This window comes from Pan troglodytes, chromosome 3, assembly GCF_028858775.2.
Source record: "Pan troglodytes isolate AG18354 chromosome 3, NHGRI_mPanTro3-v2.0_pri, whole genome shotgun sequence".
NCBI lineage: Eukaryota > Metazoa > Chordata > Mammalia > Primates > Hominidae > Pan > Pan troglodytes.
The window spans coordinates 60478442-60622620 of NC_072401.2; the positions used below are offsets into that span (position 1 = coordinate 60478442).

Below are 144179 nucleotides of genomic sequence, written 5' to 3' on the forward strand. Positions count from 1 at the left end.
GATTTTAGAAAAAAATAATTTTTATTATATATTATCTGTCAAATAGACATATAGTATTTATATAATATATAATATTAATGTATAAATAATATAATATTTATTACATATTAAAATTATATATATTATTTATCATGTTAGCAACTCCTGTTCTAGAAGCTCGAAGGTGAGAGGGGCATATATTGAGTATTTTGTGTGTTATAAACTTTAATTCTATGCATTGTCTCCATGCAAGAGGATGCTTAATTATCTAGCTAGGAGAAGTCTTCAACTGACCTGTAGGGTTCAGGGGAATATGGAGGTTCAAGGTTCTCAAATATATCAATCCAGCTGTCCCAATCCTATGCCTTGGCTTTGGTATAGGTTATTTGCTGGCTAGGCAAAAAGAATTGCTGTAAACTCAGCATCCTTTGTAATTCTGATAAGCCAAAGATTAGGTCCTGGTTATGATTTTCAAGACAGTTTGCCCATTTGCTATGGGACTTAAGGGTCTCTTTAAAAACTAAAAACTCTCAATAAATTAGGTATTGATGGGACGTATCTCAAAATAATAAGAGCTATCTATGACAAACCCACAGCCAATATCATACTGAATGGGCAAAAACTGGAAGCATTCCCTTTGAAAACTCGCACAAGACAGGGATGCCCTCTCTCACCACTCCTATTCAACATAGTTCTGGCCAGAACTTATGGAAATTCTGGAACTATGGAAACTCTGGCCAGGGCAATCAGTCAGGAGAAGGAAATAAAGGGTATTCAATTAGGAAAAGAGGAAGTCAGTCTGGTGATTCCTCAGGGATCTAGAACTAGAAATACCATTTGACCCAGCCATCCCATTACTGGGTATATACCTAAAGGATTATAAATCCTGCTGCTAGAAAGACACATGCACACGTATGTTTATTGCGGCACTAGTCACAATAGCAAAGACTTGGAACCAAACAAAATGTCCATCAATGATAGACTGGATTAAGAAAATGTGGCACATATACACCATGGAATACTATGCAGCCATAAGAAAGGATGAGTTCATGCCATTTGTTGGGACATGGATGAAGCTGGAAACCATCATTCTCAGCAAACTATCGCAAGGACAAAAAACCAAACACCGCATGTTCTCACTCATAGGTGGGAATTGAACAATGAGAACACATGAACACAGGAAGGGGAACATCACACACCAGGGCCTGTTGTGGGGTGGGGGGAGGGGGGAGGGATAGCATTAGGAGATATACCTAATGTAAATGACGAGTTAATGGGTGCAGCACACCAACATGGCACATGTATACACATGTAACAAACTTGCACGTTGTGCACATGTACCCTAAAACTTAAAGTGTAATAACAATAAAAAAACTGTACTGTAAGTACTGTACTCTAAACACAGTATAGTGTATATAAGGCTAAAGTAACCAAAATAACTGGCACAAAAACAGACACATAGACCAGTGCAACAGAATAGAGAGCCAAGCTCTGCCACAACCATCTGATCTTTGAGAAAGTCAACAAAAATAAGGAATGGGGAAAGAAGTCACTAATCAATACATGATGGAGGAGTAACTGGCTAGCTATATGCAGAAGATTGAAACTGTACCCCTTCTTTCCACCATATACAAAAAACAACTCAAGATGGATTAAAGACTGAATTGTAAAAACTAAAATCATAAAAACCTTTGAAGAAAACCTAGAAAATACCATTCTGGACATAGGAGTTGGCAAAGATTTCATTATGAAGATAAGAAAAGCAATTACAACAAAAACAAAAATTGACAAATGGGACCTAATTAAACTAAAGAGCTTCTATACTGCAAAAGAAACTATCAACAGAGTAAACAGCCTACAGAATGGTAGAAAATACTTGCAAACTATGCATCTGACAACATCTAGTATCCAGAATCTATATGGAGCTTAAGCTAACAAGCAAAAACAACCCCATTAAGAATTGAACAAAGAACATTAGCAGACAATTTTCAAAAGCACACATACATGCAGCTAATAAGCATATGAAAAACTACTCAAAATCAATAATCATTAAAGAAGTGCAAATCAAAACCACAACAAGATACCATTTCACACCAGTCAGAATTGCTATTATTTAAAAGCCAAAAGATAAACAGACGATGGCGAGGTTGCAAAGAAAAGGGGATGCTTATATACTGCTGGTGGGAATGTAAATTAGTTCAGCCATTGTGAAGCAGTTTGGTGATTTCTCAAAGAACTCAAAGTGGAATTACCATTCAATCCAGCAATCCCGTTGTTCGGTATACGCTCAGTCATATAAATCATTTTACCTTAAAGACATAGGCACACATGTGTTCATCACAGCACTATTCATAATAGAGGAGACACAGATTCAACCTAAATGCTTATCAATGGTAGACTGAATAAAGAAAATGTGGTATATATACACAATTGAATACTATGCAGTAGTAAAAACAAACAAAAACAAAACAAAAAAAATGAGATCATGTCCTTTGCAGCAACATGGATGGAGCTGGAGGTCATTATCTTACACAAAATAACACTGGAACAGAAAACCAAATACCACATGTTCTCACTTATAAGTGGCAGCTAAACATTGAGTATATATGGACATGAAGAAGGAAACAACATACTTTGGGGCCCACCTGAGAGTGGAGGGAGGAAGGAGGATGAGGATCAAAAAACTACCTATTGAGTCCTATGCTTATTACCAGGTTGATGAAATAATCTGTACATAAAATACCCAAGCACAAAATTTACCTATGTAACAAACCTTCACATGTATCCCTGAACCTAAAATAAAAGTTTGAGAAAAGAATTACTATGAGAAAAAATAAAACCTGTCATGGATGCCTTCTGCTTTTTATTGTGTCCTGAGATATACATGGCTGAATTGATTCTGTTATTTTCTTTCTAACTTATGTTGTTGAAGGTAATAAACACAGCTAACAGGTACGTAATCTTATAATCGTTATTGGTCCCATATTTCTTAAGTGTTGATTTTGCACAAGAATAGTCCATCCTCTTCCATCTGTTCCTCATCACAATTCACCAACAATGAAAATAGTAGTAACTGTGATTGTACTGCATGCCAAGTGATATCTACCTCACTTCTACCAGTAATGTAGTTTTTATAGCTGTATGGCCTAGAATCACTACAATATTACCCTCTGTTTTGAGTTCCTAAAGAAATAGGCTCTCAGGAAAAAATTTGAGTGCAAATAATTTCTGTAAGAAGCATTGCCAGGTAATTCCACAAGAGCAGTGGATAACATTAAATAGGGAAAGGACAAGAGCCAATATAAAGGTATTACTAAGTCACTTACCACTGTGGGAAACTGTGCACACATGTAATAAAAATCAACATAATATTTAACAGAATATTGTGGATTCTGTTATATATTTAAAAATATATAAAATGTTATTTAATAATAAATACAAAAAATCATTACAAAGAACATGAGAATCAAAGAATTGAAGTCACAGATAGAAGGAGCAAACAAGCAGGCAAGATATGTAGAATTGTATTGTAATATTTAATTTCTTTAGATGGCTATCAGATAGATTAGTATTTGTTTTACCTCACCTTATGTGTGAAATTATGTATGACTATGTATAAAAATAGTTCAAATAAAACCTTTGAGATAAAGGTAAAAAATTGAGCTTAATACTTTTTGTAACAGATTTATTTGAAAGTAAATTAAACAAAAATAAAGACATAAGCAAAAGCATTTCAGAAAATAAAAACAACAAGAAAGATAAAGATTTTACAAAATTAATGCAGGTCAAAATGCCCAGAAAAACACCTTAAAAAGGCATGTTGTATATCGTAAAATATAACAAGAACATTTAGTTTTTGCAAATTATTTTTCATGAACAATATGAACTCTATTATTTCTTATTTACTTTCTGTATGCTTATTTTGTCAATTAGTAAATGAAGGCCATCATGATTTCCAAGTATAAATGGGAATCTATCTATTTCTCCTTTAATTTTCATCAATTTGCTTTCTTTACTTTGATGCTCTTAGGTACATATATATTTATGATTGTTATGTCTTCTTGATAAAATGACACCTTTAATTATCAAGTCACCATTTTTCCCTAATAATTTTTCCAAAAATTTACTTTATTTGATATTATTGTAGCCACCCCAGTTTTATCATACTTGTGTTACTATAAAATGTGTATTCTCATTTTATTTTTAAACTTTTTCTTTATAAAATGAGTTTCTTCTAGACATCATATAGATGTCTAGAAAAACCAATCTGACAATGTCTAACTTTTAGTGAGGGTGGTGAGACCATTTATATTTATTGTGATTATTCATATGTTTGAGGAGAAATTTATTATTTTGCTATTTGTTTTATAAATTCATCTTATCTCTTCTTTGTTCTTTTTTTCTTTTCTACCTTCATTTGAACTACTAGAATATATTTTTAAATTCTATTTGACATTTTTATTGGCCTTTTAGATATTTGTTTTGTTCCTTTTCTTGTAGTTGTATGTTCAGTTTGCAATTAATATCATCTTTCGCATAACAACTTTACAACAATACTTCCTGTACCTCTTCTCAGATTTTCTGCTATTGTTGCCGTATATTTTACATCTATGTGTTATAACTTCACAATACAATAAATAACAGTAGTTATTATTTTGGTTTTAAGCAGTCATTTAACCTTTAGTGATATTAAATAAAATTTTTAAACATCTTTTATATTCACACACATATTTACAATTTTTACATCTCTCCATTCAGTTGTCTATGTCCAAATATCCATTAGATATTATTTTTCTTCTGCCTTTAACATTTTTTAAAGAAGTGGTCTTCTAGAGAAGATTAATTTTCTTGTTTCTTTTAGCTATAAAAAATCTTTATTCAGTCTATTTTTAAAATTATATTTGCTATATATTTAATTTTCTGGACATACATATATTTATCACAAGGATTGTATTTTTTCAGGACTTTTTAGATTTAGCTTTATTGTTTTCTAGCTTGCATTGCTTTTAATGAGAAGTCTATTTCTATATTTTCTTCATTCATTAGGTGATTTTTTTTAAAACTTTTCTGCAATTCTTAAGGTTTTTTCTTTATCACTGGTGTTCAGTACATTGATTATGATGTGCTCAGGATGATTTTTTTTCTTTTTACCTGGTAAATTGAATTTCTTGGATCTATGCACATATGGAATTCACCAAATTTGAAAATAATTATTATTTCTTTCCAAATTTGTTTCTGTTGATGTTCCCTCTTTCAGGAAATCTAATTACATGCATGTTGGGATGCTTTGTTTATTTTGTAGGGGGAGTGAAGAGTGGTTTTGTTCATTTTTAGTAGTTTATATTACACTACTTTAAAGTTTATTGTATTTTTCTATAGTATGTCTAATCTATTAACACTATCCTAAGTATTCTTAATTTTAAATATTGTGTATTTCATCTCTGGTAGTTTAATATAGGCTCATGTTTAGATCTTTTATTTTTCTCCTTACATGCTCACTTTTATGTTTTTCGGCCATAGCTATTTTTTTTCAGGTCTAAACTATATCACTTAAGTAAATTTAAAATTCACACACAGAAATACAGAGCAACTGCTAAGTATTGTAAAGATGTATCCTTTCAAAAGCTCCAAGCAAGATAACTTGCAAAATCAATAAACAAATATTAAAACTAACTAAAGAGTCTAACAACTAGTCTGATATAATATCAAGTTATAAAATTCAATAGCCTTCTCTAAGCCAGATACAATTAGAAAATATAGCAAAACCTATCCTTGGAGGATTATCTTAGAGAAAGCTCAATAACCATAAGATGTTTATAATAGCTGTTTTCAAGTCTACTAATTCTATCATCAGTGTCATTAGTGTGACTTGGTTTATTAAATAATATGCCATATTTTATATCATATGTGTCACATATTTATGATTTGTTGAATATTTCAGAACTTTTTACTCTGATTTTACCTTGTTGGTTACTGGACTTCATTTATGTATGTACGTATGTATGTATGTATGTATGTATGTATGTATTTATTTATATTCTTTTAAGTGTTTGGTGGCTTTGATCTGGTAGAGAGAAATTTCTAAATGATCCATTAGAAGCTGGCTTTTAAGTTTATTAAATCATATTCTAACATTTTATTTCAGAGTAAATTTTACCCCACCAATGAGGTAATAGACTTTAAGGAATGCGCTTTGATGTTTGGAGATCTTTTCACCATGGCAGGAATCAATACGAACTAACTAACTATTGCTGGACCACCTATTGTTTGTAGTGGTTTTATGCCCTATTATAGCAATTTCCTCACCTGCATGTGCAGATCAGTATTCTGACAAAGGCAATGATTCTTGAAGGGGATTTGATCATTACTATTTTTAATTTTAAGAGGCTCTTTCCTGAAACAAAATAGCTCATATTTATTAGGAAAAAATGAACTTAATTGTTTAGTTTCTAGTGATTATGTTTACTGCAAGTTATTTTATTTTTCTTAACTTCATAGGACACCCTTCTCTCTTAAGCATCTGTCACTCTTTTTATTGCCGTCAAATTTTTTAACAATTCAAAAAAATTGATTTATTACTTTTTTGGAAAAATATTTTATTCCTAGTGAGCAATTAAATTGTTTTATAACAAGTCTCTACTCTACATTAGAAAATTATAGTGTCCTATCAGGTTATATTGTGGATCAAATTACATCAACCTGTCATATTATATTGTCCTTCCCGGCTGAGACTATAATTACAGATTAATTTTTACTTAAAGTTTAATTATTTTTTATCTTAATCAAATGTTCTTATAGAGAGCAGATAAATCATTTAAAAATATATTTACACAGAATATAATTGTCAGATACCAAGAGACTAAATAAATTTTTAAAATTAGGAAAAAAAATTAGTGTCTTTCTTAAAACTTTTGCAAACTGGATCTCTCTCCTTTTTAATGAAAAATATTCTATGTCACTTTAACGTAACAAGAAGCCATGAAGCTAGAAGGGATAACTTTGTTTATTTTGCATCTTTTCCCTAAGATTAATACATTGTCACATCTGTGATTATAGTCAGAGAAGACTCGTGCAATATTTATTACACAATAAATGTATAATTTTAGTAGCAAAGTATGTCTCCAAATGCATTGCATCAAATTTTGTTGTCTTTTAATTAAGATCCTATTTCAATATTTTAGTGCCATGATTTTTATCTCCTTATTCCACATATTTTTTGTGCCAATATTTATTTTATGCTTTTAGAGATGTTTTTCTTGAGTGTGTTTTCTTTGTGTAATTACCTTAAAATTGATATCATGGAGACTAGAGTGGTTCTGTACTTATATACTATTCTGAAGACAAATATGGTCCCTATTATATTTTTAGCAATTGTAAATTATTCTAGCAAAGTGTCCATATATTAAACTGATTCAGCTATGAGTTACAGAGATCTTATAATATTGTCTTTTCAGCACCTTTGAGTGCTCTATGTGTCTCACTGCTGAAACATACGTTGACTGTTTAGTATCATGCATCCCAACACACTACCTTACCCCCATCCTTAAGTGCCTCACTTCCCAGAGTTATATACATTAAACACAATAAAACAGGAATTTAAAAAATTTTATGGGAGGTGTACTTGAGGAAATAGATGTATCCTTATGGCACAAAAAGAAAAAAACTAAATGTTATTGTACTGACAAATATATAAGCTTGGGCTTAAGAATAGAGAAAAACAAGAAATGGGGAAAAGATTCCCTATTTAATAAATGGTGCTGGGAAAACTGGCTAGCCATATGTAGAAAGCTGAAACTGGATCCCTTCCTTACACCTTATACAAAAATTAATTCAAGATAGATTAAAGACTTAACTGTTACACCTAAAAACATAAAAACCCTAGAAGAAAACCTAGGCAATACTATTCAGGACATAGGCAAGGGCAAGGACTTCAGGACTAAAACACCAAAAGCAATGGCAACAAAAGCCAAAAGAGACAAATGGGATCTAATTAAACTAAAGAGCTTCTGCACAGCAAAAGAAACTACCATCAGCGTGAACAGGCAACTTACAGAATGGGAGAAAATTTTTGCAATCTACCCATGTGACAAAGGGCTAATATCCAGAATCTACAAAGAACTTAAACAAATTTACAAGAAAAAAAAAACATCAAAAAGAGGGCAAAGGATACGAACAAACATTTCTCAAAATAAGACATTTATGCAGCCAACAGACACATGAAAAAAATGCTCATCATCACTGGTCATCAGAGAAATGCAAATCAAAACCACAATGAGATGTCATCTCATGCCAGTTAGAATGGTGATCATTAAAAAGTCAGGAAACAACAGATGCTGGAGAGGATGTGGAGAAATAGGAACACTTTTACACTGTTGGTGGGAGTGTAAATTAGTTCAACCATTGTGGAAGACAGTGTGGCAATTCCTCAACAATCTAGAACTAGAAATACCATTTGACCCAGTGATCTCATTACTGGGTATATACCCAAAGGATTATAAATCATGCTACTATAAAGACACATGAACACCTATGTTTATTGCGACACTATTCACAATAGCAAAGACTTGGAACCAACCCAAATGTCCATCAATGATAGACTGGATTAAGAAAATGTGGCACATACACACCATGGAATACTATGCAGCCATAAAAAAGGATGAGTTCATGTCCTTTGCAGGTACATGGATGCAGCTGGAAACCATCATTCTCAGCAAACTATCACAAGGTCAGAAAACCAAACACTGCGTGTTCTCACTCATAGGTAGGAATTTCACAATTAAAACATTTGGACACAGGGAGGGGAACATCACACACTGGGGCTTGTCGGTGGGGGTGGGGGGTTGGGGGAGGGATAGCATTAGGATAAATACCTAATGTAAATGATGAGTTGATGGGTGCAGCAAACCACCATGGCACATGTATACCTATGTAACAAACCTGCACATTGTGCACATGTACCCTAGAACTTGAAGTATAATATTAGAAAAAGAGGGACTGCTCATAAAACTAAATTAAAATTTAAAAAAAATGAACTTTGCTAGCTGGGCATTAATCCTTTCTACATGAAATATTTTAAATCTAGTGAAAATGATTTTAAAGAGAAAGTCAAAAGACACTACTTGTGGTTGAGATTTTAAATACAGTTATATATATATAATGTTCACTTCTATGAACAGATGATTAGGTATTATTATTGATCATTGTACCTAAGATCAAAAAACTAGGGTACTTAATGAAATGTAAAGATTTTGAAGACCCATAGACTTTGTGATATAAAGGTAATGTTAATATGATCTTTGGTTATGCATACTGAATTTTGACATGAATAATCTATATAAATAAACAACATAAAATTTTTACAAGATAAATGTGTGCTTTTAGAAAAATAATTGAGTTTCTCTGTGTTATATTTTTACCCACTTGATATTAAAAAATATGCAAAGTCAAAGAAATGCTTTCAAAAGCAACAGAATATGCAAGATAGGCTCTATGGATCTCTAAAATATACTTAAATTTTTTTTAAATTTTTAAATTTTTTTTTTGAGTACACGGTAGATGTATATATTTATGGGATACATGGTATGCCTTTCATAAAGGCATGCAATGTGAAATAACCAAAATAGCCACCTTATGAGGAATGGGGTATCTGTCTCTTCAAGCATTTATCCTTTGAGTTACAAACAACTCAATTGCATCTTTAAGTTATTTTATAATGTACAATTATTATTCACTATAGTCACCCTATTCTGCTATCAACAGTAGGTCTTATTTATTATTTCTATTTATTTTGTAGACATTAACCATCTCCACCTCCTTCCTCCCTCCAGCCCCTCACTACCATTCTCAGCCTCTGGAAACCATCCTTCTTCTGTATGTCTATGAGTTCAGTTGTTTTGACTTTTGGATTCCACAAATAAGTGAGAACATGTGACGTTAGTCTCTCTGTGCCTGTCTTATTTCACTTAAAATAATTATCTTCAGTTCCACCAATGTTGTTGCAAATGACAGAATCTCATTCTTTCTTATGGCTGAATGGTACTCCATTGTGCATTATGTACCACGTTTTCTTTATCCATTTATCTCTTGATGGACACATAGGTTGCTTCCAAATCTTGACTACTGTGAAGAGTGCTACAACAAACAGGAATGCAGATATCGCTTCAATACACTAATTTCCTTTCTTCTCACTATATACCTAGCAGTGAGATTGCTGGATCATATGGTACCTCAATTTTTAGTTTTCTGAGGAATCTCCAAACTGTTCTCCATAGTGGTTGCATTAACTTACATTTCCACCATCATTTCCTTTTTCTCCACATCCTCAGCATCATTATTAATGTCTGTCTTTTGGATATAAGCCATTTCAACTGGGGTGAGATGATAGCTCATTGTAGTTTTGATTTACATTTTTCTGATGAACAATGATGTTGAGCACATTTTCATATGCCTGTTTGCCATCTGTATTTCTTCTTTTGAGAAATGCTTACTTCTGCCCATTTTTGACTGGATTATTAGATTTTTTTCCCTATAGAATTGTTCAAGCTCCTTATATACTCTAGTTATTAAGCCCTTGTCAGATGGGTAGTTTACAGATATTTTCTCCAGTTCTTTGGGCTTTCTCCTTACTTTGTGAATTGTATTTTTTTGATGTGCAGAAGCTTTTTAACTTGTGATCCCGTTCTTCTGTCTTTGCTTTTTTGCCTATGCTTGTAAGGAATTGCTCAATAAATTTTTGCCTAGAACGATGTCTTGGAAATTTTCCCAAATGTTTTCTTGAAGTAGTTTCGTAGATTGAGGTCTTACATATAAGTCTTTAATTCATTTTAATTTGATTTTTGGTAGCTGGTGAGAGAAAAGAGCTAGTTTCATTCTTCTGCATATGGATATCCAGTATTCCCAGCACTATTTATTGAAGAGACTGTCTTTTTTTCCAGTGTATATTCTTGGCACCTTTCTCAAAAATGAGTTCACTGTACATGTGTGGTTTTTGTTTCTGGGTTCTCTATTCTGTTCCATTTGTTTATGTGTCTGTTTTTATGTGAGTACAATGCTGCTTTGGTTATATAGCTCTGTCATATAATTTGAAGTCAGGGAATGTGATTACCCCAGTTGTGTCTTTTTCCTTAGGATACCTATGGCTATTTGGGGTCTTTTGTGGTTCCATACACATCTTAGGATTGTTTTTTCTATTTCTGTGAAGAATGTCATTGGTATTTTTATATGGATTGCATCGAATCTGTAGATTGCTTTGGGTAATATGGACATTTTAACAATATTGATTCTTCCAACGAATGAACATGGAATATCTTTTCATTTTTAATTTTATGTGTAGCTATTGTAAATGGTATTACTTTTTTATTTCTTTTTCATATTGTATGCTGTCAGAATGTAGAAATGTTGCTGATTTTTGTATGTTGATTTTATATCCGGCAACATTACTAAATTTGTTTATCAGTTCTAGTAGTTTTTCAGTGGTGCCCTTAGGTTTTTCCAAATATATTATCATATCATCTGCAAACAAGGATAATTTGACTTCTTCCTTTCCAATTTCCATGTCCTTTATCTTTCTCTTGTTTGATCGCCCCAGCTGGGACTTCAAGTACTATGTTGAATAACAGTGGTGACAGTGGGCATCCTTGTCATGTTCCAGATCTTAGAGGAAAGGCTTTCGGTTATTCCCCATTTTTCGGTTATTCCCCATTAGTGTGATACTAGATATGGGTCTGTTGATATTGTTTGGATTCGTGTCCATGCCCAAATCTCATGCCTAATTGTGATTCCCAGTGTTGCAGGAGGGGCCTGTTGGGAGCTGACTGGATCATGGGGGTGGATTTCTTCCTTTCTGTTCTCATAATAGTGAGTGAGTTCGCACTAGATGTAGTTGTTTAAAAGTGTGGAGTACCTCCCGCTTTGCTCTCTCTTCCTCTTGCTCTTGCCATGTGAAGACATGCCTCCTTCCTCTTCACCTTCTGCCATGATTGTAAGTTTCTTGAGGCTTCCCCACCCATGCTTCCTATGCAGCCTGAAGAACTATGAGCCAATTAAACCTCCTTTCTTTATAAATTACCCAGTCTCAGGTAGTTCTGTATAGAAATGCAAGAATATACTAATATATCTGTCATATATGGCTTTTATTATGTTGAGGATTGTTTCAAGACAGTGTTGGAAGAATGAGCTGAGCACTCAAGTGAGGGGGATGGGAAAACTAAAACTTTATTACTGTGAGCAAATATCACAACAAAAACAGCCTTGTAACAAGAGAAGAAAAAAGTGTAACCAAAGCTCAACAAAATGTAACCAGAAGCTCATCAGACCACAGGAAGAGTCATCACCGGAGTCAGAAGGCAGACGCCTAGCATCCTGGAGTAAAAGTTGTAAGCAAATATCACAGCAAAAGCCGCATTAAGTAGGTATAAGCGAACCAGCAAAAGAAGACAACATGTAACCATAGCTCACCAGACCACAGGAAGAGTCATCACCAGAGTGGGAAGGCAGACACCTGGGATCCTGCAGTTGGAGTTGGTGCTGTTCCCCAGCACACAACAACAGCCTTCAATCCTCCTTTGTGTAAGCTCCTTTTATTAAGTCCAGTTGTTACTTTGGGCACCCTCTTTTGTTTGCTCAGGAGGCCCCTTCCCAAGCAAGCAACACTGAAACAATCATTATGGGAGCAATGTTCTGGGACCCCCTCCCGGACTTTATCATTCTGGGAGCAGTGTCCCGGGACATGTTCCAGGACTTGAAGTAATTTCTGGGCTTTTAGTGAAATCTTACACAAGGTGTTTACCTTTTCACCTTTGGTGCCCCTGCCTCTTATAGATGGAGGCATATTTTAAGATGGTTAGTGTGGCCATTTTTTTTCTCTTCCTAACAGGGTGTTTTTCATGAGGGGATGTTGAATTTAGCGAATGCATTTTCCAGCATCAATCAAAACGATCAAATGATTTTTATCCTTCATTCTGTCAATATGATTTATCACATTGTTTGATTTGCATATGTCAAACCATCCTTGCATCTCAGGGGTAAATCCCTCTTGGTTATAATGAATGATATTTCTAATGTATTGTCGAATTCAGTTTACTGGCATTTTGTTGAGGATTTTTGCATAAATATTAATCAGAGGTATTGGTCTGTAGTTTTCTTTTTTGATATGTTTGTTTCTGGTTTTGTTATCAGAGTTATTCTGGCCTCATAGAATAAGTTTGAAAGTATTCCCTCCCCTATTTTTCAGAATAAATTGAGTAGGATTGGCATTAGTTCTTCTTTAAATATTTCTTTAAACATCAACAGCAAAGCCATCAGGTCCCGGGCTTTTATTTACTGGGAGAATTTTTCTTACAGCTTCGATGTTATTACTTGTTATTTTTCCGTTCAGGTTTTGCATTTCCTATTGGTTCAGCCCTGGTAGGTTGTATTTCTTCTAGATTTTCCAGTTTATTGGCATATAGTTGCTCATAGCAGCCATTAATGATGCTTTGAATTTCTGCAGTATCATTTGTAATGTCTCTCCTTTCATTTCTGATTTTATTTATTTGGATCTTCTCATTTTTTCTTAGTCTGACTAATGGTTTGTCAATTTTGTTTAACTCTTCAAAAAACCAACTTTTCTTCATTGTTCTTTTTATTGTTTATTCATTTCAATTTTATGTATTTCTGCTCTAATCTTTATTATTATATTTTTTCTTCTTCTAATTTTGGGTTTGGTTTGCTTTTGCTTTTCTGGTTCTTTAAGATGTAGCATTAGATTGTTCATTTGACCTTTCTCCTCTTTTATGATGTAGGCACTTATACAAATAAACTTCCCTCAGTATTGTTTTTGCTGTATTTCATAGTTATTGTAATGTATTTTCATTATCATTTGTTTCAGGAATTTTTTCATTTCTCTTCATTTATTCACTGATCCCTGGTCATTCAGGAGCACACTGATTAATTTTGATGTGTTTGTATAGTTTCTAAAACTCTTTTTGCTATTAATTTCTAGTTTCATTCCATTGTGGTCAGAGAAGATGCTTGATATTATTTCAATCTTTTGGCTGTTTTAATACTTGTTTTGTGACCTAACATATGGTCTATCCTTGAAAATGATTCATGTGTGGAGGAAAAGAAAGTGTATTCTGCAGCTCTTAGTTAAAATATTCTGTAAAGTTCTATTAGATTTGTTTGATCTATAGTACAGATTATTTGATCTGTACTTTAGATACAGATATAGTACCAGATTATTTGATCTGTACTATAGATCAAACAGGTCTAATAGATCTTTACAGAATATTTCATTTTTTTTGATTTTCTCTCTGGAAGATCTGTCCAATGCTGAAAGTGGGGTGTTGAAGTCTCCAGCTATTTCTGTATTGGGGTCTATCTCTCTCTTTAGCTCTAATAATATTTCTTTTGTATATCTGTGTGCTCCAGTGTTGAGTGCATATATATTTAAAATTGTTATATTATCTTGCTGAATTGACCCTTTAATCATTATATAGTGACCTTGTATGTCTATTTTTATAGTTTTTGTCTTGAAATCTATTTTGTCTGATATAAGGTTAGTGACTTCTGCTCTCTTTTTGTTTCCATTAGCATGTAATATCTTTTTCTATCCCTTTATTTTCAGACTATGTATGTCTTTATAGGCGAATTGTGTTTTTTATAGGAAACATATCAATGGACCTTGTTTTTTCATCCATTCAACAAGTCTATGATTTTGCCAGCTACATTTTTTGATTGAAGAGTTTCATTCATTTATGTTCAATATGATTCTTAATTGATAAGTATGTGCTTATTCCTGCCATTTTGTTATTCATTTTCTGATTGTTTTATGGCCTTCTCTTCTTTCCTTCTTTTCTTCCTGTCTTCCTCTCATGAAGGTTATGTTCTCTGATAAGATTTCGTATCTTGCTTTTTAATTTCTGTGTATTTATTGTATTTTCTTTAGTTTAATTTTACCATGAGGCTTGCAAATACTCTTATAACCCATTATTTTAACCTGATAACCACTTAACACTATCTGCTTTAACAAACAAACAAGCAAGCAAAAATAAAACAAATAAAAACTCTATGCTTTACATTTGTCTTCTCACTTTTACACTTTTTGTTGTTTCTATTTATATTTTATTGTACTGAGTATGTCTTGAAATGTTTTTGTGGTTATTATTTTTTGTTGGTTTATTTTTTAGTCTTTCTATTTAGTATAAGAGTAGTTTATACACCACAGTTACAGTGTTATAATATTCTGTATTTTTCAATATACTTACTATTACACATGATTTTTATACCTTCAGATGATTATTTATTATTCATTATTGTCATTTTCTTTCTGATTGAATAACTGTCTTTAGCATTTCTTTTAGGACAGGTCTGGTGTTGAAATCCCTCAGCTTTTGTTTTTCTGGGAGAGTCTTTATTTCTCTTTCATGTTTGAAAGGTATTTTCGCTGAATATACTATTTGAGGGTAAAGGTTATTTATTTATTTATTCGTATTTTATTTGTTTTTTCCTTCAGCCTTTTAAATATGGCATGCTACTCTCTCCTGGCCTATAAGGTTTACACTGAATACTCTGATGTCAGGCATATTGGAGCCATATTGTGTGTTGTTTGTTTATTTTCTCTTGCTGCTTTTAGGATCCTTATTTTTTTTTTAATCCTTGACCTTTGGAAGTTTCATTATTAAATACCTTGAGGTGGTCTTATTTGGGTTAAATCTGCTTGGTGTTCAAAACCATCTCATATTTGGATAGAATTTCTTTGTTTAGCTTTGGGTATTCTCTGTTATTATCCCTTTGAATAAACTTTCTACACCTTCCTCTTTCTCTACCTCCACTTTAATGCTGATAACTCTTAGATTTGCCCATTTTGGACTATTGTTTAGATTCTGTAGGCATGCTTCATTGTGTTTTTTTTCTTTTATATCTTCTGACTGCATATGTTCAAGTAGTCTCTTTTCAAGCTTACTAATTCTTTCTTTTGTTTGATCAATTATGCTATTAAGGGACTCTGATGGCTTCATTATGGAAATTGCATTTTTTCAACTCTAGTATTTCTTGAGAATTCTTTTTAATTACTTCAATATCTTTGTTACATTTCTCTGGTAAAATTCTTAATTATTTCTCTGTTATCTTGAATTTCTTTGATTTTCTTCAACACAACTATTTTGAATTCTCTGTTTGAAAGTTCACAAATCTCTGTTTCTCCAAAAACAGAGATACCTGGAGCCTTATTTAGACAAGTCCCTGGTGCCTTATTTAGTTCATTTCAGGAAGCCATGTTTCTCTAGATGGTGTTGACGCTAATAGAGGTTCTTTGGTATTGAGGAGTTAACTATTTATTGTAGTCCTCACTGTCTGGAGTTATTAGTAGCTGTACTTTTTTTGAAGGTTTTCCAGATACGTAAAGGAACTTGGGTGTTGTGATCTCAGCTGTATCTTCTTCAGGGAGCACCATAAGCCCAGTAATACTGTGGTTCTTGCAAGCCCATGGAGGTATTGCCTTAATGGTCTTGAACAAGATTTGGATGAATTCTCTGGTTTACCAAGCAAAGACTCTTATTCCCTTCCCTTTTTTTTTCTCTCAAACAGAGTCTCTCTCTCTCTGGTCTGAGCCACCTAAATCTGGGAGTAGAGTGACACAAGAACTGTGTGGCCACCACCACTATGACTGTGCTAGGTCACACATGAAGCCAACACAGCTCTGGGTCTCACCCAAGCCCTGCTGAAACAACTCCCTGGCTACTGTATATTTGCTCAAGGCCCTGGGTGCTACAACCAGCAGGTGAAAAAGCCAGCCAGGTCTGTATTTTTCCCTTCAGGATGGCAAGGTCCTTCAGGCACTGGATGGGTCCAGAAGTGCTTTCCAGGATTCAGAGATCAGAGCAAAAAATCTTAGAAATCTATACGATATTCTATTGTATTGTGACTGAGCTGACACTCAAACCACAAGACTCAGTTCCTGCCACTCTTACTTCAACTTTCAAAGGCAGAGGAGCCTTACCCCATAGCCACCTCCACCCCAGCCCACATGGAGTACTGCCACACTGCCACTGATGTTCTCTTAAGGCCCAAGTTCTCTCTGTCTCTATTTCTGTCTCTCTCTCTCTCTTTTTTTCTTTTTTCTTTTTTTTTTTTTTGACAAAGCCTCGCTGTGTCATCAAGGCTGGAGTACAGTGGCACAGTCTTGGCTCACCGCAATCTCTGCCTCCCAGGATCAAGCAATCGTCCCATCTCAGCCTCCCAAGTAGCTGAAACTACAAGCACATGCCACCACACCAGGCTAATTTTTTGTATTTTTAATAGAGATGGATTTTTTTTCCATGTTGCCCAGGCTTGTCTGGAACTCCTGGGCTCAAGTAATCTGCCCACCTCGGTCTCTTACAGTGCTAAAATTATAGCATGAGCCATGGTGCCCAGCCAGCCCAAGGTCTCATAAGTTGGCTTGTGGTGAATGCTACTTTCTCTGGAACTCACCTGTTAGGGAAGTGGGTTCCTCTCTGGCCTAGGGTAGATCCAGAAATGCCATCCAAGAGTCAAGTCCTTGAACCAGGGACCTTAAGAGCCCAACTGGTGCTCTATACCCTTGTGGTCATGCTGGTACCTAAAGTGTAAGGCAAAGTCTCCTTTAAATTTTCCTCTGCTTTTCTCAAAGAGAAGAAGTTTTGAACCATATCCAACAGAGCTGATAATGTTCTGTGTCTCACCTGAAGCTAGCATGTCTCACACATGGCTCTGTATGTAGAACCTGAGTATCACTGCTTGTTATTCAGGGCCCAAGGGCTCTTCAGTTAGCAGGTGATGTTTTCAGGACTGGGTCCTTCCCTTCAAGGCAACAGGTTCCTTTCTGGCACTGGGTGTGTCTAAAAATGTCATCTGGTAGCTAGAGCCTGGATTAGGGACTTTAAGACTTTGACTAGTGCCCTATCCTACTATGTCTGAGACGGTATCCTAGATTCAAGGTAAAGTGGTCCCCACTCTTCCTTCTCCTCTCAAATGCAAGGAAGGGGTCTCTTTAGGAGCCATAAGCTGTACAGCCTGGGTTTAGAAAAGAGGTGATGCCAGCACTCCCTTGGCTGTCCTAACTTATCTCAATATGTCACACGAGCCCCAGTCCACGGTCTCTGGGCCTGGTACAGCAGTAGGACTCACATAAGTGTTGCAATCCTTATGGCCTAGACTGCCTTTCAAGATTACTTGGAGATACAGAGCACTGTAGTCCTCTGTGGTGAGGTTTGCAGGCACTCAAGTTCTGACCACTGGACTTGGTGGTTCCCCTCTGACCAGGGCTGGTTTAAATGCTCCCTCTGTGAGTGGGTGTTAGCTGAGTTTGGTCTGGGTTTACTTTCTATTCTGAGTTCAATGCCTCACTCTTGCTGTGTTCTCCTCCTCCAGTGCCCAGAAGTGCTCTCCACACCACACTGCTGCTGTGGAGTGAGGAGGGGTAGAATCTGCAATTCATGACTTTTTTTTTTTAATCTCTTCAATGCCTCTTTCAAAGTTAAAGGCAGGTACTATGTAACTATGATACAAAGTTAAAAGCAGGTACTATGAGTGGTCAACTGATTTTTTTTATAAAGATTTTTTTTCTGCGTAGATATTTGTTAACTTGGTGTCCTTGTGATGTGTGTGTGGAGGAAGATCGATGGAGCTTTCTATTCCACCATCTTGTTCCATCTCTTGTAAAATACACTTAAATGAATACAAAATTTAATGTCTTAAAAAAATGGAAAACCCAATACCAAGGTTTTTTTTTTTTTGGTGTTGTTCTTATTGCATGGTTTGATATCTGCATGGTTGTTTCTAGAGGACATAAGGATAGCAAAGATTAATTTACCAGTTATAAAATCAACTAGAATTTCCTAAGAAAAAAAGGAAAACATTTACTTGTTATTTTTCCATATGAGAAGGCAGGTTAGCTGTCAAAAGACCATTGTTCTGAACTTCAGCTTTCCTCTTATTTAATATTCTATAGAATTTGACAAAGTTCTAAAACCTCATATATTGGGTAAGTAGAATATAAAAATGCTACCTGATAAACATAGGGATTTTTTCCAGCTGTGCTAAAATAAGTAAAGATATAAATGTCACCCTTAGTTTTTATTTTTTCTTTACCATATTGCATTATCACATATCTCCAAATATTAGGCAGTATTGACAGATTATATTATAAGCAATACTCTTTGAGTGCTCAAAGTACAGAGACTGAAAATGGAAGAGAAAATTAGAAGTTAAAGAAGATTGGAAGAATATCACTAATTTAATTTAATAAAAAGTGACTATTTTGTGTATTTCTAAAGTGTTTAAAATTGTTCCTCATATAGATTTTTTATATGCTTTGTTAAATTTATGCTTAGTTATTTTATCTTTTTAATTAGATTATGAACAACTTATCTTTCTTATTGTATAAAATTCTACACATATCTCAATTTAAACTTTATATCTTATTATTTTGCTCTATATACTCTCCTGAACTTTATAATAGTTTTCCAAATATTCCTCCATATGAACTGCAACTAAAGATAAATTACCTCTCCCTCTCCATTTTTGACAAAACTGATTGTCTTCTTTTGCCTAACTTTTCTCATCTATACCTCTAAGCACATGTTTAATTGTAGTAAAGATAATGGCCTTCGTGTCTTAATTTGAATTTAGTGTCAGGATTATGCTGGCCTCATAAAATGAGTTAGGGAGGATTCCCTCTTTTTCTATTGATTGGAATAGTTTCAGAAGGAATGGTACCAGTTCCTCCTTGTACCTCTGATAGAATTCGGCCGTGAATCCATCTGGTCCTGGACTCTTTTTGGTTGGTAAACTATTGATTATTGCCACAATTTCAGCTCCTGTTATTGGTCTATTCAGAGATTCAACTTCTTCCTGGTTTAGTCTTGGGAGAGTATATGTGTCGAGGAATTTATCCATTTCTTCTAGATTTTCTAGTTTATTTGCGTAGAGGTGTTTGTAGTATTCTCTGATGGTAGTTTGTATTTCTGTGGGATCAGTGGTGATATCCCCTTTATCATTTTTTATTGTGTCTATTTGATTCTTCTCTCTTTTTTTCTTTATTAGTCTTGCTAGTGGTCTATCAATTTTGTTGATCCTTTCAAAAAACCAGCTCCTGGATTCATTAATTTTTTGAAGGGTTTTTTGTGTCTCTATTTCCTTCAGTTCTGCTCTGATTTTAGTTATTTCTTGCCTTCTGCTAGCTTTTGAATGTGTTTGCTCTTGCTTTTCCAGTTCTTTTAATTGTGATGTTAGGGTGTCAATTTTGGATCTTTCCTGCTTTCTCTTGTGGGCATTTAGTGCTATAAATTTCCCTCTACACACTGCTTTGAATATGTCCCAGAGATTTTGGTATGTTGTGTCTTTGTTCTCACTGGTTTCAAAGAACATCTTTATTTCTGCCTTCATTTCGTTATGTATCCAGTAGTCAATCAGGAGCAGGTTGTTCAGTTTCCATGTAGTTGAGCAGTTTTGAGTGAGATTCTTAATCCTGAGTTCTAGTTTGATTGCACTGTGGTCTGAGAGATAGTTTGTTATAATCTCTGTTCTTTTACATTTGCTGAGGAGAGCTTTACTTCCAAGTATGTGGTCACTTTTGGAATAGGTGTGGTGTGGTGCTGAAAAAAATGTATATTCTGTTGATTTGGTGGAGAGTTCTGTAGATGTCTATTAGGTCCACTTGGTGCAGAGCTGAGTTCAATTCCTGGGTATCCTTGTTGACTTTCTGTCTGGTTGATCTGTCTAATGTTGACAGTGGGGTGTTAAAGTCTCCCATTATTAATGTGTGGGAGTCTAAGTCTCTTTGTAGGTCACTCAGGACTTGCTTTATGAATCCGGGTGCTCCTGTATTGGGTGCATATATATTTAGGATAGTTAGCTCTTCTTGTTGAATTGATCCCTTTACCATTATGTAATGGCCTTCTTTGTCTCTTTTGATCTTTGTTGGTTTAAAGTCTGTTTTATCAGAGACTAGGATTGCAACCCCTGCCTTTTTTTGTTTTCCATTTGCTTGGTACATCTTCCTCCATCCTTTTATTCTGAGCCTATGTGTGTCTCTGCACGTGAGATGGGTTTCCTGAATACAGCACACTGATGGGTCTTGACTCTTTATCCAATTTGCCAGTCTGTGTCTTTTAATTGGAGCATTTAGTCCATTTACATTTAAAGTTAATATTGTTATGTGTGAATTTGATCCTGTCATTATGATGTTAGCTGGTGATTTTGCTCGTTAGTTGATGCAGTTTCTTCCTAGTCTCGATGGTCTTTACATTTTGGCATGATTTTGCAGCGGCTGGTACCAGTTGTTCCTTTCCATGTTTAGCGCTTCCTTCAGGAGCTCTTTTAGGGCAGGCCTGGTGGTGACAAAATCTCTCAGCATTTGCTTGTCTGTAAAGTATTTTATTACTCCTTCACTTATGAAGCTTAGTTTGGCTGGATATGAAATTCTGGGTTGAAAATTCTTTTCTTTAAGAATGCTGAGTATTGGCCCCCACTCTCTTCTGGCTTGTAGGGTTTCTGCTGAGAGATCCGCTGTTAGTCTGATGGGCTTCCCTTTGAAGGTAACCCGTCCTTTCTCTCTGGCTGCCCTTAACATTTTTTCCTTCATTTCAACTTTGGTGAATCTGACAATTATGTGTCTTGGAGTTGCTCTTCTCGAAGAGTATCTTTGTGGCATTCTCTGTATTTCCTGAATCTGAACGTTGGCCTGCCTTGCTAGATTGGGGAAGTTCTCCTGGATAATACCCTGCAGAGTGTTTTCCAACTTGGTTCCATTCTCCCCATCACTTTCAGGTACACCAATCAGACGTAGATTTGGTCTTTTCACATAGTCCCACATTTGTTGGAGGCTTTGCTCATTTCTTTTTATTCTTTTTTCTCTAAACTTCCCTTCTCGCTTAATTTCATTCATTTCATCTTCCATTGCTGATACCCTTTCTTCCAGTTGATCGCATCAGCTCCTGAGGCTTCTGCATTCTTCACGTAGTTCTCGAGCCTTGGTTTTCAGCTCCATCAGCTCCTTTAAGCACTTCTCTATATTGGTTATTCTAGTTATACATTCTTCTAAATTTTTTTCGAAGTTTTCAACTTCTTTGCCTTTGGTTTGAATGTCCTCCTGTAGCTCAGAGTAATTTGATCGTCTGAAGCCTTCTTCTCTCAGCTCGTCAAAGTCATTCTCCATCCAGCTTTGTTCCGTTGCTGGTGAGGAACTGCGTTCCTTTGGAGGAGGAGAGGCGCTCTGTGTTTTAGAGTTTCCAGTTTTTCTGTTCTGTTTTTTCCCCATCTTTGTGGTTTTATCTACTTTTGGTCTTTGATGATGGTAATGTACAGATGAGTTTTTGGTGTGGATGTCCTTTCTGTTTGTTAGTTTTCCTTCTAACAGACAGGACCCTCAGCTGCAGGTCTGTTGGAATACCCTGCCGTGTGAGGTGTCAGTGTGCCCCTGCTGGGGGGTGTCTCCCAGTTAGGCTGCTCAGGGGTCAGGGGTCAGGGACCCACTTGAGGAGGCAGTCTGCCCATTCTCAGATCTCCAGCTGCGTGCTGGGAGAACCACTGCTCTCTTCAAAGCTGTCAGACAGGGACATTTAAGTCTGCAGAGGTTACTGCTGTCTTTTTGTTTGTCTGTGCCCTGCCCCCAGAGGTGGAGCCTACAGAAGCAGGCAGGCGTCCTTGAGCTGTGTTGGGCTCCACCCAGTTCGAGCTTCCCAGCTGCTTTGTTTACCTAAGCAAGCCTGGTCAATGGCGGGCGCCCCTCCCCCAGCCTTGCTGCCGCCTTGCAGTTTGATCTCAGACTGCTGTGCTAGCAATCAGCGAGACTCCGTGGGCGTAGGACCCTCCGAGCCAGGTGCGGGATATAATCTCATGGTGCACCGTTTTTTAAGCCGGTCGGAGAAGCGCAATATTCGGGTGGGAGTGACCCGATTTTCCAGGTGTGTCCGTCACCCCTTTCTTTGACTCGGAAAGGGAACTCCCTGACCCCTTGCACTTCCCGAGGGAGGCAATGCCTCGCCCTGCTTCGGCTCGCGCATGATGCGCGCACCCACTGACCTGCGCCCACTGTCTGGCACTCCCTAGTGAGATGAACCCGGTACCTCAGATGGAAATGCAGAAATCACCCGTCTTCTGTGTCGCTCATGCTTGGAGCTGTAGACCGGAGCTGTTCCTATTCGGCCATCTTGGCTCCTCCCCTCTCATTGATTTTTTGAAGGGGTTTTTGTGTCTCTATCTCCTTCAGTTCTGCTCTGATGTTAGTTATTTCTTGCCTTCTGCTAGCTTTTGAATGTGTTTGCTCTTGTTTCTCTAGTTCTTTTAATTGTGATGTTAGGGTGTCAATTTTAGATCTTTCCTGCTTTCTCTTGTGGGCATTTAGTGCTATAAATTTCTCTCTACACACTGCATTAAATGTGTCCCAGAGATTCTGGTATGTTGTGTCTTTGTTCTCGTTGGTTACAAAGAACATCTTTATTTCTGCCTTCATTTCTTTATGTACCCAGTAGTCATTCAGGAGCAGGTTGTTCAGTTTCCATGTAGTTGTGCAGTTTTTGGTGCATTTCTTAATCCTGTGTTCTAGTTTGATTGCACTGTGGTCTGAGAGACAGTTTATTATAATTTCTCTTCTTGTACATTTGCTGAGGAGTGCTTTACTTCCAACTATGTGGTCAATGTTGGAATAGGTGTGGTGTGGTGCTGAGAAGAATGTATATTCTGTTGATTTGAGGTGGAGAATTCTGTAGATGTGTATTAGGTCCACTTGGTGCAGAGCTGAGTTCAATTCCTGGATATCCTTGTTAACTTTCTGTCTCGTTGATCAGTCTAATGTTGACAGTGGGGTGTTAAAGTCTCCCATTATTATTGTGTGGGAGTCTAAATCTCTTTGTAGGTCTCTAAGGACTTGCTTTATGAATCTGGGTGCTGCTGTATTGGGTGCATACATATTTAGGATAGTTAGCTCTTCTTGTTGAATTGATCCCTTTACCATTATGTAATGGCCTTCTTTGTCTCTTTTGATCTTTGTTGATTTAAAGTCTGTTTTATCAGAGACTAGGATTGCAACCCCTGCCTTTTTTTGTTTTCCATTTGCTTGGTAGATCTTCCTTCATCCCTTTATTTTGAGCCTATACGTGTCTCTGCACGTGAGATGGGTCTACTGAATACAGCACAGTGATGGGTCTTGACTCTTTATCCAATTTGCCAGTCTGTGTCTTTTATTTGGAGCATTTAGCCCATTTACATTTAAGGTTAATATTATGATGTGTGAATTTGACTCTGTCATTTTGATGTTAGCTAGTTATTTTGCTCATTAGTTGATGCAGTTTCTTCCTAGCATTGATGGTCTTTACAATTTGGCATGTTTTTGCAGTGGCTGGTACCAGTTGTTCCTTTCCATGTTTAGCGCTTCCTTCAGGAGCTCTTTTAGGGCAGGCCTGGTGGTTACAAGGTCTCTCAGCATCTGTTTGTCTGTAAAGGATTTTATTTCTCCTTCACTTATGAAGCTTAGTTTGGCTGGATATGAAATTCTGGATTGAAAATTATTTTCTTTAAGAATGCTGAATATTTGCCCCCACTCTCTTCTGGCTTGTAGAGTTTCTGCCGAGAGAGCCACTGTTCGTCTGATGGGCTTCCCTTTGTGGGTAACCCGACCTTTCTCTCTGGCTGACCTTAACATTTTTTCCCTCATTCCAACTTTGGTGAACCTGAAAAGTATGTGTCTTGGAGTTTCTCTTCTTGAGGAGTATCTTTGTGGCATTCTCTGTATTTCCTGAATTTGAATGTTGGCTTACCTCGCTACATTGTTGAAGTTCTCCTGGATAATACCCTGCAGAGTGTTTTCCAACTTGGTTCCATTTTCCCCATCACTTTCAGGTACATCAATCAGACGTAGATTTGGTCTTTTCACATAGTTCCATATTTCTTGGAGGCTTTGTTCATTTCTTTTTACTCTTTTTTCTCTAAACTTCTCTTCTCACTTCATTTCATTCATTTGATCTTCAATCACTGATACCCTTTCTTCCACTTGATCGAATCAGCTACTGAAGCTTGTGCATGCATCACCTAGCTCTCATGCCATGGTTTTCAGCTCCATCAGGTCATTTAAGGACTTCTCTACACTGGTTATCCTAGTTAGCCATTCGTCTAATCTTTTTTCAAGGTTTTTATCTTCTTTGTGATGGGTTTGAACATCCTCCTTTAGCTCAGAGAATTTTGTTATTACCGATTGTCTGAAGCCTTCTTCTCTCAACTCATCAAAGTCATTCTCCGTCCAGCTTTGTTCTGTTGCTGGCGAGGAACTGTGTTCCTTTGGAGGAGAAGAGGTGCTCTGATTTTTAGAATTCTCACCTTTTCTGCTCTGGTTTCTCCCCATCTTTGTGGTTTTATCTACCTTTGGTCTTTGATGATGGTGACATACAGATGGGGTTTTGGTGTGGATGTCCTTTCTGTTTGTTAATTTTCCTTCTAACAGTCAGGACCCTCGGCTCCAGTCTGCAGCTCCCAGTGTGAGCAATGCAGAAGATGGGTGATTCCTGCATTTCCAACTGAGGTACTGGGTTGATCTCACTGGTGCTTGTCAGACAGTGGGTGCAGCCCATGGAGCAGGGCAGGGCATCACCTCACCCAGAAAGTGCAAGGGGTTGGGGAATTCCCTTTGCTAACAAAGGGAAGCTGAGACAGACGGTACCTGGAAAATTGGGACACTCCTACCCTAATACTGCTCTTTTCCAACAGTCTTAGCAAATGGCACACCAGCAGATTATATCCCGCGCATGGCTTGGAGGGTCCCCTGCCCACAGATCCTTGCTCACTGCTAGCACAGCAGTCTGACATCGAAGTGCAAGGCAGCAGTGAGGCTGGGAGAGGGGTGTCTGCCATTGCTGAGGCTTGAGTAGGTAAACAAAGCTTCCAGGAAGCTCGAACTGGGTGGAGCCCACAGCAGCTCAAGGAGGCCTGCCTGCCTCTGTAGACTCCACCTCTGGGGGCAGGGCATAGCTGAACAAAAGACAGCAGAAACTTCTGCAGACTTAAACATCCCTGTCTGACAGCTTTGAAGAGAATAGTGGTTCTCCCAGCATGGAGTTAGAGATCTGAGAACGGACAGACTGCCTTCTCAAGTGGGTCCCTGACCCCCAAGTAGCCTAACTGGGAGACACCTCTAAGTAGGGGCCGACTGAGACAGCCAGGTGCCCCTCTGAGACAAAGCTTCCAGAGGAAGGATTAGGCAGCAACATCTGCCATTCTGCAGTATTTGTTGTTCTGCAGCCTCTGCTTGTGATATCCAGGCAAACAGGATCTGGAGTGGACCTCCAGCAAACTCCAATTTCAATTTTCTTAAATGTATTGAGGCTTATTTTATGGCCTATCACATGGTTTAACTTGAAGAAAATTCCATGCACTATTGAATAAAATGTGCATTCTGCAGTTGTTGGATGAAATGTTCTATCTATCTATCTATCTATCTATCTATCTATCTATCTATCAAGTCCATTTGTTCCAAGGTGTAGTTTAAATCCCTGGCTTCCTTGGTGACTATCTGTCTTGATGACCTGTCTAGTGCTGTCAGTGGAGTATTGAAGTCCCCCACTATGATTGTGTTGCTCTCTATCTCATTGCTTAGGTCTATTAATAATTGTTTTATAAATTTAGGAGCTCCAGTGTTAAGTGCATATATGTTTAAAATTGTGATATTTTCCTGCTTGTCAAGGCCTTTTGCCATTATATAATGATCCTCTTTGTCCCTTTTAACTTCTCATACTTTAAAGTTTGTTTTGTCTGATATAAGAATAGCTACCCTTGCTTGCTTTTGGTGTCCATTTGCATGAAATGTCTTTTTCTACCACTTTACTTGAAGTTTATATGAGTCCTTATGTGTTAGGTGAGTCTCTTGAAGGCAGGAGATGGTTGGTGAGTTCTTATCCATTCTGAGGTTCTGTATCTTTTAATTGGAGCATTTAGGCCATTTACAGTCAATGTTAGTTTTGAAATGTGAGGTACCATTGCATTCATCATGCTCTTTGTTGCCTGTGTACTTTGGTTATTTTTGTTTTTTTGTTTTTGCTTTTAAACTTGTATTTTCGTTTTATAGGTTCTGTGTGACTTATGCTTTAAAGATGTTCTGTTTGATGTGATTCCAGGATTTGTTTCAAGATTTACAGCTCCTTTTAGCAGTTCTTACAGTGGCTTGGTAATGGCAAATTCTCAGCATTTGTTTGTCTGAAAATGGCTGAATTTTTCCTTCATATATGATGCTTAGTTTTGCTGGCTACAAAATTGTTGGCTGGTACTTGTTTTGTTTGAGGAAGCTGAAGATAGGGCCCCATCCATTCTAGCTTGTAGGGTTTCTGCTGAAAAATCTGCTGTTAACCTGATAGGTTTTACTTTATAGGTTACCTGGTTTTTCTGTCTCACAGCTCTTAAGATTCTTTCCTTCATCTTAACTTTGGATAACCTGATGACAATGTGTGTAGGTGAAAATCTTTTTGCACTGAATTTCCTGGGTGTTCTTTATGCTTCTTGTATTTGCATGTCTAGGTCTCTAGCAAGGCCAGGGAAGTCTTCCTCAATTATTCCCCCAAACATGTTTTCCAAGCTTTTAGAATTGTCTTCCTCCTCAGGAACACTGATTATTCTTAAGTTTGGTTGTTTAACATAATCCCAGACTTCTTGGAGACTTTGTTCATATTTTCTTATTCTTTTTTTCTTTGTCTTTGTTGGATTGGGTTACTTCAAATACCTTGTCTTTGAGCTCTGAATTTCTTTCTTCTACTTGTTCAGTTCTATTGCTGAGACTCTCCAGAGGATTTCACATTTCTTAAAGTCTGCCAAAAGTTTCCTGAATTTTTGATTGTTTTTTCTTTAAGCTGTCTATTTCCTTGAATATTTCTCCTTCAATTCTTGTATCATATTTTTGGATTTCCTTGCATTAGGCTTCACCTTTCTCTGGTGCCTCCTTGATTAGTTTAATAATTAACCTCCTGAATTCTTTTTCAGGTAAATCAGGAATTTCTTATTGGTTTGGACCCATTGCTGGTGAGCTAGTGTGATTTTTTGAGGGTGTTGAAGAGCCTTGTTTTGTCATATTACCAGGGTTTGTTTTCTGGTTCCTTCTCATTTGTGTAGGCTATGTCAGAGGGAAGGTCTAGGGCCAAAGGTTGCTGTTCAGATTTTTTTGTCCTACAGGGTGTTCTCATGATGTAGTACTCTCCCCCTTTTCCTGTGGATGTGATTTCATGTGAGCCCAACTGCAATGATTGTTGTCTCTCTTCTGGATCTAGCCAGCCAGTGAGTCTACCCAGCTCCGGGCTGGTACTGGGGGTTGTCTGCAGAGTCCTGTGATGTGAACCATCTATGAGTCTCTCAGCTGTGGATACCAGTGCCTGTTCCATTGGAGGTGGCAGAGGTGCATTGGACTCTGTGAGGGTCCTAGCTTTGGTGGTTTAATGATCATTTTTGTGCTGCTTGGCCTGTTGCCAGGAGATGGCACTTTCCAGAAAGCATCAGCTGTAGTAGTGTGAAGAGATACCCACAGTGGATGGGACCCCAGAACTCCCAAGATTAAATGTCCTTTGTCTTCTGCTACCAGAGTGGATAGGGAAGGCCCATCAGGTGGGGGTAGTATAGGTGTGTGCGAGCTCAGCATCTCCTTGGGCGGGTCTTGCTGCAGCTGCTGTTGGAGATGGGAGTGAGACTCCCAGGTCACTGGAGTTGTGTACCTAGCAAGAGGTGACAACGTGCTAGCAGCCCTCACTTGCTCTCGGCACCTCCTCGGCCTTGGCGTCTGCTCTGGCCAAGCTCGAGGAGCCCTTTGGCCCACCACTGTGCTGTGGGGGCCCCGTCTCTGGGGCTGGCTGAGGCCAGAGCTGGCTCCCTCTGCTCACGCCGAGGTGTGGAGGGAGAGGAGCAGGCTGGAGCGAGGGCTGCTTGTGGTGCTCGTGGGCCGGCACGGGTTCCCAGTGGGCGTGGACTCCACAGGCGCAGCTGGTCAGAGCCTGCTGGGCTTGATCAGGGAACGAGCTCCCTCTGGGCTGCCAGAGTGCCTGGGCTAGGTGCTGCAAAGTCCCACAGTGAGTGCCATTGAGAGGTGAAGCTGGCTGGGCTTCTGGGTCAGGTGGGGACCTGGAGAACTTTTCTGTCTAGCTAAAGGTTTGTAAATGCACCAATCAGCACTGTGTATCTAGCTAAAGGTTTGTAAATGCACCAGTCAGCACTCTGTGTCTAGCTAATTTGGTAGGGGACTTGGAGAACTTTTGTGTCTAGCTAAAAGATTGTAAATGCACCAATCAGCGCTCTGTGTCTAGCTAAAGGTTTGTAAATGCACCAATCAGTACTCTGTCAAAATGGACCAATCAGCAGGATGTGGTGTGTGTGTGTGTGTGTGTGTGTGTGTGTGTGTATGTGTATTAATATAAACTCTGGATGAATGTTTACTGAAATATTCAGTGATAATTTATACATGGTAGAATTAGAAATAATTTCCAAATTATTTTGCCATCTTTGTGCATTTCTTATTTTAAAATAATAAATGTGATACTTACATAGTCAGAAAAAAAAAAATAAAAGAAATAAAAGCAGGCCATCCGAGCCAGCTGGGGTCCCCTTCCACGCTGTGGAAGCTTTGTTCTTTCACTCTTCACAATAAATCTTGCTGCTGCTCAATCTTTGGGTCTGCGCCGTCTTTAAGAGCTGTAACACTCACTGCAAAGGTCTGTAGCTTCACTCCTGAAGCCAGTGAGACCATGAACCCACCGGAAGGAACTAACAACTCCAAACACGCTGCCTTGAAGAACAGTAACACTCACCGCGAAGGTCTGCAGTTTCATTCCTGAAGTCAGTGAGACCACGAACCCACCAGAAGGAAGAAACTCCAGACACGTCCGAACATCAGAAGGAACAAACTCCGGACACACCATCTTTAAGAACTGTAACACTCACCGTGAGGGTCCGCGGCTTCATTCTTGAAGTCAGCGAGACCAAGAACCCACCAATTCCGGACACACTAGGAGAAGTATGGCTGCCTCTGCTGAGTCATGTAGGTTGTCAGGTAAGTAGGGGAAAGCCAGCAGTCACAGGCCTCACCTAGTTCACATGCTAACTGAAGGGCCAGTCTCACTCCCACCGTGTCCCCCTCAACAACCTGGAGTCTGTTTCCAGGTGGAGGGTGAGCCCCGCTTGAAAACTTGCCTGAGGCTTTCAACCTCCCGGCTGCCAAAGAAAAGGGCTTTAGTTTTTCCCCCTGCCTGTGAGGTCTGCATGCTGGATTCACACCCTCCTTGAAGTACTGGCCAGGAGGCTTCATGCCCCGTTCAAATTGTTACAAAGTTTAGCTAGAGAATTCCTTCTGCCTGTGGTATTTTACCCCCTACTTCTCTGGCCAACCTCCCAGTGGATCCCTGTGGTGCCAGGCAGGTATGGGCTGCTTGGGGGACCCAGCGAGCTCCCAGGGTCTTTCTGCTACTTCCCCTACCCCTGTATTTCGCTTGGCTCAGCTCTCTAACTTGACTCAGCTCCAGGTAAAGTCAGAAACAGCTTCTCCAGTGGGGTGTGTGTTTGGAAGAGAAGGGTCTCCCTTTCCAATTTCTGCAGTTGGGACACCCACAGTATCTGTGGTGTCTCTTTGGTCCTGCAGAAACAGTCTGCTTCCCGCAGAGGATCTGTGGGTCCTCTCAGGATTACCGGTTTGCTCTTGCAGTCGATCTGGAGCTAAAATTCAATGTGCAAGCCTCTGTCTCCTGCTCTGTCTGGAACTGCAATCTAGTCCTTCCTCCTATCTGCCATGATGCCTCAGTCATCACAAATGATATTTTAATAACATTACGACTAAGCATGCATACCCTGTAGTCAGATAGTATACATTTAAGTACTGGTTGTGACATTAAGTCTCTGAGTGTTACTGGGCAAGTTACATAAGCTTTCTATGCCTTGGCATTTTCATCTGAAAATGGGAACAAAATAGTATTACCTACCTCAAAAGGTTGTTGTAAGAATTAAATTAATCTACATAAAATACTTAGAATAGCACATGGCACATTGTAAGAGTACCATAAATGTGAAATTACAAAAAAACTGAAAATGCAATGAGATAAAAATTTATATTGAAGTAATGTGTATAAAATTAATCACAGGAAGAGAGAATCATTCACAAGAATGTAAAATTTGAGAAGCCATTTGAGAATGTATTGTATGGTAGGCTGTTTGCCATATGGCCCTCAAAATTCTCCCACTATGACCCTAGGCTTGGCCAGGTAACTTGTTTGATCTAATAGAACTCTACAGAAGTAAAATATGACCTCAAGGCATAATCCTTAAGAAACCCTGCAGGTATTATCCTCACTTTTTTGGGACAGTGACAGGGTGCAGCTAGATGGAGTTTCTTTACATGAGAGTCTAAGAACATTGTTTCAAGAGAGTGACGGCAAGAGTCGATATCCAAAACTTAAGTGAAGCCAACTTAGACAATCTGTCTGAGTGGAGTGTGTTAGGGTTCTCCAGAGAAAGAGAACCAACAGGATGTGTGTGAGAGTGTGTATATATGTATGTGTGTAGAGAGACAGATATGTACATTTATTTTAAGGAAATGCTTCATACAATCGTGGAAGCTTGGTAAGTCCAAAATATGCAAGGTAGGCCAGCAGGCTTGAGACTCAGGGAAGAGTTGCAATTTGAGTCCAAAAGCAGTCTGCTGGCAGAATTCCTTCTTACTTAGGTCTGATGTCAATTGTTGTCTATTAAGGCCTTCAACTAACTGGATGAGGCCCACCCGCATTGTGAAGAATAATCCAGTAAAATATTATCTCATTCCCAAAACACATAGACAGAAATATTTAGAATGATGTTTGACCAAATATCTGGGGACTATCATCCAGCCAAGTCGATACAAAAATTAACCATCACATAGAACCACCAGGATGACTTTTGCTGCATGAGGTATATACAGGGAAATCAGTAGAACTGTCCAACTGAGCCCAGCACAAACTTCTCACCCAAAAAATTGGTAGCAAATAAAATGATTGTTGGTTGAAGCTACTAAATTTGAAGTGACTTTTTTCACAGCAATAAACAACTGATACACATAGGAAAAATAACTCAGAAATTAAAATGAAAAGAAAACATTTGACATGAATTTTTCAAAATGCTTTTTAAACATTGATAAAAATTATTATCATACATGGTATGAAATATGGTTGTTTTACAAAGAAGTTTATTGGTTAAGCTTGAAGTTGATGATACTTTATTCAGTATTTCTCATTAATTATAAGTGGTGAAAATTGTTGTCATTGAATTGGGTAAAATGAGTCATTTCCAAGAAAAGCTTCACCAATTTAAAATATTTTCTTGTTATAGAGTTAGTCCCATGAAGCCTGTTAGTCTTCATGGGAGGGTGAGTAGAATAACAGTAATCTTTTACACCTAGAAATATATTGGAATCATAGGGAGTCTTCAGGCCTACTGTGTCCAGTGTACATTATAAATTTTTCTTATTTCAAGTCTCTCTTTTGTCAAGTTGGGAATCATGCTGTTCAATATTTTCAGTTACTGGCTTTGCTCATTCTGTCCTAGATAGAAATTTAACCACCTGTAGCAAGTAAAAATCTTGGACAAGCAAAAAAACTTTTATATTACAGTTAATATATTTGATATAAATTTTACAGTACAGAGAACCAAACAGAAAAGAAGCTTTTTTTAAAAAAAATTAGTTATCAATTATTTGGCTTAAAAGGAATGTGTGTGTGTGTGTGTGTGTGTGTGTGTGTATTTGTGACTGGGATTATAAAAAGATAATAGAGTATGATCAAATAGATTTGAGTGAAAACTACGGGAATTAAAAATATTAATTAACATCCATGCTGTGTTCCAAGTGTGAAGGCAAAAGATGTATTACTGCAAGTGTAAAGACTCAGAAAAGTTTCTATTTGAGGGCTCATGTTGAAATATTTGCATGAAGACTCATTTTATTTAGCTGAGAAGTTAATTATATTAGCTATTCAAAATGGAGAAATCATTGTATGAAACACACACATTACTTCTCTTTTATCAAGATTGAACTTGCACTCCATGAATTGATGAATATTTGTAGTCAGATGTATGCAATCCAAGCTGACTTGAACTTGCTTGGGGCCTCCACTGTTCTTCATTTCCTCTTCAATGTTATCATACAAAGTGTGTCTCTGCCGGACTATGCCATACTTATCAGCTGTATGAAATTTATTTCCACATTTCCATAAGTTTGCTTATCAGCAAAAACAACAAGTGGTGATGTTCTATCTCAGTACTTAGTTATTACTAAATATGACATATTTGGGACGCTATGCCAAAAAACATACTAAGTTATTTTTTGCTACTTCAAAATATTTGCACAAAGAAACAGCAGTAATTTTATTCCCCAAGGATGGTGCATAATGAAGGTGTGCAACTCTAAAAAAGTTATTTCATTATCTAAATTACTATCTTCTTTATTTATGGCAAAGATCAATCAAACCACCCACTTTCATCATCATGAATCAGGAAAATATATATATAAATAAATAAAAATAAAGACATTTTAATTTTTAAAACTTTTTTCATAATAATAAATATAATAATTGTTTGTTTCATAAGTTTGAGGGATATTAATTGCTCATACTTATTCATAACAATCTCAAGATTACTAATTATTGTCAATCTTATTTTAGATATATCCTGGCATACTTGGTTAGTTGGGGTAGGGGCAGAGACCATGATAGTAAATGCAAAATTCAGGGCAAATAGTTGCTAGGGAACCAACAGAAGGTTACACCTTTGACAAAAGGTTAATCTGCTTCACAGTGTAGTGGGTGGAAAATGTTAAGTATAAACAGCTTTACATAATCTTTTTTCCATTTAAGATCATATTACTCGTTATATTATGCTTATCCACCTAGGATTTATTTACATTCGGCTTCTTCCTAATGTCAAATGAGTGCTGTTAAAGTTCCTCCAGGAAACTTCAGGTAAGAAACTAGAAAACTTCATGATAATCAATATAAAATGTATATTTTAATTTATTTTCCATTCTCTTCTTAAAGAAATATCAATCTTTAAAACGCTGGTTTACCTTTTGGTTTGTTTCATTGCTTACCCATGAAAGCATTATTAGTTCTATTTTATAATTTGATGGATTTTTCTCCCAGATTTTATACTTCAAAATAATTTTACAGATATCGAGGGAACTGTGTGGACAGAGCAGTAAGTTGAGAGTTTTGTCTAAGTGTGAACTCAAAGTCCTCTTTAGGGGTTCTTCTCATGCCTTTTGTTCCTACCAGTGGAGAGTTGTTTGTTCCTTCATTAGATGACACATAAAGTGACAAATAAGAAACTTTATACTGACATATGGTGAAGACAAGAATAATGTACACAAGTGACGACTGTGGTCCTTAAGACAACACATGAATAAGAGGATGTAAGATGTCATCCTTAGTGGGTATTTTATTTTCTTAATATTATTTAATGGATTTTTATTTATTTTAAAATCTATTTACTTTAAATATAAGTCAAATGTTTTATGCTATAAATCAAATAAGTTTTATGCAAAATCAATTTTATTTATTAAAAAAAGAAAATAATGGCCAGGCGCGGTGGCTCACCCCTGTAATCCCAGCACTTTGGGAGGCCGAGGAGGGTGGATCACCTCTGGTCAGAAGTTCAAGACCAGGTGAAACCCCGTCTCTACTAAATATACAAAAATTAGCCAGGTGTGGTGGTGGTCGCCTATAATCCCAGCTACTCGGGAGGCTGAGGCAGGAGAATAGCTTGAACCCGGGAGGTGGAGGTTGCAGTGACCTGAGATTGTGCCCTTGCACTCCAGCTTGGACAACAAGAGCAAAACTTGGTCTCAAAAAAAAAAAAAAAAAAAAGGACATAAAGTTTTTCTAAAGAAAATGCTGTTGTAAAAGCAATAACCAATTGTGTTAATGTGAATGCCATGCTAACTCCTTTTGTATGCAGTTGTTAACCAGTAGAAGGCATCTGAGTTATCAGTGGCGAATCCTTACAGGTCTGCAGCAACTTCAATTCTTGCCTCCTCAGAAGAAAGAATTTGACTGAGGGGCATGAGGCAGATGAGACTGACGGGAGTTTCAGAGCAGGAGCGGAAGTTTATTTTAAAGGCTTTAGAACAGGAAAGAAAGGAAAACTTACTTGGAAGAGACTCAAGTGGGCACCTGAAGTGCCCCGTTTAACCTCGATCCTAGGACTTTATAGGATCGCCTCTTTTCCATGATTCTTCCCTTAGGGTGGGCTGCCCACATGTGCAGTGCCCTTCTTACCCTTGGGAAATGAGCATGCACAGTCTGTTTAGGAAGTTCTATATATGCTTATCTTGTCTCTTAATGCACGTGCCCAGGCAGTCGCTCCTCTCTGGCATCTGCATTCAATTAACGCTTTAATGTTAACAGCTGTGGATCATAAACAGCTTGTCTCTCCCTGGCACTACTGGCTGCAAAATTCTCATTTTTAGAGAGGCAGTGTGATAATCATGGAACTGTCACCTGACATTCCTAATGCCTATCTAATTACCTTTAACAATTAAGCAAAGTATATATTTTATTATCATTCTCTAAGATGAAAATATTTGAGTATGCTAGCTTCTTCTGAAATACGTTAGTTTTTTTCTCTGAATTCATGAGCTTTCACAAATATAGTAATCATATTACACATAGTTTATTTTTATTTTTAATTTTATGTGTACATAGTATATATAGGTATATATTTATGACATATTTGTGATGTTTTGATACAGGCATACAATGTGTTTCTTTCAAAATTTTTCTGGCAAGGGCAGATTAGCTTTTCAGTGATTTTAAGATCAGAGTAATTACAAACACAAATTCAGACCCACATTTTAGGCAAAATCTTTTTACTTAACAACCTCTTTAAGCCTTTTGTTGTGAATATAACTTCATTTAGTTTTCTATTAAATTCGAAAATACAAATCAATCTATAATTTAACCTCACTAGTGTGAGAAATTTTTAAATACTGATCATATTTCTGAGGTATTTATGCTGTATCAGCACATGACATGTATCACATGAATTTATGCATCTATTATGTACTCCACAAAAATTAAAATAGAAAACATTTAAAAACACTAAAGTTCATTAGTGGCATAACAGCAATTGCCTTTTTGCGCACTGCTTGTCATGCACATCCAGGTAGCCTATACTTCAACATGAATATCAAATATCATACCTTTCATGAAGACTTTCCTATCCTCCACCCTACCCTTAATCCCCCCAAAAAGCTGGAAGTAATCTCTACAGATCTCTGAAAACACTTTACCTATGTCATTTCATCTGAAGGCCCTTGTTAATTTCTCTAGGGAAGAGAAAGAGAAGGGATTACATGAAAAAGATAGTATATTTTTAAACATCACTTTTACTCCAGGTAATATACTTGTTGCTTAATAAGTACAATTGTATCTATTTAAATATATAGTTTTCTTATATGTGGTATGTATTATTACATAATAATTTATGGTATTTTTTGTATATTCATTTTTAATTTATTAACAGATATGTTGTTTATTTTATTTTATTACTTTATATTCTCAAACTCAAGTTGTTTTTAATTTTCATTTTATATATGAGAAAATTGAGTCTAATAAACATTAAGCAGCATAATGTGAAGCTAGGATTCTTTGGCCTAATTTATTCTAAAATCTAAATTATGTTTTTAATATCTTGCTGACTATAATGTACTACACTGATTTTTGTCACAGATATGTATGTATTTTTCTTATCTTCCACTGATAGACTATAAAATTAATATGAGAAAGATCTCCTGGATTCCTCTTCTACCTAGTAGGTACTGCTGTGTGTGAATAGTAGGTACCCAATAAACACATAGTGAAGCAGCCCAGGGTCACTGGGGCAGTCTCCCTATCTGAGGTATTACTCAAGAGTTCTTTGTCTTAGGACCAAGAAAATTAATGAGCGTGGACATCAAAGGTGAGGTTGAAGTGAAAGTTTAATAAGTGAAAGGGGAAAGTTTTCCACAGCAGAGAGGGGGCCCGAGAGGATTGCCATTTCTCAGTTGAATACAAAGGCTTTTATAAACAAGCCAGTGGGGTGGGGTGTTTCATTTTCATATGGCACACAAAAAAAGATTTTTATTTGCAAAGGTGTGAATTTCTCACAACTCCACCCACTCCCTCTCATGCACATGCAGGCCCTTAACCTGAGTTACTCCTTATTACCCTGTTTCCTTACTGCGCATGTGTCAGGAGATGGACTTTTCCATTACAGACATGTCTGGTTCTGTGTAACTAATCTTATCTGTGCACCTCCAGGCATGTTGTAGGCAAGCCCCGCTGTGTAAGTTCTTTTATCTGATTATGTCCAAAAAAGGAAAGAAACACGCTCACTGAAGCCCACAGCGTGTATATGTATATGTATATGTCTTTTGCTGGTTACAAAAGACAAGGGTGTTTTAGGGTCGACCTTGCCTCTTTATCTGTGTTTGAAGGTTGTGCAGCTTCAGGCTGCCCTTTTGTTAAAAAGAATTTTACCAACGGACCTTGTTCTAACTATCTGCCTAACTGGTTTCTTGCTTTCTCCTCTCTCAATAGCACCTGAATAAAATACTATATTTTAGTTGTCTAAAACTGGACCTGATTCCCTGCTAATAAATAAAATGAAGAAAATAACATCAGTGAATCATGACATCCTAGTGAATTATTACAATTATTTTAAAGTTTCTTGCCAAGTCACTATGAACCAGACTGACACCAGAAAGGCAAAAATTTTGTGCACACCATAACATCTTCTGCAGAGAACCTTCAATGGAAATACATTCAAGGAATTTTATGATTGTTAAACTTTGAACAGTACTTTATAAAAGTAATTGTTTTAATGAAACAGTAGATGTTTCCATACAGATTATCTTTGGTGATGGGAGAGCTTAGAAGAGACATTTTTATGATATTACTAAAAATATAGAATTTATAATTTCAGAAGATTTATTAACACGAAAAGGATCACTCTGCTTATTCACAGACACATGCATACAAACATATGTTCACAGAGATCGCTTTACTTGAATTACTTGATCCGATATTATCCAATGTGTGTTACACAATTTTGTATTGTGTTAGCATGCTTTTGGCAGGCTGCTATTCATATGGATTCCTTAGTTGGTAAGGGGACGTGATACATTTTGATGTGGCAATCTATCCCAGTGGTTAATACAATAGGCTGTGGGAGTCAGAGATCCTTAAGACTACTACCAGCAGTTCCTATCTTTTATTTATTCTTATTTTTATAGATTTAGGGGTTCAAGTGCAGTTGTCCTGTTTGGGTACATTGTGTAGTGGTGAAATCTGAGGTTTTAGTATACCCATCCCTCAAGTAGTGTACACTGTATTTCCATTGTACCCAATAAGTAATATTTTCTTATTTTGCTGTAGGAACGTGGCAAATTATTCAATCTCTTTGGGCAGTGGTTTCTTTTTCTTTGATGTGGGAGTAATTATAAAAGATCCATAATTGGACCTTTTTTAAAATAAGGAAGAAATGAAATTAACGTGTTAAAGAGTTTGCGTAATGTCTGACATAACAAGGACTTAATAAACGCTAGCAGTGGTTGAAGGCTGAGTCTAGATGTCAAGCAGCTGTTTTTCATGCAGGCTAGATAGCTTTTGAACAGCACTTTTGGTAGATGTATGCTTGACTTAGTAATTCTCTTAAATAGCTCCTATTCACTACTAGCATTACCTATAATCTCTTGCACATATTTTACTTTATTCATTTATTTATAATATTTTCTTGATGATTAACATAAACTATTTTTGTAAACATATTACTAAAGTAGTAATATAATACTCTATGTGTTATACATATTATTTATAAGTATTATTTGAATTTATAAATATTTGAATTTATAAATATTTATAGTAATATATTTATACATATTATTTGACAATCTTATATATTATAACTATTATTATAATGTTTAATTGTGATAAATGGAATTATATTCATGCATTAAAAATTTAAAAACTTACAGCATTAACATCTTTAAATTTCTGAATGAGTTTTGGTCCTATCTGAGGTTTCAATACCTAGGCCTGAATGTAGAGTTGAGATATACAGAAGCTTTATCCAATTTAATAGTAAAAATGTAACAATTATGAAACACACAAAAAAGGGTTGGAGTATCAAGTTCAAAAGGAGGATTAGACAGCAGGAATCATAACTAAAACACTAAAATTAAAACAACAGATTGAGAAGTAAGACACATTACCCATAAATCTGTAAATACCCTAAAATATGGAGCTACTATGACTAGTATCACTTTCTAGGAAGAAGGCTTTTAAGGATATTAATGGTTTGCCTCAAAACTGAGAAATACTTTTGTCTTTCCTTTTTTTCTTTAAAAGCAGAGAAAAACATTTGCTTCACATCTCATCAAATCTTCTGCATCAAGCCACATCATGTTAAACAACCTTCTGCTGTTCTCCCTTCAGATAAGTCTCACAGGAACCACTCTTGGTGGGAATGTTTTGATTTGGCCAATGGAAGGTAGTCATTGGCTAAATGTTAAGATAATTATAGATGAGCTCATTAAAAAGGAGCATAATGTGACTGTCCTAGTTGCCTCTGGTGCACTTTTCATCACACCAGCCTCTAACCCATCTCTGACATTTGAAATATATAAGGTGCCCTTTGGCAAAGAAAGAATAGAAGGAGTAATTAAGGACTTCGTTTTGACATGGCTGGAAAATAGACCATCTCCTTCAACCATTTGGAGATTCTATCAGGAGATGGCCAAAGTAATCAAGGACTTCCACATGGTGTCTCAGGAGATCTGTGATGGCGTTCTTAAAAACCAACAGCTGATGGAAAAGCTAAAGAAAAGCAAGTTTGAAGTCCTGGTGTCTGATCCAGTATTTCCTTGTGGCGATATAGTAGCTTTAAAACTTGGAATACCATTTATGTACTCCTTGAGGTTTTCTCCAGCCTCAACAGTGGAAAAGCACTGTGGGAAGGTACCATACCCTCCTTCCTATGTTCCTGCTGTTTTATCAGAACTCACCGACCAAATGTCTTTCACTGACAGAATAAGAAATTTCATCTCCTACCACCTACAGGACTACATGTTTGAAACTCTTTGGAAATCATGGGATTCATACTATAGTAAAGCTTTAGGTATGTAACAAATTTTGTTTTTATTACTTGAATTTGAACAAACAGACCTTTGTAGAGCCTCTTCTTTATTTCCCTATGTCTATTCTTTTTTAATTCCAAGTATTGATGTACTTACTATATATTACTATCACTTGATAGCAGAAAAGAAGATAAAAGACATTGTACTTCAGAAGTACAGTGTGTTGTTTTCTAATTGCATGGACTTAAATATATCAATTCAGTTATTTTATGGATAAAATATAGTGACAAATACTTCAGTTTAAAAGTTGGGCTGGATCTCATGTAGATAATTATGCTCAAAATAGAAATTGCCTAGAAACTGCAGTGATGTGTGGAGAAAGCTGGAAAATGTTAAACTTTCCACAAGCTTATTATTAATACAGACATTAATATGCATGTTTAAGAACATACATATATGTGGATAATCTCTGATCATCACTTAATAAATATTAAGGCTCATAAAGAAACAAAATACATTAAGGCTTTATCACCTTTAATTGTAAGGTGTGAACTACAACCATTGATCAGGGTGATTTATCCATGCTAAGCTTATTTAATTTGCTTAAGTGTGATATGGTGTTTACCTGATGAATACAATATAATCAATGGTACTAGAATAAAAGCCTATATTGATCATGTTGATATGTTTATACACATATTTGTCTAAAAATAAAACAGGCCTTGCCCATTTTTTATGCTTTTGAATTTTATCATTTATTCTTCATTAATTATAGATTTCTTACTCTTTACTAAGCACTCTTTTAGATAGGAAGACTAAAATAAAGTCCATGGATTCAAGGATTTCACAAACAGATAAATCAGACATTAAAAGGAATATTTATTATGTGAATTATGTAAATATGGAAATATATACAAAATACAAAATGTAGAGGAGTTAGGTATTATGCGACAGACAGAGTGAGTTATTCTGAAAAACTTCAGAGTTCAGATGATGCATAAGGATATTTTAAAATACTGAATGTGAGTTTTTCTGCAAGGTAAGAATGGGGAAGGAAAAGTGTGCTCAAAGTTGAAGACAAAACAGCACAGGTGCGATGGATATTTCTGATAATTTAGTATTTCTGAAGGTTCAAGTGTAAGGTAGGGAGACATGGAGGAAGATGCTAATGACGTCGGAACCGCAAGAATGAGTGAATTAATTCAATGAATATTTCAAAGTCTCCTGTATGTCATTCTAAAAACATTTTAATCTAATAAGCAACTGAGAACCATCTAAAGGGAAATATTATGACCTGATTTTCATTTTACGTAAAACACTTGGACAGATGTGGCAGTAGAGTTGAGAGGTGTGAGACTAGACTAATGTATCACTCTAGGAAAGATGTGGTAAGAGCCTGCCCTACAGAAGTAGCTGATAAATGGAGGAAAATAATGCAGTATGAGACTACCTAGCAACACAATTGGGAGAGCAGGCGCTTACAGGCAACATCCACATAGCAGTCTGTGGCTGGGAAAAGTAATTCAGTCTCCTTGCACCTGAACTTCATTTAGCTCATCTCTGACAGGGCTACTAAAAGGACTAAATTAGTTTACATCTGAAAGGATTTTAGAATAGTGTGGCCCAATCAACCCTGATAGCGAATATGGGAGAGTAAAAATTAATATTGCATTGAATTTTGGACATGCTGTGTATGTGATACTTTTGGGAATATTTGGCGAAATCCAGTAAGCAGCTGGATATACGGGATGAGATCTCAGAGGTAATCTCATGGGTTATTAACATTGACACATTAATTTATGTGCATTCGTTACTGATAACAAAGTAATAATGCACAGACTGCAGAGAGTGTAATGTTTGCTAAGCAGAGCTTGTAAGGCCTAGAGATGTTTACTAGCTAATGAATGAACATCCTAAATGCTATTAAAAATAATTTAAAGATGACGAAGTGCACTGTGTAAAACAGTGGGTTGCGTGAATGTTGGCAAAAGAAAAAGTGAGATTTCTGTATGGTGATACCTACTGACACATTAGCTTCTTTTCTACAGATCTCTGTTCTAAAATAACTGTAAAGCTGATATATATCAATCAAAATAAATATGCATAGGTTAGTATGTGAATGAGGATGTGAGATACTACAGCCATGTGAATGATTATTATCAAAAGCTGGTAAACGAATTATAATTAACACTGATAGCAAAAGTCATCATCTCCTCTGGGTATGTTAGGTAATTGGCCCCAAATTCAAAAACAGATCTTTAAATCTTGGGATGTAAAAGAAGAGCTAGCTATTCTGTCATTCAGAGAATACAAGCCTTGCTACAATGATTATAGATAAACCTTCAAGTGTCCTATAAAGATAAAAGTGAATGGGAAACATCTTATGGTTGAAACTAGATCTTAAAAGAAAGCGGAGAAAAAAAATTGAAGTTTCGTGAAGCAATGAAACTGTCAAGATGGCAAAATCTCCTTCATATCCTCAGGTATATGGTAAACTAAAAGGGACTCTGAATAAGTGCAGCATCTCCGTTCATGTAAGAGCTCAATGTACATAGACCATCTCTTGGTCACGATTTGTATTTACATTTTCAATCCTACCACTTCAGTTTTGTCAACTGCTCATCATCAACCTTGGAATTCTAATTCTCATGATTACTATGCTATTTATTTGTGAAGTTATTCACTAGTTTACTTTACCTAGGCTGGCAGTCTCAGAATCACATGTTCCATTTTATTTTGCCTGTAAGTTAATGCTGGTAATAAAAGCACACTATTCTTTCAGTCTTAAGACATGAGGCTAATCTTTCTTAACAATTTGTTCAGAGGAACATAATAAAGATTTCTAAAGATGTTCTCATCCTCTGATTTTGATATATCATGTTTCTGATCAAATTACCCTCTTCTGACTTAGAATGACTACTTAAGTTGGTCTTTATTAAAACACAATATTCTTACTGATGCCAGGAACATGAACAGTCATATTTAAAAGACCAGGTAAGAAGTAAAGTATTGACATGACAGAGTGACTTATTTTTGTGCAAGTCTTTGTGGATGTAGAATGATAAAGGAGAATGATAAATGGAACTGACTTGTAAAAATAACTCCTTTTCAATTTGTAATTTGAATTGATCTTCTATATTTACTTAAAATTCTTTAATGAAATCATTGCAACAAATTTATATCCACTCAGGCCTCGAACAGCCTCACCTGAGTAAATAAATAGAACAACTCCCTAAGTTTACTTCTCTGCAGTGGAATGCAATAAGAAGGTCAGAGTGAGTCCTTAATCTCTGCTAATTGGTAGAAACTGGGTATTTATAATGTAAAATTACTCATTTTATTTCAGATCATGGGCATTTAGCTCAAACTCATGGATATCATAATAATGATAGCAGTATATATTAATATCTTCCTATGCACTAGCCACTGTGATAAGTGATTTACGTATATTTTCTCTCAATCCTTGAACTGTTGCAGTTCATTGCAAGAAAAAAGTTGTAACACAGAAAAGAATATTGAGACTTGGAAATATCAAACATGTTAAAATTATAAGAAAATAGTATTCAAATGAAAATCTTTCTCATATCAAAGCTTTGATGTCATATTTCCTTGTTCTAGGAATTGTTTTTCCTTCTTTTTAAATTTCAGGTGCAAATCTATTAACTGTTCAGAATATTTTAGGTTAAATTTTTCTTGAACACTTTTCTTCTTTTCAATGTGTTTAGCTTTTAAAATCTGCTATTCTATTTCTTGCCTATTTTTGATTTGTCAAATGAATATAATTGGGCCATTGTATCACCAGATAACTTACTATTCATTAAGGGGTAGGTCATCATGTGATTCTGTTGTCTGGGGAGGATTGTCTAGGGATATATTTTTGGCATTAGGAGAGCTTTCTAAGTCACCTCTAACTGAAAGGAAGTAAAGGGTTCCACAGTTTCGAATGTATACCTTCAAAAAATTTTTGAATTTTTATGCATTTCAAAAAATGGAACCAGGTATTTCATTTTTACTTTTATTTAAAAAAAACCACCAAAGCTGGGGCACATTTAAGGGGAGAAAAATGTAACATTTTTATCATTAAAAATACTTATAATCCATAAGCATTACATATTGTTACCAACAGCACTTTACCCTTTAACCACTGTAAAAACAAGGTTTTTTGTGAATAATCTCTATATATTAGAGGTATATAATATGTAAAAATACATAACATTATATATGAATAATTAGGTGAATAATCTCTAAGATGAATGCCATCTATAATAACAGACTTTAGCAAGTCTAGTAAATAAGAAATCTAGATTTTCAAAAAGAATGATCATAATATCTAGATCTTTGCATGAACTGTGGGCTCGCTAAGCATGAGTAATTAATGTAAAATAAAGTGCTAGAAATGAAACACATTTAAGTGTACATCCTTCCATGATTCGTGATTTTCAGTAGTAATTTTAAAGAAGAAAAAATGCACTGGAATCTTTTCCTGTAGAATAATACATTACTACTTAGGTCTTCCTTTTTTTCTTTTTCTCTTTCTTACTAATCATTCCTTTGCTTTCTTCTCTCCTTCTTTCCTTCTTCCTTTTCTGTTTTAATTTACATTGATCTTGATTGGTTAGAATCTTTGAAAAATCTTCTAGTATCATTCCCTTTTCTGCAGTGAGCCATAAGCTGAATGACAGCCACCGGCATTACATTGGAGATGTAATTGACATTGGGACATTGGAAATTCTCAGAGATAGTGATCACTCTATCTTTTTTGCTCCCACTCATGAGAGGGTATCAGAACAAAAGGAAACGGAAGTTACAATTTGTGTGAATATAATCTTGAGTTTTATATGCATATATTTCTTAAAATAAATAATTTGTAAATTTTGGTACTCTGTGCATTGTTAATAACCTATCACTTGTGGTCTGCCTAAAGACTGAGAGTGACTGCCTTATGGGGAGACTCTCGGTGTTTGAGAAATTCTGCACCAAACCCTAGATTCCCCAGTCTGTCAGTGTAGGAGGAGGGAAAGAGTAGAGAAGGGTCAAGGTAATGAGATCGGATTAATTTGATCATTTAAAAAATAAGATTCTCTCCCTAAAATATCATAGCTAGCTATTACTTATGGAGCCCAGGTGCTGTTCTGAATCATTTACCTGCATTATGTCGCACCATACCCAGAACTATAGGAAATAGGTGCCATTGTTCTCATCATTTGTTAAATGAGGAGGCTAAGTAACTTGCCTAGTTACAATTCAGAAAGTGGTGTATCATTTAATATCAGACTCCACTCTGAGGTAAAAAGCAAAGTGCTAGAATATACTGTTTCTGTTTAGCAAAACAAAGAAAAACTAAAAGTACATCTAAATTTAAGCTTTTAGAGAATTAGGTAAATACAAATCAAGAAACTCAAATAAAACTGAATCACTCATCCCCAAAACAGTATGAAAGCTGGTTTCCAGGCTTTTTTTGGCCTTGGGGAGACAATGAAAAAAGAGCCAGCAGAGTTGAATCCTAGCCATCAGGTGCAATATTCAGGGAGCACTTAGGAAGAGAAGACTTTCAGGCAAGGGCATGTCTTCAGTGGAAAAGAAAATCTTTCATACCAAAATGTTGCTATGAGGATTATCAATTCAGACTAATAGCATTGTATACATTTTACTAAACAAAATGTTGTTTTAAGGATAATCAACTCAAATTAAAAGCGTTATATACATTTTATTGTTCTGCACTAAATTAGGTAAATATTTTATTGCCCTGCAGATATTACGTAAAAGTGGAAGTTGACTAATATCATCATTTTTTCCCTTACTCTGGGTAATTTAGGGATATCTATATGTATTGAGATTTTGGAGCATATTTTGATAAGCTTTTATGTGCTATTGCAGCTACATTTGTGAGTAATCCCTAATTAATTATTATATTTTTCTTACATGTAACTCAATATTTGAACAAATCTAAGTATTTTATAGATAGACTTTTGTTCATGTTTTCTATAATGTTTTGCTTTCTTTACTTTTTATTGAAAGTTTGACAGCAACAGATTTCTTTACGAAGATTTTTAAACCCCTTTTACTGGGCTTATTTTGAAGACCATTAAGATTATTTACACTCTTCTCTGGCTGCCTTGTTTCAAAAATCTAATTAATTTTTAAGGTACTGCCCCTATATTCAAATTGAGGCTTATTCTTGAGAGGACACAAATGCAAAAATTCTAAAACCATCACTTCTCTCTCTTGTCTTTCCTGTTCTCTGTCCTCCCAGTTCTTTTGTTACTCAAGGGCCTGAAATTACATAATTTAAGGGCAATTGAGTATAAATTTAAAATCTGTCACTTATTTTCTAATCTTAATTTTTGATTTTTATCCTTTTAATCACTCTATTTGTTCTTATTTCTCTTTTTAATGGTAGCCTGTAATGATTTCAAAACAGCATTGTTACATAATTGCTATTGCTCAGTTTGGGATTCACTAAGAATTGCAACACTATATCCATATCTGATCTCACTATATCCAAGTCTAGCCAGTCATTCTGTAGCTGGCCTACTGATTTCCTAATCAATCTTTAGACAAATTTATTAAACCGCTAACATTACTACGCTCTTACTCTGTACCAAGAAGACTGAAAAGTAGCTTTACAGATACTATTGTTAATCCACAAAGTAATATAACAAATTAATGTCATCAGCTCTAATTTTTCTTTGAGAAAACTGAGAATGGGAGGGTCTGAATAATTACCCGGTGTCAGAAATCTTATAAAAGGACAATATTTGAATCTGGGTCTATTGAACTCCAGTGTCTACCTAACTTCTCTGAATAACAAAGTCTGTGATTCTTTGGAGTTCCAGGCCATATCTTCTTGATCTGTGTCATATGGAAGAAACTGAAAAATTCCCTGTAACAAAGGCATAGGAGACAACAATTAGTTGGCTTTATGGAGAAGAAAGCTATTCTATATCAAATGCATAGTATTTTACCCTATAATCCATAAAATCTAAAACACCTTGAAATGTTTGAGCAAACTTCCTCTGAAAGTTGTTTATTCAATTTAGTGAAAAATATATTAAAGATGTATTTTATAAATCATAGTTATTATCACAGAATATGTAGATGGTAGGTTTATAACCCCGTGCTTCCTTTTCTTTAAAAAGAACCAGATTTTATTTCTGTTACTGAAATAATGAAGTTAGTGCATATAAGAATTTGAATTATATTATTTACCTTTTAATCTAAAGATCAATTGACCTACGACTGAGTGTAACCATCACATTAAATATTACTTTATTTAAAAATTGACCTAAATATACTTTGAAGATTTTTTTTTTCATCTTGAAGGATCTACAGTAGGATGGTTTCCATAAGGGATTTTACCATGCCTAAGAAGTTTGTCCAGATGCTGGTTTTTAATTTGACTCTGACTGAAGTTGTTCTAAGTGGGAATGTGTTAATTTGGCCTACAGATGGTAGCCATTGGTTAAATATTAAGATTATTCTAGAAGAGTTGATTCAAAGAAATCACAATGTGACTGTACTGGCTTCATCAGCAACTCTATTCATCAACTCCAATCCCGATTCTCCTGTGAATTTTGAAGTGATACCTGTTTCCTACAAGAAGAGCAATATAGATTCCTTAATTGAGCATATGATAATGCTGTGGATTGACCATAGACCAACTCCTCTCACAATATGGGCTTTCTACAAAGAACTAGGAAAACTTCTAGACACTTTCTTTCAAATTAACATACAACTCTGTGATGGTGTACTAAAGAACCCAAAGTTGATGGCAAGACTTCAGAAAGGTGGTTTTGATGTGTTGGTAGCAGACCCAGTAACAATCTGTGGTGATCTTGTTGCTCTGAAATTAGGAATTCCATTTATGTACACATTGAGGTTCTCTCCAGCATCAACAGTGGAGAGACACTGTGGGAAAATCCCAGCACCAGTCTCCTATGTACCGGCAGCCTTATCAGAGCTCACTGACCAGATGACCTTTGGTGAAAGGATTAAAAATACCATATCTTATTCTCTGCAAGACTATATATTTCAGTCCTACTGGGGAGAATGGAATTCATACTATAGCAAAATTTTAGGTAAGTCTAAAATTTTCTCTTTTTAATGACTCCACATCCCTTATTTATTCTTATTGTCATATGGCAAACGATTTCCATTCCACTGCCTATGCTGAGCTGAAGATAATGGACTTCTTATATCTCTGTACAAACAATTCCCTGATTATTCTCTTTGAATAAAACCTTAACAATGAAATGGTGGTATTAATATGTATGCTATTGTCTCTTAATGCAAACAACTTTGTGTCCATTTAGGTAGTAGCTTTTCAATGTATAAATCAATTTCAAAATATAAATGAAAGTGCTCATATTAGGATACATTATAACACTACTGAAAAATACCCTGGCAAATATTTTCGAGGTGATACATGATTTACCATGCCTCCTTTGTCCTTCATTATTTTCTTTGTCTGCAGAAAGCTTTGAAAAGCCTAGAATCAGGCAATAGAAAACTGGAGTTTACACTCTACCCTGGTTCTCACTGTCTCTCTATCTTTACACATCTCTGGGTAGTTGGACACCATCTCTCAAATTAATTTCTCTCTATCCTGTGGCCAGCCTCATGTTTCCTTGCATGAAACATTCCTTATGAGAATCAAACACAATAATGTTAACCATCAAGGCCAGTCCTGATTGGTTGTTTATATTACTTATTTTTCCTGGCTTTTATGAGCCTCCCTTTATATTTTTATTTCCTTCTCTCTTGATGATTTTGCCTCCAGATCTCTTAGTACTCAGGACACTAATCAATAGCAGGAATTAACAGATGATGCTACCACTGGTACTTTCTCACAGAGGTAATGTGAAAGACTTTTTTACATACCTTTTGACTTTCTTTCCTTTCTCCCTCACTCCCCTTGGTCGTTCCTTTTTTCCTTCCTTTTTTTCCTTCCTTCTTTCCTTCCTGCCTGCCTGCCTTCCTTCTTGCCTTCCTTTTTTCCTTCCTTTTTTTCCTTCCTTCTTTCCTTCCTTCCTTCCTTCCTGCCTGCCTGCCTTCCTTCTTGCCTTCCTTCCTTTTTTACTTTTCTTCCTTCATTCTCTCTTGTTTACTTTGTGTAAAAAAAAGTATTTGTTGAATGCCAACCTAGTTCCTACAACTTGTCTAAGTGGTAGGAATACAACAATAAGCAAAACAGATCAAATTCTCTATCTCATGGAACTTACATTCTCATGAGAGGAGACAACCAATAAATAAAATAAATATATAAATTTAGCCTGTGATATATGTTATGTAATAAAGTAAGAAGAACAGATAGTTCTTAGAGTGAGTTTGCATATTTAAATAGAGCAGGCAGAGAAAGTATCAAATGAAAGAATGACATCAGGCCAAAGACCTGAGGGAAGTGAAAGTCAGAATCCATAAGATCCCTGGAGGAAAAGCCTTTTAGGAGTAGGTAAGAACAAGTACAAAGACCTGTGGCAAGCCATACACATAAACTAACTTGAATACTCATAAACTAACTTGATCTTACTCTTACCTTTCACAAGGGGTATTTGAATATATCTTTTTTCTTCTCTTGATATTGCAAAACTCTTGCAATAATTTTTTTTATCAAAAAGTTTTCAACTTTTTCTTAGAATTTGTCTAGAGGAAAGATGTTAAATATACCACATATAAAACATATGCAAGGTAAATAAAATTTGAGTTTATTTTTGAAGATGCTATAACTAAAATTTTACAAGTATAGTTCTGTATTTTTAAAATTCCTTTAAGGCATAATTTAACCGTAGTTTCTTTTTTTCTGGCTTTCAAATTTTATATGCCTTCAAACCACATTTTTCTTTTAATTTGGGTATAATTCACATGAGTATGTCTCAAAACATTTGAAATGTGTTCTATAATAATTGTAACTACCCAGCTATGTATTGGATAGTGATTATTGTAGCTACTGAATGAGTTAACAATCTATACACCTTAAATAAGAGACATACAAAAAGTAACAAGGTGAAGGGTCCTGAAAAATGCATGTGGCTTCAGGTTCCACTGGCTAACTGGGATCTCAGACAAGTAACTGAAACTTTTGAGTCACAGTGCTTTCTCTTCTTTAAAATAGGGTTAAAAATTTCACTATATTCGTTAGGAGGATCATATGATATCATATGTGGCTATTCCATGTCAACTATAAAGAATTATACTTATATTAAATGTTATTTATACCAAACTACTTAGGAAATCTGCAATGATAAAACCCTTGTTATATTACCATAGGGCTCTGTAAATGGAAAGTAGCCAAAAAAAATCTACAAAAAATAAATGGTTTCTGGTATGTACTAAACCTTCCTTCTCAAAGGAAGCCATAACAAATTAGATAAGTGTGAAAAAGGCTTTGTAAAACAGCAAGTTCTCAACTTCTCACCTTTACAAAATAATAATCTAGGTTCAGAAATTCTATCATTTAAGAAATTAAATATCCTATTTACTTAAATCCTTTATGCTTCTCATGTTACTGAACATAATTTGAACAACAAATAACTGCCTTGAACGTTTTATTTCAAATTAAGGTATACTGTGAAGAACTGGTAAAACCCCATTTTGTATTTTGTTTGCCATCACAAACAAAAGGATTAAGAACACCTGCTAACTGTAAACTGATATTGAAAGAGGGCAGATACACAATTTTACATAATTATGTTTGACCACAGGAGAGCTAACAACATGTCAAATTTTTGTGGAGTTTCCATTACAATAGTTGTTCTTCAGTTCTGTGTAGGAAAAACAGACTTGAGAAATGATATGTTAAATTGTGACAAAGAAGAACTCCAAATATCTTGAAGGACATCAGAATAAGTACAAGGACATATTTGATTGCACCCGTTAAAAAACTTGTTTTCTATATCAGTGAGGAACTCTTAAATCTTACAGATGAAATGAGTAAAACAATTAACATTTAAAAAATACCTTTAATAGCTAAGGGAACAGGGATATCAGGAATTATGAAAATCACTGCTACTCATATCCAGAAGTGAATCTATTAATAAATTTTGGTCAGGCCAAGTGTTCTGCATGGCACCATCAAATTTAACTGAACCTTATTTCTCTCTCTCTCTCTCTCTCTCTTTTTTTTTTTTTTTTGAGGTGGACTCTTACTCTGTTGCCCAGGCTGGAGTGCAGTGGCGGATCTTGGCTCACTGCAACCTCTGCTTCCCGGGTTCAAGCGATTCTCCTGCCTCAGCCTCCATTGTAGTTGGGATTACAGGCTGCCAGCAGGCCAGGCTAATTTTTGTATTTTTAATAGAGACGAGGTTTCACCATGTTGGCGAGGCTGGTCTCAAGTTCCTGACCTCAAGTTATCCACCCGCCTTGGCCTCACAAATTGCTGGGATTACAGGCTTGAGCCACCTCACCCAGCCTCTGAACCTTATTTCTTCCTCAACTTCTAAGAGATCTGCTGTACAGCAAATAGATAGTTCTCACTGTAGAATTTGAGACTAGCCTTTGCTGCAGCAATAGAAAGGTTAAGCCCTTGAACACTGTAGTGAAAATGGTTAGACAGGTAAGGCCACTGGAAACTGGATGGCTCCATTTTGCATGTGTCTTTTGGGTTTCCAGTCTGTCTCTATCCATCCCAGCGCACTGTAGATCGGGAGAGCAGAAAGCCCAGTAATAAGCTATGTGACACTTGGCTGGTATAATTTAGTTTTAACTGTCAGTACCATGTTGGGCCCTCTTTCCCTGCTGATATATTTTATTTATTCATTTTTATTTTTTGACATTTAATATTTAATTTAAATCTGAACTTTAATCCTTACTCCTCTTTTTAAATTTATTTTTATTTTTATTTTTAAACTTTCTTGTGGGTACATAGTAGTATATATTTAGGGGGTAGATAGGATGTTTTGATACAGACATGCAATGTAAAATAAGCACATCCTGGAGTACGGGGTATCCATCCCCTCAAGCATTTCCTGCTGATAAATTTTAGATGGATTCTTAGAACTAATGTTACCTTATCCCAGCCCATGAAGAAAACAAATCTCTTAACAGTTAATGAGACACTCCAGCACAATATAAGATAAAAATGAGGGTAATGGGCATTTTGTCTCATTCTAGATGTCAGTGGAAAATCATTCATTGTTTACCATTAAGTGTGATGTTTGCTGTAGGCTAATTTTAGATATCTCTTATTAGATTGAGGAATCTCCCTTTTTCTTTTTAATTCAAATAAATTTTCATCATAAAAGGATGATGAATTTTATCAAATGTTTTTCTGCATCTATTCAAATTATTATATTATTCTTCTCTTTGTTCCGCCAATATGGTAAAATATATAAAGTGATTATCAGTTGTTAAATCAACTTTTTATTTTTGGAATAAACCCCAATTAACTTAAGAAAAAAATAGCCTCTTAACCTTCCCCCTCTATCCAACTTGTCTGCAACTAAACTAGATTAATCACAATAATGTATTATTTGTATTTCAACTATAGTTTCTTTTCTGGGCCCAGTGTTGTATTTATTGCTTCTCTCCGTTTCCTATCCCCACTCTAATTCTCATACCCTGCTTCCCACCCTTTCCCTGGAAAACTTGGAGTTTCTGTTAATCTTTCGTCACCTAAGCCTTCCAATTCCTTCTTATATGTAGCTTTCCTGTGATCAGTGTTGTGGGTTTTTGTTGTTGTTGTTGTTGTTTTGTTTTGTTTTGTTTTGTTTGATTTGTGAGATGGAGTCTCGCTCTGTCGCTCAGGCTGGAGTGCAGTGGCGCCATCTCGGCTCACTGCAAGCTCCGCCTCCCGGGTTCACGCCATTCTCCTGCCTCAGCCTCCGGAGTAGCTGGGACTACAGGCGCCGGTCACCAAGCCCGGCTAATTTTTTGTATTTTTAGTAGAGACGGGGTTTCACCATGTTAGCCAGGATGGTCTCGATCTCCTGAGCTCCTGATCCGCCCGCCTCGGCCTCCCAAAGTGCTGAGATTACAGGCGTGAGCCACCGCGCACGGCCGGGTTTTTAAAATTTTGTATATTCTTTCTGCAAAACAAATCCTAAACTTTATAGCTCATAGAAGTTTCACGAAGTAACCCCACCCTTGCAACCAGCACTCAAATTAATAAACAAAACATGAATGCAATTCATAACTCCTCCTTCATCCGCTTATCAGTCCCCACGACTCCTATTTAATGGTAAACACTTTCTTGGCTTCTGAAACCATGGATCAATTTTCCTTGACTTTAAACGTTATATAGTTGAATCACACATTATGTACTCCTTTGTATCTTGCTTATTTTGATTAATATTATGTTTTTGAAATTCGTACAAGTTGTTGCATGTAGATATGCTGTGCTCATTCTTATAGCTATATGGAGTCTATTGAATTAATGTATCACATTTTATTTATCCATTCTACTGCTGATGGAAATTTAGGCTATTTTGGTTTTGCCACCTTATGATGAACACTGCTTTGAACATTCTTGTACCTAATATTGGTGAATACATGTATGCCATACTGTTGGATATATTCGTGAGAGTGGAATTGACAGGTCATAGATATCATTAAAATTTAGTTTCCCAAAAGGTTGTGCAAACTAGTAAACCTACTAGCCATATACTAGGGTTCCAGCTCTTCTCCATTGTCATCAGCACTTGGTATTGTTCTTTTTGGTATTTATTTTCATTGTAACCATTCTGTTGATCTCTATTGTTTTTATTAAGGTATAATTTTTATGTGATAAAAAGTGCATAAAGTGTACAGTATGATTTGTTTCATCAAATGTGTATGTGTGTAACTAACACATCAATCATTCTCTGGGATTCCTTTCTAACAAGGCCACTACCTAGACCTTTTCAGATACTTAGGCTGAGTAACTCCTACCTCTTACTTCTCATTCTTCATTCTTACTCACTTTTAGTTCTCTTTGGTGGACTTTTTACTACATCCTCTTATCATTTCAACTTTAACATCATGATTAAATTGTCACCCACGTCCGGTTTGTAAGCCATCAAGAATCTCTAGTGCATAACGTATTCCTTGATTAAAAATAAAAGTTGTCTTAAATGTAGTTACTTTTTTTTTTTTTTTTTTTTTTTGACCGAGTCTTGCACTGTCGCTCAGGCTGGATTGCAATGGCGCAATCTCGGCTCACTGCAACCCCCGCCTCCTGGGTTCAAGCGATTTTCCTGCCTCTGCCTCCAGAGTAGCTGGGATTACAGAAGCCCTTCACCATGTCTGGCTAATTTTTGTATTTTTAATAGAGACAGGGTTTCATTCTGTTGGCCAGGCAGGTCTCAAACTCTTGACTTCGTGATCTGCCCGCCTCTGCCTCCCAAAGTGCTGGGATTACAGGCCTGAGTCATTGTGCCTGGCCAGTTACTTCTTTATAAAAATATATTCACTAAGGATGATTTCCATATTTACTATTGTCGTGCATAAGAAGTTTGCCACCTGCCTGTTTTTAGTTGGTCATAAATAGAAATTATCCTCCGTGAGATTATGCTCTTTTGGCCTAAATGATGAAGCCATTGGATGTTTCAAAGAAATCATAACGTGGGTGTACTGGCATCATCAGCAACTCAACTTCAATTCTGAAAGGTGCTGTATGTAAACTAAAAAAGAATTTCCCTACTTGTGGAAAAAAAATTTACCTCATCTTTAATGCAGACCCCTTATTAACCCCAAAACCTAGTCCTTTTGAGCTTTGTAACATTACATGTTATGCCTTCCCTCTTCCTTCATGGTAGCAAATCAAATTATTTTGTAATTTCTTTTATATTTATATCAAAACACCTTGAACCTTTTAAAAATTGCTGTGAATGTAATTATCTTTGAATTCATAGACAATTTTGTTATTGAAAATAAACACATAGGAATAGATCTTTCATTTTCGTGAATCTCTTTCAAAAATAAAGTTAATATACATCACATAAGTGAACAATTTTAGGAATAAAGAAAAACTAATAACTATAATGTGGTATTTATTGGATTTATACAAATTGTGGTGCTTATATTGTCATTTTAATGATATTATTTTGGAATCCATGTTTCTAGATATTTTCTGTCTTTTCTTGACAAAAGTGCCAACTAAAAGTAGTGTGAAGTGGTAGCCTTGTGTTAGAATAGAAATTGAATTCAACCAATCTTTGTTTTTAGCTCAATTGTGATTTCATTAAAGTTGGTATCCCAGCATCAGTGGAGCCTAGTAATATGTCCGTAGTCTTCAAATTCCCAAAATACCCTGATGTAGTGGCTACAGTTGTTCTCTTTTTCAGGTTGTCAGCTGGGATAATTAGTGGACACACCCAGAAATGCCCATGTACACACTCCTCTCCTTGCTTGGCAGGTTTAGATACACAAATATCTGACTATATTGAAGTTATGGCTTCTCATCTCAAATAGTATTCTTTATTCTGTTATATTTTTGTATATTCTGTTATATACCTTGGAAAGATAACTAAACTATTTCTCATTATTGGTGGTTAGGCAGTAAATCTGTTGACAGCCTACTTTCTTGTGCTATAATCTTCAGTTTAGTTTTAAAATTTATGATGATGTAACTCTCCACTGAAGCATTTTTCTAAACATTTGGATTATTATTACTAATTTTCACAATATATTTACAAAATATTATCATTTTAATTTTATGATAAAATAAAAACAGATAAAAATTAAGTAACTCTCTCTTTGACAAACATCATTTTGAAAAAAATATGGGAAGATAGATCTATTTACCTCCAAAGCCCACTTAACTAATTTCACTAAAATAGTATAGGTATCTTTGTGATTCTAGGATTCACTCAAGCCCTAGCTCTCTGCTTTTCCAAAGAAAAGACGTTAATAGGAAGTCAAAAATAAAGCATTTGATATTGAGATAGCTATCACTGATTCTCTTTTTCAAATGAGAAAGTAGTGTTATAGTTTAAGAAAGAGAACAATAGAAAGCTTATGTCGATGATTTCATATCTAGAGAGCTGGGACATCCTATCACAGAGATCACATTCCAGTTATTAATAACATTTAAGTAGTATTGTTAACTCTGCCACTTAGTCGTGTATTCTTTAGCACACACCACAGTGTAATTCTTACATGTATGTATATATATAATATATGTATAATTGGTATATAGTATATTTGTGTGTTGTGTGTATGTGGGTGTGCTGGAGACTTGGTAAATCAGGAATTCCTCCAGCGGTAGAATTGCATTCACGGTTTCATCTTTAGGGTCTGTATACCAGTTCGCTAACATAATAAAACATATATAATTTTTATACATCCTTGGCATGTTGGCTATAATAAATGGTTTTTATTTTGTGACCAGTTTGTTGAAAATATATGTCTCATTTTAACTTGCATTCCTCTGGGGCTTTCTTAGAGGCCTATTTTATAATTCCCTGTTTATGACCCTTTTCTACTTGGAGGAGTATTGATATTCACAGTGATTTGTAGTAGCTTAGAGTACAATGTGTAAATATCATTGAATCTGCAAAATTCAAATGAAGGTGGTTAAAAGGAGAGGGAATAGTGATGGTTGATAAAAACTATGGCTTGTGGTGCTGGGGAAATGACAAAGGTAGCTTTAACATAGTCAGGATAAGAGTGTAACCGGGAAGAGGTGGGAATGGGGAGTTACAAAGAGTAAAGACACTGCATGGCACATCTGGGAAGAAGGAAATGGCTTAAAGACCCTGTTGCATATGGCCTCACTCCAACTACGTCAAAAATTGCAGGAGAAAAAAATAAATCGTAGCCAACTGCAGATGGAGCTATTACTATTGGTATATCCTCATTAAATCAAAGAGAAAGACAAATGTCTACAAGAAAAGAAACTTAGAGCCCTGATCCATATGGCTGTATTTTAGTTATATATTTTAATGTAATCTTTTAATATAATCTTAATTACACTATAATAGTGTAATTTAAAGTCACGTTTAAATATGAGAAATAAATTCCAGTAAATTATTTTTCATGTGGTATTTTGGAATTTTAAGTATACTTGTACATTCAAGATTAAGGAAAAAATATTTTACAAAGAAATTTCTATTGCAATGATAATATACATTTTGTTTTACCAAAATATTCATAACGTCTTACTGATTATTCTTATGGATCTACTCTGAGACTCGATGATTCACTAGAAAGACTCACAGGACTCAGAAGCTGCTAGGCTCATGGTTATGGTTGATTATAACAAAATAATACAGATTACAGATTAAAATAAGGAGAGAGAAAAGACCTATGAAGGGTAGCCCAGAAAAGATCAGTTGCAAGCTTGCAGGGGTCCTCTTCCAGTAGAGTTGTACAGGATTTATTTAATATTCCTAGAAATGATATGTGGTGACCGGATGCAGTTTTATCAACTAACTCACCTGAACCTTGATGTCTTGGGTTATTGCTAAGGCTCAATCACATAGATGTCTAGAGCCTGTTTGACTAACCTCAGCTACCCAGACTCCAGACCCTCAGAGCAAAAACTGGTGATCATGGTAAATCACATTGATAACATAAACTATCTAGTCAAACTAATGTGGACCAAGACCTCAGATATACAAAAACACTCTTATTAGGCACTGTATTCCAAAAGATTGGAACTCAGTTCTTAGGAGCCAGGTATGAGCCCCTCTTGAATATAAGAACATGAGCCTTTTTTGGGAATGTACAAGTTGAGAAATCCAGACCTGAAAAGTAAACACTTTGCAGTACACCTCCTGAATGAACGCTATTCATAGTCCTAGGAAGCTACTTTTATTGACTGTATTTCCTGGCTCCCTTCCTACCTGGAGGAGTATTAATATTCCCATCATTTGTAGTAGCTCAGAGTAGCATGTGTGAATATCACTGAATCTGCAAAATTCAAGTGAAGGTGGTTAAAAGGAGAGGGAATAGCAATGTTTGAAAAAAGCTATGGCTTGTGGTACTGGGGAAATGACAAAGGTAGCTTCAACATAGTTCAGGAGAAGAGTGTAACCATGTATCACCTGGTATCACCTGGCTCCCTTTCTCTTTGGTATCAGTTTGGGTTCAACAATGAATCCCCTTTGAGACTAATAGCTGAGGGAAATTGAAAGATTATCTCTCTCAGTGTAGACTATAACTTAATAGTGGCTGTAGGTTCCTTTGAATTTCAATATAGACCATAATAGTATGTAAAAGTTGTGGCGGTCTTTTTTCTTTTATTCAGTTTTTAGGCATTTCACATGTATTTTATTTTGTAAGCTGAAACTTTACATTTAGTATTAAGTAGAAGTAGGCATTCTAGATCATTCATATATTTGCTTTTAAAGAAAATGCTTTTATTTTTTTCTCCCATTTAAGCTTATGTTAAATATATAACCATTGTATTAATTCAAAAAAGTTCTGTTTTCTAAGTTTTAAGAATTTTTTTCATCAAATTTGAAGAGTGATGGCTTCAGATAAGGCTCCAATTTCCTTCTTTTGCTTGTGGATATTTAGTGTTTCTGGCATCATTTATTGAAGAGACTACTCTTTGTTCATCATATATTCTTGATATCTTGTTGAAAGACCAGCTGACCATATATGGGTGGGTTTCTTTCTAGACTCTCCATTTTGTTCCCTTGGTCTATACGTGTGCTTTAATGCTGTTTGGATTCTTGTCACTTTGTAGTGTATTTTGAAACTAGGGAGTGTGATGTCTCCAGCTTTTCTCTTCTTGCACAAAGTTGCTTTGAATATTTGTTTTTTTTGTGGCTCCATATAAATTTTGGTTTTGTTTTTTCTATTTCTTTAAAAAAATGCCAGTGGGATTTTAATATGGATTCATTGAATCTGGATTGTTTTGGGTAACATGGACATTTTGATGCCCTGAGACAAATTAAATATTCAACCTAAGACCTAAAACCACAAAAACCCTGGAAGAAAACATAGGGAAATGCTTCTTGACATTGACCTTGGCAATAATTTCTTGGATATAACACCAAAAGCAAAAACAGACAAGTGAGATTATATCAACCTAAAATAGCTTCTGGCCAGCAAAAGAGACAATCAACAAACTTAAAAGGCAATCTGTGGAATGGAAGTAAATATTCGTAAGACATATATATGATAAAGGGTCAGTATGCAAAAATTAATAATATTTTAGTATTTTTTATCTCCATTCTCTTTTAACCTGTAATATTGTCTATGACATTTATAAATTTTCTATTTATCCCTCCTTCCATCTTGAGTTAATTTCAATGTGATATTAATATTTTATATTTTCTTGTTCATCATTAATTCCAGTTTGCTCATAATTTGATACAGGGACACTTGCCTTTGTATTCATGAGTGTTTATGAACCTTAAATATATTTGTTCTTCAGTCCTTTTCTGAACAGTTTGAATTGGCCTTAGGAGATTTTCTTTTTTCTTTCTTCTCTTTCTTTCTTTCTTTTCTGTCTTCTTTTTTTCTTTCTCTCTTTCTTTTTCTTTCTCTCTCTCTCTCTCTCTCTTTCTCTCTCTCTCTCTTTCTTTCTTTTTTCTTTCTTTCTTTTCCTTCCTTCCTTCCTGCATGCCTGCCTGCCTGCCTGCCTGCCTGCCTGGCTGTCTGCCTATGGAAGAAAAAATATTTCCTATTTGGAACTTTGTTATAATCTATGCATAAAATCATATGAATCTATTATGTAGTAATGTAGTATGTGGTATGAGTCTAGTAGTACTGTTTTAATGCTGTTAAGAGACTCATTTATAAGACAAATATTTTTCCATAAGCAGTAGATTTGATTTTTTTTATAAATCTCTGAGTAATTCCAAAACAAATTTCACATATTTATTAAGACTTATCAAATAGGTAAACATTGTGTTATTGTGGCAAAGGATTTTTACTGTTAAAAATTATTTAGAAATAGATAATAGAAAATGTTTATGTGTGTGTCAGTATGTGCAAATATATTTTCTCTCTTTGTCCATTGAAAACACATGAAACTCCAGTAACAATGAATATACCTATAATATACATCTTGAGTTTTATATGCCATTATCTAATAAAATAAAATACCATTCACTGGAGAAGTGTTTAATTTTAAGTTTGAGGCAGCGAAAACAGAAGTCGAGTCTAAACCATCTAGTAATACCAAAAAGTGAAAAGTGCTCAGAAATAATGGAGCCATTTCAAAAGAATACAGAACTACTGTGAAGAAGTTTCCAAAATCTGGGACAATTTGAGAAGCAAAATAAATAATTAGTATGAATGAATAGAACACATAAAATAAAATTCATTAATATTTTAGTTTATACTGTATAAACAGTTCAATGAACAAGCAATCTCTTAATTCCAATTAATGAATATAAAATGAATAATGAAAATTTTTTAAATGACCAGCTTTCTTTAGTAGTAACATTGTATTTTATTTTTTATCTTCTGCTTTCATTTTAGTTTCCAAGGGTATATGTGCAAATTTGTTATCTGAGTATATTGCGTGTCACTAAGGCTTGATGTATGAATAATCCCATCACCCAGTAGTGAGCATAATACCCAATAAATATCCTCAAGTCTGTTTTGTTTTTTGGAATACTGATCTGCACACGAATTTAAGGAAAATACTGAAACAGGGCATAAAACAACTAGCAATAGTAGGTGGTCCAATAATAGTTACTTCATGTATACATACGTATATAAAAATCATACATATGTATATAGTTTTTTTTTTTTGCCGTGGTTAAAGGTCTCCAAACATCAAAATAGAGTCTTTAGATGTGTATGGCCTCTTTGGTGGAATAAAATTTACTCCGAAATAAAATGTTAGAATATGATCTAATAAACTTAAACGCAAGCTTCTAATGGATGAAATTACAAATATCTCTCTACCAGATCAAAGCGTCCAAATATTTAACAGAACTAAAAAAAAATAGCCCAGTATCCAACAAGGTAAAATCAGAAAAAAAAGTTATGAAGTAGTTAACAAAGCATAAATATATGACTGACAGCAACAAATAGCATATTATTAAACAGACAAGTTCACAGTCATGACATACATGATAGAATTAGTAGACAAATACTCTAAAACAGCTATTATAAATAGCTTGTGGTTATTGAGTATCTTTAAGATAACTCTTCGATGATAGTTTGTGTTGCAATTCTAAACATCTTATTTTGTTACATTTTGTACTTGTATCTGGGTTAAAGAATGCTATTGAATTTTGTAATTTGATATTATGTTGGACAACTTGCAAGACTAATTAATTTTAATATTTGTTTATTGATTTTTTAAGTCTTCCTGCCTGGGGCTTTTGAAAAGATACATCTTTAGACTTTTTAGCAGTTGCTCTGTATTTCTGTATGTAAATTTTAAATTTACATAAGTGATATAGTGTAGACCTAAAAACAAAAATAGGGTATGGCCAAAAGAACATAAAAGTAAGCATATAAAGAGAAAAATAAAATTTCTATAAACAAGCCCACATTAAACTACCAGAGATGAAACACACAATATCTAAAATTAAAAATACATTGGATAGTATTAATAGATTGGACACAGCATAGAAAAAAAGAATTTAAAGATATAGTAATAGAAACTATACAAAATGAAAAATAAAGAGAAATAATCACTTCTCCCTTCCCCACAAAATAAACAAAACATCCTAACATATACTATTTCAATATCCTAAAGGAAGGAGCATCAGCAGAAAAAAAGTATTAAAATAAATAATGGCCCCAAATTTTTCAAATTTGGTGAATTCCATATACAAATAGATCCAAGTAGTTCAATTAACCAAGTAAAAAGAAAAATAAAATGCCTCTATCACATCATAATCAATATATTGAACAGTAATAAAAAGAAAATCTGTAAAATGGAAGGAAAATTAAAAAATACTTCATCTAGCAAAGAAAAAAAGAATGAAAACAGACTTCTCATTGAAAGCAATGCAAGCTACAAAACAGCAGTTACACCTAAAAAGTACTAAAATAAATTAAAATTATCATAATTAATACATATATTCCCAGCAAATTTAATACCCAGCCAATTTAATTTTAAAAATAAAGGCTGATTTTTTTTTTGTTGCTACAAGAACCAAGAAAATTAATCTTCTATAGACCACCACTTCTTGAAGAAATGTTGAAGGCAGAAGAAAAATGATCTCTAGTAAAAATTTCGATCTAGACGAATGGAGAGACAAAAATTGTAAATAAGTCAATGAATAAAAAAGACATAAAAAATGTTATTTAATATTACTAAAGGTTAAATGACTGCTTAAAACCAAAATGATAACTACAGATATTTATTGTATTGTGAAGTTGTAATACATAGAAGTAAACTGTATGGCAACAATAACACAAAATCTGGGAAGAGATACAGGAAGTATACTGTCGTAAAGTTGTTATGCTAAAAATGATACTAATTGCAAATTTTACACACAACCACAACAAAGGTAGAGCAAAAAAAAGAATATTTAATAAGCTAATAAAAATATCAACTAGGATCATAAAATGTGTTCAACTAATAAACATGAAGATAGGAAAGAAAAAAAGAACAAAAAAGAGATGAGGTAAATTTAAAAAAGTAGCAAAATGATAAATCCCAACTCAAACATGTAGATAATCACAGTAAATGTAAAGTTCTCACAACCCTCACCAATAGTTAGACATTGTCAAATTGGATTTTTTTTTAAAAAAGCAAGACTAAACTCTGTGCTATCTTAAGGAACTCATAAAGAAAAAGGTGAAAAATAAAATGAGAATATACCTATGATACTAACAGTAAAGTAAAGGTGGAGTGGCTGCATTAATATTAGATAAATTAGATCTTCAGAGAAATGATTATTATGAGAATAAAGGTCATTTTATAAGTAAAGGTGTTAAATTCATCAAGAAGACATAATAATCACAAATATGTGTGTACCTAAGAGGATCAACGTAAAGAAAGTAAATTGATGAAAATTAAAGGAGAAATAGACAGATTCCCATTTATACTTGGAGATTATGATGGTCCTCTCTCAGTAATTGATAATACAAGCACACAGAAAATAAATGAGGAAATAACAGAGTTCATATTGTTCATGGAAAAATAATTTGTGAAAATTACATGTTTTTGTTACATTTCACAATCTATAAGATGCTTTTTTAAGGTGCTTGTCCTGGGCATTCTGGCCAGCATTAATTTTGTAAAATCTTTATCTTTCTTGTTTGTATTTTCTGAAATGCTTTTGCTCAAGTCTTTATTTTTATTTAATTTACTTTCAAATGAATCTGTTTTAAAAAGCATTAAGCTCAATTTTCTACCTTTATCTCAAAGGTTTTATTTAAATTATTTTTATAATGTATTACATATAATTTTACACTAACTTGAGATGAATCCTAATATATTTGATAGCCATCTGAAGAAATTAAATATTACTATACAATTTTTTATACCTTGGATGCTCATTTGCTCTTTAAAACTGTGACTTCAATTCTTTGCGTCTGTTGTATGTCTTTGTACATTTTGTATCTATCATTAAATAACAAAATATTTTATATTTTAAAAAATATTTATATAAACTATTCTGTTAAATATTATGCTATTTTTTTACATGTATGCACAGTTTCCTGCAGTGGCAAGTGACTTGGTAATGCATTCATATTGGCTTTTGTCTTTTCCCTACCCCATTTTATCCACTGCCTTTGTGGTGTTACTTCGAGATGATTCTCACAAAAATTACTTGTATTCAAATTCTTTTCTCAGCATCTGTTTCTTGGGGAACTCAAAACACAGTGTTACATTGTAGTAATCCTAGGCTAGATAGCTGTAGACACATTACTGGTAGAAATGGGGTAGTGGTATCACTTGACATGCAGTACAATCACAATTACTACGATTTTCATTTTTGATGAATTGTCATGAGGAACAGATGGAAGAGGATGGACTAGCTTGTGCCAAATCAACAATTGAGAAGTGTGGAAGCAATAATAATTGTAAGAATTATGTAGCTGTTAGCTGTGTTTATTGCCTTCAGTAACAGAAGGTAGAAAATTTCAATTAATTCAGACACGTATAACTCAGGACACAATATAAAGTAGAACACACCCATGACAATTTTTAAAGAGACCTTTATGACCCATAGCAAGTGGGTGGACTGTGTTGAAAATTACAGCCAAGACCTAATTGTTGGCTTAGCAGAATTATAAATGAGGCTGAATTTTTAGCAATTTTTGTCAGGAAATGTCCTACACCGAAGCCAAGACATAGGATGTGGACCATTGGATTAATGTGTTTGAGGACCTTGAACGTCTATATTCCTGTTGACTCTATGGGTCATGTGAAGATTTCCTTCTCTTTGCTAGACAATAGCAGCATCACATTGCCTAGACATCAAGTATAGAATTGAAGTTCATAACACATGAAATCCTCAATGCATGCCCCCCTCACCTTTGAGCCTCTAGACCAAGAATTGACAGTACAATATCCAATGCATATATAATATTAAGATATAATATATTATTCATTCAGTATATTGTATCCATTATATAGATTCCCTGAGTCTATTATATAGATAACACATAAAAACAATTGTTTTCAAATCTATTTATTTAGTGAGTTTGTAATTGGTTTTCTTACACATAAAAATACAGTTCTCTTTTACTTTCTATGTAGTTAAGAATTGTTTCAGATAATTAATTAAATAATTCGTATTTTTTCCCATTTCTCAGTTGTATGAAATACACTGGCATATTAGCTATAAATATGTTTTGATCTCTAACTTTTTGTATGCCAATTTCCCATCTTTGTGGTGTTATACATTATATTATTACTTTGTTATGTATTTTGACATATGTTTAGGTAAGTATTCATAACTTTTTTCTTTCAATTTCTCTTGGCTATTTTAAGCTCATATGTTAAATTTTTTATTTAAAAAAATAAAAACCTTTTGGTTCAGGAGTACATGTGCAGGTTTGTTACACAGGTAATGTGGTACACAGGGGTTGGTTGTACTGACTATTCCATGACCCAAGTATTTAGCCTAGTATTCAATAGTTACATTTTCTCTTCCTCTTCCTCCTCCCACCATCCACCCTCAAGTAGGCCTTACTGTCTCTTGTTCCCCTGTTTGTGTCCATGAGTTCTCTTCATTTAGCTCTAACTTGTAAGTGAGAGAATGTGGTATTTGGTGTTCTGTGTCTGCATTAGTTTGCTAAGAATAATGACCCTCCCCCCAGCTCCATCTATGTTCCTGCAAAAAACATGTTCTCTTTCCTTTTTATGGCTGTGTAGTTTTCTATGATGCATATATACCACACATTCTTTATCCAATCTGTCGTTGATAGGCATTTAGGTTGACTTCATGTTTTTGCTATTGTGAATCATGCTGAAATCAACATTCACATGCATGTGTCTTTATGATAGAATGATTTATATTCCTTTCGGTATATACCCAGTAATGGTATTGCTGGGTTTAATGGTAGTTCTGTTTTTAAGGCTTTGAGGAATCACCACACTGCTTTCCACAATGGGTGAACTAATTTACCCTTCTACCAACCATATATAGCTGTTTCCTTTTCTCTGCAACCTCGCCAGCATCTGTTTTTTTTTTTACTTTTTAATAAAAGCTAATCTGACTGACATAAAATGGTATCTCACTGTGGTTTTGATTTTCATTTCTCCAATAATCAGTGGTATTTAGCTTTTAGCTTTTTAATATACTTGATGGTTGCATGTATGTCTTCTTTTGCAAACTGTCTGTTAATGTCCTTTGCCCACTTTTTAATGAGGTTGTTTCTTTCTTGTAAGTTTGTTTAAATTCCCTGTAAATACTGGATATTAGACCTTTGTCAGATGCATACTTTGCAAATATTTTCTCTCATTCTGTAGATTGTCTGTTTACTGTTGATAGTTTATTTTGCTGTGCAGAAGCTCTTAAGTTTAATTAGATACGATTTGTCAAATTTTGCTTTTGTTGTGATTGCTTTTGGCATCTTTGTCATAAAATATTTCCTTTTTCTATGTCCAGGATAGTATTGACTAAGTTGTCTTCTAGGTTTCTATAGTTTTGGGTTTTACATTTATGTTTTTAATCCATCTTGAGTTGATATTTGTATATGGTGTAAGAAATGAGTTGATATTTGTATATGGTGTAAGAAAGGGGTCCAGTTTTGATATTCTGTATATGGCTAGCCATTTATCCCAGCACCATTTATTGAATAGGGAATCCTTTTCTTATTGCTTGGTTTTGTCGGTTTTGTCAGTTTTGTAGAAGATCTGATGGTTGTTAGGTGTGTAGCCTTATTTATGAGATCTCTATTCTGTTTCCTTTGTCTATGTTTCTGTTTTTGTACCAGTGCCATACTGTTTTGGTTACTGTAGCCCTGTAGTATAGTTTAAAGTTGGATTGTGTGATGACTCCATCTTCGTTCTTTTTGTTTAGCATTGCCTTGGATTTTGAGGCTCTTTTTTTTGGTTCCATATATATATTTTAAAATAGTTTTTTATTTCTAATTCTGTGAAGAATGGTATTAATAGTTTAATATGAATAGCCTTGAATCTCTAAATTGCTTTGAACTGTATGGCCATTTTAATGATATTGATTCTTCCTATCTATGAGCATGAAATGTTTTTTCATTTGTTTGTGTCATCTCTGATTTCTTTGAGCAGTGTTTTGTAATTTTCATTGTAGAGATCTTTCACCTCCCTGTTTAGCTGTATTCCTAGGCATTTTATTCTTTTTTAGCAATTGTGAATGGGATTGCCTTCCTGGTTTGGTTCTCTGCTTCGCTGTTGGTGTATAGGAATGGCAGTGATTTTTGTAGATAGATTTTTTTTTCCTGAAACTTTGCTGTAGTTTTTTATTAGCTCAGGCAGCTTTGGGGCTGAGACTATGGGGTTTTCTACATATAGAATCATGTTGTGTGTGAACCAGGAAAGTCTGACTTTCTCTCTTCCTATTTGGATGCCTTTTATTTCTTTCTCTTGCCTGATTGCCCTGGAAGGACTTCCAGTACTATGTTGAATAGGAGTGGTGAGAGAGGGCATACTTGTCTTTGCCAGTTTATAAGGAAAATGCTTACAGCTTTTCTCCATTCAGTATGGTGTTGGCTGGGGGTTTCTCATATATGTCTCTTATTATTTTGAGGTATGTTTCTTCAATGCTTAGTTTATTGAGTTTTTGCATAAAGGTATCAAAAGACTTTTGTGTGCCTATTGAGATAATCTTGTGGTTTTTGTGTTTCTGTTTACATGATGAACCACACGTATTGATTTGTGTATGTTGAACCAATCTTGCCTTCTGCAGATAAAGCCTATTTGATTGTCATGGATTAGCTTTTAGATATGCTGCTGCATTTGGTTTGAAAGTATTTTGTTGAGGATTTTTGCATCAATATTCATCAAGGTTGTTGGCCTGAATTTTATTTTATTTTTTGTTGTGTTTCTGCCAGATTTTGGTAACAGGATGATTCTGAGTTCATTATTTTTTATCACAGATTTTAGAATGTGTTTAAGTTTCACGCAAATGGAATAATTCACCTGAAAAAGATTATATTTCTTTTATGTTAGGTTTATTTCTGGGTATATCATTATTTTTAGAGTCTTCTTTAACGTTATTTTAAAATTTCACTTTTGTTTGTATGGGGTATATAAGACTGCGATTTACTTTTCTATATTGGCTTTATTTATTTTATTTTATTTTATTTTATTTTATTTCATGTATTTATGTATGTATGCATTAAGACAAGATTTTGCTCTGTCACCCAGGCTGAAGTACAGTGCCACTGATGGTGGCTCACTGTAGTCTCAACCTCCCAGGCTCAAGCAATTCTCCCACCTCAGTTCCAAAGTAGCTGGACTACACGCATGCACCACCACACTTGGCTAATTTTTTATTTTTATTTTTATAGAGACATGTCTCCCTGTGTTGCTCAGGCTGATCTCAAACTCCTGGGCTCAAGCAATCCTCCTGTATTGGCTTCCCAAAGTACTGGGATTGTAGGCATGAAGCACAGCAGGTGGCCTGTATATTAAAATTGTATCTATCAATATTGATAAACTTTTTTCTGATATAAATAAATTCCTACATTAACAAATGTATATACATATATTGTATAATATATAACTTTTTTCCATATATTATTGCATAATTAAATTATAAAATTCAACATTAATTTAAAGTATGTTAAACAACATCTTTGTCTTGATCCTGAGTTTTTAAAAAGTTTCTTCTAACCTTTCAATGTTGAGTAGAAAATTCTCTGAAGTTTGGTTTCTTGCTGGTCTTATTTTGTTTGTTTTTTTGTCATTTAATAGTTGTTTCATAATTTTCATCTGTCTAAGAAAGTTCACTTCTATTTTTTAACCAATAAAGGTATTGGAGTATACTTAAGGCTTTTCTACATTTATTGATATAATCATAGAATTGATTGAACTTAGAATTACACTTTTAAAGAAATTTTAACCAAAGTTGAATCTGAAAAGCATAAAGATTTTACTGTGTCGAGGGTTTCAGGAATTAATGGTCAATATACAATCTTTGTGTACTTACACATGAAAACTTATTTCAAAATATTATTAATATGGTCTATTTAAATTCTCATTCAACGGCCACAAGGTTAAAATAAATTTATTTTTGGCAGCAGAAATAGACAAAGACCCTTTCAATCAACAAAGTTAGAAATGTGTTAGAATTCACCAAGACATTTTTGTGCTTTTTAAATCTCTTCTCTTGTGACAAAGCCTTTTGCCAACCTGTAGTGGAATCTCCCAATTAGATTGATTAGTATGAGTTCCTGGGGTTACTGGTTGTACTTAATTTAATGCCCCAAAAACATTTTTAAGAGAACTGTAACCAGACTTACCAAATGTAATACATTCTTCCCCCTTCAACACACACACACACACACACACACACACACACACACACACACACAAACATACACACACACACACATGCTTACTGGTCTATTTATCTGTGAAATAATATTTTCTCATAGAATTATGATGATTACGTACACGGATACCAAATATCTATATAAAAACATGTAATCTAATTTTTCTTTAATTTGAATCTATTTAGACTCCTAATTAAATGATGTCAAACAAATAAATTCTTAAGGCCTGGAAAATTTTCTCTCATTAAATCCCAAATGTGAATGATTTCCAAAAGACATATTTGAACACAATAATGTTAGGATTGTAAAGTCTTGTTTTTCATTTCTGTTGTTACTGTTACTGTGTTGGTTTTGTTTCTTCCTCAGGAAACTAAGTATTGAAGATTTTTAGATAAGAAAATTATTGCCCTCTTTTATTTTGAAACCTAGTTATATTTTATTTCAATTATCTTGAAAATTACATCAGAAAATCCTAGATAGTAAGTGTATTATAATGGAAATATTTTTAGAAATGTTAATTCCCAATAATAAATAATAATTTATATTATTTTAGTATTTTAAAGAACGTCTTAATGGACCCTGTATGTTGCTAATGAAATCTACTTAAACTTTTAATGTGTTTATATCATTATTTTAACTTATAGATAGCACTAGCCCTAATTTGAAACAGTCTTTCTTCCTGAATATGAAGGAAACTAGTGCTTAGAGAATGGCTACAATATTTCCTATTAAATATGTTGTGTGTGTTCATCTTGGTTTTGTACGTCTACGTATATACGTACACATAATTTGTTTTATAATATACATTTCTTACATGTTATAAACATATATATTATATCTTTGTATAAACATAAGTAGATCTAAATGAACTTTATTTTTACGCCGTCAACAAAATTATTAAACTCCTAATAATTTGGACTCATCATGCTTATTCAGCACTATCAACCATCATCCATAGGAGGGCAGCAGATCCTAAAGCTTGATAAACTGCTTGAAGAAAAAGAAAGCCTCAAGTGAGATTTAACTTTAACCTAAGGCCTACATTTAGCAACTGCCAAAGGATGCACATTTTTGTTTTATAGTTTTGAAAGTGCTTTTACACATAGTTTATTGTTGAATACTAACAATAGTTCTGTGATTCTAACTTTATTTTACAGACGAAGAAATCAAGATCAGAGTAGTTGAGAATTTCCTGGCAATTGGAAACTGAAATTATATCCTATTTCCACCAGCTACATATTTCTTATTCACCTACATTTTAACTACAAAACAGTAGTGGAAAAAGCATGGGCAGAAACTTATGCAGATATTTCTTTACTCCATTGTCATTGATTATAGATGCCACATACACAGAGGCAATTTCAAGTGGGAAAATGAAACTTAGAAACCACTATTCCAAAAAAAAAAAAAAAAGAAAATGGTAGAGAAATTTAGAAAGTGTCATTAGCTTTTGATTTTTATTATAATGAGAAGCTACAGTTCCAACTAAATGGAGGATTTATAGCTTATACTTTTCCATTTCTTATCTCCCTAAATGAACTATTGCAAATCCTAGTTAGAAGATAAAATTATCAATTTTTTCTGGCTTCATTTCTCTCAAATTAATGGAATGGGTAAGCCAGTGGCTTTACAGGAAATGGTAAACTGGAAGTTGCAAACACTTCAGTTCCTTTTTGTTGGTGGGGTACATGTTATAATTGTTTAAGTTTTCATTTTTAATTATTATGTATACATAATAGTTGTATCGATTTACAGGAAATGTGACATTTTGATGCAAGCTTAAAATGTGTAATGATCAAATCAGGATAATTGGGATATCCATAACCTCAAACATTTATCTTTTCTATGTTAGGAAAATTCCAATTCCACTCTTAGTCATTTTAAAACACACAAATTATTATTAACTATAGTCATCCTATTGTGCTATCAAACACTAGATTTTTTCATTCTAACTATATTTTTGTAGCTATTAATCATGTCCTCTTTATACCCTCCCCACCCCCCAAGACCTTTCCCAGCCTCTGGTAACCATCTCTCTACTCTATATCTTCTCTATATCTTCATTCGTTAATTATTGTTTTTAGCTTCCACATGTGAGTGAAAACACGGCATATTTGTCTTTCCGCGCCTGGCTTATTTCATTTGACTTAACTGGAGGAAACTCTAGATTCATCCAAGTTATTGCAAATGACAGGATTTTCACTTGTCCGTTGATTCACCCATTGATGCACATATAGGTTGATTCCATATCTTGGCTATTGGGAACAGTACTGCAATAAACATGGGTGTACAGATATTTCTTTGATATACTGATTCCTTTATTTGGATATATACCCAGCAGTGTGATTGTCGGATCATATGGTAGTTTTATTTTTAGTTTTTTGAGAAATATCCACACTCTTCTCCATAGTGGCTGCACCAATTTTATATTCCCACCAACAGTGCACAAGGGTTCCCTTTTTCCATATCCTCACCAGCATTTGTTATTGCCTGTTTTTTTGTTTGTTTGTTTGTTTGTTTTTGCGGTGGGGTCAGGGTGGTAAAAGCCATTTGAACTGGGCTCAGATGATATCTCATTATAGTTTTTACTTGCATTTCTTTGATGAATAGTGATGTTGACCATTTCTTCACTTGCCTGTTGGTTGTTCTTTTGAGAAACGTCTATTCAGATCTTTTATCCATTTTTTTTGATTACTCATTCTTTTCTTTTTGAATTGTTTGAGCTGCTGATATATTCTACTTATCAATCCCTTGTCAGATGGGTACATGGAAAATATTTTCTCCCATTTTGTAGACTGTTTCTTCAGTTTGTTGATTGTTTTCTTTAATGTGCAGAAGCTTTTTCGGTTGAGGTTGATGTGATCCCATCTGTCCATTTTTGCTTTGGATGGCTGTGCTTCTGAGGTCTTATTAATCAAATCTGCCCAGAACATTGTCTTAGTGTTTCCTCAAAGTTTCGGGTTTTAAATCAGTGAGATTTAACTTAAAGATTAGAAAGATTAGATTTAAATTAGAGTGATTTAATTTTTCAGGGTGATTTGATTTTTGTGTATGGTGAGAGATAGAGATTGATATGGTTTGTCTCCTGTGTCCTCATCCAAATCTCATGTTGAATTGTAATTCAAAATGTTGGGGGAGGGATCTGTTGAAAGGTGATTGGATCATGAGGTCTGGTTTTCCACTTGCTCTTCTTGTGATAGTGAGTTCTCATGAGATATAGCTGTTTAAAAGTGTGTAGCAATTTCCCCTTATCTCTTTCTCTCTCCTGCCACCATGTGAAGATGTGCTTGCTTCCCCATTGCCCTTCCACCACAATTGTAAGTTGTCTGAGGCCTCCCAACCATGCCTCCTGTACAGCCTGTGGAACTGTGGGTCAATTAAACCTCTTTTCTTTATAAACTACAGTGTCAGATAGTTCTTTATAGTAATGTGAGAACAGACTACTCAGAGGTCCACTTTCATTGTTCTACATATAGATACCTAGCTTCCCAGCACCATTAAGAGTCCATTCCTTTCCCAATGTATGTATTTGGCAGCTTTGTTGAAAGGTAGTTTACTGTAGATGTACAGATTTATTTCTGTGTCCATTATTCTATTCCATTGGTCTATATGTCTGTTTTTATGATAGTGCCATGCTGTTATGGCTACTAGCTTTGAAGCATAATTTGAAGTCAAGTAATGTAGTTCCTCCAACTCTGTTCTTTTTGCTCAGAATAGCTTTGGCTATTCTGGTCTTTTGTGGTTCCATACAAAGTTTAGATATATATATATTTTTTAATTTGTGAAGAATTTTATTGGTCTTTTGATAGGGATTGCATTGAATCTGTAACTTGTTTTGGGTGCTATAGATGTTTTAATGCTTTCGATTCCTCTATTCTATGAACAGAAAACATATTTTCATTTTTTTCTGTCCTGATCAATCTTTTTCATCCATATTTTGTAGTTTTCATTGTAGATATATTTCTTGTATTTGATTCAGTTTATTCTTAGGTATTTTATTTTATTTGTAGCTGTTGCAAATGGGATTACTTCCTTTTTTAACATATGGTTCACTGTTGGCATATAGAAATGCCACTGATATTTGTATGTTGATTTTGTGTCCTGGAACTATTGAATGGGTTTATCAGCTTAAAACAGTTTTTGGTGAGGTTGTTAGGTTTTTCTAGATATAAGATCATATTTTTTGTAAATAAGAATAATTGACTTTATTTTCTTTAAAATTTGAATGCCCTTTACTTCTTTCACTCGTCTAATTGCTCTGGCTAGGACTACTACTATGATGTTAAGTAAAAGTTGTGAAAGCACATATCCTACTCTTCTTCCAGATCTTAGAAGAAAGGCTTTCAATTTGTACTCATTCAATATGATGCTACCTGTAGGTTTGCGGTTTATGGCTTTTATAATGTTGAGCTATGTTCCTTCTATACTCAGTTGTTTTGAGAGTTTTTAATCATGAAGGGATGTTAATGTTCTCAAATATTTTTCTCATCATCAAATAAAATAATCATATGGATTTTGTCCTGGTACTGTTGATAAGATGTATCACATTTATTGATTTGCATATGTTGAAACATTTTTGCATCCATGAGATGAATCACATGTAATAATGATGAATGATATTTTTAATATGTTGTTAAATTCAGATTGCTAAATTTTTGTTAAGATGTTTGTGTCTATGTTCATCACAGATATTGGCCTGTAGTTGTTGTTGTTGTGTCTTTGGTTTTGGTATTCCAAACATAGTTGGAATACTATGTTTTGGAACATATTTCAACCATGTTTTGAATAGTTTAAGTAGAATTGACATTAGTTATTCAAATGTTTGGTAGAATTCGACAGTGAAAGTCTTCAGGTCCTGGGCTTTACTTGGATAGGAGAATTTTTATCACTGCTTTACCTCATTATTTGATAATGCCTCGTTCAGGTTTTGGATTTCTTCACACTTCAATCTTATGGGTTGTATATTTCTAGGTATCTGTTTACTTCTAGGTTTTCCAATTTATTTACATATAGTTGCTCCTAGTGGCCTGTATTTGAATTTCTGTGGCACCAGTCATAATGTCTACTTTTTTGCCTCTGATTTTATTCATTTGGACCTTTCCTTCTTTTTGTTAGTCTGGCTAAAGTTTTGTTGATTTTGTTTATCTTCAAATAAACAACTTTTTGTTTGTCTCTTGTATTCTTTTATTAGACACAATTTTATTTATTATGTTCTAATTTTATTATTTTTTCTTCCACTAACTTTTGATTTGGTTTTCTCTTGCTTTTCTAGTTTGCATTTCCTATTTTGTTTTGTTTTAAATTTCAACTTTTATTTTAGATATAGGGGTACGTGTTTAGGTTTGTTACAATGCTAATGTTTGTGGTATGCATTTTGTCACCCTGGTAGTAAACACAGTACCCGAAAGATAGTATTTTAGCCCACACCTCCCTTCTTCTCTCTCCACTCTAGAAGTCCACAGTGTCTATTGTTCCCATGTTTAAGTTTATGTGTGCTCAGTGTTTAGCTCCCATTGATAAGTGAGAACTTGGGGTATTTTATTTTTTGTTCCTGCCTTAATTTACTCAGGATAATGGATTCCAGCTGCATCCATGTTGCTGTAAAATACACGATTTTGTTCTCTTTATGGCTGCATAGTATTCCATGGTGTATATGTACCATATTTTATTTACCCAATCCACCATTCTTGGTAGATGATTTCTTGTCTTTGCTATTGTGAAAAGCACAACGATGAATGTATTAGCACATGTATCATTTTATGGAATGATTTATTTTCCTTTGGGTATATACCCAGTAATGGGATGGCTGGGTGAAATGGTAGATCTGTTTTAAGTTTTCTGAGAAACTTTCAAACTGTTACACATGTTGGCTTAACTAATTTACATTCCAACCAAAAGCTTCTAAGCTTCCCTTTTCTTCAGAACCTAGTCAGCTTCTGTTGTTTTTTAACTTTTTAATAATAGTCATTGTGACTGGTGTGAGATATCATTGTGATTTTGATTCACATTTCTCTGATGATTAGTGATAATGCACATTTCTTCGTATGCAGGTTGATTGTATGTCTTCTTTTGTGAAGTGTCTATTCATGTCTTTTGCCTGTTTTTTTAGTGGGGTTATTTGTTTTTTGCTTGTTGACCTGTTTAAATTTTTCATATAATGTGGATATTAGACCTTTATCAAATGAATAGTTTGTAAATATTTTCTCCCATTCTGTAGGTTGTCTTTGTACTCTCTGGATAGTTTTTTTTTTTTTTTTTTTTTTCTGCAGAGGTTCTCTATTTAATTATGCCGCATATGTCAATTTTTGTTTTAGTTGCAATTGCTTTTGAGGACTTAGCCAAAAGTTCTTTGCCATGGCTGATGTCAATACATAATATCCCAGGTTTTCTTCAAAGATTTTTATACTTTGAGGTCTTCCATTTAAATCTTTGATCCACATTCCATTAATGTTTTTATAGGGTAAATTGTGACAATCCGGTTTCTTTCTTCTGCATATGGCTAGCCAGTTATCCCAGCACCATTTATTGAATAGGGAGTGGTTTCCCTATTTCTTGTTTTTGTCCATATTGTGAAAAATCAAATGGTTGTGTGTGGCTTTATTAATGAGTTTTGTTTTCTGCTCCATTCGTCTATCTGTATCTTTTGAAACTGGTACCATGCTTTTTAAATTACTGTAGTCTGATAGTTTGAAGTTGAGTAGTATGGTGCTTTCGGCTTAGCTCTTTACTTTGGCTATTCTCACTTTATTTTGGTTCCATATGAATTTTAGAATAGTGTTTATCTAATTAGATGATGATTTTGGTAGTTTGACATGAATGTCATTGAATGTGTAAATTACTTTGGGCAATTTGGCCATTTTAACGATACTGATTTTTCCAACTCATGAGCTATCTTCCAACTCACGATAGTATATGGAATAATTTTATATTCTATTTCAAATAATTCTAATATTTGAAATAATTATATTAATATTTCTAGTCTCTGTTACTTTTGCTGATTTTCATACATGAAGTCTTGTTTCTTGGTAAACAGGAGCTGCCTATTAACCTTGGAATTTGATCTGCGGGAAGGCTTTGAGGCTAGTGTCAGTTTCTTCCAAGATGCTTTTCTAGCTTGAATTTTAACTGGAACTTCACATGAGTGCTGACTATGTTAATTCTCAGAGAAGATATTTTTCTTCCACACAGGGACAAGTCAACAGAGGAAATTTTTCTTGCTGTACATTTCCATGTAATGGAATTTATTTGTAAGAGTGAGGGTAGATTTGGGGAGTTGAACTTATGTGAATGCGTATGTGTAATGAGGGACACTAGGGCAACCCATTAGGCTTTCCTACTTTCCCACCCTAAAACATACTGTGTATCTTCAGAATGAACCATTCAAGTTTTACTAAATTGTGTATTTCAGAATTCCTGTTTTTACTTTGTTTCGGCAGTGTGCTGATTTTTATTTTCTTGCTTACTCAAAAGTGACTTGTAAAGGGAACAATTTTATATTTCACCCAGCCTAATGAAAAATAATCCCATACTTTTAAATTTATGCAATCCCTGTTAGACCTTAGTTTTCTCAAATAAAATAATTTAGAAGTATTTCTATGCTAACACACAGATTTGGAGAAAAAAACTCTGAGCTATATCATGTAGCATTACTCTTCATGTAAAGTATTTCATAATATATTATGAACTTTGTCATAGTGTGTGCATACATTTATTTGTTTTTTTTTCTTATCATTTCTGGGTTATCTTGTAGAAAAGGACTTCCATTCTCTGAGACTATAATGTTACCTCTATTTTCTTAGAGTACTTTTATGACCCTGCTGTATTTCGTTGTTTCTGACTTTTTAAAAATTTGGCAGAAATTAATAGCATTAAGAATAGCTGGACTTGGAGGTGACCTACTGGGAGATTGAGGTAGGAGGATTGCTTGAAGCCAGGAGGTCGAGACTGCAGTGAGCTGTGTTGGTGCCACTGCACTCCAGCTTGAGTGACAGAGCAAGATTCTGTCTCAAAAAATAAAACAAAAACAAAAACCCAAAAAACAGTAGATTTCATTTTTTACTTCACTGATAACATTTATTCTACCTGTTTTAAAATTATTTGCCTATTCTGCTAAATAATGGTTTTGCTTTCTAATTTTTATATACACAGCTTTCATCTAAATCCATCAACTGAGGTAGACTTCCACTCCAACTATTATCTTTGAGAATCATAAGGAAATGTGAACTAACAAACCAAAGATTATACTGGGTATGAAAAAGATTAGCTAATTTAACTTCCTAACCAGTGGTGTGTAGCTGTAGCAGTGCTAGCAAACTAATACAAGAACTAATAATAACAAAGGTTTATTTTCTTACAGTTCTGATGGCTAGACGTCCAAAATCAGGGTTTGCCAGGTCTGTTTTTTCTTGAAGTTTTTACGGCCACCATCTTATATTTTCATATAGCTTTTTCTCTGCATATGGACATTCCTGGTGTCACTTCCTCTTCTTGGAAGGACACTAGTCATAATGGATTAGAGACCCACCCTTGAACTACTTTAAGCTTAATTATCTCTAAAGGCCTTATCTTCAAATACAGTCAGGCTTCATATACAAATTTTAGGGGAGCACAATTCAATTCATAACACTGATTTTTGAAACAGATTATTTAAAGTTTGTGTTTAAAGTTTTAAAGGGTGCATAATGTTAATCGGTTCATAAATCAACTGAAAAAAATATTTGTAATACATAACACAGGAAAAAGGCTTAAATTACCTAAAATGCCCTAACAGTTACAAGTCAAGAAGATAAATGGCCAGATAGAAAATGAAATGTTTTGTACCCTGCCCCAGAAAATGTCTGAGGGTAAATGCTAAATGATTAAGCAATTTTAGGGTGCTTCATACTAGAGACATAAGGACAATGAATTCAATGCAACTTTTTTTTTGTAATGGCAGAATTAGAACAATGCAAGATTGACTCATGAACTTTAATTTTTGCACATTTAAAAATTTTATATATCTTTTAAAATATGCATGTATTTTCCACTTTTAGAAACTATATCAACTTTGATAATACATGAGTGTAAAGTTTTGCTGCCAGTATTAGAAACATGATTCTTCCAATGGAAACCAGAAGCCTGACTGGTTTTAACATTCCCTTTAAAAACTTTATAGGTCTGCTAGTTATGTTATTTCCTCAACATTCTATTATTTAGTTTTTTGAAATGTATACAAACACATATGTAGAATTTCTACTTATGCTCAACATTAGTGTAGAGATACAATCATGTATTTCCTTTTTATTTTTCCCCAAGTTCTATGACAGTTTTCCATCAGGTGACTATAGCATGATATTCTGTCAATTGACAATTGACTGTAATTTTTTTGTGGAATGCAGTGAACATTTGCTATGTGTCTCCTGTTCCAGAAGAACAATTGTATTTACAGGATATAAACCATTTATTTTCACCCAATAAGTATAGGTATAGGTATAGGTGTGGGTATAGGTATAGAAATATGTATAGGTATAAATAATCTCATCTCAGAGACATTATACTAGTTTATACTTTCACGAGTAGGGTGTTATATTTCCCATTGTTCTGCAAACTATTCAATTCGTTTACTGACTTTTATTAACAGTTGTATTGAGATATAATTTACATGCTTTAAAATTTACAGTTTCAGTCTACAACTTAATGATTGCTACACCTGTAATCCCAGCTCTTTAGGAGGCCAAGGTATATCACTTGAGCCCAGGAGTTTGAGGCCAGCCAGGGAAACAGAGAGAGACATCATCTCTACAAAACAAACAAACAAAAAATTAAAACTGTAAAATAAAAAATAATAGAAAAGAAAAGAAAAAAGATAGCTAGGTTTGGTGTTGTGCACCTCTGGTCCCAGCTACTGAGAGGCTGAGGTAGGAGGATTTCTTGGGCTCATAAGGTCAAGGCTGCAGTGAGCTGTGTTGGCACCACTGCATTCCAGCCTGGAAGACAGAGAAAAACCCTGTGTCAAAAAAAAAAAAAAAAATCTTATATATTCTAGATGAGCCTAAGCCAGTTTTATATATTGCAGATATCCTCCTACAGTTTATGATGGTTTTCTCATTATCTTTTAATATCAGATAATGAATCGTAGATTTTAAATTTAATGGAAGTGAATATATTAATCATACTCTTTATAATTTTTCTTTATGTTCCTGAGGAAATCCTTTTCTACTATGAAATTTAAAAAAGGATTTTTATGCTGTCTTCATAGAAGCTATGGTTTTGCTTTTACTTTAAACATCTAAATTTGTTTAAAATTATTTATTTTTTACAAAAATTACTGGACATGGTGGCATGTGCCTGTGGTCCCAGCTACTCAGGAGGCTGAGGTGGGAGAATGGCTTGAACCCAGGAGGCAGAGGTTGCAGTGAGCTGAGATGGCGCCACTGCACTCCAGCCTGGGCAACAAGAGTGAAACTCTGTCTCTAAAAATAATGATAATAAAATGAATTATTTTTTGTGTGTATTTTGCAGAGTTGAGTCCATTTCTTTGCATTTTTTTCATTTTTTCCCTCCCTTCTTCCCTGACTCCCTCTCAGCCTATCTATTTTCTTTTTTTCTTTTTCTTTTTATTATACTTTAAGTTTTAGGGTACATGTACACAACGTGCAGGTTAGTTACATACATATGCCATGTTGGTGTGCTGCATCCATTAACTCATCATTTAACATTAGGTATATTTCCTAACGCTATCCTTCCCCCCTCCCGCCACCCCACAACAGGCCCGGTGTGTGATGTTCCCCTTCCTGTGTCCATATGTTCTCATTGTTCAATACCCTCCTATGAGTGAGAACGTGCAGTGTTTGTTTTTTTGTCCTTGCGATAGTTTGCTGAGAATGATGGTTTCCAGCTTCATCCATGTCCCTACAAAGGACATGAACTCATCACTTTTTATGGCTGCATAGTATTCCATGTTGTATATGTGCCACATTTTCTTAATCCAGTCTATCATTTTTGGACATTTGGGTTGGTTCCAAGTCTTTGCTATTGTGAATAGTGCCACAATAAACATACGTGTGCATGGGTCTTTATAGCAGCATGATTTATGATCCTTTGGGTATATACCCAGTAATGGGATGGCTGGATCAAATGGTATTTCTAATTCTAGATCCCTGAGAAATTGCCACACTGACTTCCACAATGATTGAACTAGTTTACAGTCCCACCAACAGTGTAAAAGTGTTTCTATTTCTCCACATCCTCTCCAGCACCTGTTGTTTCCTGACTTTTTAATGATCGCCATTCTAACTGGTGTGAGATGGTATCTCATTGTGGTTTTGTTTTGCATTTCTCTGATGGCCAGTGATGATAAGCATTTTTCATGTGTCTTTTGGCTGCATAAATGTCTTCTTTTGAGAAGTGTCTGTTCATATCCTTCACCCACTTGTTGATGGGTTTGTTTATTTTTTTCTTGTAAATTTGTTTGAGTTCATTGTAGATTCTGGATATTAGCCCTTTGTCAGATGAGTAGATTGCAAAAACTTTCTCCCATTCTGTAGGTTGCCTGTTCACTCTGATGGTAGTTTCTTTTCCTGTGTGGAAGCTCTTTAGTTTAATTAGATCCCATTTGTCAATTTTGGCTTTTATTGCCATTGCTTTTGGTGTTTTAGACGTGAAGTCCTTGCCCATGTCTATGTCCTGAATGGTATTGCCTAGGTTTTCTTCTAGGGTTTTTATGGTTTTAGGTCTAACATGTAAGTCTTGAATTCATCTTGAATTAATTTTTGTATAAGGTATAAGGAAGGGATCCAGTTTCAGCTTTCTACATATGGCTAGCCAGTTTTCCCAGCACCATTTATTAAATAGGGAATCATTTTCCCATTTCTTGTTGTTGTCAGGTTTGTCAAGGATCAGATGGTTGTAGATATGCAGCATTATTTCTGAGGGCTCTGTTCTGTTCCATTGGTCTTTATCTCTGTTTTGGTACCAGTACCATGCTGTTTTGGTTACTGTAGCCTTGCAGTATAGTTTGAAGTCAGGTAGCGTGATGCCTCCAGCTTTGTCCTTTTGGCTTAGGATTGACTTGGTAATGCGGGCTCTTTTTTGGTTCCATATGAACTTTAAAGTAGTTTTTTCCAATTCTGTGAAGAAAGTCATTGGTAGTTTGATGGGGATGACATTGAATCTATAAATTACCTTGGGCAGTATGGCCATTTTCACAATATTGATTCTTCCTACCCATGAGCATGGAATGTTCTTCCATTTGTTTGTATCCTCTTTTATTTCATTTAGCAGTGGTTTGTAGTTCTTGAAGAGGTCCTTCACGTCCCTTGTAAGTTGGATTCCTAGGTATTTTATTCTCTTTGAAGCAATTGTGAATGGGAGCTCACTCGTGATTTGGCTCTCTGTCTGTTATTGGTGTATAAGAATGCTTGTGATTTTTGCACATTGATTTTGTATCCTGAGACTTTGCTGAAGTTGCTTATCAGCTTAAGGAGATTTTGGGCTGAGACGATGGTGTTTTCTAGATATACAATCATGTCATCTGCAAACAGGGACAATTTGACTTCCTCTTTCCTAATTGAATACGCTTTATTTCCTTCTCCTGCGTGATTGCCCTGGCCAGAACTTCCAACACTATGTTGAATAGGAGTGGTGAGAGAGGGCATCCCTGTCTTGTGCCAGTTTTCAAAGGGAATACTTCCAGTTTTTGTCCATTCAGTATGATATTGGCTGTGGGTCTGACATAGATAGCTCTTATTATTTTGAGATACGTCCCATCATACCTAATTTATTGAGAGTTTTTAGCATGAAGGGTTGTTGAATTTTGTCAAAGGCCTTTTATTCATCTATTGAGTTAATCATGTGGTTTTTGTCTTTGGTTCTGTTTATATGCTGGATTACGTTTGTTGATTTGCGTATGTTGACCCAGCCTTGCGTCCCAGGGATGAAGCCCACTTGATCATGGTGGATAAGCTTTTTGATGTGCTGCTGGATTCAGTTTGCCAGTATTTCATTGAGGATTTTTGCCTCGATGTTCATCAGGGATATTGGTCTAAAATTCTCTTTTTTTGTTGTGTCTCTGCCAGGCTTTGGTATCAGGATGATGCTGGCCTCATGAAATGATTTAAGGAGGATTCCCTCTTTTTCTATTGATTGGAATAGTTTCAGAAGGAATGGTACCAGCTCCTCCTTGTACTTCTGGTAGAATTCAGCTGTGAATCCATCTGGTCCTGGACTTTTTTTGGTTGGTAAGCTATTAATTATTGCCTCAATTTCAGAGCCTGTTATTGGTCTATTCAGAGATTCAGTGTCTTCCTGGTTTAGTCTTGGGAGGGTATACGTGTCAAGGAATTTATTCATTTCTTCTAGATTTTCTAGTTTATTTGCGTAGAGGTGTTTATAGTATTCTCTGATGGTAGTTTGTATTTCTGTGGGATCGGTGGTGTATCCCCTTTATCATTTTTTATTGCATCTATTTGATTCTTCTCTCTTTTCTTCTTTATTAGTCTTGCTAGTGGTCTATCAGTTTTGTTGATCTTTTCAAAAAACCGGCTCCTGGATTCACTGATTTTTTGAAGGGTTTTTTGTGTCTCTATTTCCTTCAGTTCTGCTCTGATCTTAGTTTTTTCTTGCCTTCTGCTAGGTCTTGAATGTGTTATGCTCTTGCTTCTCTAGTTCTTTCAATTGTGATGTTAGGGTGTCAATTTTAGATCTTTTCTGCTCTGTCTTGTGGGCATTTAGTGCTATAAATTTCTCTCTACACACTGCTTTGAATGTGTCCCAGAGATTCTGGTATGTTGTGTCTTTGTTCTCGTTGGTTTCAAAGAACATCTTTATTCCTGCCTTCATTTCATTATGTACCCAGTAGTCATTCAGGAGCAGGTTGTTCAGTTTCCATGTAGTTGAGCGGTTTTGAGTGAATTTCTTTATCCTGAATTCTAATTTGATTGCTCTATGGTCTGAGAGACAGTTTGTTATAATTTCTGTTCTTTTACATTTGATGAGGAGTGCTTTACTTCCAACTATGTGGTCAATTTTGGAATAAGTGTGGTGTGGTGCTGAGAAGAATGTATATTCTGTTGATTTGGGGTGGAGAATTCTGTAGATGTGTATTAGGTCTACTTGGTGCAGAGCTGAGTTCAATTCCTGGATATCCTTGTTAACTTTCTGTCTCGTTCATCTGTCTAATGTTGACAGTGGGGTGTTAAAGTCTCTCATTATTATTGTGTGGGAGTCTAAGTCTCTTTCTAGGTCTCTAAGGACTTGCTTTATGAATCTGGGTGCTCCTGTATTGGGTGCATATATATTTAGGATAGTTAGCTCTTCTTGTTGAATTGATCCCTTTACCATTATGTAATGGCCTTCTTTGTCTCTTTTGATCTTTGTTGCTTTAAGGTCTGTTTTATCAGAGACTAGGATTGCAACCCCTGCCTTTTTTTGTTTTCCATTTGCTTGGTAGATCTTCCTCCATCCCTTTATTTTGAGCCTATGTGTGTCTCTTCATGTGAGATGGGTTTCCTGAATACAGCACACTGATGGGTCTTGGCTCTTTATTCAATTTGCCAGTCTGTGTCTTTTAATTGGAGCATTTAGCCCATTTATGTTTAAGGTTAACATTCTTATGTGTGAATTTGATCCTGTCATTATGATGTTAGCTGGTTATTTTGCTCATTAGTTGATGCAGTTTCTTCCTAGCCTCGATGGTCTTTACAAAGTGGCATGTTTTTGCAGTGGCTGGTACTGGTTGTTCCTTTCCATGTTTAGCGCTTCCTTCAGGAGCTCTTTTAGGGCAGGCCTGGTGGTGACAAAATCTCTCAGCATTTGCTTGTCTCTAAAGTATTTTATTTCGCCTTCTCTTATGAAGCTTAGTTTGGCTAGATATGAAATTCTGGGTTGAAAATTCTTTAAGAATGATGAATATTGGTCCCCACTCTCTTCTGGCTTGTAGAGTTTCTGCCCAGAGATCAGCTGTTAGTTAGTCTGATGGGCTTCCCTTTGTGGGTAACCCGACCTTCTCTCTGGCTGCCCTTCACATTTTTTCCTTCATTTCAACTTTGGTGAATCTGACAATTATGTGTCTTGGAGTTGCTCTTCTCGAGGAGTATCTTTGTGGTGTTCTCTGTATTTCCTGAGTTTGAACGTTGGCCTTCCTTGCTAGACTGGGGAGGTTCTACTGGATAATATCCTGCAGAGTGTTTTCCAACTTGGTTCCATTCTCCCCATCACTTTCAGGTACACCAATCAGACATAGATTTGCTCTTTTCACATAGTCCCATATTTCTTGGAGTCTTTGTTTATTTCTTTTTATTCTTTTTTCTCTAAACTTCTCTTCTCTCTTCATTTCATTCATGTGATCTTCCATCACTGATACCCTTTCTTCCAGTTGATCGAATCAGCTACTGAGGCTTGTGTATTTGTCATGTAGTTCTTGTGCCTTGGTTTTCAGCTCCATCAGGTCCTTTAAGGACTTTTCTGCATTGGTTATTCTAGTTAGCCATTCGTCTAATTTTTTTTCAAGGTTTTTAACTTCTTTGCCATGGGTTCGAACTTCCTCCTGTAACTCGGAGTAGTTTGATCGTTTGAAGCCTTCTTCTCTCAGCTCGTCAAAGTCATTCTCCGTCCAGTTTTGTTCTGTTGCGGGTGAGGAGCTGCTTTCCTTTGGAGGAGGAGAGGCACTCTGATTTTTAGCGTTTCCAGTTTTTCTGCTCTGTTTTTTCCCTATCTTTGTGGTTTTATCTACCTTTGGTCTTTGATGATGGTGATGTACAGATGGGGTTTTGGGTAAGGAGTTGTCCCATCACTATTTATTGAAAACATTTTTTCCTGCATGCCTGCATCTTTGTCATTCATGAATTTCATTACATAAGTGGTTTTGTTTTTTTTCACTATCTTAACTGCTTTCCTTTATATTAGTTCTTGATATCTGATAAAATAATATTCTTTCCTCTTGTATCTCTTCATCTGGAGTTCCTTGATTATTTTTGGCTTTTTGCTTTTCCGTATGGATTTTAGAATCAAATATAAACTTCTACAACAATTGTAAAGGTTTATGAAACTTGTGATTTTGAAATTTTAATAAGATTTATTTATTTATTCATTTATTTTTATTGTTTTTAGATGGAGTATCTCTCTGTCACCCAGGCTGGATTGCAGTGGCGTGATCTCGGCTCACTGCAACCTCCTCCTCCCGGGTTCAAGCAATTCTCTGCCTCAGCCTCTAGAGTAGCTGGGATTACAGGCACCTGCCACCACGCCCGGCTAATTTTTTTGTATTTTTAGTAGAGACGGGGTTTCACCATCTTGCCACACTGGTCTTGAACTCCTGACCCTTAATAAGATTCATAATTAATCTATAAATTGATTTTAGAGAATGGACATCTTTATGAATTTTGATCTTCTTATCTGTGAACAAGTTAGCTCTATCTACTTTTCTATTGTGGGTTTTAATACAATTTTGCAATTATAAACGTGAATAGATTATGTAACTTTTGTAAAAATTATTCCAAGTTTTTCAGTGGAAATTTAGTTTTTAAGTTAAATCTTTGTCTACTTGTGCGCAGAAATTTCAGTTGCTATGTTATAGTTTTGCATTCAGCAAAATTAAAACTTCTCTTGCTCATTCTGAAGATTTATCTGTATATTATTTTGGATTTGTTACATAACATGATATCAGATAGATAGATAGATAGATAGATAGATAGATAGATAGATAGATTGATAGATAGATCTCCTAAATCTTTTTTATTCTAAAAATTGTTTTTCTTGTTTAACTGCAGTAAAGTATTGTTGAATTAAAGTTGTCATTAGTACATACCACTGACTTTTTCTCGTCTTGATAAGAATGCTCTTACTATTTTAACATAAAGATTACATTTGATGAAACTTTTTTGTTTGGAGTGCCTTTGTTGGTGCAAAGAAATTCTTTTCTATTTGTAGTTTACTAATATAATTTCAAGATTATGAACAACTGTTGAGTTTTTATTGCTTGAGATGATAGGATTTTCCTCTTTTTACCTTCTAATAAGATGAACTTATCTACTTTTCAGTTTTTAGCTATCATTTCATTACTATAATGAGTCCAACTTTTTCATATCTTTTGTTAAAATATTACTAGATTTAGTCAGATAATCATTTTAACTGTAACAGCATCTATTTTGAGTATGATTGACTTTTAATTTGATTTCTATTTCAGTAATATACTTTTTCTTGATTATATTAATTATTCAAGTTGTCTTAGTTTTACTCTACCCTTTAACTTCTCAAGTTGCATGGGTGTGGTACAGCCCTCCTTTGCATAAGAGTAAGAGTCTCTGAGGGCCAGACTACTATGAATGCTGCTGCTCCTCTAGACCTGGCCACCCAGCAGGGCTGTCACACCCCAGACTGGTGCTAGGGAATGTCTGCAAGGGATCCAGTGATATGACCTGTCCTCTAGTCTCCCATCAGCGGATACCAGCACCAGCTCTGACAGGGGTGGCAGGGGAGTTACGTAGACTTTGTGAGATTCCTTGGTTATTGGCCTTAGCAATGTTGACTTTCTCAAATGCCAGCTGTGGTAGTAACGTACTGGCATGTGGACAAACTCAGGACCTCCTGGTTACCCAAAGTGATGCAGGCAATAGTGATAGCTGAGGTCATGCAGAAGTTTTTTCCTTCCTGGGGTTGTGTTATTCTGCCTGCAGATGCTGTAATGGACTGTCAGTTGGCCTCTAGCCAAGAGGTGGCACTTGCAAAAGAGCTCCAATTGTAGTGGTAGAAGTGAGTTTTGTGCTTGCCTTATGTTACCCAGGAGAAGTACTCCGGGGGTTGGGGAAGGGCATGGAGCTCCCCAAATTCTCTGTCCTTTCTGTTAAGCCACCAGGGCAGGTGCAGGAGCAAGGACACGAGGCTGGGTCAGTCAAGTCTGTGCTCTGGCTCCCCCTGTGTAGCCATGAGCAGTGGTCACAGTGAGGATCAGAGGGAAGCTCTCTGGCTGTTGGGGTAATGTTCCAGGGAGAAGTGCAGCTGCCTCAGCTGCACAGAAGAATCCACATGGGGAGTATGTGTAGCAGCAGGAAGTAAACCTCACCTGGCTTCTACATGCTTGGCAAGGCAGTTCTCACATTTGCAGTGTTCCACTAGCATCAGGTAACTGGATTCCAGGCACACTCCTCTCAAAACTCAAAAATGCCCCAGGTCATAAGCCTTCCCCACTGATATGGTTTAGATCTGTGTCTCTGCCCAAGTCTTATGTCAAATTGTGATCCCCAATGTTGGAAGTGGGTCCTGGTTGGAGAGGATTGGATCATGGGGGTAGAGTATTCATGAAAGGTTTAGCACCATCCTCCCTTGGTACTGTTTTTGTGATAGTGAGTGAGTTATCACGAGATCTGGTTTTTTTTTTGTTGTTTTTTTTTTAAGTGTATAGCACCTTTGCCCTCACTCTCTCTCTTGCTCCTGCTCCCATCATGCAAAACAACCTGCTGCTGTGTTGCCTTCTGCCATGATTAGATGCTTCCTGAGGCCTCCCCAGAAGCAGAAACCACTATACTTCCTGTACAGCCTATGGGACCATAAGCCAATTAAACCTCTTTTTAAAAAAATTAATTACTCAGTTTCAAGTATTTCTTTATGGGAATAAGAGAAAGGCCTAACACACCCACTGGGATGGAAACTGTGGCTTTCAGGCCATGCTCCTCTAAAGCAGGGGTGTCCATCTCCTGTGCCTGTGGCCATAGCACACTTCCTACTCATTCCTCAATTCTGGCCAAAGGGAGTTTGTTGCCACTCAAGATTGTACTGTGATTCTCAGTTGGGAGCTTCTCTCAACCTGTGACCACAACCTGAGTTAGTTGACAGACTTCTGCAAAGTCCCTTGTGATATAGAATTAGGAGTGACTTTTCTCTGTTCCTGCTGGAGTCTGGGAGTGCACACAAACCATGTCCAGATGCTGCTCTTTCTCATGTATTTCCCACTGCTCACTAAAGCAGCTCCAGTGCTGCATAGGGTTAAGGCATTTCCCCGTGGTCTGGATTGCCAGGTTTCCCAATGGGTGTATATATCCCAGAGGCGGTTTCTCCCCACTCACACTCTGGGGACTCATGGTTTTTCACCTGGCTCACAGGATAGGCTGCTGCCCACCAGTTTTTTCAAAGGGTTTATGGCTACTTTTGCTTTTTTACTATTAAGTTTCTGTGTTGCTTCTTGTAAAAAAATTCACAGTGTGTCTCTCTACTCACTATATTGTCTTTTCAAGTGGGAGAGGCATGCTAACAATGCCTCTGATTTGCTGTCCTGGGGAAAAAATTATCTGGCATTTAATTGAAGAGAGAAAATGAATGTTTAATTTGTCAGTAGTTGTAGTTATAGTTTAATTTTGGTTGATTTATTATTGTGAAATTACACTTACACATTACTTCTTTTTCACTAACAAAAAATCCTCCCTCCTTCCTTCCTTTCCCAGGCCCCACTCTACTCCCTCTCTTCTTCCCTTTCTCCTTTTCTCCCTCTCTCTCTCTTCCTCTCTCTCTCTCTTTCTTTATTTCTACCTCTTTCTTCCCTTTTTCTCACTTTTCCTTGCTTTCCTCTCTCTCCCTCCCTGCTTGCCTGCCTTCCTCCCTTCCTCCCTTCCTTCCTTCTTTTCTTCCTTCCTCCTTCCTTTCTTCCATCCTCTTTAATTTCTCCTTCTTCTTAATATATAAACATGATAAGTATTCTAGAAGACCTAATTGAATTTTTTCTTAACAGCTTATCAGGAAATTACTGGTAGCTTTTTTTTCTCCTCAGCAAACATATAAGCTAATTTCCTCCATCCAACTTGTTACATTTTCTCCAGGAAGACCCACTACGTTATGTGAGACTATGGGGAAAGCTGAAATTTGGTTAATCCGAACATATTGGGATTTTGAATTTCCTCGTCCATACTTACCTAATTTTGAGTTTGTTGGAGGATTGCACTGCAAACCTGCCAAACCTTTACCTAAGGTAAGTCTACAACAGTGGAGGATTTTATGCTCTTCATAATAAAATACTTAATTTTCTTTTAAAGTTTATAGCCTCAATAACAAATAAATGCTGCTGGACATTTCAGTTTGCTACTCCACATCTATTTTCCTTGTGATAGAGGTCTCCTACAAGTGATATTAGGTGTTTTGGACTTTACATTGACAATTTAAACTGAAGAATAAAATGATTAAAGCTGTGTGTTACAAATATCAGTGTGTCTACACCTTGATACTGGACTTGGTGGGACAGAAAACCAGATCATAGAAATTACGAAGGATACTGCCCTAGTCTTACCAAGCCACATAGCATTATGAACAGTAATATTTACCAAATTTCTTGAGAGATAAAGATGTCTTCATGAAAACTGTTGGGTGAATTCCATTTAACTTGGTGAGTAAGAAGTCATTATTGAAGAAAGACAATGAAATAAGGCAGGGCTCTTAGGTTTTACTCTTGAGAATTTATTAGACAGTTGTGCCATCTACTGTTAGGAAACAATCGGTTAAAAAAAAAAAACTCTTTTGAGTTGACAATGGTGAGTTTAGTTTCTGACCTATTTACTGTAAGGAACAAAAAGGAGTTTCGGTAATTTCTAGAAATCATTTAGGTAGTACAAAGTGTAAATTCAAGCAGGAAGCATTAGAAATAGATTCAGATTCATCAGCATAAAGTAGCTATTATAAAACTGAGAGATACAAATGTTGTATTGGTTCTTTATAAATATAGTGTCAGGTTTTATGGCATGAGAAGGAAATTGTATGCTACAATATGAAGTCTTCAGAAAAGAAATGTGGAATATAAGAAATGTTATACAGAAAAAGTGTTGAGAAGCAAAATAGAGTACAGGTACACATGGTAGGAACAATGTATTTAACTATCAATAAGGAGTGAGGAAACAGGCTATTATTTACTTGGTTTATACACAAGCAAATGTAATCTTTTTAGAAAGTTGCAGGTTCCTATAAGAGTATTAAATTTCTGTTTATAGTAACAGACATATTTAAGTTTAAAATTTTATTTCAGGATTCTAAAAATTTTATTTCAGGATTTTCTGGCCAGTCAAGTTATGGCTGCAGGCAAGCTCTAGTGAATGTTTATTATAGGAAATAATGTACCAATATCTAAATAAAGACACAGAAATATTCATGACGTATCCATAGGTCACTGGATAATGACCCATGCCACCCTATTATGTTTTTCCTCCCAAACCCACTTTTTACACAAACACACACATATACACATATTCTCACAATTTCACAAAGACAAATCAGCCATGTTTTACAATAGCAGACATTATGCCATTATGTATTCAATCAATATAAATATCGATATAGGCTTTGGGAAATATGAATACCAACCATGGGTTATATTGCTGATGAAATAATTACGCCAATCACTGGGTACACAGAATACAAAAACAACAAGAGACTGTCAAATGAAAAATCCATATCAGTATGGTAGATGTGTATGTTTGTGTGTATGTGTATGTTTGTGTGTGTGTGTGTGTGTTATTTTAATGAATTAATATCTGTTTGGAAAATAAATCAAAATGGCAAAGCACCAATTCCTGGGACTTCAGAAATATTCTGCTGACATTAAGCCAAAAATAGCAATCTATTTTCACTTAAGATATCACCCTCCCCTAGTTATTTGGCTAGTCATAAAGTGATACATCAGTGATTCCAGTGTGATCCCAACAAATATTTGCACAGGGAATGCAGGATACATCTGTAGAAAGTAGCATTCATATAGATATGATGTGAAAGGCCTTAATCTCAGATTTTGCAGTGTCAAATTTGCAAAACTATAAGTAATTACCTAAGGAATTTTATTGGCAGACAAATTTATATTTTAATTTTGCTTTAAGGCTCAAATTAAGGGCACATAGCTAACATCACACTCATGGCAGCTTATACATCAAGAAGAAAGAGATGCACTGTCTCATACGCATCATTGTGATTACAGTTGGAGATGCACTTTGTTATCCTGTTCTAAAATATGTTACAATTAGATGCCATTTTAAACAAAGTTTTTCTTAGACCTATTAATCAAAGAAGGCATACAGTTGAGAAAATGATCTTGAATGCTTAACAGGAACCGATAAATTTATTAATAATTTTATTAGATATAACTGGCATGCTAACAATTTTAAAAGCCTAGCTCAGTATCCTTTGTTGGGCTTCCCTCCAAAAACTGTTTTTATGAGTTTGCAAACAACCCTGTTGATTGGTTAAATTAAGCCTTGGGGGTAACAATTTCAGTTAGCATGAGAAGAGTTGTCCCTTATTTAGTGTTCATTTCTGTAATGGTTTTGCTTCCATGCTTGGACTTGTAATCACTGATTATATATTTAAGTTATACATTTCAGAGACATGTTTCCTCTTAAGGAGACTATTTCTGACTGGGCACAGTGGCTCATGCCTGTAATTCCAGCACTTTGGGAGACCAAGGCAGGTGGATCACTGGAGGCCAGGAGCTGGAGACCAGCCTGGCCAACATGGTGAAACACCATCTCTACTAAAAATACAAAACTCAGCCAGACACGATGGCATGAGACTATAATCCCAGTTACTCAGGAGGCTGAGGTGTGAGAATCACTTGAACCGGGGAGGTGAGGTTGCAGTGAGCAGAGATCATGCCACTGCGCTCCAGCCTGGGCGACAGAGCGAGACTCTGCCAAAAAAAAATATAGAAACTAGATCTTTCTACATGTCAGAAGACAGACAGTTCAACAGTTTCTCTGACATATATCTTAATTTTACCTACATAAATGTGTAAGTAAACTTATTTTTTCTTATGATGCTACACCTTTGTAATAGAAAATATATTATGTATGCAGGAAATGGAAGAATTTATCCAGAGCTCAGGTAAAGATGGTGTTGTGGTGTTTTCTCTGGGATCAATGGTCAAAAACCTTACAGAAGAAAAGGCCAATCTTATTGCCTCAGCCCTTGCCCAGATTCCACAGAAGGTCAGTACAGCCTGGAATCCTGGTACACAGCTTTTTACTAATGGGAGAGACAATGCAGCTAGTAATGTTCTTTCCATATGAAAATCAAAACTCATTATATACACTGAGTATCACTAGTAACAGTTGTAAGTAACGTTGTGTAATATATTAAAATTGTGTACATTAGCACATTGAATCATTTGCCTACTGAGCCTTGGCATTATTTTAGAAACACATACTTTTTTGAAGTCATTTATTTTTAATGGAATAGAAATGAAAACTTTAAGCCCCCACTGACCTTTTACTATTTGAAATTTTTTGTTCTCCACTGACTACTTTCAAAAGTTTTGAAGTTTGTTAGCTCCATGGTCCAGGAAAAGAGAGTGTAAACACAAAGCAGGGAGAAATTATGCTAAAAATATAATTCAAATGTCTAGGTTTTATTACAACTCTATCAAAGTGTAGTTGGTTTAGAAGTAGAAGCCTCGATTCACTTAGCCTTTCTAAGTTGAATATTCTCTAGCTAAAAACAATTAAAATTCAAATATTATAGTCCAACAACATGCAATTTCTGACTTATGTTATTCAATTAACCTTAATTTTTATCTCTACAATTTTGCATTTCTATTCTTTTTATACTTCTATTCATGACACATCCTAGGACTCTTTATATTTATGTATTGTTTAAAGCACGTAACACTCTTCATGATTTTTCTCCTCCATGTTGTGATTGATTAAACTGGTACTGTTTACGTTCTATTTCTTCACTTAAAATCTAACTTCCAAAAGCTTTTAAGTGATAAATATCAAAACAATAATACTATACTTGATAGACTATTAGTACAAGACTTTACAAAAAGGTACATGTAAACAGTCCTACTACGTATCTCAACGTTTGTAAACTACTGCTTATGTAATTCCCGTCTTCCAAGTAGCTGGTTAAATGATTTCTAAATAATTCTCCCAACTTAAAATGTCCTCATTGTGTTTTTCCTTGCAAAATTAAAGCACCATTTTCCACAGGTTTTATGGAGATACAAAGGAAAGAAACCAGCCACATTAGGAAACAATACTCAGCTCTTTGATTGGATACCCCAGAATGATCTTCTTGGTAAGACTGTGGGGAAAGAAAAGCTGTACAGTGGGACAATAGACAAGTTAAGTAACTGTTTAATAGCAAATAAATTCAATACATTTTTAATAATTTAAAATGTTATTTGACACTCAATTTTAAAGCAGATATAATTACATAATTGACCATTAATTTTATAGACTCATGCTTCCTCTGGTTCACAAAAGAGCATTTTCAGTTAACATTAATCACACTTCAAGTTTCATTTTCAGTTCAGATATCATCTCCTCAGTAATATATTCCCAGAAAATGCAAATGCTGTTAATTACTGCTTTTCCTGGGATCACAGTTTTCTGACATTCCAATGCCCTATGTGATCTGCTTTTGTAGAAAACGTATCCTTCTTTAGAGAGTTATATTACAGCTTTTTGACCCCTTCTGTCTCTCAAATTCTGCTAATGTGTTATTATTACACACCCACTTCTCACTCCATCCTCAAATTAGGACATCCCAAAACCAAAGCTTTTATCACTCATGGTGGAACTAATGGGATCTACGAAGCTATTTACCACGGAGTCCCTATGGTGGGAATTCCCATGTTTGCTGATCAGCCTGATAACATTGCTCACATGAAGGCCAAAGGAGCAGCTGTGGAAGTGAACCTAAACACAATGACAAGTGTGGATTTGCTTAGCGCTTTGAGAACAGTCATTAATGAACCTTCGTAAGTACTAAGGCTCCTAAAGACTTGCCTAACTTTAATTACATTATTCATAATACCAGAAAATGTACATTCTTTTATACTTTTGTAATTATTTTCCAATAACAACCATAACCTGACCAATATAAAAACTATTTTATTTGCCAAACTGCTAAAGTGATTTGCTGAAATCAGAAAAATAAGAAAATCCTAAGACTTCAAATATTGGCCGGGCGCAGTGGCTCAAGCTTGTAATCCTAGCACTTTGGGAGGCTGAGGCTGGCGGATCACAAGGTCCGGAGATCGAGACCATCCTGGCTAACACGGTGAAACCCTGTCTCTACTAAAAATACAAAAATTTAGCCGGGTATGATAGTGGGCGCCTGTAGTCCCAGCTACTCAGGAGGCTGAGGCAGGAGAATGGCGTGAACCCGGGAGGTGGAGGTTGCAGTGAGCCAAGATTGTGCCACTGCACTCCAGCCTGGGCAACAGAGCAAGACTCAGTCTCAAAAAAAAAAAAAAAAAAAAAAAAAAGACTTCAAATATTATTTCAATATTTTTCAAAATAAAGAATGCTATGATTATATAAATTCTCATTTTTTATGGATAATCTGCTTAATATTATAAACTAATTAGTAAGTACGTACATATTATAAACTAATCAGTAAATACAAAATTGAAATGATAATACGCTCAGTAATAATCATTCAGAAATAACTATTAACACTGAGTATATACCATTCGATACCTTTAATTAGTATATGTATACACACAGAGAGAAAAGATATAGGGTAGTGAATAATTTTTTAAATATTGATTTGTACTATGTGATATTTTAAATAAAATTTAAGTATAATTTTATCTGATTCAGCTTTTAGATTGAAATGAATCTATAAAATATATTGAGTTATGTATACATAGCTTAGTATATTATATATATGTCTATATATATAGCTTAGTAGATAGTGTGTGTGTATATATATTGTGTCTTATTTTTTTCTCTGAAAGATCTCACCAAAGTAATATGATATATGTATATGTAATTTTGAGTCTTTATTTTTGATGATGTGTTTTAATTTTAGCTACTTATAGTTGAACTCCTGCTTTGAAATGTATCTCTATTTCATTCCAAATTTATATTACTTATGTTGTAATTTTACTTTACCAATATTTATGTCATTTTTTTCTCACATTTACTCTGTTTCCTGTATTTTAAGGGACTCAGTGTTCACTGTTGAATTAGAGATTATTTATTCCAAAATATTTAGGATTTATTTCTTGACTGATTATCTCACATGGAATTTTCTTCCAATAAAGACTTGGATATTGAATTCTCTGAGATAATGTTTAGCAATATTCACTCACTGCTTTGTTATGAGAATGACTTTTATCTGAATACAATATATTTAGCTCTTGCTTTCTTTCCTTCAGACCTGTGGAAATATTACTTATGGCCTTCCAGTTTAAATTGTGCTATATGATTTCTGAGTCCTGCCTGACTATTTTATCTTTTTGCTTTCTTTTCAACTTGGAAAAAGAAATAGTTACTTTTTAAAATTCAGAAACTCAATTATGGTGTATTCTTACAAATTATTTTATATATTTTTCTTCAATTATACTGTGTCTTTACAACACTGTTAATCTAGGATAAAAAATTATCCAGTTTTTCTTTTCAGAAATTAATTTTTTTTGTATTATTTCTTTGAATGCCTTTTATTTCCATTTTTTATCTTTACTTCTGGAGCACCAGTTTAGTCTTCCCTATGATAAAGTATTTTGGTATGTTTTCCTCTCTTATTTCCTGTCTAATTGTTCTAATCAATTTTTACTATTATTAATTCATTGAGATTGCCTCCAATAGTTCACAAATTAGTAAATTTATTATTTTTACCATGAGCATTGCTTGCTGTTTCTAATTTCTTTATTAATTCTTTCAACTGTCATTTTTAACAATTTGTATCATCAGCTCACCTATCTCCTTATCACTTCCTCTTGCTTTGTAAGTCAATTTTGATATCATATTCATTACCCTCCTGCTATTATTGTATTTTGAATCTCCTCTTCTTTGGATTATATGCAATACCTAAATGCATTTTTAGTTTCTCATTTATTTTTCAATATGTGTAAGTGGTTATCAGGCTGTTATTTTTTCTCGGTCTTGGTGTTTGCTCTGAATTTGTGTGGGTGCTTTAAACTTGCTTTATGTTGTATTGGACTTAATTGTTTTCATGTAGAGTCCAAGCTTGAAGAATAGCTTTAATATTTCATTCACTTTTCCTGAAGGCTGAGATTCAGGAGAGTAGAAGGTAAACTCGGATGGAATTTAGTGCTTTTTCTTAACGGAAGTAACCTGCTTAAAAACATCTATTCAGTGCCCTTTGCCAGGCATTTTAGACACGAGGGCCAATGTATTCATTTCAAAAAAGAAAGACACTCAACAGTTGGTTTAGATTCATACCAAGACTCAGCCCTGGTTGTCCACTTTTGCTCCCCATCCACATTCCAATTAATTGACTTTTATTAATACGTACATGTTGTATAAGTCATAATTTTAGAAATCATAATTCATGAGCTAAGTGGTGGGTTAGGAGCTTCAGCAAGGCTCAGTATGATCTTTTTTTGACTTTAATGACTAGTCAATTAGACTATTACAAAGTTGTTAGTTGCTGACAATTTTGTTCATTTTATTAATTATCAGTGTAGGTACAGTCTGTGATTCTCTTTAACTCTAATGCTTAAAATGATGGTTAAATTTTATTATTGACTTGAAAACTGTAAACCAAAAATAAAAATTCTAAGCCTCTCACCCAACCATCCAAATGGACTTCCTCCTCAGCCAGAGGAAGTTAAAATTTAACCTGAGAGTCTGTTTCAGGCCATGATGGGAAATGAGGGTCAAATATGCCTCAGTATACCTCTCTGGCATTAGCATCAACACAGACTTTAAGTCTGATAAGAAACATTTCACAACCTATTCTCTCTGAAGCCTACTACCTGAAGGCTTCCTCTGCAAATAAGGACTTGGATCTCCACAATGCTTTATCTTAACCCAGGCATTCCTTCCCTTTGATCCCAGGTCTTTGGAGAAACTCAACCAATTGTCAACCAGAATATGTTTAAATTTACCTATAGCTTGGATGCACCCCCACTTCAAGTTGTCCCACCTTTCTAAACCAAACCAATGTATTTCTTAAACGTATTTGATAAATGTCTTATGCCTTCCTAAAATGTAAAAACCAAGCTGCACCCCAGCCACCTTGGGCACATATACTCAGGACTTCCTGAGGGCTTTATCATGGGCCATGGTCACTCATATTTTGCTACAAATAAATATCTTCAAATATTTTAGATTTTGATTCATTTCATTGACAAAACTATTGATGCAAAAAAATGAGAACTATAAATACTGTTAGAAATTTCTAAATAAATGCCTAAAAATTATTTAGTTTAAAGTAACTTCACTTTAACCCTAAACCAAATACCACCTCTGGGAACACAAGGTATAGTGTAGAGTATATATATGAATGTGTTTGTACTCCATTCTGTTATTCATTAAAGCAATTAATAAACATTAACAATTACATTTGAATAGACCATTGTAATTTAATTATTCAGAATATTTTAACATATCAGTCATAAAACATTAGTGTATAATAAAACATGAAATAATAAATTTATGAGCATGGTCTTTGTCCCACATCATTTATAGGAAAACATGCTTTCTTCTTATTATTTTTTGATTCACATGTACAAATTTATTTATTGCCTAAAGTATATTAGGATGATCCATGTGAAATTACTTACTTATATTCTTTTTCACTAGACAGACAGACACACAAACACACACACGCACACACACTCAACACATGTAAACTACTCCTGCTGCTGAATCTAGTTGTACCATGTTCTCTTGTAAATGATGACCATGTTCCCCATTCCCCAGTCCTAACAATGTCCTGCCAACACTGGGACATCTCTACACAAACCATTTACCTTCGCTCATCTTCATGAATCCAGCCTGGAACTTTTATTCCAGACACAAATCAAAATGAAACCTAGTAATTTTGGTTTAACAACTAGGGAAACTGCAAGTGAAGACACAGTTTGCCTTTTAAATATGTAGATATCCACCCAATATTGTTTGAGAAGCCATTAGAACTGTTATCTCTGTTACTATCTCTATTGTGATGGCAAGTTGATTTAGAGCTCTAATTCTAGGGAGATGTTTCAATTGAAACATCAAAGTTCATGTACTTGGATATGCCACTTCTTAAATCACCAGAGTATTTTTGTTCAGTCTTCATGTTACAGATACAGACACTGTCTTTTTCGTCACAAACATACAGATGTGTGCCACAAAGTAATTATCACAATGCCTACATCTTAGAACTGTAAAATTACTCACTAATGCTGACTGCCAATTTCCTTTGTCTGTCATATGAACTAGCCACACACTAGAGGATATGTTTATGTATGTCTTAAATGATTTTTATCCCACAGTATTAGGTTATGTACCATCTTGGTATTGGAACCATCCTACAGTATAGCTCACACAGTATCAAAATTATTTTTGGAAAAATTATGCTAAACATCTATATTTACAACAGGCTTACTCTACTTTTTTATGTCTACATTTGATCATACTGTGTTAAGCATATATTTCATCCATATCTTCCTTTTTGTAACTCTTAAAATCCTATACAACTAGCAAAGTTCATGCAAGAATTATATTTTCTCAACCTAACTATAGCCTTAAACTTGTAGAGCAAAAGTGTATCACATATTTATCTTCAATGAAAATAAAAACAAAAATTATCTAATTTCTGCCTATTTATTTGTCTTCTAGTTATAAAGAGAATGCTATGAGGTTATCAAGAATTCACCATGATCAACCTGTAAAGCCCCTGGATCGAGCAGTCTTCTGGATCGAGTTTGTCATGCGCCACAAAGGAGCCAAGCACCTTCGGGTTGCAGCCCACAACCTCACCTGGTTCCAGTACCACTCTTTGGATGTAATTGGGTTCTTGCTGGTCTGTGTGACAACGGCTATATTTTTGGTCATACAATGTTGTTTGTTTTCCTGTCAAAAATTTGTTAAGATAGGAAAGAAGAAAAAAAGAGAATAGGTCAAGAAAAAGAGGAAATATATATATTTTTAAGTTTGGCAAAATCCTGAGTAGTGTAGTCCTATTAATTCCAGACAAAAGGAGTTTAACAAAAACGCATCTCCCATCCCGTTTCCAAATTTTCTATTTCTCTACCTGCGATAAGCCTACTGATAAAGCCTTGATTTTGGCATGATTATTATTAACTTGTGAGTTATAGTCTTCTATTTTTCCTTTGTCTCTCCCTGCTGACTACACCCTCTTCCTTTCACTTTTCTGACACAAGGATACTACCTAATTTTAAATATGTTCTATTCATAGTATCAAATTATTTTATAGTTAACCTTAATTAATGATTAACAATATGCGGAATCCTGGTAATGCATACAGTGTAGATGGAATTTGATAGGTGTAAGGAAGAGTCAAATTCACAAATTTCCATATACCAAACAAATCAGGGAGCCACCATAGGAGAGTAGTGTGTTATGAGAAAGGTAATGATTTCCTTTTTTAATAAAAACAAACTCTTCTGCTTGCTCAATGTTTCAGGAGTTAGAGAATGAATTTTAAGTGTGACATGCGTCCCTATTAAATGTCTACAAAATTTTCATTAAGCATATCTAGAAAATCAAGGCATAACTTGCCTGCCTTTCTTCAACATATATTCTTATATAACCTGTAGTGGAAGATTTGGGTACTATCTTTAATAAATCAATCAATCGACTCTTTTATTTCAAGGAGAAAGTTCTATGTTATATGTTGAAGGTGAACAGATCATATTTAGAGGACATAACAATTAGAAATCTAGAAAATAATGATCACTTTTATAAAATTTTAGTTAACTGTACAAATAATTACATGAAACATCAATTATGCTTAAAATCACTAATGTTCATAATATATAATCACTATTTGTAATCAAAAGTTTAATTTTATGCCAAAAAATAAAAAATGCTTACTTGGAATTTGATAGCATTGCATTATTTTTGTCTTTATCTTCCACAAATTTAAATTTATCAATTAATTGTTATGCTATGTATATAAAAGACTAAGAGCTTCACCAAGGATATGGCATAATAAATGTTTATCAACGGAAAGCACTAGTTGAAGGCAAATACTTTTACTTGATTCAACCTTGCATTAATTTAATAAATATATTAAAGATTTTGCTTTCTTTACCCTTTATAAATCTAATGATCTTTCTAGCTAAAGTGTTAATTTCAATATTTGAAATTGAGAAGATAAATTACATTCCTTGCCTTAGTAACATTTTTGAAATTCTTCTTTCTTTCACTGTTTCTTTTTTCAATTTTATGTTAAGTTCCAGGATACATGTGCAAGTTTGTTACATAGTAAACGTGTGCCATGGTGGTTTGCTGCACCTATCTGCCCGTCACCTAGGTATTAAGCTTAGCATACATTAGCTACAGGCATATAGCTAGGCATATACTCAATTTTAATAGTTTGTAAAATCTAGAAATATAGCCAAACATAGAGTCAACTGATATTTGACAAGAATGCAAAACTATACAATGGAGAAAAAACAATATGTTTAACAAATACCAGTGGGCAAACTGATTATCAATATTCAAAAGAATAAAATTGAACCCCTTACCTCATGCCATATATAAAAATGGACTCAAAATAGATTAAAAAAAAAACCTAAATGTAAGATCAAGAACTATAAAACTCTCAGCAGGAAGAATATGGGTATAGCTTTCTTTCTAACCCTGAATTTTGCAAGGTTTTTAGATATGACACCAAAAGCAGAAGCAATCAAATTAAAATTGATAAATTGGACTTCACTGAAATCAAAATTTTTGTACATCCAAACACCAGCACTAAAGTCTGAAGAGAAACCAGACTTTGGAGGATATAGTTGCAAATTACATATATGGTAAATGACTTGTGTAAGACATTTGTAGAGAAAGCTTACAGCTCAATGATGAAAAAAATGACCCAATCCAAAAATGTGCATAAGATCTGAACAGGCATTTCTCTAAGGAATATGTAAATGTCCAATGAGGACAAATGAGCAAATGTAATGTCCAATAAGAACAAATGAAAAAATGCTCGGCATCATTAAGTTCAACATTATTGCAGGAAAATGTAAGTAAAAACCACAATGAGATACCACTTCACCCTCGCTAACATGGCTATTATCAAAAAGATAAGTAATTAAAAGTGTTGGCAAGGATGTGGAGAATTTGGAATCTTCATACTTTGCTTGTGTGTATCAAAAATTATTCAGGCACTTTGAAACAATCTGCCAGTTTATTAAAAGTTTAAACACAGAGTTACAATATGACCCAGCAATTCTACCTCTAGTAATATACCAGAGACAAATGGCAATAGGTGTATACAAAATTAATACTTGCATGTTGATAAACAACGTCTAAACCAAAACTGGAAGGAAAACTACAGTTCATCACTGATAAATGAATAAACAATATGTTGTAGAATATTATTTGGCAATAAAAATAATAAAGTCTTGATGCATGCTATACCATTAATTAAACTTTTTAAAACATTATACTAAGTATAGATGCCAAACAACAAAGATCCTTCATATAACAATATGTCCCTTCATATGAAATGCTCTTAATAGGAAAATTGATAGAGATAAAAAATAAGTTAGTGTTTGCCTAAAATGCAGGATAAGGAATAGCTAAGGGTGCAGTGTTTCTTTTGGTGGGTGATAAAATACTCTAAATCTTGTTGTTCCCGTTGTTGAAACATTCTATGAATATATGAGGAACCACTGAATTGTATATTAAAAACTTTTTTTTGGAAGACAGTATTGCAATTTCCACTCTTTGCAGCCTCAACCTCCTGGACTCATGTCATCCTCCCTCGTCAGCTTCCCAAGTAGCTGGGACTGCATGTGCACACCACCACAGCCAGCTAATTGTTTGTTTTGTTTTTGTTTTTTTGTTTTTTTTTGTAGAGACGAGGATTCACTGTGTTGCCCATGTTGATATCAAACCTCTGGGTTTAAGCGACCCACCTTCCTGGGTTTCACAAAGTACTGGGATTACAGACATGAGCCATTGCACCCAGCCATTGAATTGTACACTTTAAATTGATAAATGTGTGATTTGTATGTGTACAAATTTTTTACACACAAAAGTATCTTGAACCGTGACATCTAAGAAATGGTAATTCAGCTGTATAATTACTTTATCTCCAGTTCTGTGTCAAGGGGACTGCAGACCAAGAAGTCTCCATTTCTCACTGTACTTGACACGTCACAAACCTCTTACATGACTTAGGTGTCTAGAACACACAAGTTCAACTCTTACTGGGGAGTAAAACACTTGTAATTTTAAAAGACACAGTAACACACACTTGTAAGCATGAGGCCATCTACCTTTTCTTGATCCATTTGCCATCCAGAAACTGTGATTGTTCATATAATGTATTTACTTTGACATTGCTATGGTTGGAATGTGTCCTTTCCAAAATTCAGGTGTTGCCAATGTGACAGATTATGTGGAGGGGCCTCTAAGAGGTGATATTGCCTTCTTCGTGAATGGGATGAAGGTCTTTATAAAAGAGGCTTCAAGCAGCATTCAGCAGGCTTGCTTTTCTGCTACTTGAAGATACAGAAGTGGTCACTTTTGCCATTCCACTTCCACCATGTGAGGATGCAGCAAGAAGGCTTTCCCTAGATACCAGCATCTTGATCTTTAACTTGCCAGCCTCCAGAACTGTGGGAAAACAATTTCTGTTCTTGGTAAATTATCCAGTCTCAGGTATCTTGTTATAACAGCAAGGCTGGGTAAGCCAGATGTGTTGGAGTTTTATTTTAAATTCTTGATGATTTCTCCTTAGTTAGAAGCAACAGATGCATAGAGAAATAAGCATTGCATTTAACTAGAATGTCTATGAAATGAACTTCAGTTTTGCTTCCCCTACAGTTGAGTTGTTACTTTACGTAGAGGAGTTGTGGAAAGGTGCTGGTAAAATGTAGACACTGGATCAATATGAAGTGAATTGAGAACTGGATGAACTCACTTCATATGAAGTGAGTATTGAATAAACTTGTCTAGAGAGATCATGAGATGACTGTTCTAGACCTTTGTCTTCCATTTTCCTTGATCTCAGTAGACTATCTAGTATTAAATTTGAACTTTTTTATGCATATTGCACTAAAGATGGATTGTAGAATTTTTTGACAGGATAGATCAATGCATAAAAGATGTACCCAAAGATACATTTTGGACAGATATTGCACCACTGCAAAACAGTTACAGGGATATTGTGATTGTTATGAAAATCTTTCTAAAAATTTGGTTTTGAACAATAAACTTAAAAAGAAAACCTACAAAAGTTGAGGTTTGATGTCATTCTTTCACATGCCAGTGGTCTCAGTGGTGAGCTGCTGACTGAGCTGCTAAAGCATCCTTTTTTTTCACAGTTTCTGCTTCTTTCCTGACTACATACTGGAGAAGTATAGTGGAGGACTTCAATTACCTCCTTCCTACATGCATGTTGTTCTGTCATAATTTTTATAATCAAATAACATAAATGGAGAACTGTGTGCGTGTGTGTGTGTGTGTGTGTGTGTGTGTGTGTGTGTGTGTTTTGACTTTTGGTTTCAAACAATCAATAAGAAATGAGATCAGTTTTAAAATGTGCCATCAGAACCTGATGTGGTGGCCCACGCCTGTGGTCTCAGCACTTTAGGAGGCTGAGGTGGGTGGATCTTTTCAGGTCAAGAGTTTGAGACCAGCCTGGCCAGCAACCATGTCTCAACTAAAAATGCAAAATTGGCTGGGCGTGGTGGCACATGCCTGTAGTTCCAGCTACTCGGGAGGGCTGCCTCCTCTTGAACCTGGGGGGCAGAGGTTGCAGTGGGCCAGGATCGCGCCACTACACTCCAGCCTGGGCAACAGAGAAAGACTCCATCTCGGAAAAAAAAAAAAGTAAAAATGTGCCATAGAAGTTTTAAATTCATGGTACAAGCATTGCCATAGATGTCCCTGAAAGAAACACACAGATGACTTCTTTTTTGAGACAAGATCTGTGTTGCACAGGCTGGAGTGTGGTGGCGTGAGCATAGCTCACTGCAACCTCGACCTCCCAGCCAGTCTCAAGAGATCCACCTGCTTCAGAATTTCATGTGGTTGGGACCACAGGCGTGTGCCACCATGACCAGCTTTTTTTTTTTTTTTTACTTTTGTAGAGAGTAGGGGGAAATCTAACTTTGTTGCCAGGTTGGTCTCGAACTCCTGGGCTCAACCGATTTGCCCACCTTGGTGCCCAAAGTGCTCGGGTTACAGGTGTGAGCTTTTTTTTTTTTTTTTTTTTTTAAGAGACAGTCTTACTTCATTCTGTCACACAGGCTGGAATGACTTTCTAAAACTGCAGAAAGCAGAACATATTCCTTGCTGTTTATAATACTGTGGTCATACCAAAGGGAAAGAGTATTCCTCCTTAAATAAAATTACAAATAAAAAATTTATGTTTTACTCTTACTCGTAAAAGGTATTGTAGAATACAAAACGTTTTTCACACTGGTTTTGTCTTTGGCTTTTATAATCCACACTTCACAAGAAAAAATGCATTTAACTTTTAAGAGTAACTTAGTCAAAAAGCATAACCTTGCTTTGCCTTGCATAACCTCTAACTATTGCACATGATGTTTTGTTCTTCCCGTTTGTCCAGTATTTTCCACATGGTCAACAGTTTAAATATTTAAGCTTGCACTGAGAAACCTTGCCACATTTCAGAAGTTTTGTTTTGCTTTTGGTGGAGAGCACCTGATCTCGACTTTATAGCCAATGTATTTACTCTAAATTACACTTTTATAGATACAAGGTAAAGTGTAGCTGGGTGAAGGCACTCAGGAGCCATAAAATGTGGTCAACTACAATAAATGAAAATATAAGCCAAACAAAGTATTCACGCTTTCATTTTTCTAATAAGGAATTTAAGATACATAGTAAAAGTTTAATGCTTGGAAGAGACACAAATTCACGGTGATAAAAATATTAATTAGAAGACACATAACATGCCTCAAGTATATCGACACTTGACTCCACACACAAGGCATAACCATGAAAACAACACTCCCTTTATTTTGGGCTCCCAAAATCAAAAGTAAGATTAGAACTAATATATTTAATCTATCACAGATATTTAGTATACTCTATGAACTAACATTTTCTTTAAAAAAAAACACTAATATTGTACAATGTTTCTATAGCTGTTGAAAATTTTAGCCTCAATTTAAAACATGACCTGCATGACAGGCTATAAATTGTCAATAGTTCTGTTTCTTTGGAAAAGTACAGTTGTGACATTTAATCATTTTAGCAGATAGCTAAAAGGGAAAAATAAGGAAAAATATACACTGGACCTGCAGTTAAGTTTTTGACAATGCCAAGGATCAAAGACAGACAAAACAACAGTTGTTGAAGATGAAAAGGTATTGCATTGGTCTTAATAGAGATGTTGCCATCTCTGGGTAAGGATGCTGACTGAGTCTGTTCTGTTTCTTCACCTCTATGTGTTTTCTCTTCTGTGACAGACCTCCAAGAAACAAGATTCATGTAGTCAGCCACACAAGGTCCATTTGACCTTTCTCATTCTTCTCTAGTCTCTTGCCTGTGACTTTTGACAAAAATGCTCAGTTCACAATATTAGCTGCCTGCTTCTGATGGGTAGGAGGTATATAATCAAAATACTCCCACCAAAGCACTCTATGGTCTAGACTTGATACTTAAAATTTAATTTTCAGCATTCCTCAACAAGGATAGCTTGAGGTAATAGGAGATATTTTGGTAAGTGAAAATGATTCCTGCTTGGAACACAGCTTACTGAACTCAAGATTTCATTTCTTTGAGTATTAGACAGTTCTCAATAAATTGATGTATACTGAGAAATGATTCTAAAGAAGTTAGTGATATCCTGTTTAGGAATAGATTTAGAAAACTGAAGTTACTTTCCAGCTCTACAATTCTGTATTAGGAAAAATAGGGAAATGATAAAGTGCCTCTATATTGCAATCTAGTGAGTCTCTGGGGGATGACTGTCTACCTGCATAGTAGTTGAGGAGCAAGACAAGCTTCCAAACACACGAAAATCAACTTGAAATAACATCAAATTCAGCCTGGGCAATATATTCAGACCCCATATCTACAAAAAATTAGCCAGGACTGTGGCACACGCCAGTAGTCCCAACTACTTGGGAGGTTGAGGCAGGAGGATAGCTTGAGCCTGAGAGGCCAAGGCTGCAGCAAGTTGCAGCCACTGCACTCCAATCTGGGCAACAGAGAGAGACCCTGTCTCAACAAAATCAAACAAAAACATCGAATGCATTCCATATTCAGGTTCTGTAACAGTGACATGTCTACTGAATTACTTTTATTTCTTTTAGGAATGTCTATATCTATGGATTGTCACTATTAAAAAAAGAACTGTGATCTTGACAAAGGGAGTAAAATCATACTTTGTTAAAAAAAAGGAAATGGGATTAGTTTTACAGTGAAGAACTATGTAAGTTTTTAATTGGTATTATGAAGTCCTACCTTTCCTTATGCCTTTTAAGGTAAGTTTATATAAATATAAAATCAAAAAACTGTGTGTTTTATAGGTGAAACGATAAAATTCAAAGATAAAATGATCAATAATCTTACGAATATGGTGGAAAAGCTGCACCAAAAGTTATAGGATCAGCTAGAAACCTGTGGCCATCACTTATACAGGACACTGTAGGAAGTCATACAACTATGAATTAATGAATTGCAAATGTATTCAGGCAATTAGATATACATTTTACCATACATTCATTTTTATCTTATAAAAACCCAGCAGACATCTTCCTAATATCTTGATAAAGAAATACATAGATTGATGAGGCACACATATATTTCTAGCACAGTTGTGTAGCATTGAGGAAATTGCCTTTTCTTGTATAGATCAGTTTCCTTATTTAAAATGAAAATATTTATTTCATATTACTTAAAGGACGCTTCACAGGTGAGAAATACATTATCTTTTTCTCCAGATGCAAAAAAATCCTATACTTTGAGGTTTTTAATATTTATACATTTATTTATTAAGTCCTCACAAGTCTGTTTTAAAGACATAAAATCCTGTTAAAGTTTGGACATACATGTAATTAGTCTTTACTTTTTAAAATCTATTTTTCTCCATTTAAAAACTCAGCCAAAACTAAGGGTGAGCACAAATCTTTATTTCCATAATTTCTGAAAAAATTCCAACTGATATTTGCAAATATTTCTATAAACAATATTCTTCAGTTATTAACATAACTAAAAGCAGTACATTCACTTGAGACACTTGAGCAGACATTCTCTCAAAAACATCACATTCACTTGAAAAGTCAATGTTCAGGAACCAGTTTGCTAAATAGTAGAAACTGAATAGTAGAAAATAAAATCCTGGGAAACCTGTTTCTATTGATATGTTAAGATTACTTGATTCTGGAGCTAAAATAGTTGTTTACATTTATATCTTTAGATAGAAAACAAATACATATTCAATTTTATAGTGGGTTATTTTAATGACTAGGTGATGTTAGAGACATAGTCTCCTGTCACTTTGCCTTTCATATATATGTGTGTGTATTTGTGTGTATACATATACTATATAACACAAATTATTCACACAAATTATATTATGTCCAAATTAGTATAACTGTTTCATTAATGCACAGACACTGTGTAAAGCATTGCCTGTATTATTCCAACTTATTTTGGAAAATTACACAGTCTATTCACATGACAATTATCTCATTATCCTGTCTTTTACTCAATCAGGGAGACCCACTACATTGTCTAAGACAATGGGGAAACAGAAATATGGCTAATTAGAACCTCATAGTATTTAGTATTTTCTCTCCCAAACTCATCAAGCTTTGATTTTGTTAAAGGACGCTACTGAAAACCTGCTAACCCTCTGTGTAAAATTACTATCATTATCATTATAGAATAAAGTGAGATGCCTGTGAAACATTAAGAATAGAGTCACTGAAACTAAGGAATTCATTACTTAACACAGAAGACAGTATAAATCATTTCCTCAAAAACTCTTTATAAAGTGACTAAAATTCACCAGAGGTAAGTGCTGGATTTGCAGAGAAAGAAATTTAGGGACATTTTCTACTCCCATAGACTTTAAAATCTATTTGGAATTGTAGAATAAAAAGCATGTCATAAAATATGTATAAAATGTTTTAAAAAGAAAGGACCACAATGCTTGGAGAACATTCAGTAAGGATAATAGTAGGTATACCAGCAACACTGATAATAAAAGTGAGACCTGAATGATTTGCAGAAATAGGTCAAGTGAGAGGAAGATACAAAATGAAAGCAGGTAGAAGAGTAATGATAGTTCAGTTCCGAAACTCCAAGTTTAGTTTAGCAGGAAGAGGTTGAATAAAGAGGCAGATTTCCTTAGAGAGATAATTTGGAATCAGATAACAGGAATAAATTTGAAATATCTAACAAAGGCATTGGGGAGTCAGAGGAAAAAAAATTGAGCTGGGGAAAGATATGATCAGACTTCATTACAAAAAAAAAAAAAAAGCCTTAAGATACAGTGCCTGGTTTTAATTGCAGAGGGCCAAGACTATGCACAGAAGCATTTAGGAGATTGGTGTAAGAGTTCAGGCAACAGTTGATAAAATTATCAGAGAATATTCTCATCTGAGATGACTATGACTACTCTAATAATAGTACAAATCTTACATTGCATTGTGTGGGAAAAGCAGTTAATAGAGACAAAACTCTTAAAATATACTTGTTACCTAGTTAGTGATTTGAATTAATGTTGACTATTAACGTTATTGCTATTTCTTGTTGTTGTTACTAACACTATTAATTTCCTAATATGTGTCAGACACTTCAGATACCATTTCATTCAAAAAGAACTGTTATTCCAATAGATTAAGATTATACTCTCAGGTAAATCCGAGAGAAAAGAAATCCTATGTACTTGTTTAAAAGTAAATGTACACATTTTGGCAACACGATGAACAGAATGAAATGCTAAAATTTTAATACAAGAGTTGAGGCACTTTAGCATTATTCTAGCTTAAAATGTACACCATTTTTCAACAGTATAAATGTGTGGCCCCAGCAATATTTGCATCCAAATCCAATGTTTATTGGCTTTCACCCCATGACTAAATCATTCTTTATTTGAGATCACAGAGTTGTATAACTAAAAGTAAAAAAGAATGATGTTTTATCTTATCAGAGCTGGTGTTTTCTGCCTTATGCCATGCCTATAAAACAGCTCAGTAAAGCATCATTGTAAAATTTGCGTCTCAACATCATAGCTGCCTGACAGAAAAAGACAGAGAAAATGTACACTGAGTATATTATAAACATCAAGTAATGTATCTGAAAACCATCCTGAAAACTGACTATAAGGAAGAATCAAGAACAGGTGCAGTGGCTTATGCTTAATTCCAGCACTTTGGGCAACCAAGGTGGGAGGATCCGTTGAGCCCAGGAGTTCCAGACCAAACTGGGCTACATAGCAATATCTCATCTCTAAAAACAGGCAAAAAGAAAATTAGCAGGACATACAGGTACATATCTGTGGTCTTAGCTACTCAGAAGGCTGATTTAGGGGGACTGATTGAGCCCAGGAGTTTGAGGTTTCAGTGAGCTATGATTGCACTTCAGCCTGAGTGATAATGTGAGACCCTATCTCAGAGAATAGAGGAGGAGGAGGAGGAAGAAGATGAAGAAGCAGAAGAAGAAGGAGGAGGAGGAGAAGGAGAGGAGGAAGAGAAGGAGGAGGAGGAGGAGAAGGAGGAGAAGGAGAAGAGAACAGAACAGAAGAAAAGAAGAGGGAAAGAAAGAAGAGAAGGAGAAGGAGAAGAAGAAGAAAGAAGGAGGAGGAGGAGGAGGAGGAGTCAAGTAGAAGGAAGCCAGGTAGGGAGAGAGGTTCAGATACCCCATAAATTATAGTAATAACTAACTTTCTAATATGTACAATACAGCTTTGATCTAAATGTTGTTTTGAATATTTATGAGGTATTCTTCAGTTTTATATCCTATATAGCCTTCCTGTAATCACCTTTACTAATTTTTTGCTGCAAACCTGAGGTTACATTTAATGCTTATATAGCAAATATATGTTAAAATGTGTTCATTATACTCTATGAAGGTTATTTGGTAACTCCAAAATCAGTACTTCATTTTGGTATTAGGCATATACTAAATGGCTTAGCTATAGATGACCATAATGATCACTGCTGTCAACATTTTGTAGTTTGTCACCGAAAAGTTAACAGTAAGTTGAATAAAATTTAGCATCATCACAATTTTGGAAAATTTTCAACTGCCCTATCATTTATGAACTATCAATCAGTCTTTCCTATATTTAAAGAATTTACAATGCTAGAAAATATGATAATATTCTGAATATATGTGAAAATGTCACTTGAATTTTTTAGAAGAAATGCTTAGTAATTTGTAATTAGAAACAAGTCGTATGTAATTTCTAAGCAGAATTCATTTAGTTCTCATGCATAAATGATTGCATAGATTTGATTTTTTGTAATCATCAGCTGTCAGACTCTAACTTATGGAACAAGTGAATACAAGTAAATTCTCTCCAATTTAATTGATTTTAAAATAAAAAGCTTAATATTAAATTTGGCAGATGAAAGTGAATATGGTAAATACATTAATTAAAAAGGTGTAGACCATTAGTAATTACTCTGCTTTACATTAGAATTATGACTGCTTTACAATTACTTAAATGCTTGAATTTATCACTTATTATCTTATTTGTCTAAGTCACCATGTGAAACATCACGATTGTGTTTAACCTAATTTAATGTAAAAATAATTAAAAAACAGGTTGGTGCAAAAGTAATTGAGGTTTTTGACATTACTTTTTAAAAAACTGCAATTACTTTTACACCAACCAAATATTTTTATTTATTTATTTATTTATATTTACTTCAGTCTTCTGTAGCTCTGTTACTTAACCTATCCTGTCCTCATATCCTTACCAGCTTTATGGAAGGCATTTATCTCTTTATCATTTTAGAAATCTTACAAATATGCTGGAATTTGAATTTGACTCATATGACAAGGTACTTTGTTTTTTTTTTTAATTTTCACTTTAAGTTCAGGGGTAAAAGTGATGGTTTGTTCCACAGGTAAACTTTTGTCATGGGAGTTTGTTGTACAGATTATTTCATCACCCAGGTATTAAGCCTAGTACCCACTAGTTATTTTTCCTGATCCGCTCCCTCCTCACAACTTCCACCCTCTGAAAAGCCCCAGTGTGTGTTGTGGCCCTCTATGTGTCCCTGTGCTATCATCGTTAGAGTCCTTATCTGTATGGTTCTACGGAAATTTGGTGACAGGAAATCAGATATGTTAGTACCAATACTCAGCTGTACAAGTGGGTATCAGCCAAACAGGATGAAAATGGTTCAACAGAAAACTGTTTCACCATTTATTATTTAAAAACTCAAAATCTAACTTCGTTACATTAATATTCCAGTCCTGGGGAAAAATATGATAAACTACAACAGTTAGCATTTTATCATGCACAGTCTGGCCAAGCTTGAGGAGCCCTTCAGCCCACCGCTACACAGTGGGAGCACCTCTCTGGGCAGGCTGAGGCCAGAGCTGGCTCCCTCTGCTTGCGCAGAGGTGTGGAGGGAGAAGTGCGGGTGGGAACTTGGGCTGGGCAGGGCGCTTGTGGGCCAGCGCAAGTTCTTGGTGGGCACCGGCTCGCGGCCCCGCACTTGGAGCTGCTGGTGCCGCCTGCCCTGGGCAGTGAAGGGCTTAGCACCGGGGCCAGCAGCTGTGGAGGGTGCACCAGGTGCCCCAGCACTGCTGGCCCACCCATGCCGTGCTCCAATTGTCACCCTTCAGCCGCCTTCCCACGGGGCAGGGCTCAGGACCTGCAGCCTGCCATGCCCGAGCCCCTCCCCAGGGAGTGCCACCCCCTGCTTCATGGTGCCCGGTCCCATCCATGGCCCAAGGGCTGAGGAGTGTGGGTGCATGGCAGGTACTGGCAGGCAGCTCTGCCCCGCGACCTCCCAGCAGGATCCACTAGGCGAAGTCAGCTGGGCTCCTGAGTGGGGTGGGAACTTGGAGAACTTTTATGTCTAGCCGGAGGATTGTAAATACACCAATCAGCCCTCTTTGTCTAGCTCAGGGTTTGCGGATGCACCAATCAGCACTCTGTATCTAGCTAATCTGGTGGGAACTTATGGAATTTTTATGTCTAGCTGGAGGATTGTAAATGCACCAATCAGCACTTTGTGTTTAGCTCAAGGTTTGTAAATGCACCAATCAGTGCTCTGTGTCTAGCTCAAGGTTTATAAATGCACCAATCAGTGCTCTGTGTCTAGCTAATCTAGTGGGGACTTGGAGAACTTTTGTGTCTAGCTGAAGGATTATAAATGCACCAATCAGCACTCTGTGTCTAGCTCAAGGTTTGTAAATGCACCAATCAGTCCTCTGTGTCTAGCTAATCTAGTGGAGACTAGGAGAACTTTTGTGTCTAGCTAAAGGATTGTAAATGCAACAATCAGCCCTCTGTGTCTAGCTCAAGGTTTGTAAACACAACAATCAGCACCCTGTCAAAATGGACCAATCAGCTCTGTGTAAAATGGACCAATCAGCTCTGTGTAAAATGGACCAATCAGTGCTCTGTAAAATGGACCAATCAGCAGGATGTGGGTGGGGTCAGATAAGGGAATAAAACCAGGCTGCAGCAGCCAGCATTGGCAGCCTGCTGAGGTCACCTTTCACCTTGTGGAAGCTTTTTTTTTTCGCTCTTTGAGATAAATTTTGCTGCTGCTCACTCTTTGGGTCTATGCCGCCTTTATGAGCTCTAACACTCACTGTAAAGGTCTGCACCTTCACTCCTGAGGCCAGCAAGACCACTAACCCATCCAGAGGGATGAACAGCTCCGGACAGGAGAAACGAACGGATCCAGATGCACCGCCTGAAGAGCTGTAACACTCACCAGGAAGGTCTGCAGTTTCACTCCTGAAGCCAGCGAGACCATAAACTCCGGACACAGCATCTTTAAGAACTGGTAACACTCACTGGGAGGGTCTGCAGCTTCATTCTTGAAGTCAGTGAGACCAAGAACCCACAAATTCTGGACACAATATTATTTACGGCCAGAAACAAACTACCTTTATTTCTAGTGTTGTTACATTGTATAGATAATTTTTGAATAATATTCTGGTTTGTCTGTCTCCTACTTTGAATGTTACACCTACCCTTTCTCCTAATATATAAATATTTCAAATACAACAAAAACGTAGCAGCCCTTCTTTTATTATCAGTGACTGTATTTTCTATGGGACTAAATCCCCAGTCTTTATCATGAGGTGTTAACGCATTTTGTGATAGAGTTTGGCCTGTCCTTCTTCTATTCAAGCACCGCCACCACCCCACTCCCTGCTGCCCTGGACAACATCCCCTATCACACTCAGTGACTTTACTATTTCTCTAAGAGATCATGTTCCAGTATGCATCCTGCTTTTAGGGGGCTGGAGTGGGGGATATGCAGTTTTGTTTATCCACAGTGTGCTCTATTTGTCCACTTGACAATCTTCTATTCATTTTTCAAGCCTCAAGTCACATACCACTTGTGGAGCCTTTACGTAAAGCCCCAGAGGTGCTTCTTCCTCTGAGATCTAAAGCAATTTTAATGCAGTTTTACTGTAATAGTAATTCGTTACCTAGAGAACACTGCCCGTTTCATTGCCTTATATTGTGCATTGCTCATTTTATTTCTAAGACTTATAATGAATAATTATTCAAATATTCATCAAATCCTTGGTCATCCAAAAACCAAAGCTTTCATAACTCATGGTTGAGCCAATGGCACCTATGAGAGGATCTACCATGGGATCCCTATGTGCAGGGGGCTTCCTTTGTTTGCAGATCAACCTGATAATATTGTTCACATGAAGGCTAGGGGAGAAGCTATTAGACTGGACACAAAAACAATAACTACAGATTTGCTCAGTGCATTAAAAGCAGTCATTAATGATCCTTCATGAATGTACAGGGTTTTTTTAAACTACATAGCATGGATTGATGAGTTCTTACATGAAGACCAAGGGAGCAACAGTGACTCTGAACATGAACACAATGCTTGAGTACATGTATGTATTTTCTAATGCTTGAAGACAATAGTCAATAAACCATTGCGAGTATCACAATCTGTTGTGTGTGTGTATGTGTGGTTTTAGTGGAAACATTTGTCAGAGGTTTTAGGATAGTGCATCAGTTTTGAAATAGCTGAAAAGTGAAATAAGAGAAATTGCTGATGATGGTAACAGAAGGATTATGAGGAAAATTGAGAACAAACCTGAAGCTGGGAACCATGAATGTCATGACAGTACTGACTAATTTATGCAGGTCTTTCAGCATTAGAGCTCATCAAATGTTCATTTTAAATCAATTTTATTTTGTATGTTGAAGATATACAAATTGATGTTATGGGATACAAATACATAGTAAAAATTTTACCATAGTGAAGCAAATAAACATACAGCATCTCAAATTAGTTACTCATTTTCCCTTATTTTTAAAACTCTTTAATTCATTTTCATTAAATCAGCATGACGTAATCAAACTCTGATTCCCATTATATTTAATGACTTCCAAAGTTTTTATGCTAACATTTTGTTCCTATCACTGATAAATTGTAAACTACCAGAGCTTTCAAATTTGACTTTTTAAAATTATTATAAAAAGAAGATACTAGTATAAATGTAGCTATATTCTTTGTTTTTATAGCTGTGGTTGCTTTTTTTGAAAAAAAAATCAAAAAATAATTGACTTGGAAGAAATAAGTTGCCAAAATGTCTCAAAACAGAAATATGAGGCTTCTTCTATATAGCACTTTTTGGTTTTGACATGGTAAGCCAAATACTTACACGTATTCTTATTCTGTGTTTATTAGTCAATAATTATTTCAACAGCAGAAACAAATGGAAGTACAATGCCCCAAAGAAAAATATTGAGCACCACTTAGATTCTACAAACCACAATACAAGAAAAAGAGTAATAATAGCAAGTATTTACTGAGAACCCCTTTATAGTGAGAATAATTCTACCAAGTATTCTAAGATTCAAACTAAATCCAACCAGTTTTATGCTTTTAAACATTAATCCACGGACATAATGTCAATACTAATTCATGGTCAATACTGACTACTTCTTAGCTTTGCCTGGCAGTGTACCTGAACCTTGTCATAGATTTGTCTCCTACCTCTAGGCTTTGATACTGTTTTGAACCATGTATACAACATCCATTAATAATTTTTAAAGCAGATAATTAAACTTCTGTACTCTCAAATGATATATATACACACATGTATATATATGTACATATATATGTACATACGTATGTACATATATACATATATAAATTTCCTTTTGGCTTTAACTTCCTCCACTCTCTAGGCTGGAAATACTTGTTGTCTCTTAAGTTCTCTCTTCACATCTTGAAATCATATGCATCCAACAAATTCTAGTCCATAAATCAAAATCTCTATAACCACCTTGAAATAAAATATTTTAGTTTTCATCCATGTTTATGTGGCACTCATTTTAAACTTCTGCAAAAAAATTTTCACATGTTTATCTTTTCTAGTTGATTCTATAAGTTGGCGTCTGTTTGATTTTCCTTTAGCTGTAAAGAGAATGTTACATGGCTGTTGATCATTCATTACGTTCAGCCTATGAAGCCCTACGAAGTCTTCTGGATTGAGTTTGTCACACACCAAAAAGCAACCAAGTACCTGTGCCAACTGCCCACAACTTCACCTGGTTCCAGTACTACTCTCTGCATGTGCTGGCCTTCCTTGGCAATTGTTATTCTATTTGTCATAAAATATTGCTTTTTTGGTTATCAAAACTTTGTTAAGTTCATAAAGAAGGAAAAGAGACTGTAGCACTCTTTGAGATCTAAGGCTGGTAGGCATAACACCGGAGATCATTCAGTTTAATTCCACATCGATGCATTAAGTTATGGCAAGATTCTCCTCTACATTTCATAAGACCTGTAATTCCTGATTTATCTAAAAATTTTAATATTGATTAAACATTAAGTAGTGTGTAATTATAATTTTAGAAAACCTCAAATAATTCAATTTTTATGCTTACAAGTGTATATTTTTAAAGTAAAGAAAATAAGATTCACTGGAATTTCAATCTGTTGATTTGAAATCAGAAAGACTAGGCATTTTACTGTGCATTTTAACATCTTCTGTATAAACAAAATACAATCAAATAGAATATATGTGTTTCTGCTAAGAAAATCAAAGCAAGGTCCTTGTTAAAGATTGCAAGACAGATGTTATTCTGACTACTGAAGTAGGGGATAGAGACTACGGTATAAACTGAGCTCAAAGCCAACTGAAACAAAGGTACCGAGGTTTCTAAAGAGAAAACTGATATGAATAAAAAGGAAATATGAGGAAATGAAAGTAAGGAAAACAAGGGGCTAGTAGGACTATATGAAAATGGAATATTACATAAAAAGGAAATGGAAGTAATTGATAATTGTTCAGGTACATCAGCTAGACAGCAGTTCGGCAGGTTCATGCTATTTTGAGAAAGTCTCAGCAGGGAGGCTGGGGTCACTTTTCAGTACAAATCCATCACCTAGTGCACATATAAGCTCAGATAAACTTGGCCAAGGCTCTTAGCATGGTGTTTAGGCAAGTCTTTTGTGTTACATCGAAGTTTAAATTCACATTCTTTATGAAATACACAATATTTCCTCATGAAAATTTTCTTTGTTTCAAAAATGCTACATGGTCATAATTGGCTTCCTATCTAAAACTATGCAACCTGGTAAACTATTTGTTTAGACGGTCTAAAGGTGTTTTGCTCGTACGGGCTTAAATGTGCTTGATTTGCTATTTTTGCTTTAGTAGTGACCCTTTGTAATTGGATAGAAATACACAAAACAAAAGGAGAGGCTGGTTCCTTTTAGTTAGGAATGACAGATGGAGCCCAGCAAGTTTAGTCCAGTCCCTCTAGATTATAATGTTACAAGATTTCTCTCCTTCACTAAGATCTCACACTTCTTGGCCTTACCTTGTCAAGTCAGATGCTTCCAATTACTTTAATACCTGGCATACTGAGGATATACAAACCAGAAATGTATATAATCATTTTACTTACTATCCTCTCATAACACACAAAAAATAAATTGTAGATTGAATAAAGAACGAAATATTCTGTACAACAATTTTTAAGGTCTAAGCTGGGGAAAGCATAATAAATGGCAAAAGCTCTCTAAATCTTGCCTTTAAATTTTGGTGATTATAGCCTTTAGATTCAGAACAAGAATTGCAAAGCAAATCACAGAGAAGAAACAAACCAATTTACGAGCAGTTCTTCTGTCTGACGAGATCTATCTGAACAGTTGAATGAAAAAAAGCATAATAATAATTTATGACACATGGGAAATAATTTTACAGCGCTCCTCTATAAATAATATTTTTAACAATAATTGGTGATGAAACTATGATAATGTCTAGAAAAGAAATATACACTGAATATTTTATTAAACTGAACATATAGGTATTCCATTAAAAAGAAAAAATAGTAAAATACAAGGAAAGAAAAAAGTAATGCATGAATGCTCTTTAATTATTTTAATGTGTTTTTTTAAAGGGGTAAACCTTACATATAAATATTAGCCTAAGTCAATAATGAAGCTCAACATGTACTATGGAAACCAAATACTAGTTTATTTATATTTTCTTAACAAAATATTATCTGGAAATATATTAATGGTTTTGTCAAAATAGATCTTCTTTGCAATTCTTAGACCACATAGCCAGATACATAAGTCTATATCTATCCACAGGAGATCAAAGAATATTTTTGCTTCGATTGGTTTAATTTTGAGAAGTCTTTTTACAGAAAGTGATATATACATATACAGTTAGGAAAATATGTAAACATAAAGGTATACTTGATAGAGAGTCATAAAAATCCCAAAGTATATTAAATTCAAAAAATTGTAATATTGTGCATCTGTTTCTTTGATATTGATTCAATAAACTTTTAAATGTCTCAGCCATTAAAAATATGTAAACACATAAATTTTAAGTAATCACATAGAACGACTGAGTTTATGTAACATTCTTCATCTCTGTGATAATCTTTTTTATTTTTATTTTGAATATGATACTTAAAGACAGGAACATGCAAGCAACACAGGGATTGAAGACAAAAATCAAATAATTGTGAACTTAGTCTTGAAAATAACATACAAAGCAGGGTCTATCTATGTCAAGGACAAACTGTATATGTAGGAGTTTTCTATATTGATTCCTGAGCAGAATGCTATGTTTCTTAAAAGATAAAACAAATATGCTAATTGAAAAATGTCCTCTTATATTCTTTAAGTATATTTTTAACTATATTCTTTAAAATACATATTGTTAAAATCCAATAATCACCATAAAAATTACTAAATAACAGTAAAGAGTAGGGCCTTGAGAGGGATGTATCTTCCTGCCTCCACCACCTCACAGTCATTCCAGTGTCCTCTATTGATGAAGCTTACCATTCAGACAGCTGGCAAATGAGGAATGTTTACAGGGTCCTGATTCAACATCACAAACCTTTATTTGCACCTGAGGAACAATCAATTGAAAACTGGTAAACAAATTTCAAATTTCTCATTTGTTAGCATCCCCAAAGTTATTGTACCCTTGGCTATTGAATCTTAGATTCAGATGAGTAAGAGTCATGGCTTTCTTTTGAAAATAATGTTTTTGTAAGTTGGGGCATATAGAAGTTCCAACAAAGGTGAGCTTAGAATTGGCCCACAGAATTTTCAGTCCCACTGGTGGTCAGTTTCCTAATGTGCAAATGTGTAATAAGAATTGAGATACTAGTAGGTTGCAATCTGCTCCTCTGGGCTCCTGTATACTCCTCACTTATCACCAGTCATATGCCCAACAAACTAGCCCTGGAGTCGCCAGTTATTTGGTGCTTTGCCTGTAAATGAGTATTAATTTTATCATTGCAAATATATAAAAATTTATCAGTGATTTTACTGTAAATTTCTAGTTATTAATCTGATTAATCACTTTCTTGGTTTATAATCCAGTCAGAATTTTATTCATATACTGCCCTCAATTTTTTTTGTGTGTTTTTTCTATAGATTCTTCTCTAATATAGAGACTTTACAAAAGATAAATTTGTTATTTGAAAAAGATCTACAATCCTGAGTCATCATGACTGTGGTTCAGAGTGACTGGCAAAGATATAAAATTAGCCAAGGTCAGATAAACTAGTAAAAATTAATGAATAATCCTTGGTCAGATAAGGTGATCTTTGCAGTTGAATCGATCAATCATAATGAGGACATGCAAGTTGCAAGAGTTGGGATAGCATGAAATAAAAATGGAAACAAACACATTGAATCAGATCACAAATATTTCAACAAAGCATAGGATGGGTGGTTAAGACCTAGAAGACAACTAGAAACATGAGAGCTTCAGAAGAAAAACAGGTAATGAGGACAGCTTTAATGTAAGCTGTTAACAACAACAACAACAAAAAAAACTTATGTTTTCATCAGTTTACTGGCAATTTCTAGAGCATTAGGTGATTTCTCTTGGGGGCAATATTTCATATACTTAGGGAGCCCATTTCTAATTTCAAAAATAAAAATATCTAGTTTTTTTAAAATTTATTTTTCCATAGGTTATTGGGGTACAGGTGGTGTTTGGTTACATGAGTAAATTCTTTAGTAGTGATTTGTGATATTTTGTTGCACCCATCACCTAAGCAGTATACACTGCACCCTATTTGTAGTCTTTTATTCCTCACCCCTCCCCCTCTCCCACACTTAACCACAAGTCCCCAAAGTCCATTGCATCATTGTTATGCCTGCGCATCCTCATAGCTTAATTCCCACATATCAGTGAGAATATATGATGTGTGATTTTCCATTCCTGAATTACTTCACTTAGAATAATAGTTTCCAATCTCATCCATGTTGCTGTGAATGCTGTTAATTCATTCCTTTTTATGGCTGAGTAGTATTCCATCATATATATTTGCATTGGTTCCACGATTTTGCAATTGTGAACTATGCTGCTATAAACAGCATATGCAAGCATCTTTTTTACATAATGACTTCTTTTCCTCTGGATAGATACCCAGTAGTGGGATTGCTGGATCAAATAGTAGTTCTACTTTTAGTTCTTCAGGGAATCTCCACACTGTTTTCCATAGTGTTTGTACTAGTTTACATCCCTACTAGCATTGTAGAAGTTTTCCCTGATCACCACATCCATGCCAATATATTCTGTTTTGTTTTTTTGATTATGGCCATTCTTGCAGGAGTAAGGTGATATCGCATTATGTTTACTTGGTTTTTGGAATTCATCCTTCTTATCCCATCCCATCTTTGTCTTATGTTAGTGACTCTTTTTCCTCTGAATATTTGAATCATGCTTATTTACAATTTTTATTCTGTCCAGGTTCAGTGCTACATACCTATAATTCCAAAACTTTGAGAGGCCAAGGTGGAAGGATTGCTTGAGTCCAGGAGCAACATAGCAAGAGCTCATCTCTACAAAAATTTGAAAACATTAGCTGGGTGTGGTGGCATGAATCTGTGGCCCCAGCTGCTCAGGGGGCTGAGGTAAGACAACTGCTTGAGCTGGGAAGGTTGAGGCTGCAATGAGCCATGATCAAATCGCTGAAAACATACCACTCTGGGCAATAGAGCAACATCCTATCTCAAAAAAAAAATAAAAATAAACATCTCATTCTGACATTTTTCTCTATCTACAAATCTTGGATGCAAATCTTTCTATTGTGTATGGTTATTTTCTTATATGGCTTTCTTTAGGAAATTCTCAGCAGGTATTATTTTATGAACACTCTTCAAGTAAGAACATGTCTTCACAATTTTTTTAATTGACTCTGCTTTAGTCTAGGAAGATCTCTAGTTCCGTTACATTTGTTTTATTTTATTTTATTTTTAAGCAGGAAGTCACTGCACTCTAAATTTTGTTCTGTACTTCCAGGGACTATGTCTCATTTAGTTTCCTCCCAAAAGTCACTTTTTCATAGCTTTTACAAGGATATAATCATAGAATTCCCTCTAATGTTAACAGTTGGTGGACAAAATGTCTTCATTTTCTGCTAGACTGTGTATGTTTTTCAATGTCATTTTTTCTTCTGGAAGTGTATATTTCTGGAGCAGAGGAAGTGGGAAAAAATTGAGTCACTTATAATCATTTCAGTATATTACACTGTATGAAACACTGAAATGCATGTATTTGAATAGTGGTGCATTCCTTTTTAATCAATTATTTTTTTAAAAAAATTGTATTGCACTGTAGTCAGATATGTCTAAAATAAATACTTCAGAATTTGTTGAGCTCTCATCTGTGACCTTGCCTGATGCCAATGTCAAAGAAATTTATAAAATTGTGTTAGTCAGTTCTCACATTGCTGATGAAAACATACCCCAAACTGGGTAATTTATAAAGAAAAAGAGGTTTAATGGACTCACAGTTCCACATGGCTGGGGAGGCCTCACAATCACGGCGGAAAGCAAAAGGCATGTGGTACATGACATCCTACATGGTGACAGGCAAGAGAGAAATGAATGCCAGCAGGGGAAATGCTACACGCTTATGAAATCATCAGATCTCATGGAACTCACTCACTATCACAAGAACAGTATGGGGAAAACCGGCCCCATGATTCAATTATCCCCCACCAGGTCCCTCCCATAACACTTGGGGATTATTACAATTCAATGAGATTTGCATGGGGACAAAGAGCCAAACCATATTAATACTCTCATATACTCCTTCAGGGTTTGGGAGACAAATAGTGCTACTTAATTTTAATGTACATCCAGAGTCAGGATAACTTTTTCTCCCCTAAAACATAGATTAAAGCATTTCCCAGTAGAATTTATGTGGAATGAGAAAAAATAGCAACACCAATCTGCTTCTTGCTACAAAATTGAGCCATTTAGAGAAGATTTTGCTTTCAGTAACTACTTTTTAGATATGTTGTGACATTCAACATATGTTTGTAAAAGATAGTTTTTTACACTAATAATTATTATTTTTATGTAGCCGTAATTTAGATGAGCATGTCTTATTCCTTCTCTCTTTCCTCAGAAGACTGTTGCTACACTCTTCTCATAACTATAATATGAAAACACTAAATAATTTGGCATGATTAAAAATAGGATAATAATTATTTTTTTTAAAATCTATTCATGCTGTGGTTAACCATAATCAGTAATAATGCAAAAAATACAAAAATTACAACAATCTTATGGGATAGTCACAGGGATATTCCAGGCCCTTCTGAAAGTTATGAATCAGCAAAGCACTTTAGGATCAAAATTTTTGAGTTAAACAACGACAACAACAGTTGCCTTTATTAGTAAGAAGACCGTCATTCAAATTGCACAAGAAACATTCTCCAGGCTGAGGTATAAACTTAACTTAAATTATATTAAAACTATGACACTAAGAGAATTATAGAAAGAGTTTACAATAGAATTTTAACTCATGTAGATAATTGATATATTTTTAAAGAAAAATAGAACTAATATACTACCATGGTAGATACTTTAAAATTTTTCAAATAAGCCAGAATTATTTTTTTCCAAATCTATCCTACAAAACATGTAACAAAAGTTTGGTCCATTGTACAGTGAAACTAGTAAAAGTTATCAACCAAAATAACAAACAGACCAATATAAATATAGGTGATATATGAACAGGGAGTTCACAGAAGTAAAAAAGACAAACAACATATAAGACAGCAAAAGTCACTGATAACTTAGAGAAACAAAGTTTAAGTCAATGAGTTCTTTTTCCAGAGAAGATTTACAACTTATACAAATATAAGAAAATTTTTTGATGAAGTGTAACTTGGAATAACCTTTTAACATTAAGTGTGAATATACTGTTTAGCTCCATAATTCTACTTTTGACACCATTTTTCTATTTTTGCTTTGGTTGCCTCTACTTCTGGGGTATTTCTCAAGAAATTTTGCCCAGACCAATGTCCTGGGGAGTTTCCCCAATGTGTCCCTCTATTAGTTTTATAGATTCAAGTCTTATATTTAAGTCTTTAATCCGTTTTGATTTGATTTTTATGTAAGTAAGAAGTAGGGATTATATCATTATTCTGTAGATAAATATCTGGTTTTCCCAGAACCATTTTTTGAAGAGACTGTCTTTTTTGTAATGTACGTTCTTGGCAACTTTCTCAAAAATGAGTTTACTCTACGTGTGTGAATTTTTTTCTGGGTTCTCAATTATGTTCCATTGACTTATGTTTGTCTTTTGATGTCATTACCATGCTGTATAATATAATAATGCTGTAGTATAATTTGAAGTCAGATAATGTGATTTGTCCAGTTTTGTTCTTTTTGCTCAAAATATCTTTGATTATTCCGGGTCTTTTGTGACTTCACGTACATTTTAGAGTTTTTTTCTATATCTGTGAAGAATGTAATTGGTATTCTGATAGGCATTGCATCAAATCTGTAGATTGATTCAGGAAATATGAACATTTTAATAAAATTGCTTCTTCTAATCCAAGAAAATTACATATCTTTTTATATTTTGTGTCCTTTTCAATTTTTTCCACCAGTGTTTTGTAGTTTTTATTGTATATATCTTTCAGTTTATTGGTTAAGGTAAATTTTAGGTATTTAATTTTATTTGTTGCTCTTGTAAATGGAATTATATTTTTATTGCTTTTCTAGATTGTTTACTGTAAGCACATAGAAATGCTACTCATTTACATGTGTCCATTTTGTATCTGCAACTTCATGAAATTTATTTATCAGTTTTAATTTTTTTTTGGTGAAGCCTTCAGGTTTTTTGAATTATAAGACATATCATCTGCAAACAAGGATAATTTGACTTCTTCCTCTCAAATTTCAATGTCCTTTATTTCTTTAACTTGTCTTGTTGCTCTACCTAAGACTTCCAGGACTATGCTGAATGACAATGGTGACAGTGGGAATCCTTGGTGTGTTCCAGATTTCAGAAGAAATACTTAGCTTTTTCCTGTTCAGTATGATACTAATTGTGGGTCTGTCATAGATGGATTCTATTAAGTTGAGGTATGTTTCTTGTACTCTCATTTTGTTGAAGCTTTTATCAGGAAGATATTTTAAGCATTATCAAGTGTGTTTTCAGCATAAATTGAAATGTTCATATGGATTTTTTCCTTCATTCAGTTGATTAGATGTATTGCATTGATTGATTTCCATATACTTAATTTTCCTAACATCACTGAGATAAATCCCAACTGGTCATAATGATTGATTTTTATTTAATGTGCTGTTGAATTGGATTTCTTAGTATTTTGTTCAGGATTTTTACACCAATATTTATCAGTGATATTAGTCTGTAGTTCTCTTTTAAAAAAAAAATGTGTATTTTTCTGGTTTTCTATTTGCCCCATAGAATGAGTTTGGAAGTGTTCCTCTTATTCTATTTTTGCAGAGTTTGAAAGGCATTGATATTAGTTTTGTTTTTTTTTAACTTTTTAATATTTGGAAGTATTCAACAGTGAAGTGATTGGGTCCTGGGATTTTCTTTCCTAGGGTATGGCTTTGATTTTGTTACTCGTTATTTTTCCAGCCAGGGCAATCAAGCAAGAGAAAGAAATAAAGGGTATTTAAATAGGAAAAGAGGAAGTCAAATTATCTCTGTTTTCAGAAGACATGATTGTGTATTTAGAAAACCCCATCATCTCATCCCAAAATCTCCTTAAGCTGATAAGCAATTTCAGCAATGTCTCAGCATATAAAACAAATGTGCAAAAATTACAAGTATTCCTATACACCAATAACAGACAAATGGAGAGCCAAATCATTAGTGAACTCCCATTCACAATTGCTACAAAGAGAATAAAATACCTGGAAATACAACTTAAAGGGATGTGAAGGACCTCTTCAAGGAGAACTACAAACCACTGTTCAAGGAAATGAGAGAGGACACAAACAAATGGAAAAACATTCCATGCTCATGGGTAGGAAGAATCAATATCATGAAAATGGCCACACTGCCCAAGGTAATTTATAGATTCAATGCTATCCCCATCAAGCTACCATTGACTTTCTTCACATGATTGGAGAAAACAACTTCAAACTTCATATGGAACCAAAAAAGAGCCCACATAGCAAAGACAATCCTAAGAAAAAAAGAACAAAGCTGGAGGCATCATGCTACCTGACTTCAGACTATACTGCAAGGTTACAGTAACCAAAACAGCATGGTATTGGTTCCAAAACAGGTATATAGTTCAATGGAACAGAACAGAGGCCTCAGAAATAACACCACACATCTACAACCAACTGATCTTTGACAAACCTGACACAAACAAGCAATGGGGAAGGGATTCCCTGTTTAATAAATGGTGTTCAGAAAACTGGCTCGTCATATGCAGAAAACTGAAACTGGACCCCTTCCTTACACTTTATACAAAAATTAACTCAAGATGGATTAAGGACTTAAATGTAAGAACTAAATCCATAAAAGTCCTAATTCAGGACACAAGCATGGACAGATTTTGGATAATTTTATGGTTCAATCTTGGTAATTGTTTGTGTCTAGGAATTTGTTCATTTCTCCTAGATTTTTGTAAATTTTCAGCATACAGTGGTTCATAGTAGCCACCGATGATCCTTTGCATTTCTGCAGTATCAATTATAATGTCTCCTTTTACATATCTGATTCTATTTATCTATGTCTTCTCTCTTCTTTTTAGTATAGCTAAAGGTTTATCAGTTTTGTTTATCTTCTCAAAAAAACCCAACTTTTTGTTTCATGGATATTTTGCACTTTTATTTTATTTCAAATTCTTTTATTTCTGCTCTAATTCTTATCTTTTCTTTCCTTCCACTAATATTCTGTTCATTTTGCTTTTGCTTTTCTTATTTTTAAAGATGCATTGTTAGGTTACTTATTTGAAGTTTTTCTTTTTTGTTGTCATCACTTACAGGTATCTTTTTAGTGCTGCTTTCACTGAATCACTCAGGTTTTGGTATCTTATGATTTTATTATATTTTTTGCAAGAAATTTTTTAAATTTTAAAAATTTCTTCATTGATCCAATAGTCGTTAAAAAATCTATTGTTTAATTTCTACGTTTTTATATGGTTTCCAAAATTTCTCTTGTTATTGATTTATAGTTTTATTCCAGAGTAGTTAGATAAGATGCTTAATATTATTTCACTTTTTTTCTAAATTTTTAAAAATTTGCTTTGTAACCTAATATATGGTATCTCCTCAAGAATGATCCTTTCTTCAGCCACTGGATGAAATGTTCTGTAAATATTTGTTAGGTTCATTTGGTCTATTGTGCAGATTTAGTCCCATGTTTGTTTGTTAAATTTTTTTCTGAGAGATCTCTCCAGTGCTGAAAGTGGGGTACCAAAGTCTTCCATTCTTATCTCATTGGGGTCTATATCTTTCTTTATCTCTAATAATATTTACTTTATACATCTGGGTGACCCAGTGTTGGGTGCATATATATTTAAAATTGTTATATTGTCTTGCTGAATTGACTACTTTATCACTATTATGTAGTGTACTTCATTGTCTTTCCTATTTTGTCTGATGTAAGTGTAGTAACTCTTGCTCTTTTTTTGGTTTCCATTGACATGAAATATCTTTTTTCATCTCTTTATTTTAAGTCTATGAGTGTCTTCATAGCTGAAGTGTTTTTCTTGCAGGCAACAGAGAAATGGGTATTGTTTTTTTCATTCATCCATTCACTCTATGTCTTGTAATTGGAGAGTTTAATCATTTACATTCAATGTTATTATTGATAAGTAGAGACTTACTCCTTCCAATTTGTTATATATTTTATAATTTTTCTGTGGTCTTAGCTTTTTCTTTCTTTCCTCTCTAACTTCCTTTTAGTGAAAGCGATTTTCTCTGGTACTATGCTTTAATTTCTTGCTTTTTAATTTATTTTGGTTTCAGTTGTATGTTTTTCTATTTGAGGTTAGCATGAGGTTTACACGTACTATCTTATCCATTATTTTAAACTGATGACAACTTAACACTGATTGCATAAACAAACGTGCAAAAAGGAACTAATAAAAACTCTACACATTAACTTTATGTCTCTGATTTTTAACTTTTTATTGTTTCTCTTTATCACTTATTGTACTGTCTTGAAAAGTTGTTGTTACCTTTTTTGATTGGTTTATCATTTACATTTCTACTTACATCAAAAGTTTACACACCACAATTTCAGTGTTACACTATCCTGTGTTTTCTGTGTGCTTACTATTACCAATGAGTTTTGTAACTTCAGATGATTTCTTCTTGCTTATTAACACCCTTTTCTTTCAGCTAGAACTCTCTTTAGCATTTCTTATGCTACATATCTGCTGCTGATGAACTCTATAAGCTTTTGTTTGTTTGAGAAGATCTTTATTTCTCTTTCTTGATTAAAGGGTGTTTTTACTAGACATATCATTCTAAAGTAGAAGTTTTATTCTTCAGCTCTTTAAAAATATCGTGCCACTTTCTCCTGGCTTGTAAGGCTTCTACTGAGAAGTGTGCCAGTAGACTCATTGTAGTTCTATTATATGTTATATTTTCTTTCCTTTTGCTGCCTTTAGGATTCTTTTTTTACTCCTGACCTTTGGGAATTTGATAATATTAAATGCCTTAAAATAGTTTTTTTTGGGGGGGAGGTTGTTAAATCTGTTTGGTGTTCTATAAGCTTCTTGAACTTGAATGTTGATACCTTTCTCTAGGTTTGGGAGATTTTCTGATATCACTTTGAATAAAACTTCTACCTCTGTTTCTTTCCCTACCTCCTCTTTAAGGCAAATAACTTTTTGATTTGCCCTTTTGAGGCTATTCTCTAAATCTTGTAGATCTGCTTTACTGCTTTATTGATCTTTACTCCTTGTTTCTTTTGTCTCCTCTGACTGCGTATTTTCAATTAGCCTATCTTCAAGCTCACCAAAGTTATTATTATTATTATTATTATTATTATCTTGGAGACTGGGTCTCGCTTTGTCTCTCAGGCTGCTGTTCAGTGGTTTGATCATAATTCAGCACAACCTTGACCTCCTGGGCTCAAGTAGTGCTCCCACCTCAGCCTCCTGAATAGTTCAAACTATAGATTCAAACCACCCTGCTTGACTAATTATTTTATCTTTTTGTAGAGATGTGCTCTCCCTGTATTGCCTAGGCTTGTTTAAAACTCCTGGACTCAAATGATCCTCCTCCATTGGCTTCCCAAAGGGCTGGGGTTACAGACATGAGCCACCATGCTCATCTGTAATTCTTGCATTTCCTGTATCATTTCTGCTATTCGGAGACTCTGATGCATTCTTCAGCATGTCAGTTGCATTTTTTCACTCTAGAATGTCTGCTGGATTCTTTTTTATAATTTCAATCTCTTCTTTAAATTTAATAGAATTATGAATTCATTCTCTGTGTTATCTTGAATTTCTTTGAGTTTCCTTAAAACAGTTGATTTGATTTTTTTTTTTTTTGAAAGACTATATATCTCTGTTTCTCAAGGATTAGTCCCTGGTGACTAATTTAATGAGGTTGGTGTTGATGCTTGTAAATGTCCATTGGTGTCTGCAAATTGAAGAGTTAGGTATTTATTGTAGTCTTCACAGTCTGAGTTTGTTTCTGCCTGTCCTTCTTGGAATGGCTTTCCATATATTCCGAGACTTTGGCCCCAAATGCAATAATGCTGTGGTTTTTGCAGACTCATGGAAGTATTGCCTTAGTGATTTTGGGTAAGATCTGAAAAAATTCTCTGGATTACCAGGCAGAGACTCTAGCTCTTTTTCACTACTTTCTTCCAAATAAATGGAATTTCTCCCTCTGTGCTGAGCCACCTGTAACTGTGAATGTAGAGATGCCAGCAACCCTGTGGCCATCACCACTGAAAATTTGCTGGATTAGATCTGAAGTCAGTACAGGACTGGGCCTTGCCAAAGCCCATTCCTTTAGGGTTGTCTGTTCACCCAGGCCCCAGGCATGTTCAGAGATGCTGTCTGGGAGCCAGAGATTGGAGTCAAGAACGTTAGAAATTGACTTGATGTTTTATTCTGCTCTAGCTAAGCTGGCACTCAAAGCACAATACAAAGCCTTTTCTGTCTTTCCTCTCCTTTCCACAGGCAAAGGATCCTCTTATGATGGCCACCACCACCACCAGTTTACAGTGGGGTCTGACAGATCACCACTGATGTTCACTACTGTGCTAAACTTCAAACTAATAGTGTACAGCTAGTGTCACAATCGCATGGTAATTTGCACATCAGTAAGGCAGAGGAGCTCTTTTGCATTAATGTAAAAACAAGTATCACAGGAGTTTACTTGTGTTATCTTCTATTAAAATATATTACTATGTATTTTTGGCTCATGTCTGTAATCTCAGCACTTTGGGAGTCTAACACAGGGAAATCACCTGAGGTCAGGAGTTCAAGACCAGCCTGGCCAACATGATGAAACCCATCTCTACTAAAAATACAAATATTAGCTGGGTGTAGTGGCACGTCCCTGTAATACCAGCTACTTGGAAGGCTGGGGCAGGAGAGTCACTTAAACCTGGGAAGCAGAGGTTGCAGTGACCTGAGATACTGCCATTGCACTTCAGCCTGGGCAACAAGAGTGAAATTCCACCTAAAGAAAACCAAACAAAAACATAAAACAAATATATTACTGTGTATTTTCCTTCTAATAAGTTTCTCCTTAGCACTATTAAGAATGGAAGGTATCAACAGGAAGAAAATAATACTCAATGCTTGCCTAAGAGAAATGAAGATCATTTTATTAATAATTTTTGATTGTAAATTGGCGTACTGTTTATTTAAAAAGCAAAGACCTCAGGACTCTCTTGGGCTTCCTTCCAAAGGTATTTTATTATCTTTGCAAACAGCTTTCTTGGTTGGTTAAATTATGCTGTTCAAGTAACCGTTCCATGCACCATGAGAAGAACTACTCTTTATCATTTACTCATTTTCTAATCCAATTTTGTTTCATGGTTTTACTTGTGATTACTGATAATGCATTTAAGCTGTAAGTATTAGAATCATAATGATTCTTCAGGAAACTAGGCAGCTCTACTTATCAGAAGAAAGAATCAGCCTAATTATGTCTCTGACACTCCTTTACTGTTTCTAGTTAGAAGTATATGTGAAAAATTTCTTTTCCTCTATGATGCTGCACCTTGGTAATAGAGTTTTACCTTCACAAGAAAGATAAGATTTTGCACAAAGTTAGGTGAGGATGGAGTTGTTTATTTTCTCCAAGATCAACAGTCAAAAATCTCACAGAAGAAACATCAATTTTATTGCCTGATATGGTTTGGCTGTGTCACCACCCCATCTTAAATTTTAGCTCCCATAATTCCCCCGTGTCTTGGAAGAAACCTGCTGGGAGGTTATTGGATCATGGGAGTGGATCTTCCCCTGCTGTTCTCGTGATAGTGAATTAGTCTCATGAGATCTGATGGTTTTATAAAGAGGAGTTCCCTTGCACACCTTATATTGCCTGCCACCATGTAAGACATGCATTTGCTCCTCCTTTGCCTTCAGCCATGACTGTGAGGCCTCCCAAGCCATGTGAAACGGTGAGTCAATCAAATCTCTTTCCTTTATAAATTATCCAGTCTTAGGTATGTCTTTATTAGTAGCATGAAAACAGACTAATACATTTTCTAAGCCCTTGCTCAAATTCACAGAAGATCAGTACTGCAATCCTCGTGGCCACTCTACTAATTGGAAAGGTAGATTGACTAACAGTGCCCTTCCAGATGAAAGTTAAAACATTGTATAGACTGATGGTAGTTTCTTTCGATGTGCAGAAGCTCCTCAGTTTAATTAGATCCCATTTGTCAATTTTGGCTTTTGTTGCCATTGCTTTTGGTGTTTTAGACATGAAGTCCTTGCCCATGCCTATGTCCTGAATGGTATTGCCTAGGTTTTCTTCTAGGGTTTTTATGGTTTTAGATCTAACATTTAAGTCTTTTATCCATCTTGAATTATTTTTTGTATAAGGTGTAAGGAAGGGATCCAGTTTCAGCTTTCTACATATGACTAGCCAGTTTTCCCAGCACCATTTATTAAATAGGGAATCGTTTCCCCATTTCTTGTTTTTGTCAGGTTTGTCAAAGATCAGATGGTCTACCATCAGAGTGAATAGGCAACCTACAGAATGGGAGAAAATTTTTGCAATCTACCCATCTGACAAAGGGCTAATATCCAGAATCTACAAAGAACTTAAACAAATTTAGAAGAAAAAAAATAAAACAACCCCATCAAAAAGTGGGTGAAGGATATGAACAAACACTTCTCAAAAGAAGACATTTATGCAGCCAACAGACACATGAAAAAATGCTCATCATCACTGGCCATCAGAGAAATGCAAATCAAAACCACAATGGGATACTATCTCACACCGGTTAGAATGGTAGTCATTAAAAAGTCAGGAAACAACAGGTGCTGGAGAGGATGTGGAGAAATTGGAACACTTTTACACTGTTGGTGGGACTGGAAACTAGTTCCACCATTTTGGAAGACAGTGTGGTGATTCCTCAAGGATCTAGAACTAGAAATCACATTTGACCCAGCCATCCCATTACTGGGTATATACCCAAAGGATTATAAATCATGCTGCTAGAAAGACACATGCACACGTATGTTTATTGCGGCAATATTCACAATAGCAAAGACTTGGAACCAAACCAAATGCCCATCAATGATAGATTGGATTAAGAAAATGTGGCACATCTACACCATGGAATACTATTCAGCCATAAAAAAGAATAAGTTCATGTCCTTTGTAGGGACATGGATGAAGCTGGAAACCATCATTCTCAGCAAACTATCACAAGGACAAAAAACCAAACACCGCATGTTCTCACTCATAGGTGGGAATTGAACAATGAGAACACTTGGCCACAGGAAGGGGAACATCACACACCGGGGCCTGTCTTGGGGTCGGGGGAGGGCATAGGGATAGCATTAGGAGATATACCTAATGTAAATGATGAGTTAATGGGTACAGCACACCAACATGGCACATGTATACATATGTAACAAACCTGCACATTGTGCACATGTACCCTAGAACTTAAAGTATAATAATAAAAAAACAAAATAAAATACATTAAAACATACCTATTTTATGTACTATATTACTGTAAATCTTATAATACAATATATTAATAAATATTGTACTTTATGTTAATAAAAACTTGCATAACATAAATGCTCAACAAATGGTCATTGAATTTTACTCAATGGATTCTTATAACACTCTACATTCCCTGTTCACTGTATAAAATTTCAGCTATAGCTGCGATGACCTTTGGCTACAAACGCTGCCTTGGTGAAAGGTGGCCTCATAAGGAATTCAAACAATGGGCACAATTCAGCATTGGGCACTAAGGTTCAGAGGAACGCAACCTCAGAAATGCATACCACTCTCAGATCATATAGGGCTTCCTAACTACTTCATTAATGTAGACGCTAAGCATTGCGGAGCAGAAATAAAACCATGGGAGATATATTTTCAAGCAGAAATGAAAAAGAAGATTTTTAAATAGCTGGGTACTAACCTATTGTCTGTTTATTCCCAAAACATACCACTAATCACAGATTTTATTTAAACATATAATATCAAAAATTAATTTCCATTAAGATTATCATATGTTAGCAGTTGAAACTCTGTTCTAGAGGAGGCATTTAAATTTGCATGCATTTCAGATATTTTCTCATTCTTATAATGAACTTACAATTATATTTTCTGGACAATAATGAGAAGACATACATGATAATGAGACTTACTGCCAAAAACTCTACCTGCATATATTAAGTAAAATTTATCAGAGGCAAGATTTAAAAACAAAGCAACCTATTTTTATATTTCAGTATAAAGGGATTGTAATATAAATACCTGTATGCTTAACTTGAATCTTGAAAAAACAATTACAAAAACAATATGCAGCCACCAAAAAAGAAATGAGTTTTTTTAAAAGAAATATAATGTAATCCAAAAAAAACAAAAACAAAAACAAACAAACAAACAAAAAACGTCGTACACAGAACATAGCTGGGACCAGCTTAAAGTGAAAATTTAAGCTGGACCTGTGCCATAAAATCTTGGCCAATTCCTATGTCCAGAATGGTATTTCCTAGGTTATCTTCCCGCCTATTTATAGTTTTTGGTTTTACATTTGTCTTTCTTCCATCTTGAGCTGATGCTTGTATATGGTGAAAGCAAGTGTCCCCGTTTCATTCTGCATATAGCTAACCAGCTATCCCAACATCAATTATTTAATAGATAATGTTTTCCTAATTGCTTGCTTTTGTCAGTTTTGTTAAAGATCAGATGGTTGTAGGTGTGCAACATTACTTCTGGGCTGTCTATGCTGATCCATTGGTTTATGTGCCTGCTTTAATACTGGTAGCATGCTGTTTTGGTTACTATAGTCCAGTAGTATAGTCTGAATTAAGGTAATGTGATGCCTCCAGCTTTTTTCTTTTTATTTGGAATTGCCTTGGCTATTTGGGCTCTTTTTGGTTCCATATGAATTTGAAAATAGTTTTTCTTTTTCTAATTCTGGGAAGAATGCCATTGGTAGTTTGATAGAAATAATATTGAATCTGGTAAACTGCTGTGGAGAGTATGGCCATTTTAACAACGCTGATTCTTATCCATAAGCATGAGATGTTTTTCCACTTGTTTGTGTCTTCTCTGATTTCTTTGAGGAGTGTTTTGTGGTTCTCACTGTAAAGATCTTCCACCTACCTGGTTAGCTGTATTCCTAAGTATTTTATTCTTTTTGTGTCAATTTTGAATGGGATTATGTACCTGATTTGGCTCTCAACATGAAGGATGTTGGTGTGTAGAAATTATACTGGTTTTTGAACTTTGGTTTTGTGTCCTGAGACTTTGCTGAAGTTGTTTCTCAGAACAAGAAGCTTTTGGGCAGACTTTGTGGTTTTCTAGACATAGAATCTTGCCATCTGCAGACATGGAGAGTTTGACTTTCCTCTTTCTATTTGGATGCCCTATATTTATTTCCTTTGCCTGATATCTCTAGCCAGGACTTCCAGTACCATGTTAAATAAGAGGGGTGAGAGAGGGCATCCTTTTCTTGTGCCATTTTTCAAGGGGAATGCTTCCAACTTTTGCCCACTACATATTATGTTGGCAGTCGTTTTGTCATAGATGGCTTTTATTATTTTGAGGTATGTTACTCCAATGCTTATTTTTACTGAGGGCTTTTAACTTGAAGAGTGTTGAATTTTATTGAAAGTCTTTTCTGCATCTGTTGAAATAATCATTTTTTGTGTTTAGTTCTGTTTATGAGATGAACCATATTTATTGATTTCCATATGTTGAGTCAACCTTGCACCCCATGAATAAAGCTTACTTGATTATGGTGGATTAGCTTTTTGATGTGCTTCTGGATTTAGTTTGCTGGTATTTTTTAAAGGATTTTTGCATCTATGTTCATCAAGGATACTGGGGTGAAGTTTTCATGTTTTGTTGTATCTTTGCTGGTTTTGGTATCAGGATGATGCTGTCTTCATACAATGAGTTGGGAAGCAGTACCTCTTTCTCAATAAATTGTGGTATCATCATTTCTGGATACATCTGGTAGAATTTGGCTGTGACTCCACCTGGTCCTGGGCTATTTTTGATGGGCAGACTTTTTATTACTTATTCAATTTCAGAACTTGCTGTTAGTCTGTTTAGGGATTTAATTTCTTCTGCGTTCAGACTTGGTAGGCTGAATGTGTCTATAAATTTATCTATTTACTCTGGATTTTGTAATTTGTGTGCCTGGAATATTGTTTTCATTTTAGGCTCTGATTTTTGTTTTGTTTTGTTTTTCTGTGTAGTTGGTGGAAAAATCCCCTTTGTCATTTGTAATTGTGATTATTTGGATATTCTCTCTTTTCATTTCTTTTTACTCTAGCTAGAAGTGTATTTTTCTTTTTAATTCTTACAAAGAACTAACTTCTGGATTCATTGATTTTTTGTTGTTCATTTGTTTGTTTTTTGTATCTCAATTTTATTCAGTTCAGCTGTGACTGATGATTTTTTTTCTTCTGATATCTCTGGGATTAGTTTGCTCTTGCTTCCCTAGTTCTTCTAGTTGTGATGGTAGTTTCCTAATTTGAAATATTTTAAAATGTTTCGTGTAGGCATTCAATGATATCAACTTCCCTCTAAAACTGTTTAACTGTGTTCTGGAGAATCTGGTATTTTGTATCTTTGTTCTCATAGTTTCAAAGAATTTCTTTATTTCTGCAAAAGTCATTCAGTAGTAGGTTTTTTTTTAATTTTACATGTAATTGTATGGTTTTGAGTGATTTTCTTACTATTAATTTCTATTACTATTGTGCTTGGTCTGTGAGAATGGTCGATATGATTTTGGTTTTTGTTTGAATTTGCTGATTATTGTATTTTGTCTGATTATGTGGTTAATTTTGAAGTATGAGCCACATGGCTATGAGAAGAATGTATATTCTGTTGTTTTGGGTGAAGACTTCTGTAGATGTCTATTAGGTCCATTTGGTCAAGTTTTGAGTTCAGGTCATGAATATCTTTGTCAATTTTATGCCTTGATGATCTGTCTAACATTGTCAGTACAGTGTTGAGATCTCCCGCTATTATTGTATAGGAATCTCAGTCTCTTCATAGGTTTAAAATAACTTGCTTTATAAATCTGGGTGCTCTATTGTTGGGTGCATACATAATTAAGATAGGTCTTCTTGTTGAATTGAAACTTTTACCATTATATAATAATCTTCTTTATCTTTGTTAAACTCCTTCTGATCTATAATTAGAATTACAGGCCCTCCTTTTTTTTTTTGTTTTCCATTTGTTTGGTAGTTTTTTCTCCATCCCTTTATTTTGAGCCTATGGATGTCATAGCATGAGAGATGGATCTCTTGAAGATAGCATGACATTGGGTCTTGCTTCTTTATCCAGCTTGTCATTCTGTGCCATTTGAGGGCCCCTTAGCCTATTTATATTGAAGGTTAATATTGCTATGTGTAGACTTGATCTTGTTGTTGTATCATTAGCTCATTATAATGCAGGCTAATTTGTGTGGTTACTTTATAGTGTCAGTAATCTCAGTACTTAAATGTGTTTTTGTAGTGGTTGGTAACCATCTTCTCTTTCCATATTCATCACTTCTTTCTGGACCTTTTAAAATGAGGTTTGGTGGTAAATTTGCTCAAAATTTACTTATCTGAAAAGAATCTTATTTCTCCTTCATTATGCATCAATTTGTCTGGAAATCTTGCTTGGAAATTTCCTTCTTGAAGAATTCTGAGTATATGCCCCTAAACTTTTCTGGCTTGTAGATTTTCTGTTTAAAAGTCTGCTGTCAGCCTGAAGAGGTTCCCTTTGTAGGTGAACAGTCTCTTCTCTCTAGCCACCTTTCACATTTTTTTAATTTCATTTAAACCTTGAAGAATCTGATGATTATGTGTTTTGGGGATAGGTGTTTTTTTATGCATAATTGCAGGTGTTCTCTGCATTTGTTGAATTTGAATGTTGGCCTCTCTAGTTAGTTTGGGAAAGTTTTATGGATGATATCCTGCAATATAGTTTCCAAGTTGCTTACTTTCTCCCTATCTCTATCAGTGATGCCAATGAGTCATATATTTTGACTCTTTACATAATTCCAGATTTCTCAGAGATTATTTATTTTTATTCATTTTTGCCTGACTGAGTTATTTCAGAAGCCTATCATTAAGCTCCAAGATTCTTTCCTCAGCTTAGCGTATTCTGCCCTCAGAATTTGTGATTGCATTATGCAATTTTTATAGTATGTTTTTCAGCTCTAACAGATCAGTTTGGTTCTTTTGTATAATGGTTATTTCATCTTACAGCTCCTGCATTGTTTTATTGTGATTCTTAGCTTTGTTGAATTGGGTTTTGACATTTTCCTGAATCTCAATGATCTTTATGTCTATCCATATCTTAAATTCTATTTCTGTCATTTTAGCCATTTCAGCCTGGTTAATAAACTTTGCTGGAGTACTAGTGCAGTCATTTGGAAAGAAGAAGGCACTCTCACTTTTGAATTGCCAGACTTGTAGCACTCATTCTTTCTCATTTGTGTGGACTGATATTCCTTTATTATTTGAAGTTGCTATCCTTTGGATGGAATTGTTTGCTTTTTTCTCCTGTGAGTGAGTATGATATTACGTGGCTTTGGTTGACTGGCTTCAATTCTAGTCCACTCCTGGGTTTGGAATAGTGGATGGTTTGTGTTTTGTCTCCAATTACTATCTCCATATCCTTGTTTCTATTGTTGATTGTTCTGGTCCACGGGGCTTTCTCAGGCAGGGGCCACTGTTGGCAAACAAACAATATCCTTGACAGGCCAGCCCTAATGTGTTGTCTATATACTTTCTGGAGCAGCCCAGGGTTACACCTGTCAGCAGAATTCAGATGGAAGGGGGGATACTGATTGGAAGCTCTAAACAGGTATGGCCCATCTGACTATTGGAGGTAGGGGTGACTGGAGTTGTCTGCCCTGTAGTCTGGGTGTTTCCAAGGCAATAGCAGGATATGCTGCCCAGCAAATTCAGCCAGCAGTAGAACTGCTGGGCAGAAAGTTCTAGCAGGTTTGGCTTGCCCGGCTATCAGCAGCAGTAATTGTGGGGGATACCTGCCCTCTTGTATGGGTGCTTCCTGGGACAACAAGAGGCTGTACCTACTACCTGAATTCCCACAGAAGCAGGACCGCTGGGTCAGAAGCTCTAACAGGTATTGCCCACCTGACTACTAGTGATGGAGGTGAGCAACCTCATGGACTCTTTCACCTAGGTGTTTCCCAGACCAGTGGAATTCTGCATGCTCTAGCTGAGTACACACAGTTGCAGAGCTACTGGGCCAGAAGTTCTAGAGGCATTGCTTACCTGGCTATAATTGGTGCGGTTGAGTGAGGTCACATGCCCTGCCATCTGGGTGTTTCCTGGGACATGAGGAGACTATGCACTCCAGCTGAGTTTACACTAAAATGTGACCAGTGGGCTGGAATCTCGAGTAAGTGTTTCCCACTTGGCTACTAGTAGCTGGGTTGGTAGAGTAGCCAGCCAAGTTTGGGCCAAAGCAGGACAGCTGGGCTGGAAAATGGTGCTAAGCCCCTTCCAGCAAAGGGAGCAATCTTACTGCTCCCAGGCACCACAACTGTGTTTTCTATTTTACCTGTGGCATCTTTGCTGGTCTTCTCTTGGGCCTAAAGCTTATAAGATGTCCTTGTAAGTTCACCTGGCAAAATGTTTGAGTGGCTCTCTGCCTCAATCAAGAAGCATACTACAGGGGTGCTGGGGAGAGGAGAAGGGAGATTTTCACATTCCTATTCTTGCACAGGTCCCTATGGAGAGCATTAATCCCTCTTGGAGCTGTCACTCACTCTTCCTTTCTCGTGTTGGAGAGGTTCTCCTTGCTCTGTTCTAAGCCTAGACAGGTCAGTGCCCAGGTTTGCTCCTCTGCTCTCTGTGTTCCTCTGCTGCGTTGATGGATCCCAACATGGTTTCTCAAATAATTGACTTGCAGGGTCAGGGTCCACTAACCCTTTTGTTTCCTATTTCTGAGAGCAGCACACATGAGCTGCTTGTAGTTCATCATCTTGGCCCTGCCCTTGAATGAAATCCTTATCTCATTCTCATCCATTCCACAAAGTAGGTCATCTCAAAAAGAAAGCATTTATCATTTGTGGTGTAAGTAATGGGATCTATAAAGCTATTTATCATAGGTCTGTATGGTGTGAGTTCCCATATTTGCTCATCAGCCTAATGACATCATTCACATAAAAGTCAAAGGGGCAGCTGTGGAGATGAATGTAAACATAATGACGAGTGAATTTTTAAAATCTCTTAAGAGCAGTCATTAATAAACCTCCAGATAAGTACCATTGTATATAAAGACTAACCTATTGATGCAGGATATTTTCTTGAACCCTTTGTGGGACTCACGACAGGGGTGTCTCATTTACTCAGCCTGTCCTTGTATCCCTTGCAGGAGGGAGCATGCAAGCAAACAAGGGTAGGAACCGGGAGTGAGCAAGTGCAGGAACTGGACAACCACTTTTGGACACTGGCTGGAACAAACTCCATTTACTCACCTTGCCTGGCTCAACTCATTGTAGGAAGGAGCACCTAGGCAAGTGAGTATGGGGTCTGGCCAGGTGCTTTTGGGCGCTAGCATGAGCAAACTGTGTGCGGGCCCCACGGCAGCATCAAGTAGAGATGCCTGTGACCCCCTGAAGCTCCAGAGGGTGTGTTACAGTGCCCTTTCAGCTCAGCCATCTGTGGATGGCTTAGGTGTTAACAGCTAAGTGGGCCCTTTGCCTCGTCATGTGGGTCAGCTGCCCTCCACCAGGAAGAGCAAAGGGCCAGTGTGATAGCCATTTTTTGGGGATTATCCACACTCGTGGATTAGTACTATTTGTAGATTTTTAAATAAAATTTTAAATATAATTTTATTTGATTTAGCTGAAAGATATTGAAATGGAACTCTAATCTCTACTGAATTTTAGATATATATCTTTATATAGATTTTTCTCTGATAGATGTCTCTAACATTAAGAAATAGTATGATATATGTATGCATAGTTTTAGTCATTATTTTTAACCACGCATTTTAATTTTAGCCATTAGCTAAACTTCTGCTATGGAAGTAATTTCATCTCCAATTTATATCATTTATGTCATAATTATAACTTGTCAATAGTTCTGACACTTATTTGCTTCACATTTCTTTGGTCTTTTTGCTATATTTGAAGGAATTCAATGTTCACCATTGAATCAGAGATTATTCCAGAATATTTTGAATTTTTTCTGGTTTGAACATGTCATACAGAATTTGCTTTCAATAAAGACTCATGGATATTAATTCTCATCAAGTTTGACAATATTTACTCATTGCATTTATGTGAGAATGACCATAATCTAAATCTTAATATCATATACTTAGCTCTCACTTTCTTCCCTTCAGAACTGTGTAAATAATATTCAGTCTTCCAGCTTTAAATGCTACTAAAGCGCTTTTAAGATCTGTCAAATTATTTTCTTTTTTTAAAAGTTTCCATTTTGACTAGAAAAAAATCATTACATTTTAAACTCAGAAGCTTAATTTTAATATATTTTTATATATTTTATACATTTTCCAGGCTAATAGTGTGTCTTTATAACACAGCTAATCCAAGATTTAATATATTCATTTTTTATGTTAGAAATTAATTTTTGTTTGATTATTAGGATAATTTTCTGTTCCATTTTTTCTCTGCTTTTGGGACATCAGATTTCAGTTGTCCCTATGTTAAAATATTTTGACTATCCTCATTCTGTATTATTTTTTGTCTAATTGTTTTAATTAATTTTTACTATTCTTAGCTCATTGAGATTGCCTGAAATAATTTCAATTAGTAAATTCACTTTAATGCCATAAGCCTTGATTTCTGTTTCTAATTTATTTATCAATTCTTTCAAGTGTTATTTCAAATTAATTTAACATCTCACCTATATCTTTTATCATTTTGTTTCCTAATCGGATTTTGGATCTAGTATCTATTACCCTCACATTCTTATTTTATTTCAAATATTCTCTTTTGGAGATTCACATATTGTCTCAACCTACTTCTGCTGTTACAAAAAAACAACAGAGATTCATCAATCTATTGAGAAGAGAAATTTATTTTCACACAATTCTGGAAGCTAAAAAGTCCTAGATCAAGATACCAGCAGTTTTGGCATCTGCTGAAGGCCATAAAAGGTGCCTTCTTGGTGTTCTTACAGGGCAGAAAAGATGGAAGATAAATAGTGGGCCAATGCTGTGTTCTTACATGGCAAAGAGTGGAAGAGAAGAAGCCCATTCTTCCAAACCCTTTTAAAAGGCCCCTAATTTCATTCATGAAGGTTCTGCCCTCATGACCTTATCACCTCTTAAAGGCCCACCTCTTAGTACTAACACATTGGCAATTAAGTTTCAATATATGAATTTTGGAGGGCACATTCAGACCATAGCATATGTTATGCTTGATTGCCTTCTTAGTCTGTCATTTAGAAAAAAAATTAATATTAGGTCAATGGTTATCAACTCCTGTTTTTTTTTTTTTTTAACGTGCTTTCTCAGCATTTGCTCCGAATTTGTATAGGTGCCTTAAACTTTTTCTAGGCTATCTGAGACAATTATTTTATTTAGTGCCCAAACTTGAAGGATAGGTATAGTACTCCATTTATTTGTGAAGTCTGTCATTTGAGAAGTAGGGAAGAAGGCAAACTCAAATGGAATTCTGCGCAGTGTGTTTTTTAGTGGAAAGAGTCTACATAAAACTACCTTTTCAAAGCCCTTGCGCCATGATTTCTGGACAAAGGGAACAGTGTGTTCATTTTGAATAGGAATACTCTCAACACTTAGCTTAAATTCAATCCTAAAGAGTCAGACTCGGTTGTCTCTTTTCCCCTCTCAATTATTCCAGTCAACTGACTTTTTAAAATATATGCATGGATAATAATAATTTACTGGATTATATTGAAATTGTCAGTTTAGGAACTAGGTAGGTGCTTAGGAGCTTCAGGAAAGTGGGTTAATGAAACACCGTGAGATATGTGGAAGAAGAAAAAAAGAGAGATTTATTTGTTACAAAGAGTTATAATCTGCAGGCTAGGAAACAGAGTCTCCAGCTAATACCAAAAGCATATGATTCAGAGACAAAAAAAAGAGGCTGGGCTTTATGCCTAACAGGATATGCATACATATTCAGTAGGATATATAATAATCCTAGGAATATTTATGAAGAAGGCCAAACACATGCATGGTGAACAAACCTGTATGTTCATCCCATGTTCACTTTGGCATGGAGACTTAACATTAAAATGAACTGAAACTTGTCTCTTTACATCAAAAAGTCAATCAGAGGGCGTAAAGGCGGCTTGTGCACAGTCATCGTGGGCTGGTCCAAACCAGTCTGTGGTCAGTCGTTATTGCTTAGGAAAGAATGCTTTGTAAGTCCAGTCAGCTGTCCTAGAGAAACCACAGTAAGGGAGGGGAGTCTAGTCATGATGTTAGACAGTCTGTCAACGTAGGTGGAAAAAATCTTTCAGTCATTTTTTTTCAGAAACTGGTGTCTGTTCAATTACTAGAAAATAAAGTCCTGTGGCAGTTATAGGGAAGGGGAGTAATGAGGTGCGACTAACCTCCAGCGTTGCCAAAGCCACTGAATCTGTCTGGGGTCTCCTTGCTGCTAAGTTTGTTTTGTTTTGCCTGAAAGCTGAGGGGCTTTACTTTATTTACAGGTGTATCCCCAGGATAATTCAGCTTTAGGATGTTACTATTCCTAGTAATGTTGACAGAGCTAAGAAAATAAGTTAGGAACTATGACTTACCAAGAGAAGAAACTCTCCATCAACCCTAGGTTGGAAAGGAAAAGTAAAAGAAGTGACATTTTAGAGTTCCTTAAGAAGTGGAACTGTGGAAACAAGATAACATGGTAAGAGATGGGGTTGCAGAGACACACAGCCACCGAAAGCGAGGCGAGGCCAAGGTAGAAAAAGAGCAGGTAAGATAGGAGCTGCTTTCTCTCCTCCTTCTCTTTGATATTCTGCAGTTATCATCTCTCTTTGTCTGAATATTATTAGAAGACCAGCTGGCAAAAATTCCTGAGTAATGCAAACTGGATTAGTCAGTGTAACTGCAGGATATACATGGATACACACACATAGACACACATGCACAAACACACACACATACAGAGACAGAGGCAGAGAGAGAGAGAGAGAGAGAGAGACTGAGGATCAACTTTCCCTAACAGCTGTTAGAAAAACTATTCAGATGAGTCAAATGTGGAAAGTCTCATCCCTCACACAGCAGACACCAGGTCACATCAGCGGGAGTGCTTTTGCACAGCTCTTATAAGATCATCTTTTAGAGTTAATCAGGAGGCTGAAGTTGGTTGTTTAACTTATTTTGTTCGTAAACATTGCATGTGTCCCTTATTCTCTGGCAGCACTTCCTCTGGTCAAAGTTCTTTAGCTGGTGGAATTATCCAAAATTTCATCTATTTCAAATCAATGTAATAATATGTTTTGTCTTAATGATTTGCCATTACTTTTCACTGAATTTTATTATTGAATACCAAAGTATTAAGATATGTTATTGTAATATGCAGATATTAGCTATAATTTAGACTATACTCAACATATTTTAGCATCCTAGTTTATCTTTGGTATTTTAGATCAATAACCACAGCCAGGAGAGTAATGCTTTCTCTGGCCAAAGTCTAAAACACAGTAGCTCAGAATAATCAAGAGGCACTCTCAGTTTCCAATCTAAGTTAATTGTGGCCAAATCCATGGTAATATGAATCCCATATTCCCATATTTGGATCCCATATTCCTCTCTTGTGATTGACAATCTTCAAATTGCCTCAAGGTTGCAATAATAAAAAAATAGTTTAGGAAAAATAATGGAGCATATTTTTGAGAGAATTCATCCCCTTTTTAAATTCCTTAATTCTAGACCCATGTACTTAAACTAAAATATGGAAGATATTTGCTATCAGATTCTAATTTAAAGCACATACTGCATTCTTTAAGACTATAAAATCAGTTTTGTCTCTCAGGTAAAACTTTCAGGATCTTCATTAGATAATGGGGAATTTTATAAAATCAGCACATTTCATAGACATTAGAACTTGTTGCATTTCCTTGGCTGTGAATATATTTCCTGTTCATACTCAATATTGAGATTAATATCATGATTTGACTATGGGTCCTTCATGTTCACAGATTTTGATGTCACCAGAAATAATAAAGAGAAGACGTGGAAAATTCTGGGTTTTTTTAAATCATATGTACTATGAAAAAAAGAATGCATGCTGTATGATGAAAGGTGATGTATGTAATGTACCTGTGGCTGGCTAGAACCTTAGGGAATGATGCCATGCTGAGGAGGGGTCAGGTTGATATCTGCTGTTAACATATTGACCATGTAGCAGCTGTAACAGCCAGATCAGCCTTGATGGGGTAAAGTCCATGTCATAAACTTATATATAGTCTCTGTCCTAGACACCATTGCTCCTTTTTAAAAATAAACTTTACAGTCCCCAGAGTGTGATGTTCCCCTTCCTGTGTCCATGTGTTCTCATTGTTCAATTCCCATCTATGAGTGAGAACATGCGGTGTTTGGTTTTTTGTCCTTGCGATAGTTTACTGAGAATGATGATTTCCAATTTCATCCATGTCCCTACAAAGGACATGAACTCATCATTTTTTATGGCTGCAGAGTATTCCATGGTGTATATGTGCCACATTTTCTTAATCCAGTCTATCATTGTTGGACATTTGGGTTGGTTCCAAGTCTTTGCTATTGTGAATAGTGCCGCAATAAACATACGTGTGCATGTGTCTTTATAGCAGCATGATTTATAGTCCTTTGGGTATATACCCAGTAATGGGATGGCTGGGTCAAATGGTATTTCTAGTTCTAGATCCCTGAGGAATCGTCACAATGACTTCCACAATG

At 35.3% G+C, this 144179-nt stretch overlaps 1 protein-coding gene across 4 annotated transcripts; it reads left to right on the top strand.

Annotated features, from left to right (window-relative positions):
* The first annotated feature begins 33531 nt into the window (after positions 1-33531).
* On the top strand, positions 33532-102951 carry UGT2A2 (UDP glucuronosyltransferase family 2 member A2). Of its 4 annotated transcripts, XM_024356138.3 has the most exons (8): positions 33532-33911; positions 39336-40104; positions 47512-48141; positions 88618-88766; positions 91627-91758; positions 92761-92848; positions 93314-93533; positions 98356-102945. In XM_024356138.3, the coding sequence occupies exons 2-8, from the start codon at positions 39390-39392 to the stop codon at positions 98633-98635; spliced, it is 2214 nt and encodes a 737-aa protein (XP_024211906.2). In that variant the 5' UTR covers positions 33532-33911; positions 39336-39389; the 3' UTR covers positions 98636-102945. The 4 variants fall into 4 exon arrangements, with proteins under 4 accessions (XP_024211906.2, XP_009446068.4, XP_054539017.1 ...); XM_009447793.4 differs by lacking the exon at positions 47512-48141 and having other exon boundaries at positions 33540-33911; positions 98356-102942; XM_054683042.1 differs by lacking the exon at positions 47512-48141 and having other exon boundaries at positions 33540-33911; positions 39339-40104; positions 98356-102942.
* The last annotated feature ends 41228 nt before the right edge of the window (positions 102952-144179 follow it).

Excerpts from the sequence above, each read along its gene's own strand:
- UGT2A2 (XM_024356138.3), top strand. The coding sequence starts at position 39,390 with ATGTTAAACAACCTTCTGCTGTTCTCCCTTCAGATAAGTCTCACAGGA. Across the intron at positions 48,142-88,617 it reads ATACTATAGCAAAATTTTAG|GAAGACCCACTACGTTATGT; the intron begins GTAAGTCTAAAA and ends CATTTTCTCCAG. Across the intron at positions 88,767-91,626 it reads CTGCCAAACCTTTACCTAAG|GAAATGGAAGAATTTATCCA; the intron begins GTAAGTCTACAA and ends TTATGTATGCAG.